Below are 144,179 nucleotides of genomic sequence, written 5' to 3' on the forward strand. Positions count from 1 at the left end.
AACAGGATTTGCACACAGGGTTTATTGAATGCTGTGAGGCACATTCTGGCAATGTACACAGGCATCTAGTCTGAATGCTTTAATGGCACTTAGTAGCTACAAGTGGTATCATTATCTGTCATGTGTTCACATTTTTTTGGCATAGAATGTAATACCCTCAAACATTTTGAAAACTATGTATAGAAGAGTGAGTGTTTGGCACAGCAGCAGACAATAGGTGGTTAAGAGCACAGGGGGTACATTTAAAAATCCTGCGAAGGCTTAAAGGGGTACTCCGCCCCTAGACATCTTATCCCCTAGAGAACTGATTGCGGGGGTACCACCGCTGGGTGCACTTTGGGTGTGGCTTCATTCTAGGAGAAGGGCTAAAACAGATTTTGAAATCTTTATGGCTGGGCTAATCAACCTTTTATTAGGGCCAACCACCAATGTAATTCTCCATGAGAAATAGGTGAAATAAGACATCTGGCCACCAGTAAGACGCAATGTTTCCCCACAGAAAAGATTGCTGTGTGTAGCAGGGGATTGCTGTGTAGTGCAAGGGAATTGGCATGTAGCACAATGAAAAGATAGCAGCAAGCTTGCTAAAGTGATTCTGTAAGCATGTAGGCTTGCTCATATCTCTTCTTGTAAATAGGTCATGTGCTGTTGACAGAAATAGAAGTCAATGGGCACATGAATGATCCAGTAATCATTTTTGCAGCCATTCACCTAACTAATTATAAATGAAGACCCCTTTTATCACATGCCAATCAAGTGCTCATACTCCACTGCATGCGGAAGGCATACCTGTTGAGTTTAAAGGAAATCAGTGTCACCTGCACTAACCTAACGGTAAAGACAGGTAATGCAGGTAAAACTGAAGACAACGATACTTACCTGGCCCCAATCCGTATTGTGGTTCTCCAGTAATCTTCCAATTAGCTGTATCATCTGTATCATCAGTATCATCTGTTCTGCGGCCGATTTGGAGCATAGGCAGAGCTTAATGACAAACAGCAAACAGCAGCGGTCAGGTCACTAAGCTCCGAGTTGCACATATGTGCAGCTTTTGAAGAAAATATGTAACCACAATAGGGATGAACTTCAACTTGCATATACTTTACTGAGGTACTTGCGGTACATCCACTTAACAGCAACAGTCTTATCAATACAGTCTCTATATAGCACGGCAGTGGTTGACAGATGCCGAGGACCATTGACTTATCCAACGGATTATTAGAATTAGGATTGGTGCAGAGATCTGTCCGGATTTAGGGGTCTATTTAGGTCCTGTGATCTTGCGGAGTTAACAGGGATTTAGATAACTCACATTTTGTAAAGATGGCCGTTGCCGCAAGGCTTGGGCCTAGTCACTGCTGATGACAGCTGCGCGGATCCTCCTTCATCAGCAGCCCACGAGGAAAGAGAGAGTGTAATGGCCGCCGCTCCCTTATATGGGCAGGGGCAGGGCCGTTTTGGATTGGTCCATGTCAGCTGTCACTCACCATTACAATGCATGGTGGGCGATCACCTGACTTCCTCCAAAAGGTCCTTGAACCAGAAAACCATAGAGTTTTTAGAATGCATCACGTGACCCGCAGGTCCTGCGACGCCACAACAAGGTAAGTACACTTTATTTTACATATTTACACATTGAATTTGAATAATTTTAACTGTTAAAGGAGTGACAAGGGGCTAACTATTGATGGGGACCCCACCGGTACCTAGGGACTCTGACTTTGGGGACCTCACCACAAGGTAACGGATGCAATCCAGTACCGGGACACCACACCATCATCATCCCGGTATAGACAAGAAAGAGCCAAGCAAATTGATATATGGTTTGCTGTAACTCCTAAGCCTATAATAAGCAAAGATTTAGAAGAATAGCAGACAAGTTAAACTGAATATTTTTTTTTACAATTTGCTCAGCATATCCTGCATTATTATAATGGTGCTGGCAGATCAGACTTAGGCTATGTTCATACTGGACGGCCATCTCCAACTGAATCAGTCAACACTAGGACTGTGCAGAAAATGGCATCCACATAGAGGGCAATGTATTCCATGAGGATTCTGCCAAATCAATGAACAAGATCTTTCTATCAGTGCCAGAATTTTTGCGGCAGAACCTGCACCACTCAAGGTGCATAGTGTGCACTGTGCAGCGAAATCTGTTGACAGCAATTGGATTCTTCTGCACCAGAATTTCCTAGTATAATTATTTCTAAGCAAAATTACACTCAGAAATTCCTCAGTATGAACCGAGCCTTAGTGTTCAACTTGACAGGATCCTTTAAACAAATATCTGATGTTGTTTGATGTCATATCATGTTGCAAAATAAAATAAATAATGTAGGGGAAGGTTACACAGATTACAAAAGCAGGTAATGAGAATAATAGTTTTACCATATACCACCTTACTAGTAGCTGCTTTTATACTGTATTGTGCTTACATTATAGAGAACAAAGGTTGTTGTTTTTTTTGTACAAGCTTAACTTATAGTGAAGACTACTTCTTAAAATAGTGTTTGTATAGTAGTAAGTTTTTAGACCCAAAAATACAATATACTTTTTTTTCATACTTTGACTTTACATTAAGCAATAGTGACCAGGATAATGTAGGAAAACCTAATTGTACCTGATACATTTTTTTTAAAGGTGACTGAATGACTGAAAGTAACACTGGTGCTAGGAATGTATATAACTGTTCTACAGGTTATTTGGGAGCTGCAGTTATTTTTACAAAGTGAAGTTGGCACTGTAATTTTGCAAAACATTTTTATTTTATTTATATATGCATATATACAATATACTTTTGTTACAAAATGTGTATATTTTTAGGTAAATAATGCTCTATATTGCTTACCACTATCCACTTTCCAGAACACTGTCTCATCCGTTCAGCTACTAGCAGATAGTATGAGAAGGACAAGCAGAGATCTGTGCATGCTCCCAGCTTTTTAATCAGCTTGCTATTTGAGCCAGGGTCGGGGCACAGAGCCTGAGTGCGCAGAACAGCCAGTTGTCCGCTCCAAGTAGATAGGGAGGAAATTCCCACATGAGCTCTAAAGGTAAAGGTAAGAGCTTGTTCAAGGGAACACCCCCTCCTCTTCAGTGAACTGCATGCAGTGTAAGGAACATAAATTGGAAACCATAAAGGAATAAAACCAGAATTTATGCACATGGACAGCATCAGTACAAGTTGAAGAGTAAGCCTGTAGCATTTTTTTTTCTTGTGACAGGTAATCTTTAAAAAAAAATGCATGGAGTGTTCCATGTATATAGCCAAACAGGGTGGGCAGAAGAGTGCGGTGTCCCGGTACAGGACCTAGTCCTGTCCCTTTGTCTAAAGTCCCCTCAGCCAGAGCCCCTCCATGGCAATAGGGCTCTCCTTTAGGGCTAACCTAGTCGCCTCATATAAATAGTACTTAATGTATAAATATGTATATTTAATATGTTATATAGGAATACCTCTGTATAGGGCCTTAGAGGTCACATGCCTTTAAATTAATTGTATTATGGTTTAAGGACCTTTGGGTCATGTGATACTCAGAGTTCACTGGGTCAGGACTGACAGGTTATGCTGACCAATGAGTTTTGTCCCACCCCCTTAATATATAAGGGGCTGCTGCCACAAAATTTCTCTCTTACTCTCTTGTTCCTGGCACGTAAAGAAACCACATCTCATTATCTCTTCAGCATCAATTCAAGCTATGCCTGAAGCCTAAAACCTAGCAGCCACAAAACCGTGAAGTTACTCGAAGCTCAAACTACTAAATCCTGTGTGACTACTAGAAACTCAAATCTCCTAAAAATAGTAGCACAGTGGCTGGCAAACAAAGCTCATTGATCCCGGAGTCCCAGCAAACCTGTGAGGAACCTGTCCCACGGTACTCTCTCTCAAAGACTGTTCTGTTACATGCCGTCGCATAAAATATACAGTAAAGTTACTTTAAGTTTACTTCATAAAATCTTCCGTGGACATTCCGTTATTTCCCCCTGACGTTTGTGGGACGGTTGGCAGTAGGACCATTACATTGAGGAAACCGCACCCTGGCGTCATGACAATTAAGGGTTAATACCATCATACCCTACACTATCACCAGCAGCACCACCCCATCACCACAAGAGTGTGCATACAGGGGAGAGTTTTCAGACTCATACTGAGAAAGTGAAAATAGAATTTGACATTATTTAAAAGGGAAGACTGAAATTTGACATGAACATAAGAATATAGACCGTTTGCTATGACACTTGGAATTTAGCAATGGGATCACCTCTCTTGGTCATCTTTAACCTCTTGGGGACACAGGGCATACAGGTATACCACCTCCGCGTGGTGGATGGGGGGACACATTTTGATCAAAAAGTGCGCTGAGAGCCTCCATTTTTTGACCTAGAGTGCTGTTGCAACTTTCTTGTTTGTACATACAGGTATACCCTGAATCCCTGGTCCTTAACCCCTTAAGGACTCAGGGTTTTTCCGTTTTTGCACTTTCGATTTTTCCTCCTTACCTTTTAAAAATCATAACCCTTTCAATTTTCCACCTAAAAATCCATATTATGGCTTATTTTTTGCATCGCCAATTCTACTTTGCAGTGACATTAGTCATTTTACCCAAAAATGCACGGCGAAACGAAAAAAAAATCATTGTGCGAAAAATCGAAAAAAACGCCATTTTGTAACTTTTGGGGGCTTCCGTTTCTACGCAGTGCATATTTTGGTAAAAATTACACCTTATCATTATTCTGTAGGTCCATACAGTTAAAATGATACCCTACTTATATAGGTTTGATTTTGTCGCACTTCTGGAAAAAATCATAACTACATGCAGGAAAATTTATACGTTTAAAAATGTCATCTTCTGACCCCTATAACTTTTTTATTTTTCCACATACAGGGCGGTATGAGGACTCATTTTTTGCGCCGTGATCTGAAGTTTTTATTGGTATGATTTTTGTTTTGATCGGACTTTTTGATCACTTTTTATTCATTTTTTTAATGGTATAAAAAGTGACCAAAATACACTTTTTTGGACTTTGGAATTTTTTTGCGCGTACGCCATTGACCGTGCGGTTTAATTAATGATATGCACGCGGCGATACCACATATGTTTATTTATTTATTTTTTTACACTGTTTTATTTTTTTAATGGGAAAAGGGGGGTGATTCAAACTTTTATTATGGAAGGGGTTAAATGACCTTTATTAACACTTTTTTTTACATTTTTTTTGCAGTGTTATAGGTCCCATAGGGACCTATAACACAGCACAAACTGATCTCCTATGCTGATCACTGGCGTGTATTAACACGCCTGTGATCAGCATTATCGGCGCTTGACTGCTCCTGCCTGGATCTCAGGCACGGAGCAGTCATTCGTCGATCGTATCGCGGGAGCCGGCGCAGGACGTAAATATACGTCCTGCGTCGTTAAAGGGTTAAGGATGCAGGGCGTACCTGTATGCCCGTGGGAATCCCGGTCCCCCCACCACTCAACGGGTGGGGACTGGAGCGGGATGCCTGCTGAAATCATTCAGCAGGCATCTGTGACATCGCAGAGGGGGTCCTGAGAACCCCCATATCGGTGATCGCCGCAAATTAATTGAATTGACCAGCGATTAGCGGCGATTCTGAGTCATACGGGTCTCCAGAGACCCGGAAAATAAGGGTGATCAGGGCTCTGTCAGAAGGAATAGGAGTGAGGTGGCAGGGGTGCCACCCCTCCTATCCCTGCGATTGATCGATCAGAATCGACCGGCCAATCGTAGAAGGGGGGTTAAAGTTCAGATCCCAGGGATGTCCGGGCAGAGCGGGGGAATGGTGGCACTCACCCGATCCAGGCTGCGGCGGCGATCATGACGTGGTGATGGCGAAGTCGGTGCAGAAATTCAGCTGCAGCGATCTGGGTAAGTGGCCTAGGGGACCACAGATTAGAGTCTCTAAGTTGTGGCCCTTCAGATCTTACAAAACTACAACTCCCAGCATGCTCACACAGCCATTTGCTGTCTGGGTATGCTGGGATTTGTAGCTTTGCAACATCTGGAGGGCCACAGTTTGGAGATCACTGTGCAGTGGTCTCTAAACTGTGGCCCTTCAGATCTTGTAAAACTACAACTCCCAGCATGCCCACACAGCCATTTGCTGTCTGAGCATGCTGGGATTGGTAGATTTGCAACATCTGGAGGGCCACAGTTTGGAGATCCCTGTGCAGTGGTTTCTAAACTGTGGCCTTCCAGATGTTGCATAACTACAACTCCCAGCATGCACAGACAGCAAACTGCTGTCTCGGCATGCTGGGAGTTGTAGTTGCGTGCCTCCAGCGGTTGCATAACTACAACTCCCAGCATGCCCTTTGGCTATCAGTGCATGCTGGAAGTTGTAACTTTGCCATGGCTGGAGGAACACTGGTGAGGAAACAAACTTACATAACAGAAATAACTCAGTGTTTTCCCACCAGTGTGCCTCCAGCTGTGGCAAAACTACAACTCGCAGCATGCACGGTCTGTCAGTCCATGCTGAGAGTTGTAGTTTTGCAACAGCTGGAGAGGTTTGTGCACCCACCCCTGCCCCATGTGACTGTACAGGGTACAGTCACATGGACGAGGGTTTACAGTCAGTTTTCCCCTTCAAGTTTGAGCTGCGGCAAATTTTCCACCCTTAAAAATTCAAAATGTCTTGTACGGCAGAATTTCCAAAAAGGAGCCTCCAGCTGTTTCAAAACAACAACTCCCAGCATTGACGGACAGCCATTGACTATCCAGGCATGCTGGGTGTCTTGCAATAGCTGGAGGCACCCTGTTTAGGAAACACTGCTGTAGGGTATTTGTGGCGGTGGAGGCAAGTGTATTGCTTGCATCCAGGTCCGCCCCTATGCAAATCCCTAATTTAGGCATCAAAATGCGCATGATGCTCTCTCACTTTGGAGCCCTGTCTTATTTCAAGGCAACAGTTTAGTGCCACATATGGGGTATTTCCGTACTCGGGAGAAATTGTGTTACAAATTTTGGGGGACTTTTCCTCCTATTACCCCTTGTGAAAATGAAAACTTTGGGGTAATACCAGCATTTTAGTGAAAAAAATTAAAATTTTCATTTTCACGTCGAACTTTAGCAAAAATTTGTCAATCACATATGGGGCGTTAAAGGGGTTATCCACCATAAGGTCATTTTAGTACTTAAAAGGCAGACAGTAATAGACATGCTTAGGAAGGATCTGCGATTGTCTTGGGGCTAAATGTCTATGTTGTGAGATCACCATAACACTGTGGCTAGCTTTTTGTGAACTGGTATTTCCTGTTTTACTTTTCTTTTATTGACTACAAATCCCACAATTCCATTTTCCTCCCTCCTACACATCAGCCACCCCACCCATTGAAACATAAGTGAGCTGCATCCATTCAAAAGACCTGTGGTTTTCAATCAGGGTGCCTACAGCTGTTGCATTAGTAAAATATGTAACATAATTTCTCTCGAGTAAGGAAATACCTCATATGTGAATGTAAAATGCTCTGTGGGTGCACTAGCGGGCTCAGAAGGGAAGGAGCGCCAATAGAATTTTGAAAAATGAGTTATTCTGAAATGGTTTTTGGAGGGAATGTCACATTTAGGAAGCCCCTATGGTGGCAGAATGGCAAAAAACAACAACACATGGCATACTATTTTGGAAACTACACCCCTCAAGGAACATAGCAAGGGGTGCAGTGAGTCTTAACACCCCACATGTGTTTGATGACTTGAAAAAAATGAAAAACAACTTTCACTAAAATGCATTTTCCCCCCTAAATTTACAATTTTTACAAGAGGTAATAGGAGAAAATGCCCCCTCCAAAAAATTTTTTATTTGTATCTCCGTTTCATGGAGTGGAAATATCCCATGTGTGGATGTAAAGTGCTCTGCGGGCGAACTACAGTGCTCAGAAGAGAAGGAGCGCCATTGGGCTTTTGGAGAGAGAATTTGGCTGAAATTCAAGTCGGGGGCCATGTGCATTTACAAAGCCCCCATGGTGCCAGAACAGTGGACCCCCCCCCCCCCCCACATGTGACCCTATTTCGGAAAAATACACCGCTCACAGAATGTAACAATAGGTGCAGTGAGTATTTACACCCCACTGACGTTTGACAGACTTTTGGAACAGTGGGCTGTGCAAATTAAAAATTAAAGGGGTTATCCACCATAAGGTGATTTTAGTCTGTACCTGCCAGACAGTAATGGACATGCTTAGGAAGGATCTGTGCTTGTCTAGGGGCTTAATGTGAGATTACCATAATACTGTGGCTAGCTTTTTATGAACTGGTATTTCCTGTTTTAATTTTTCTTTTTTTGCCTACAAATCCCATAATTCCATCCCTCCCACAAATCAGCCACCCCACCCATTGAAACATAAATGAGCTGCATCCATTCAAAAGACCTGTGGTTTTCAATCTGGGTGCCTACAGCTGTTGCATTAGTTGCAGATTGATCTGCAGAAAACCAACACACAGGTACAGACACTATATTATAAACTGACTTTACAGCCCCCGTTGCGTAGTCAAATAAAAAAATTCCTGAAATACCCCTTTAAATTTTTCATTTTCATGGTCCACTGTTCCAAAAATCTGTCAGACACCAGTGAGACGGCAGAGTCTCCAGCAGCGAACCTCTTGCAAAGAGAACTAAGCAGAGACATCATTACAAGTGCATACACAGTATCTGTTTCTACAAAGGATACTTATTACCATTGTACTATCACCCTTTGGATTACAAATTGCGGTCGTCGCATTCATTTATGACATTTGGCTTGATAACAGACGCGAAGTCACTGATTAAATGCACCTTATTTGAATGCAAAGTATATACCTCTATTATATATTAACTATACTTATTTTATTTATTTTATTTATTTTATTTGATCTTGTCTATAATTTTTTGCCTTCTGCAATATTTATGATATTACCTTGATTTTATTGTATAATTGCTAACTCACAAGGGCCCTGTGAGATTGGCATACACTATATATATTTAATAAATTAATTTATTTTAATCAAATATTCAAGACCCTGAGCCTCAATATCTATTTCCATTAAAAGGGGTGGTGACCAGTGACATAGAGGTGTGGGAGGAGAAGGGCTTATAGGAAGATTGACAGAACAGCCTTGGTCTACAGAAACACAGTCACATTAAATTGAGGAAACTACATTTCTACTGTTTAAACTTGAATGTGTCTATAGGCTTTCATACATAATGTGATATACCTACACATTCTACATTGCAGTAATTTGAAAAACATCAATGTTGAGTGGATAACTTTATAATGATAATTCAGTGTAACACGAAGATGCTGATTGTCTTAAACTTATAAGGTAAAAAAATAAAATAATTCAAGAGCCATGATAGGATATCAGAGAATCCATGGTTGATGCTGAGTTATAAATGTAAGTTTGTTCCAAGTAATATAAAGATGTAATACATAAGACAGGATATATGGTGACCACATGCAGAATGAAGTTCTACTACAATAAACCACTCGATCTGAGCTGGTGGTTCAGAGAAGTAGAGTTGAAGGTATTCACTAAGATATCTGAAGGTATGACACAATGAGTATGGGTACATTTTAATTACCGCCCACAAGTATGGGCCTATTGAAGTAAAAGTGTTCTTGAATCCTTGAGCAAACCAATCTGTAGTTTGTAATTTAAGTGTTCAAAGTCCGAGAGTGGCCAGTGAAAGTGGCCATTGTAAAGATCAAAGCCACATGAAGGAAACAGCCCCAGAAGCCAAGGGGACTAAATGGTGAAGGAGGCTGCCAAGGCTGCAGTCCTGTTCCCCCACAGTTATGGTACAAAGTGTACAGGTGGATGGGCAATGTGGAATTTTATGGTTAGGTCTCTTGCAGGAACCAGCTATGCATGCTGAGAGAGACCAATGGAAGAAGAAAGAGGTGGTACAGGGCAAAGATGGCATCCAGAGAGTTGGTAAGAAAATGTATGTCTTGTACCCCATGGTAACATATATGACCCCATACACTAAGCAAAGGGGAGCTATGTGTGTAGTAATGTCCATACATTGGGTGGCCTAAGGATTCAACAATGCAAAAAGAAGGTTTTTACAGACTTCATTATTTATATCTGTTATGACCTAGATAAAACAATAAAGGTACCTGACCAACACACTCCATAATCATCTTACCTGTTTCAGAGAATATGAGTAGACTTCATCTAACTGTCTGGGGTGGGCCAATATAAGTATCTCCTTGTCTGATTGTACTGATCCCTAATTATAGATACAGTAAAGTTTACAATTAAGAACCTTTTGTAAAATTGTACCTAGTTCAGATTCTGTAATTGTCACCCATTTCTACAAAACCTATGCAGGAAATAAGTGAGGAAAGAGACGATTACATATGATGATCCCGTATAGATTTATCTCTGATAACTGTTAAATCTATGTCTTTGCATAACCATGGTTGTTCCAAAGGGAAAGATAATCACAACGGATTGTTAGTATGTGACGTTGTATGAGGAGAATCAGTAGGTGAACATGTACAAATAGCGGGATGCAACAAGTATTTCAGTGGGTGTTAATGATATAAAGAAAAGGAATACTATAAGATTATAGAAAGGATAGACCTAGCTAGCGGGATGAGTAAATGGTAACTATCGTAAAATACGGGATACTTGGAGATATGAAGCTTAAAATCTGATTAGAAGGGAATTAAACTGGAGATAGAAACATTAGTCAAGACACGTCTACCCAAACACACTTCCATTACCGAACCTACATAGGAACTCAAACCGCACTCTAGAAGTAAATGTGCAGCCCTGCTGGGAGTTTTGTTTCCTTTGTGTATATTGATGTTATAGGAGTCCCAAGGGCGGCCCCAGATGAGTTTAGAGCTATAGGTAAAGTAAAAAGTTGGAGTTGAGTCAATAATATTCCAGATTTCCATGAGTAAAATTAATTATATCTATTATAACCAACAAAGATTAATGCATTTCTTTGTAAATGCTCTTAAAGGTCAGGCTGAACAACTAAGAGCCACATCCGCTATAACATTCCAAAATGGTACGGCATTAGATATTATGTATGGTGTAAGAGGAAAAAGGGGGGTATGTAAAATGTTTGGGGAGACTTGTTACACATATATCTCAGCCAATGCAGGACCGGTAAAATAACCATACTTATAATTCTGATAACCTTGCTTTGTTGTGTTTTGCCTTGCCTAAAGAAAAAGTGTGAGATGACAGTCGAAAATGCCACACCAGCGATGACGAATGTGGACTTTGAGATTACAGATGAAGCCTATACCCCATTACAGAGCTTCAATGCCATCTATAACACCAGTGACCCATAGGGACAGCATCTGTCTCCATATGTGTAAATTCTGAGGCTAAGGGGGTCCATGGACAAGCCATGGGTCGTCTAAAGTACAGTGAAGCGTTCGAGAAAACACATTGGGGCAGATGAGTTAGGATGATGGAAATTAGGGAAAGGGAAAAGAGTCATTTTAGCGGGGATTGTGATAGATGTATATGTGTGTGTGTGTGAATACATATATATATATATATATATATATATATATTATATACTGTATATGTAAAATGCCCATTTAGGATGAAGACTCCATACTTCTGTTACTTGTCCACTCCTCCCCCATCTGCTCTCTCCCATCTCGCCCCCACCATCGTGTACAGGAAGTTGATGGCCATGAGGACAACGCCCATCCCCCATGCTATTTGCTCACTCCCTATATACTAGAACATCCCACTAGTGAGGGTGGTTATATACAGAGGTTATATAATCCAGTGGACAGCCTAATAAAGGACAGAAACATTTGAAACTGACAATGGCTCTGTTTGATTTACTTTGCTATACTTATATATTGTTTCTGTATACGGATTTGGCCGGGAGTAAGATAGCTACAAGAGCACTGATATAATCCATGTCACATTGGCCAGTATTTGACAGTGCATAGCCGCAGCAGCTCACTGTACAATAGCGGGGCCCGAGCTGCAGCTACTGTGACCTCCCCTGATGTTGCGCGGAGTTTCCGCACAGCGCAGGAGGACCTCACACGTCAGTGCGGCCCCGCTGAACGGGACGCGCTGCATCAAGTAGCAGCAAACAGGGTCCCGCCGGAGGCCAGGTAAAAAAAAATAGTTAATAACAACTGTGTGGGCAAGAGGGGGGATGTATTGGACGGAAGGGGGGGTGTATTGGAAGGAGGGGGGGTGTATTGGACGGAGGGGGGATGTATTGGACGGAGGGAGTGTATTGGACATAGGGGGGTGTATTGGACGGAGGGGGGATGTATTGGATGGAGCACAAGGCATTAAGATGGAGGGGGAGAGGGATAATGGCGGGGTAGAGGGATAATGGCGGGGAAATGGGGAGTAATAAAGCAGAAGGCATTAAAATTGAATGCCTTGTGCTTTATTACTTCCTATGACCTGGGTGTCGCCTGCCACAGCAAGCCCATCCTGCCTTGCGGCGGGCTCTGGTGAAGACCAGCGGCACCTTAGACTCTGCTCCCCGATAAGGTCTGAGTCCTCAGCCACACAGGTAGAGGATCCACATCCTGTTCGTGACTGCCTACATCCTGGTACGTGACAAGGGGATTAAGATGGAGGGGGCAATAGTGGCACAAGGGGATTAAGATGGAGGGGGGGGGGAATAGTGGCACAAGGGGATTAAGTTGGAGGGGGGATAATAGCATAAGGGGATTAAAATGAAGGGGGATAATAGCACAAGGGAATTAAGATGGAGGGGGAATGCATTAGTATAAAGATAAGAATAAGCCTTTTGTCCACGGGTACCCTTCGCACGCAAGTTCCGCACGAGGGGGTACCCGCGGACCAGGGGTCAAGTCCTGGAGAAAGAAAAAGTGTGGGAACACTTCCACATAATGGCTAGTCCTGTAGGACTCTTGATAATAGGAACGGTGTTCCTGCTATGGAAAAAGGGCTGGAACTCAGTTACCATGCGTTCCTGCAGGATTTGAGCCCTGCCGCCGACATACTTTCAGGCTTTGGGGGTACAGTCGCCAAAAAGGTTGAGAACCACTGCTCTACTCGGTCTGGATACACCTACGCTCTTACCATGGTAGACCACTACTCCAAGTGGGTAGTGGTAATGCCTGTCAAGGACCTCACGGCGAAGACTGCTGCGCAGATGTTCTATTCCAACTGGGTTCAGACCCTGGGATGCCCGGAGTCGGTACTCACGGACCGGGGAACAGCCTTTGAAGCCCAACTGTTCCAGGAACTGTGCCAGTTTCACGACTGCAAGAAGCTCCGGACTACAGCTTACCACCCCCACAGGGATGGTTTGTGTGAACGCATCAACCAGATCTTCATACACATGCTGCGAGCAGCGTCAGTATCCAAGCACAAAGAGTGGCCCCGGCTATTGCCTGAATTGTTGGAGAGATACAACAACACCATCCACTGCTCCACAGGGTACACTCCCTTCTTAATGATGGGACGGCATGGGCAACTTCCCAAGGATTGAGCATTTGGGTTACAAGCACCCTTCAGCAAATCTCCACAAGTCTCGCAAGACTGGGTCTCTGATCATCAAAGGAGAATTCAGGAAGCTAAGGAGATTGTTGGGAAGAAGATGGGCGTGGCCCAAGAATGTCAGCAGAGAGACTACAACCGCCACGCATCTGCTAAGCCATTACAATTGGGAGACAGGGTTTGGCTAAGGAAGTTCCCCAGAACGCACAAGTTGGATTCCATCTGGGAGACGGAACCTTCTACTATAACTGCCATGCCATACCTGGACTCAGATGTTTACTAGGTCCAGAAGACTGGATTTGAACTGCAGGTGGTTCATTGGAACATAATCAAACGGTGCCTCAGAGAGGACCTACCGGAACCTCCTCCTGCTCCCACAGCTGCTAGATCCGTGAGGGAATAGGTTCCAGGCGAAGGGATCCATCCGTCGATGGACATACCGATGTTCTCATCCAATCAGCCTGCAGTGTTCTGTGCAATGCCCTATCCAGCTCCAGCACAGCCATCTCTGGTTTCCTCACCTGCTGTAAGCCTGTCTCCCGTGGCAACTTCTGTGAGCCAAGAACCGACCTCACCGATCCCCCATGGATCCCCTTAGTCCAGGACCAAGTGCAACTCCTGACTCCAGCCCTCAAGCTGGTCAAATGGGGACTGATCCAGGACCAAGTGCAACTCCTGACTCCAGCCCTCAAGCTGGTCCCACGGGGACTGAAGCAACAAGAGTTCCAGAAGAAGAAGGCACTCCTGAAACCCAAAAGGTGGTGTTGCGTCGGTCTTAAAGGTTGACACAGGGACAGATACCAATCCGATATCAAGACTTCACATACATTCATAAAATCTAGTCTATACATAATTCAGTACATACCAATCCAAATAGTGTACATTCACAAAGCCTAAAATTCCAAATACCTTTCTCACAGAAAAAATAAAATGAGTCTTAGGGACTGTAACCTGTTTATTACCAGTCCATACCACTGTTACGCACAAATGTCATGTACTAATGTGTTCTTTTGTCTTTACGTGTCCAGGGTACTTAAATGGGCAGAAGGTATTCCTGTAGCTAACTAAAAAATACAAGTATACAGAAAGGTAACAGTAAGTGTAATTGTTATCTAGATCCAGAGTTCTAGGGGTAAGTGTGTAGTAGCGATAGACCCTAGTAGCTAAGGCATTGGGCAGAAAGCCTCAGGCAACCCAATTCGCAACCAGTGTAGAACAAGGGAAGAATGTGGTATTATATCAAATATCTGTCAATAAAAAAGGTAACAGTGAGATCAATTTCAGTATGTAGAAGCATTACAGTCATTATACATACTTCATGTCAAGTGTCAGTCAAAAATATTCTAGTCATAGTCAAATATCTACATGTCAGTCAAATGTCAGACATAAATCAAAAGTCATTTGTTGAGAAAGTTTTCAGCTATAGACAGACGTTACAGCTGAGATATAACTAATTATATCTCATGCATAGTCATTAGAGATGCATAATCTAATAAACTAAAGTAGAACGGAGATACTAAAGGTATGAAAATGTAATATAACACGATTGTCATGTTATTGGTGTTATTGCTAGTATTCTTAGTAAGTTCTACAATAAAAAGAAAAAAAAAGAAAAAACATATTTATCCCATCCTGTTCGCAAATAAGTGCTAGCCATCCTGTTCATGAATAAGTTTTAGAGCATGTATGGACATTATTTAAATGCACAGTGACTCTATATATATTTCTTTCATCATTTTGGTTATCATCACCCTGAACTGGGACATTTGGATTAAAGGGGTACTCCGCCCCTAGACATCTTATCCCCTATCCAAAGGATAGGGGATAAGATGTCAGATCGCCACGGTCCCGCTGCGGCACCGAACTATCATTACTGCACAGAGCGAGTTCGCTCTGCACGTAATGACGGACAATACTGGGGCCGGGGCATCGTTACATCATGGCTCCGCCCCTCATGACGTCACTGCCCGTCCCCCTCAATACAAGTCTATGGGAGGGGGTGTGGCGGTCGTCAAGCCCCCTGCCATAGACTTGCATTAAGGGGACGGGCCGTGATGTCACAAGGGGCGGAGCCTTGACATCACGCTGTTCCGTCCCCTGTATCGCCCGTCATTACGCACAGAAAAAACTCGCTCTGTGCAGCAATGATAGCGTGGTGCCGCAGCGAAGATCCCGTGGGTCACCAGCAGCGGGACCACGGCGATCTGACATCTTATCCCCTATCCTTTGGATAGGGGATAAGATGTCTAGGGGCGGAGTACCCCTTTAATGCTTCAGGACTGCATCCGGCCCTATGGCCATTTCGTGCCTCTCCCTAAGGGGACATACGTCGGGGACGACTTTTGTTAAGTAAGGGGGTTTGTGGTGGTCCGGTACAGGACATGGTCCTGTACCCTTCCTAAGTCCATTCAGGAAGAGTCCCTGAAGTCCATAGGGCTCTCCTGCAGGGCTTCCCCCCTTGCTCATCAGTTACTGCTTCACATAAATATGCATATAATATATATGTATATTGTTCAGTATGTATAAACCTTGTACAAATGTATAAAATGTATAGGACTTTCCTGGGTCATGTTATCTACTGTCATGTGATGTACCCAGAGTTCACTGGGTACAGGAACCACAGGCTTTGCAACCAATGGGCTTTAGTCACGCCTCCTTAGTATATAAGGGACTGTAGTCTCTCAGTTAGCTCTCTTTCCTCTTAGTTCCTGGCTACAAAGCAAGCACAATCTCAGCATATACTAAATTCATCTCAGCTAGGCCAAAGCCTAAGGAACCTGTAGCCACCTCAAAACGTAAGTTATCAAGCTCTATCTACAATTCTAGTGACTACTACTCAACTCAAGTATACAATTAGTAGCACAGTGGCCTGCATAAATCTCAATACTACAAGTCCCAGCAAGCCTGTGAGGTATTCTGCATCCCAGTTGCCTCTAGGGATACTGCATAATTGTAAAGACTGTTCCATAAGAAGTTTAAGTAAAAGTTCCAGTTATCTCATAATTCCTACTGTGGACATTCCTTTATTGCCTACCGTTTTTGGGTTGGTTGTCGGGAGGGCCTTATACCGAAAACAACCACATCCTGACGTCACGACAAATCAGGGGTTAATAACACCTTACCCCACAGGGTTAATACCACCAGACCCTGCTACACCGTTGCAACAACCCAGACACCACAGTGCAACATGCTGGGAGTTGTAGTTTTGGGTCAGCTACAGAGCCAAAGACTCTATCAGGACATGCTGGGCGTTGTAGTTAGTAACTGCAACTCCAAACATTCCTTGACACAGCCTATGGCTCTGTAGCTGTCCCAAACCAAAACTTCAACTCCCAACATGTTGCACCATAAGCTAAACTGACTACTATATAGTGAAACATGCAGGGAGTTGGGGCAGCTGCAGAACCATAGGCTGTATCAGGGCATGCTGTGAGTTGTAGTAAATTCCTCCTTTTCACCTTTTATAAATGGAAATAATGTAAACAAAACTAAATATACAGTAAGTGGTATCGCTGCATGTGGAAATGTCTATACTATAAAAATATAATGTCAAATAAACCATACGATGAACGGCGTAAATGTAAAAAATAGGGTAGATCATGGGGCAAAAAATTTGTCTTCATACTGTCCTGTACACGGTAAAATAAGAAAGTTATTGGGGTCAGAATTTATAAGTTTTTTTATACACAAATAATATTTTTTTGGTTATGGTAAAATGAAAGGTGTCATTACAAAGTACAATTAGTCACACAAAAAAACAAGCCCTCACATGGGTCTGTAGCTGGTAAAAAAAAAATGGTATGCCTCTTAGAACGTGAGGAGAAAAAATTAAATTGTATGTGTCCTTCAGGGGTTAAATGTAAGTTCATTTTCCTATATTTTATGTATTGTATGTGGGCAGAGCATCTGTATGGGTGTGGCTTACACATGGGTAGGTGCACGGGGCCCCTGTGATCATCTTTTGCCTGGGGGCCCTATGAGTTGTCAATCCACTCCTCATGGGAGAGTTACAGCAAGGTACATATAGAGGAGTTTACAGCAAGGCACATATAGAGGGGTTTAACCTGTTAAAGACCTATGACGTACGTGTACGTCATGAGTCCGCTCCCGATCTATAATGCAGGGCCGCGGCGTGGCCCCGCGTCATAGCGGGTCGGGCCCAGCCTCTAACAACGGCCGGTACCCGTGGCCAATAGCGCGCGGCATTGATCGCGGTGCCACGCGCTATTAACCCTTTAGACACGGCGTTCAAAGTTGAATGCCGCGTCTAAAGTGAAAGTTAAAGCATGCCAGTTAGCTCAGGGAGCTGTTCGGGATAGCCGCGGCGAAATCGTGGCATCTTGAACAGCTTACAAGACAGCCAGAGGATCCCTACCTGCCTCCTCGCTGTCCGATTGCCGAATGACTGCTCAGTGCCTGAGATCCAGGCATGAGCAGTCAAGCGGCAGAATCATCGATCACTGGTTTCCTATGAGAAACCAGTGATCGATGTAAAAGATCAGTGTGTGCAGTGTTATAGGTCCCTATGGGAGCTATAACTGCAAAAAAAAAAGTGAAAAAAATAATTGAATAAAGCTCATTTAACACCTCCCCTTTTAAAAGTTTAAATCACCCTTCTTTTCCCCTAAAAAAAAACACACAGTGTAAATAAAAATAAAAATAAACATATATGGTATCGCCGCGTGCAGAAATGTCCGAATTATAAAAATATATTGTTAATTAAATTGCACGGTCAATGGCGTACCTGCAAAAAAATTCCAAAGTCCAAAATAGTGCATTTTGGTCACTTTTTATATCATGAAAAAATGAATAAAAAGCGATCAATAAGTCCTATCAATGCAAAAATGATACCCTTAAAAACTTCAGATCACGGCGCAAAAAATGAGCCCTCATACTGCCCCATATGCAGAAAAATAAAAAAGTTATAGGGGTCAGAAGATGACAATTTTAAACATATTAATTTTCCTGCATGTAGTTATGATTTTTTCCAGAAGTGCGACACAATCAAACCTATATAAGTAGGGTATCATTTTAATCGTATGGATCTACAGAATAAAGATAAGGTGTCATTTTTACCAAAAATTTTACTTCGTAGAGACGGAAGCCCCCAAAACTTACAAAACAGCGGGGGGTTTTTAAAATTTTGTCTCACAATGATTTTTTTTCCGTTTTGCCGTAGATTTTTGGGTAAAATGACTGACGTCATTACAAAGTAGAATTGTTGGCACAAAAAGTAAGCCATCATATGGATTTTTAGGTGCAAAATTGAAATTATGATTTTTTTAAAGACAAGGAGGAAAAAACGAAAATGCAAAAACGGAAAAATCCCGGGTCCTTAAGGGGTTAAAGCAAGGTACATATAGAGTGGTTTGCAGCAGGGCACATATGGGAGAGTTACTGCAGGGCACATGTGGGAGAGTTACTGCAGGGCACATATAGAGCTTTACAGCAGGCCAAATATAGTGGGATTATAGCAGGGCACATATAGAGGGGTTTACAGCAGGGCACATATAGAGGGGATTAAAGCAAGGTACATATAGAGTGGTTTACAGCAGGGCACATATAGAGGGGTTTACAGCAGGGCACATATAGAGGGGTTTAAAGCAAGGTACATATAGAGTGGTTTACAGCAAGGTACATATAGAGTGGTTTACAGCAGGGCACATATAGAGGGGTTTACAGCAGGGCACATATAGAGGGGTTTACAGCAGGGCACATATGGAGGGGTTTACAGCAGGGCACATATAGAGGGGTTTACAGCAGGGCACATATGGGAGAGTTACTGCAGGGCACATGTGGGAGAGTTACTGCAGGGCACATATAGAGGGGTTTACAGCAGGGCACCAGAACACAAGACCTCCCTAAGGCTGCATTCACACTGTGGTTGGAGCATACGGCTGCCGGATCCGGCTGGGGGGGAGGGGAAAACCCTGTGCTCCCATACCCCAGCTGGACCAGCACAGAACTCCATTTACTTCCAGAGCTGACCGGAGTCAAACAGTGTCTTCGGTCAGCTCATTTTTGCCCCGTATCCGGTTTTGTGACCGGACCTAAAACCCTAGTTTACTGCCTTCACAAAACCAGCCGGATCTGTGAATGCAGCCTAAATAATTTTTATACACTTACCCACGGGGCGGCTGACCTGCCGCAGTGTGACAGGATTTCCTCATCTGTGCTTCTTGTCACACAGGGCTGAGCAGGCCGGGGAGGAGCTGCTTCTCTCTACACACAGCTCCCTGCGGTCCCGGGCTCAGCTCAGCTATGGCTCTGCTCTGCACCTCAGCCAAAATGCAAATCCATCACAGTCACCCGTAGGAATTCCCTATTGCTCAGCTCTGCTCAGATGACAGTGTCGGCACAGAGCAGCAGCACAATTCTCTGTGAAATTTTTCACCCCCCCCTTCCGCTCTGCGGTGTCAGTGCCCTAAGGCAACCGCTTGGGCTGCTTTATTTTTGTGCTGGGCCTGGAGCAATCGAGCACAGATAACACTGATCAATGCTATGATGTGACATAGCACTGATCAGTGTATGCAATCCAAGGATTGCATGTAATGGTCCCCTATGGGGACTAAAAGTGTAAAAAAACAAAACAAAATAACAAAAGTTTGAATTACCCCCCTTTTCCCAATAAAAAAAACAAACATATGTGGTATCCCCGCGTGCGTTAATGTCCAAACTATTAAAATGTGACGTTACTTTAACCGCACAGTCAATATCGTATGTGTACAAAATTGTGGTTTTTTTGGTCACTTTGTATACCCTCAAAAATCTATAAAAAGCAATCAAAAACTCCAATTTAAAAAAAAATGGTACCAATAAAAACTTCAAATCACAGCCCTGTATACGGAAAAATAAAAAGTTATAGGGGTCAGAAGAGGACAATTTTAAACATTCTAATTTTCGTACAAAAAGTTATCATTTTATAAAACAAGTAAAACAAAAATCTAACTTATATAAGTTGGGTATCATCTTAATCGTATGGACCTACAGAATAAATATAAAGTGTAATTTTTACCAAAAAAGTTCACTGCGTAGAATAGGAAGCCCTAAAAACTTACAAAATGGTGGGTTATTTTTTTTCACTTTTGCCTCCCAAATTTTTTTTTCTGGTTTTGCCATAGATTTTGTGGTGAAATGATTGATGGTATTACAAAGAAAAATTGGTGACGTAAAAAAACAAGCCCTCATATGGGTCTTTAGGTGGAAAATTTAATGCATCATGATTTTTTGAAGGGGAGAAGGAAAAAACGAAAGTGCAAAAATGAAAAATGGCCCAGTCCTCAAGGAGTTAAGCTGTAAGCTTTTTTTCCCCTGAATTGTCCATATGGAGCCTTGTCTGACGGGAAATCTAGACACCATTGAAATCCCATATAATTCGTACCAGCATCCGGAAATCGTTGCCTAATTGAGCTGATGACACGATTTCACTTGACCAGAAATTTGTACATAAATGCAGTGAATGCACAGTATGCCATCCACCTGTAGCTTCTTTAAAAAAAAAAAAAAAAAAAAAGGAATAAAAAATGTATTATCATAATAATAACAAAACCCAAATTGGTATTGATGTTGATTGCTGTGTATAAGTGGTGGAGGTGGATCTCTCTTTCAGAGGTTACAGGAGTCATGAAGTGTCTGGTCAGGTGGTGTCTGTATGCCAAACTCCCCCCCCCCCCCCCCACCCGTATTACCCCATGTGATATCCCAGTACAGGGGACTACCTGTACTACCTTTAGGCCCTGTCAGGTTGAGTCCCTCAGTGACCTGGGGGCTCCCTTGCAGGGATTTCCCCTGTTGGTTTTATAAAGGTGTGTGTGTGTGTGTCACTTTAATGCTTAGACAGGATACCTATGTATAGGTAGTATAGAGGACCTGTGGGAGGTCTCAAGGACCTGTGTGTAAGTCTGTCACATGTTATGTTATTTAGTCGCATCATTTGTTGTCACATGTTCTCCGAGAGAGCACCTCTGGGCTTTAGTCCAGCCACCCCACTATATAAAGGGGCGGCCATTACAATTCACTTTCTTGGTCCTGGCCATCTCTCTGGGAAATCTGGCCTTAGCTGTGAAGATAATTACTCAGTAAAGCCTCCGTTTGACCCTGGTTGTGGACTCTTTATTCACTACTAGCCTGTGAGATAGCGGAGAATCCGTCACGAACACTAGGGGTTAATATCATACAGCTCCCGGGGTTAATACCATCTGATCCAACCAACCTACACCGCCACACCCATGGTCCCACCATTCCCCCGGTGGTTCACCACATATGATTTTGGAGTCACGAAACAGGATACGGGTGTGTGCCTTAATCACTCAGTCACCCAAGTCAGGCCACCCATCTACAGTATGCGGGTGTGTGCCGAAGACAAGTTGCCGCAAGTCCTACCCCCCCAAGTCTGAACTGTGTTGCATTGAAAGTTTCATGTTTTTGCAAAAAAAATGTGCGCCAGCAAAGTGTATGGGACTGTGTCATTGAAATCAGTTTAAGTGCTGGCACTGAAGACATAGCGGGGGAGGTGAAGGTTACAGTATTGTGGGTGGCAAAGAAGTATACAAAAAGTGGATTTACAATTTGCAAAATAAGAACGGAAATGAAGATGCATGCTAAAATGTCTGTTGTACCTGAAAGAGATAAAGATCTGCTGGAAAAGCGCACCAAAGGTTCCTGCCAGAGCCAGCGTCCCGCCCCTGGGTGTGGAAACAATGTTGTGGTGTCCAAATCCAAGTGGAACTTGAAAGGTCCACCCCCTGTTGCCAGGGGGGGATGGATGAAGAGGATGCACCGCTGTGCCACTCCCGGTCCCAGGCCCCGCTGATGACGTCCTTCCGGCTGGCGGTCATCTTGTTGGAGACCAATATAAAAGGCAAGGCGGAGTTTGACCTCTTCAGTCCACAGGAAATACTGGTGAAGAGGAGCAAGATGGCGGAGACCCAGCAATCCATGTGTGCCGGGAGTCCAAAGATCCGGAGCCTGCCCCCAAGGAGACCAAAGCAGAAAGAAGCTGTGCCACGAGCTCCGGTGATGGTGCCTGGCTCCGGAGGTTCCAGTCAAGTACCCGCTGCTGCAAAGACTCTGCCGATGCTTCTATCAAGTAAGTCGCTGGTAGTGGGAGGGGGGCCCTGTGTATACCCAGTAGTGTCCAATGTTGCCTCCAGAGATTTCCAACCTGAAGGGGAGACACTAGCTAAGGGGTCCCACCAGGTACAGCCCAGGCAGCAGCCGCCTCAACGATCCTGGCCGCTGCTTCCTTACGATAGGCCTCTTAAAGGGCCAGTAGGCCACAAGTTATCAAGGGTCCCAGTCATGCGAAGAAAACGGTGGACAAAAATTTTAATGCATGCTGCCATGCCAACGTCGGATGGCTATGTCCTCTGTCTCAGTTGTGTTGCATCATTAAAAATCTGCAACAATCAGGGCAAAAAGATTTCCCCTGCCCTCTATCAACAAGTCCATCAGAATCGCAAAAAGATGATGGAAACTATGACCCGAGAGGTCCAAACGCAGGCCCTTAAAGAACTTGTTAAACTGATTCCAGGCACCATAGGCCAAAACATCAAAAAGGCCTGTCATTTCATTTGCGAACTACAGACTGTTCATTTCAAGAAAATAAGACAAATAACTCAATTGCTTGGGGGCCTGACTCGGTCCACCCTAGCAGCCACAGAGCTGAGGCTGGGTCTACAGGCCTCCACAGGTGTACCTCAGGGGTCCACTGTGGACCCACCCTGCTTGTCCAAGTCAACAGGACCTGTTGGTCTCCTCCCTCCAAGTGTTAAAGGAGCCGTAACCGAGGAGGAGCAACCTGATCCCTTAGCGATGGATCTCCAGTACCAAAGTGATCCCCCAGCGATGGATCTCAAGTACCAAAGTCACTCAAGTCAAGGTTCCAGTACAGATGTGTCCAGGCCTACTCCTATGAGCGAGGAGGTTTGGCCTGATCACCGGGCACCAACTAATGTACCCAGGCCTACTCCAGCTGTCAAGGAGGTTTGGCCTAACCCACGGTACCCATGAAAGTGCCCAGGCCTACTCCTGCAGTGGCGGAGGTTTGGCCTGAAGAGCAGGCACCAATAAGTAATATCTCTGTGGCACAAGCCGCTGCAGTGCGTGCAGGTGGTGGTAACAGTTAATCCCACCATTACCAATTCCAGTCTGTCCCATGTGTCCTGGGACACCCATATTGACCCCATGCAAGGGGCCCAGTCTTGCAACCCTAGGTTCATCTCACAGCCTAGGACCCCACCTGGTAGGACAGACTGGGAAAGAAGATTGCCAGAAAGAAAGGAAGCTGTTTAACTTGTGTACAGTAAAATACCAAACAGTTCAAGATATGTGCCTGAGAAGACTTTGTCAAGAAAAGTTCCTCTAATTGCAACCAATCTCGTAAGTCATGTGCCCGGCTTCGGCCGAGAGACTACTTGGTGTAGGAGATTCTATTAAGTAATGTGCTCGGCATTAGCCGAGAGACTCCTTGTGGTAGGAGATTCTTTTTTTTTAAATCAGATGTTTTTATTAAATTTTAACAGTTTTCCAACACCAAAAATAACAGCTTACATGCAAACAACCCTCCACCCCTCCTCCCACCCCCCAAACAAACAGTCCGCCTCCCCCTCCCACCCAGACAGCATAGACTAATACATAATGGTAGGTCGTGCCAGGCCCCCCCCCAGAGCAGGAATCAAGTAATCAAGCACAAGATAGAATACAAGACAGCACAAAGAACAGCCGCACATCACCATCATGCAATCCATCCTGAACGAGACCAAGACATCAGCCACAAAGGCCCATCCGTTTCACACTCCTACACACCTCCAGAAGGTACCAGAACCGTCTATCAATGCTCATCATCAGGGGGGTTGAAGTGTCTCACCCACGGGCCCCACACTCCATCAAACTTCCTTTCAACTTGCCTTTTTATGTAGATCCCTTTTTCCAAGCGAACAATAGAATGAACTCTAGCTACCAGGTCTGCCACTACAGGAGGAGTTGGTCTAATCCAGAACTGCGCAATAATTTTCCTAGCCTGATATAAGACACGTAATATCCCCGTCTCAATCAGAGATGGTTCCTGGTCGCACCCTATCAGACCCAACACACATACTTTAGGAAGGAAGTCAAGGGTCACACCATACGCCATTCGGATCAGACCGAGAACCTCTCTCCAGTATATTTCCAGCTGAGGACATTCCCAAACCATGTGCAACAAGTTTGCCTCCAGTGCACCACATCGTGGGCACGTAGAGTCAGATCTCACTCTTGTGAAGGAAAACCGGAGTTTTATAAACTCTATGTAAGAGAAAAAGCTGAGAAAGCCTATTAGATTCAGACAAAGATATATAAGGGGTAAGTGCCAGAACAGTAGACCACTCTTCGTCTGTCAACTCACCAAGATCTCTCTCCCACCTACCTCGAACATTCAGGGGAAAGTGTTCAAGATGAAAGCTTAACAATTCACTATACACCCGGGAAATGACCCCAGCTGAATCTCTTTTCAATACAACCGATTCTAAGACATCATTAGAGTGAATCACCATGGATCGGGATCTACCTTGCGTTTCATAAACATGTCGGAGTTGTAGATACCTATAAAATGCAGAGTGCGACAAAGAAAACTCCTCCTGTAGGTCCCCAAAAGACCTAACCCCTCCCTGAGTAACCAAATGGTCCAGACTACACAATCCCTTCCTCTCCCAGATACTGGCGTCAGAAAAGGAGAAAAATACAGGCAAGCCAGGGTTATGCCACAGCGGGGTGAATTTTGTGCATCCAGTAATGCCAAGCAATTTGCGCGTGCAACCCCAAAGCTTGCACAGTAAGACAGTAGTGGGAGAGGAGTCAGGAGGTCTAGTCAGGGCTCCAATCTCCAGCAAATGTACTGGACTCGCCCCCCATGTTTGGCCATAAATAGTCGCCCAGTAGGTCCCAGTGTGTCCAAACCCGCCCATCCCCTAATTTGATGCAATTGAGAAGCTATAAAATACAACCACGGATTAGGCAGAGCCAATCCACCTGAAGTCTTACCTCTCTGTAGTGTCTCCAGCCTAATCCTAGCCGATCCCCCTCCCCACACTAGCCGTCTAAATGGTCTCTGAATACGTATAAAGTATGACATCGGAATCCACACGGGGGAATTTTGCAAAATATAAAGTAACTGCGGCATCAGTATCATCTTAGCCAAATTAGTTCTACCGACCACTGAAATCGGTAGCTTACACCAGACAGTTATCTTCTGAGAGCTCTTGTCCAGAATAAGGATCAGGTTCCTAGGAATATAATCATGCAAAGACGGAGTAATATATATTCCAAGATATTTGAAACTATTTACTACCTGTAACTGAGATATAGAAATCTGCGGGATATCCGGCAAAGGGTCCAAGGGCATCAATACAGATTTATCCCAATTAATCAACAAACCGGAGTGTGAGCCAAATTGAGAAATAATAGACATAACCGGGATCAAAGATGAGGCAGTATCACCCAAAAATAGCAGCATGTCATCTGCATACAAGGCTATCCGCTCCTCTATAGAGCCATACCTAAATCCACTCACATTTGATGCCGTTCGGATGAGACAAGCTAAGGGCTCGATAGCCAATGCAAAGAGCAGTGGCGACAAGGGGCACCCCTGTCGCGTACCCCGCTGCAGTGGAAATGAGTCAGACAAGTGACCATTGACTCTCAATCTAGCAACTGGACACCGATATAACAATTTAACATAAAACAGAAATCTTGGACCAAATCCCATCCTTTCCATAACTGTCCACAAGTAGTCCCATTCTACACTGTCAAACGCTTTGGCAGCGTCCAATGAGACCAATGACCTAGCCCCAGTCCCCTCCTGTGTCATCTGTAGGTTAAGGTAGACCCGTCGTATATTATCCACAGTAGACTTACCCGGCATGAAGCCCGTCTGATCCCCATGAACTAACGATAAAACCACCCCAGCCAATCTGTTAGCAAGCACCCGAGCCAGCAGTTTCACATCAGTACATAAAAGAGATATAGGTCTATAAGACCCGGCATTCAATAGGTCCTTTCCAGGTTTAGGAAGGAGCACAACAATTGCCTCCATCCATGGAGCTGGGCAAAGCACCCTCCTCCACCGCTGACTCGAATACACGCAACAGCTGAGGCAGAAGTACACCCTGGAAACGTTTATATACCTCAGTCGGCAGACCATCAGGGCCCGGGGATTTCTCATTAGCCGCATCTTTCAATGCGAGTTCCAGTTCCTCCATAGAGAGGGGGAATCTAATCCGTCCCTCTGCTCCAGAGAAAGTGAAGGCAATCGTACCTGACTAACATAGTCTTCCAAGGCCATCGCAGAGCAAGTAGTCCTGGACTAATATGCATCTTTATAAAAATCCACCATTACCCGCAATATGTCCCTATCTTCCGTGACCTCCCTCCCCTGACCGTCTCTCAGGCAGCCAATAAATGTAGCACCTTCCTGCGCACGAGCTATAGATGCCAGCAGTTTACCTGTTCCCTCACCACATTCAAAGTACCGCTGTTTTGTAAAGAATCTTTTATGCTCTGCAGCCTCCACTAAATAGTCATTGTAAGGAGTCTGAGCCCGTAGCCAATCCTCCTGCATTTCCAAAGTAGGGGTCATAATATATGCAGCCTCAGCGTTAACAACCGCTGCACACAATTTATTTCCCTTATCTCTAGTAAAGGACTTGTGAGTGCTAATATCCCTGATAAAAAGCCCCCGTAAAAACGCCTTAAGGAAATCCCATACTATGGAGACCGCAGCGGTTCCGGAATTGAGTTCAAGAAGACTCCTTAGTTCTGTACATATAATCTCCTCCGTAGTCAACACTTGTAACCAGAAAGGATTCAGCCTCCACAGTGGGCGCTCACCTCCCAACCCTCCATGCATCAGTAATTTGAATCTAATAGGAGAATGATCCGACAAGCCCCTCGCAAGGTACTCCACCTCACCCACCATACCCACTATGTCCTCACTGCCAATTGCCATATCTATTCGAGAGAGGGTCCCATGGTAGCTGAATAACAGGAGTACTGGTGAACTCTAGGATACCGATGCCTCCACAAGTCTAACAGGGCAACTTCACTTAACATTCTAGCTAAACTAGTAGGCCTAGACTGAGGGGAAGGACTCGTACCCCAAAATATGTCTAAGGAGACATCCAGTACTTGATTAAAATCCCCACACATCAATATAGGGGCCACAGGGAACCCTGACACTATTGATAGAATACGCTGCAACACAGTTCCATTATACGGTGGGGGAACATACACACATACTATAATAAACATGCGATGGGACATCTCACAAACCAGACAGACAAACCGCCCATCCGGATCCACAACTGATGAAACCTCCCAGAAGGGAAGCGATCTGTGAATCAGAACACTGACCCTCCTAGCATGTGAAGAATGTGTAGAGTGCAGAGAGTGACCGACCCACGCTCTATGGAGGACAGCAGTAGATCCCGCAGTCAGATGGGTCTCAGTAAGGCACAATATGGCAGGCTGAAACCGTCTCACCGAATTGAAAACAGCACACCTTTTAGTCACATGACCAAGGCCACGTACGTTCCAACATATAACATTGACCACTGCCATCATATCAGAAACAAATTATCAGAACATAAGAAATCAAAAAGGCCCAGAGGAGGCCATGAGAAGAAGAGACGTACAACACACAAAACAAACACCCAGAACCATACAACAAAACAGCGCAAACACACATATCACCGCGGCATGCGGCTTCAAGGGGCACTAATACGTCCACTCCAGTCGGCAACACACTCCCGACCACACCACAGCAACTCACACCCCATGGTACACTGACAGTATGTATACAAACTAGAGTGAGAACATACAGCAAGAAAGACAACTGCCTGCCAAACATAACCCATTAACAGTGGGAGCAATCCTGCAATAAAACAGTAAAAATGACTATCTCAAGATAATCAACAGGGAGTCTAACCCCCAAGGATAACAGGCAACCCCCCCACCCCCCACCCCTCAATGTGATAGCACCCATAATAGTTAGAACAAGCATCTCTACTCTATATAACCCACAGTTCAGATTACTACCTAAATAGAAAAATTAAGTATCAAATAGGCACATATAACATTGATCAATCAACAGTGAACCAGTTCAGGTAGGAAAGAACAGTTCAGAGGAAGCTAAACAGTTCAATCAGGAGCGGGTCCCGGTGAGCCTCTAAGTGCCCGCTGGCGCAGCTGTGATTCATGGGAGTCGAGCCAGCGAACAGCCATCTCCACACTCTCAAAGAAATGGGTGGTGCCCATAGCCACCACTCGTAGCCTTGCCGGATATAGCATAGAGTATTGTACATCCAACGCACGCAGCCGTTTTTTAACATCTAGAAATGAGGCACGCTTTTTTTGCACCTCCGCTGAGAAGTCAGGAAAAAATGAGATGACACATCCATCCACAGTGATAGGTTGCCTTTCCCTGGCAAGTCTCAAAATAATGTCACGGTCTCTATAATGCAGCAGCTTTACCAGCATAGACCTAGGCGGACCTCCCAGCGGGAAGGGTCTAGTAGGGACTCGGTGGGCACGTTCCACTGCAAATAGCGGGGTCAAACCATCAGCCCCAAAAACTTCCTTTAGCCAAGATTCCACATATTCAGTAGGAGAACGGACCTCACATTTTTCAGGAAGTCCCACAATTCTCACGTTGTTCCTGCGCAGCCTATTCTCCAAATCATCCGCCTTGACTTTTAGAAATGTAATGTCCTGATCATGTCTAGTGGAGTCTCGCACCAAAGGGACCACCGCATCCTCCACATCACTTACACGGCCCTCCACTGCGGAAGTGCGATCCACCACCTTCTGCAAATCATGACGGATAAGTGAAATGTCCGATTGCACCGTTACAACCTGTGTAGTTAACTGGACCAGCGTTAAATTGCACCTTTGAATCTTAGCTAGGACAACAGCCAGAGTAGGTTCAGCAGGAGGAGCAGTCAAGGCGGCAGCCGCCGCAACAGTCAGGGCAGGGGGAGTCTTGGGCAAGGACACCCGCGAGGCCGGCCCAGAGTTATGTAAAAGAGCATCATAGTCCTCCAGGTGATCCGAGGGGGTCCCCATCACTTCCACGGGGAGCGGAGAACCTCTCCGATCAGGAGAATCAGGAGAAGGAGGCTGCAGTGCGAATTTCTCTAATCTAGCCGCTACTTCCTGCTTTAGCGCCAGTTTATTCCTTTGGCCGACTGACACATTGGGTTTCTGCTGAGAAGGGCCAGGCCCATCTTTATATTTACTTTCCCATTTATTAGTAGCCATGAGTTCCAGTAGACAGGGAGCCCAACAGAATATGGTGAATAGAAGAGATTATGCAGCCAGACAGTCCCACAGAATAACTAGCAGGGTACGAATTCAAATATACTCAGTCCATATAGCCAGGTGCGAGGTTAATAGCAGGCACACAGCAGATGTAATAGGATTCACACAGGAGGCCCCTCAGAGGTGATCAGCAGAGGGTTAATGTTCCCCAGCCGCAGTACAGGCAGGACTCCAGCAAGTTAGGGTAGATACAAAGCCAGGGGCCCCAGGAACAGGCAATAATATGACCCCCGTCCAGTCAGAGGACCCTACAGATCTCCCCAGGCACCTCTTATTCCCCGGCAGTCTCTTCAGCAGCTCGGACCACCCACAACCAGGTACTCCACGTGGGGACAGCACAGTACAGTTCTTAGGCAGCCTCCTTCACCCCCCCATCGCAGCTCACCGCCACTCCACGGAAATCCGCCAGCTCCCTCATGCACTGGCGTTCAGACAGGATCGTATTCCAGGCGTCCCGCGCCGCGCTGACTGCTCAGCACCCCACAGAGAGGCGGAACCCAGGCTCCGTGCGCTCAGGATGGCGGGCGCACACTACAGGCCACAGCAGATATGACCTACCGCGTCACACCGCAGCGACACGGGCGGGCGGTGTAATCCTCACCACCAGCGGCCTCCCTCATGCAGGGACCCGGTCCCCCAGCAGCGTCCTCCAGCAGCAGACCTCCGGCAGTGACCACAGATCTCTCCTCCCAATCAGCAGCAGCCAGGTAACACCGCGGCTTTGCGGCCTACTCCCCGTAGGATTCACTGTCCCCTCTAACTGCAGGGAGGGGGGGAAAGAACGCTCCCGTTAGGCGTCCCAGGTGCAGGGGGGTGCAAGAGAGGGTCCAGAGCCCGTAAGTCAGCAGGATGGCAGAGAAATAGAAGGATAATAATCCAGGATGGCAGGAGCTCCCTCAAGGCACGTCCGCTCAGGCAGCCATGCAGACCACGCCCCCCCTGTGGTAGGAGATTCTAATTGATCTGAACGAAACAAATTAACTCCTTGTGTACACAGACTACTGAGCAGTACATGAACTCTTGTATAGGTATCTAAACATACAAACAAAAACATGTATGCAGCACTACCATATGGGGTATAACGAATCAATAGTTACTGATCGTACAAAAATACTGCCCTCTTGATTGGGTATTGATGTGCTAATTAATTCTGTATATACCAACAACCCCTTAACAGGTGTGCAGATACGCCTTATGATAGACTCCAAATAATGATAAACCCAAAAGAAAACGGAGAAGAAAAAGGTCTCATTATGCAACTTTTGGATTTCACACTCACACATATTTTTTTTACTTTTAATGGGTCCCTCTTCCTTCAGCTCCAAGGAACAGCCATGGGGGCGGCCTGTGTGCCCTCCTATGCTAATCTGTTCCTTGGACTTGGGAGAGGGACCTGTTCCTGGCAGATCATGGGGAAGTGTCAATGGATCGCGTCCTATTTTGGGCGCGGTACATTGATGACGTCCTCATGATCTGGCAGGGTAATTCTTTTCAGTTATCCGAATTTATCAATTTTCTGAACAGCAACAATAAATATATCAAAGTCACATTCAACCATGATCCTAATCATGTCCAATTCCTTGATGTATCCATAGAAAGAGACGCCACAGGATACCTCCAGACGAATGTTTTCTGTAAAGAGACATCAGTTAACTCCTACCTTCATGCGACCTCCTCCCATCCACCTCACATGATTGAAGCAGTGCCATATGGTCAGTATCTTCGTGGCAGATGAATTTGCTCATCTGATGCAACTTTTAAGGAACAAGCTGATGACCTGAGACAGCGCTTCAGACATAGGGTATACAGTAACATCAAAAAAGCCTACAACAGAGCCAAGAATCAATCAAGACAACAACTTCTACAAATCAAACGGACACAACCATCAAATGACCAGGTATGCTTTGTCACTCAATACAACTAACAGTGGCATCGTATGTACAAATGTATGGAAAAATTCTTGCGTATTTTGACAGTTGACCCTACCCTTCAACACTATTTAACACCCAAACGGGCCATAACTGCATCAAGAGGGAAAAATTTTAGGGACTTCTTGGTCAAAAGTGAATGCACTCCAACTCCGACCACAAATACTTTTGGTGCCACAGGGCAACGTTCTGGTTGTGAAAACCATGCGGGCATTGGGTAGCCTGACCAAATATTGAATGCACTTCTACCTTTACAGATTCCTCTGGCAAGAAAACATACACCATCAGACGTTACATTTCATGCTCACCGAAAGCAGTTATCTATTATGCAACCGGCTCGTGCCCAAAAATTTATGTTGGACTTACCGCACATGCCTTGAAAATTAGAACAAGAGAACACATTAGAAATATTAGGTTTACCCTCTCTGAGATACTTGAAGATTTGAAGCCCATACCAAGACATTTTAAGCAAAAGCACAACTGTGATTCCTCTCTCCTCGAAATTTGTGGGATCGACTTGATTGATCTAGGTATGCGGGGAGAAATGCCGGGAAACGCTTGGTCCTGTACTACCCTTAGGCCCTGTTAGGTTGAGTCCCTCAGTGACCCCTGCAGGGACTCCCCCTGTTGGTTTTATAAATGTGTGTGTCACTTTAATGCTTAGAAAGGATCCCTATGTATAGGTAGTATAGAGGACCTGTGGGAGGTCTCAAGGACCTGTGTTTAAGTCTGTCACATGTTATGTTATGCAGTCACATGATTTGTTGTCACATGTTCTCCAAGAGAGCACCAGCTTAACCTATGACCCGCAGCTTGACCAATGGGCTTTAGTCCAGCCCCCCACTGGAGGCCATTACGATTCACTCTCTTGTACCATCAGTCTTTGCTGAGCACGATGGGACCTATAACACTGCAAAAAAAATGTACAAAAAAGTGTTAATAAAGGTCATTTAACCCCTTCCCTAATAAAAGTTTGAATCACCCCCCTTTTCCCATAAAAAAAATAAAACAGTGTAAAAAAAAAAAATATGTGGTATCGCCGCTTGCGTAAATGTCCAAACTATAAAAATATATAATTAATTAAGCCGTACGGTCAATGGCATTCGCGGCAAAAAAATTCCAAAGTCCAAAAAAGCGTATTTTGGTCACTTTTTATACCATTAAAAAAATGAATAAAAAGTGATCAAAAAGTCCGATCAAAACAAAAATCCTACCGATAAAAACTTCAGATCACGGCGCAAAAATGTGTCCTCATACCGCCCTGTACGTGCAAAAATAAAAAAGTTATAGGGGTCAGAAGATTACATTTTTAAACGTATAAATTTTCCTGCATGTAGTTATGATTTTTTCCAGAAGTGCGACAAAATCAAACCTATATAAGTAGGGTATCATTTTAACCGTATGGACCTACAGAATAATGATAAGGTGTAATTTTTACCGAAATATGCACTGCGTAGAAACGGAAGCCCCCAAAAGTTACAAAATGGCGTTTTTTTTCTCGATTTTGTCACACAATGATTTTTTTTTCCGTTTCGCCGTGCATTTTTGGGTAAAATGACTAATGTCACTGCAAAGTAGAATTGGCGACGCAAAAAATAAGCCATAATCTGGATTTTTAGGTGGAAAATTGAAAGGGTTATGATTTTTAAAAGGTAAGGAGGAAAAAACGAAAGTGCAAAAACGGAAAAACCCTGAGTCCTTAAGGGGTTAATATAATGGGGTCAATTGGGAGCCGTTATTTTATGGCATGCTCCAGCAAAATTACTGCCGGCAAAGTGCAAAAAAAAAAAAAATATATATATATATATATTATATATATATATAAAGAGGAAACTTCCTCTTTATATATATATATATATATATATATATATATATATATATATATATAAAGAGGAAGTTTGACGGACGAATTTGCTGAAGCATACTGGCAGTGTAAAAGGGGCCTTACATATAAAGTTATCAGAGGAAAAGTTGCTGAGTTGTCCATAGCAACCAATCAGATCCCTTCTTTCATTTTTGAAAAGTCCTCTGAAAAATGAAAGAAGCGATCTGATTGGTTACTATGGGCAACTCAGCAGCTTTTCCTCTGGACAGGTTTTCATAGATCTCCTCCACTGTGTTTTGCACGACTCTCTCCCTCTTCATTTTCTCTTTCTTGTGGAGGCTGAAAACCAACAACAACAAAAAAAAAGTAATAGTTTTATTGTACAGACTTATGTAATGATATACATAAATAGCAAATAGCTGTCAAGACATGCTGTGAGTTGTAGTCTTGGAACTGCTGGGGGGAACACTGCAACTCCCAGCATGCCCAGATAGCAAAATGTGGTCAAGGCATGCTGGGAGTTGTAGTGTTGCAACAGCTGGAGACCACATTGCTTTATAGGGAAGGTTTGTGTTTTACCATTTTCTGATGGTTTTACTTCTTCCGTCATGCTCCAGTGTACTAAAGAAAACTGTTCCCTGAAGAAAAATGGGCGAGATTTATCAAGGGATTTAAAGCAGTTTTTCTGCTTACAAAACTTACACAAAAAGTCGCAATTTTTGTGCGACTTTTGGCTGTAAGCAAAAATGAACAAAAGAGCGTACCAACGCAAATTTCAGTTTTCACGTTGCAGTAGTCAGGGATTTATCAAGTGCAAAAGTCCCACAAAAAGTCGCAACTGCCTCCAAAGCAGCGTAAATGTAAGCAAGTCTGGAGCTTGCTTACAAAACTTGCTTTGGAGAGCGGAACTTCATATTTCCCACTGGGAGCCGAGACCATGGAAATATGAATTCATATCTGTACAAAGAAGCCCGGGCTGACATCACTGCGCAGCCGCCCAGGCTCCGTTTACCCCCTACCTCACGGTAATCTCCCGACAACTACCCCCCCCCATCTCCCCCTGGTCATCTCTCCCCTCACCCCCGCTCATTCATCTCTCCCTTGCCTTGTCATCAACCCCCCCCCCCTTATCTTTCCCCCGCTGCCGGTCCCCCCAGCTCGGAAATCTCCCGCAACCCGTCGCTTAACTTTCTTCCGCCGCTGGTCATCTTCATCTTGCCGCCTGTACATCTCCCACCCACCGCTTCCTGTTACAGGACTGTCACGATCACACCCTATCGGTCCAGCCAAGACATTAGAGAGAGCGTGATGGTGCAAGGGTTAAGGCCACCAGACCTCTGGGTATCCACTACCAGTCCCAGCAAGTCACCAAATTAACCCTTAGATAAATGTGTTTCCACCAGAGCTGCCTTCAGAAAGGTGAGCTCATATATTTAGAGATCAATTGACCAGAGCTGATTAATTAAACATTTAATCTGATAAAAGGTATCACAGTGCTATATATATATATATATATATATATATATATATATATATATATATAAAAATACAGACACAAATGACATACAGGTATAAAAATATATAAAAGAGTTTCGCAAGGCAAGTTCAGAAAACAAAAGATGAAGTTCTTACAGCATGATGATATAGCCGTCCTTGTGAGTAAGAGTCCAGCTCGTCAGCTTTTGGGCACAGCCTTCAACAACAGTTGATTCCAGCATTTTAAATCTTATCTCTGCTTCTTTGGAGGGAAACTCCATCCCCCCCCTCTCCTCTGATCCCACTAGGTGTGGCATCTCTCTTCCTGACCCCTTATCTGTTTGATTATATGATGGGACCAGAGTGCCCTTACATCCTGCTGCTTCAAAGGGCCTCAGATTTCAAAGGAGATACAAACAAACAGCCAGACCACCAATAAAATGCAATACACAAAAAGGATACACCGTCTGAATGACCCCTCACCCATGTCTTGGATAATACATAGATACAATTATAAAACACATGTATGTTTCCATAATCAGGCCTTGGGCCTGACAAGGACTATAACTCCCAGCATGTCCTTTCAGTGAGGACATGCTGGGAGTTATAGTTGCAGCGGGTGAGCGGGCCGGTGGTAGATGCAGGCCCCCCAGATTATGAAACTACAGTGTAATCTCATATTTGCTGGGCTGTGATTGACTGAGCACGACCAGCCAATCACAGCCCAGACTGGCAAATATGAGATTACACTGTAGCTTCATATTCCAGAGAGCCGGCCGGCCTGCATCTACCACCGCTCACCGCTGCAACTACAACTCCCAGCATGTCCTCACTGAAAGGACATGCTTGGAGTTATAGTCCTGTAACAGCAAGCGGCAGGGTGGAAGATGTACAGGCGGCAAGATGAAGCTGACCAGCGGCAGAAGAAAGATAAGCGACAGAGGAAAAGATGAGCAGCAGAGGAAACAAGCGGCGGAGGAAAAGATAAGCGGCAGAGGAAAGATAAGCGGCAGAGGAGAGATAAGCGGCGGAGGAGAGATAAGCGGCGAAGGAGAGATAAGCGGCAGAGGAGAGATAAGAGGCAGAGGAGAGATAAGCGGCAGAGGAGAGATAAGCGGCAGAGGAGAGATAAGCGGCAGAGGAGAGATAAGCGGGAGAGGAAAGATAAGCGGCAGAGGAAAAGATAAACGGCAGAGGAAAAGATAAGTGGCAAAGGGAAGATAAACAATGGAGGAAACATAATTGGCGGAGGAAAAGATAAGCGGCAAAGGAAAGATTAGCGGCAGAGGAAACATAAGGGGCGGAGGAAAAGATAAGCTGCAGAGGAAAGATAAGTGGCAGAGGAGAGATAAGCGGCGGAGGAAAGATAAGCGAGGGGTTTGCGGGAGATTACTGGGCAGGGGGGAGACGAGCTGGAGGGGGGAGACGAGCTAGAGGGGGGGAGATGAGCTGGAGGGGGATATGAGTTTGGGGGTGGGGGGGGGAGGAGATATGAGCTGGGGGGGAATGAACTAGGGGGTGGGCAATAATAAGATAAGCGGCAGAGGAGAGATAAGGTGCCTCCAGCTGTTGCTTAACTACAAGTCCCATCACAGGAGTACTAGTTTAGCTATAGGGCACCTCCAGCTGTTGCTAAACTACAACTCCCATCATGTTGGTAAATTGCTGTTGCTGTTGCTAAATTACAAATCATGGGGGTTGTAATTTAGAAATAGCTAGAGGCCTCTTGTTTGGAAACGCTGGTTTAGGGAGGTTTTACCAAAGGAAGGGGGCCATAAATGTACAAATCAATTTCCGTGTTCTTTTCTTCTCATTTCAGATCCGCGTAGGGACTTCTTCGGATTTGGTGGACTACGTCGATGACCAGTGTTTTTTTTAAACATTAATAAAATGGCTAACGAGGGCTTGTGGGGGAGTGTTTTATGGAATAAAAGTTTTTAAAAAGTGTTTTTTTTATTTGCTTTACAGGCTTAGTAGTGGAAGCTGTCTTATAGATGGAATCCATTACTAAGCCGGGTTTAGCGTTAGCCCTAAAAACAGCTAGCGCTAACCCCCAATTATTACCCTGGTAACAAATGCCACAGGGGTGCCGGGAAGAGTCGGTACCAACAGGCCTGGAGATAAATGGAAAAAAGGAAATACAGGGAACCCTATGCGTTTTCTTCCCCAAAAATAATAGTAAAAAAAGGGTTCCTTGTATATTCAGTATCAGTCAGATACCAACCAAGCAGCTACAGCCTGACGTTACCAGGGTTTTAACCCTTTAGGTGTTTCACAGGAATAGCAGCAAAGTGAAGGAGAAAATTCACAATCTTCATTTTTTACACTCGCATGTTCTTGTAGACCCAATTTTTGAATTTTTGCAAGTGGTAAAAGGAGAAAATTTTTACTTGCTTTTGTAGCCCAATTTCTTTCGAGTAAGGACACACCTCATATGTCTATGTAAAGTGTTCGGCGGGTGCAGTAGAGGGCTCAGAAGGGAAGGAGCGACAAGGGGATTTTGGAGAGAACATTTTTCTGAAATGGTTCTTGGGGGGCATGTCACCTTTAGGAAGCCCCTAGGGTGTCAAAACAGCAAAAAAAAAAAAAAAAAAACACTTGGCATACCATTTTGGAAACTAGACCCCTCGGGGAACGTAACAAGGGATAAAGTGAGCCTTAATACCCCACAGGTGTTTCATGACTTTTACAAATGTAAAAAAAAAATAATAATTTTTACCTAAAATGCTTGTTTTCCCAAAAATTTTACATTTTTAAAAAGGGTAAGCAGAAAATACCCACCAAAATTGGAAGCCCAATTTCTTCCGATTCAGAAAACACCCCATATGGGGGTGAAAAGTGCTCTGCTGGCGCACTACAGGTCTCAGAAGAGGAGTAGTCACATTTGGCTTTTTGGAAGCAAATTTTGCTCTGGGGGCATGCCGCATTTAGAAAGCCCCTATGGTGACAGGACAGCAAAAAAAAAACCCACATGGCATACCATTTTGGAAACTAGACCCCTCGGAGAACGTAACAAGGGGTTAAGTGAACCTTAATACCCCACAGGGGTTTCACGACTTTTGCATATGTAAAAAAAATATATATTTTTTTACCTAAAATGCTTGTTTTCCCAAAAATGTAACATTTTTAAAAAGGGTAAAAGCAGAAAATACCCCCCAAAATTTGTAACACAATTTCTCCCGAGTACGGCGATACCCCATATGTGACCATAAACTGTTGCCTTGAAATACGACAGGGCTCCAAAGTGAGAGCGCCATGCCCATTTGAGGCCTAAATTAGGGACTTGCATAGGGGTGGACATAGGGGTATTCTACGCCAGTGCTTCCCAAACAGGGTGCCTCCAGCTGTTGTAAAACTCCCAGCATGCCTGGACAGTTAGTGGCTGTCTGGTAATACTGGGAGTAGTTGTTTTGCAACAGCTGGAGGCTCCGTTTTGGAAACAGTGGTGTACCAGACGTTTTTCATTTTTATTGGGGAGGGGGGCTGTGTAGGGGTATGTGTATATGTAGTGTTTTTTACTTTTTATTTTATGTTAGTGTAGTGTAGTGTTTTTAGGGTACAGTCGCACGGGCGGCGGTTCACAGTAGTTTCTCGCTGGCAGTTTGAGCTGCGGCAGAAAATTTGCCAAAGCTCAAACTTGCAGCCGGATACTTACTGTAAACCTCCGCCCATGTGAGTGTACCCTGTACGTTCACATTGGCGAGGGGGGGGGGGGGGGGGGAACATCCAGCTGTTGCAAAACTACAAGTCCCAGCATGCGCTGAGCTTGTGACCTAACTGTGTTTCACAACCAGTGTTCTTTCAGCTGTTGCAAAACTACAACTCCCAGCATATACGGTGCATGCTGGGAGTTGTAGTTTGCAACAGCTGGAGGCACACCGGTCGTGAAATAGAGTTAGGTAAAAAAAACTCTGAGTTTCACAACCAGTGTGCCTTCAGCTGTTGCAAAACTACAACTCTCAGCAGTCACCGACAGCCAACGGGAATGCTGGGAGTTGTAGTTATGCAACCAGCAGATGCACCACTACAACTCCCAGCATGCACTTTAGCTGTTTGTGCAAGCTGGGAGTTGTAGTTATACAACAGCTGAAGGTACACTTTTCCATAGAAAAAATGTGCCTCCAGCTGTTGCAAAACTATGTCCAAGCATAACCATAAGGGAATGCTGGGAGTTGTGGTGGTCTGCCTCCTGCTGTTGCATATCTACAGCTCCCAGTCACTCACCTCCTACTGCTGCTCCGGGACACAGATCAGTCCCTCACCGCCGTCGCTCCTGGGGCCCCGATCCCAACAGGGACGCCGGGGATCGGGGTCCCCAGCTGCCAGGGTCCACGTTCCGCACCCGCTCACGTCCTCCGGAAGAGGGGCGGAGCGGGTTGCGGGAGTGACACCAGCAGCAGGTGCCCTGATTGGTCGGCCGGTAAACCGGCCGACGAATCAGGGTGATCGAGAGGTGGCACCAGTGCCACCTGACCCCTGCTGGCTATGGCTGTTCGGGGCCGTCTCGATCAGCCAGTAATTCCGGGTCACCGGAGACCCGATTGACCCGGAATCGCCGCAGATCGCTGGACTGAATTGTCTAGCGATCTGCGGCCATCGCCGACATGGGGGGGGGGGGGGCATAATGACCCCCCTGGCAATATGCCGGGATGCCTGCTGAACGATTTCAGCAGGCATCCGGCTCCGGTCCCCAACTGGCTAGCGGTGGGGACTGGAATGCCCACGGGTGTATAGATACGCCCTGCGTCCTTAAGGACTCGGAATGCAGGGCGTATCCATACGCCCTGCGTCCTGAAGAGGTAAAAAAAAAAAAAAAAACACTAAACATTTAAAAAAACTTTTATTTAAAAAAAAAAAAACACTCCCCCACAAGCCCTCGTTAAACATTTTAATAATATTAAACAAAAAAAAACATGGTTCATCGTAGTCCACCGAATCTGAAGAAGTCCACAGGATCCTTGGATCTGAATTGAGAAAAAAAATGGGTTAGTACATTCAGGGGGAAAAAAGTTGTAAAAAAATGTAATAAACACACACACATTTATTTATATATATATATCATTTTTTTTTTACAGCTGCGACTTGAGGTAGGGTGACAAAGTGCTGTTCTGAAGTCATTTATTGGTTTCTGCTTATGTGTGCTAAAAAAAATGGTATTCAAAAGTGATTTATTGGTTTTTGCTTATGTGAGCAAAATTTATCAACCCCCTGTGATAGTATAATAAATGTGTTACACATAAGCAAAACCAAAAGCAAGAAAAAGATGCCTACAGAACTCTCTTACCAAAGCCACAATGATAAATGTCCCCCAATGTTCCTAAGCAGCTGATGAAGTTTTCTTCAGTGCACTGTAGATTGTAGCTATGTTAGCAGTGTGGTTACATAGCTGCAGCCTGCTCTCCTACATGTGGTGAGGATGGGAGGGGATAACCACAAGGGAGGGAGCTGGGGGCGGTACTTTATTAGAATTTCCTGGGTGAGGAAAGACCACAACCCCCAGAATGCTGTGAGGCTACGGTCGCCGAACTGGGACATAACAGTTGGCCTCCACCTTGTTACTCTTCAAAATACTAGTGTGTCCGGGGACAACAACAAGGAGCAGTCACCTCAGGAGCCGCAACAAACAGCCATGGCCGCCCCGCTCAGAGTGTGCATCGTGGGCTCCGGGAACTGGTGAGTGCGGGGACTGTAATGTGCTTATCTGTCCCTATGGGAGCTGTTCGCACTGCTGCATGTATCTCATACAAGTAGTTATCCGCACTTTACTGCTGCTGCACAGAGACCAGTATAACAGGTGGTGTGTGCACCAACAACGCTAGCAGACCCCATAGAGGAGAGCAGGGACCCTGTCTTATGATCGCCACTGGAATAGGACTACACTGCCTGGTGTATACATGTAGCTGCCACATACGACACAATTCAGCTGTAGGCTACAGGTTGTACTTCATAGCTTTATGTTCAGCCTGATGCCAACCCCTCCCTGCCCCCATGCGGAGTCCATGTGCCTTCCCTTCTCCAGACTGTCACCATGGTGCTCATGGCTGGGGACACACACACACACACACACACACACACACACACACACAGACACAGACACAGACACAGACACAGACACACACACACACACACACACTCTCTCTTATATTCAGCTCTTGGCTGTGTTCACACTGCACTTGTATAGCTTTTAATGTATATCTTTTTATACTCTTGAGGGGGATAAAAAATATATATGGTAAATGGATGCTTAAAATGTATTCTGGTGTATGACATACAATGGAATACCTTTCCCAATATTTTTTTAAATAATATATATATATATATATATATATATATATATATATATATATATATATATATATATATATATATATATATATATATATATATAATGTTTTTATTTGTTGGAAACCATAGTGCAGGCTACAACACTTCTGTAAAAGAAAAAGGGTTTTGGGGGGGAGACAATAAAAAGGAAAACCGTGAAATTAAACACAAAATGCAGTGTGAACCCAGCCTTATCAGTATACAGTGGTCCCTCAAGTTACAATATTAATTGGTTCCAGGACGACCATTGTATGTTGAGACCATAACTCTATGGAAACCTGGTAATTGGTTCTGAAGCCCCGAAATGTCATCCAAAAATAGGAAAAAGTTTCACAACCAGTGTGCCTTCAGCTGTTGCAAAACTACAACTCTCAGCAGTCACCGACAGCCAACGGGAATGCTGGGAGTTGTAGTTATGCAACCAGCAGATGCACCACTACAACTCCCAGCATGCACTTTAGCTGTTTGTGCAAGCTGGGAGTTGTAGTTATACAACAGCTGAAGGTACACTTTTCCATAGAAAAAATGTGCCTCCAGCTGTTGCTAAGCTATAAGTCCCAGCATGCCCATAAGGGAATGCTGGGAGTTGTGGTGGTCTGCCTCCTGCTGTTGCATATCTACAGCTCCCAGTCACTCACCTCCTACTGCTGCTCCGGGACACAGATCAGTCCCTCGCCGCCGTCACTCCTGGGGCCCCGATCCCAACAGGGACGCCGGGGATCGGGTCCCCAGCTGCCGGGGTCCACGTCCCGCACCCGCTCACGTCCTCCGGAAGAGTGGCGGAGCGGGTTATGGGAGTGACACCCGCAGCAGGTGCCCTGATTGGTTTGGGGGGTGGGGGGGGAGACAATAAAAAGGAAAACCGTGAAATTAAACACAAAATGCAGTGTGAACCCAGCCTTATCAGTATACAGTGGTCCCTCAAGTTACAATATTAATTGGTTCCAGGACGACCATTGTATGTTGAGACCATAACTCTATGGAAACCTGGTAGTTGGTTCTGAAGCCCCAAAATGTCATCCAAAAATAGGAAAAAATGAGGATTAAAGAAAAATAAGTAGATAACTAATACAGATAAAGCAGGTCCTTACATATAAAAGTAATAAGGATCTGCTGGGAGCTGTAAATCACTGTCTATTTCAGTGTTTCCCAACCAGGGTGCCTCCAGCTGTTCCAAAACTACAACACCCAGCATGCCCGGACAGCCGAAGGCTGTGCGGCCATGCTGGGAGTTGTAGTTTTGCAACTGCTGGAGGCACCCTCTTTGGGAAACACTGGTCTATGTAGAGGACAGAAGCTTCTTCAGGGTCCTGTACAGAACACGCAATGTCCTTAAAGGAGTAGTCCAGTGGTGAACAACTTATCCCCCATACAGAGAGATCGCAGGGGGCCCCAGCAGTCGGGATAAAAAATGGAGTCGCCCTCACCTGATGTCCAAAGGAGCAGCTAACCCTGATACAGGTAAAGAGTACAGAACATTTAATACCTCCCTGTACTGTAGGAGGTGCTACCAGACATCAGTCAGTGCATACACTTTAGGAATACAGGTGTTTTACCAGTGAATGTCCATTCTGATTAGTCGGTTCTTCCAGCCATTGACACGTTTCACAGATTCCATAGCATTGTATGTTGAGTCTGGTTAAAAGTTACAATGATCCAGAAAAGACCATTGTATGTTGAGGCCATTGTATGTTGAGGGATCACTGTACCTTTAATGCTGGGTTTGCATCAGAGTATAGAGCTTCGTTCTCTGATTACACTACAATGACTGTAAACTTAGACACGCAAACTTAGGACCTATTCCCACTAAGTGTTCTTTTTGCTCTCACTTTTTGAGTTTGAAAAATATTCAGATTTTCAAGCAAAAGAAGGCTTAAACTTTGACTTTTTTTTGTCTTCCTGGCATACTCTAGAAGATATATATATATATATATATATATATATATATATATATATATATATATATATATATATATATATATATATTTTTTTTACTTCCGTTTGGATTCTAAGGCTGTGTTCACACGGCAGAATTTCTGTGCAGAATTCTGTTGGAAATTCTGCCTCTATTTACTGCCTATTGATTTTAATGGGATTCCACAGTCCCATTCAGGCAGCGGAATTTCCATGGCCGACATTCCACCATAAAATTGGGCAAATATATAAGATCAGTCTTATATTTTATGGAATTCAGCAGAATCCCATTGAAGTCAATGGGGCTTGAATTATGTCTGAATTCTGTGTTCTGAGAACACAGAAATGACCGTGGAATTTCGCAATTCAATTCAGCAAGCTTTGCCGTGTGAACATAACCTTAATGGCAGAAAATGATAATGGAAAGACTTAACCTGTTCAGGACACAGGGCATATGGGTACGCCCTTGTACCTGTACACTCTGGTCCCATTACTGGGTTTTAAGTGTGCTAAGGAGCTGAGTATGCTTCAAACCCGGTGAGTCCCGACTGCTATCAGCAGCCAGGACCCAGGGTAAATGCCATTCACCACAGATTGGGCCGTTACACATCATTACACATTTAGACACAGTGATCATGACGGGGACCATCGCAGTAAAATCGCGATGTCCCGATCAGTTGAGAGGACAGGAGGAGGGCCCTTACCAGCCTCCTTGTTGTCCGATTGGTCCTCTGAAGCCCCAGCCAGGCTCTGCAGGCTGGAGCAGCAGAGCACCGATAACACTGATCAATAATGCTTTGCTATGGTGTAGCATTGCTTGTATACCCCCCCCCCCCCAAAAAAAAAACTGAATTAACCCCTTCCTAATAAAAGTTTGAATTCCCCCCCTTCCCAATTTTAAAATGATGTAATAAAAACTGCCGAAGTATTAAAATATAAGGTTAGCTAAACCGCACTGTCGATGGCGTACACGAAAAAAGTACCAAGGTCCAAAATTGTGCAATTTTTGTCACTTCATAAACCATTAAAAAATTTATAAAAAGCGATCAAAAGGTCCCATCAAAACAAGAACGGTACCAATAAAAACTACAGATCTCTTTTCAAAAAATCATACATCCTTATGTGTGGAAAAATGAGTTATAGGGGTCAGAAGATCAATTTTAAACATACTGATTTTGGCGCATGTAGTTATAATTATTTACATTTATAAATATTTTTTTGAATAGTAAAGTAAAACCTGCATAAATTGGGTATCCTTGTAACTGTATAGACCTACAAAATAAAGATCAGGTGTCATTTTTACTGAAAAGTGCACTGCTTAGAAACGGAACAAAATGGCAGGTTTGTTTTTCTTTGTGAATTTCACCCCAAGTTTTTTTTTTTGTTTCGCTGCAGATTATTTAACCCTTTAATGACGCAGGACGTATATTTACGTCCTGCGCCGGCTCCCGCGATATGAAGCGGCTAATACCGCACATCGCCGATCGCGGCGATGTGCGGTATTAACCCTTTAGAAGTGGCGGTCAAAGCTGACCGCCGCTTCTAAAGTGAAAGTGACACGGCTGCTCAGTCGGGCTGTTCGGGACCGCCGCAGTGAAATCACGGCATCCCGAACCGCTTGCAGAACACCGGGAGGGCCCTTACCTGCCTCCTCGGTGTCCGATCGGCGAATGACTGCTCCGTGCCTGAGATCCAAGCAGGAGCAGTCAAACGCCGATAACACTGATCACAGGCGTGTTAATACATGCCTGTGATCAGGATGAGAGATCAGTGTGTGCAGTGTTATAGGTCCCTATGGGACCAATAACACTGCAAAAAAAAGTGTTAATAAAGGTAATTTAACCCCTTCCCTAATAAAAGTTTGAATCACCCCCCTTTTCCCATAAAAAAATAAAACAGTGTAAAAAAAATAAATAAAAATAAACATATGTGGTATCGCCGCATGCGTAAATGTCCGAACTATAAAAATATATCATTAATTAAACCGCACGGTCAATGGCGTACGCGCAAAAAAATTCCAACGTCAAAAAAAGCGCATTTTTGGTCACTTTTTATACCATTAAAAAGTGATCAAAAAGTCCGATCAAAACAAAAATCATCATCATCATCATCAGATCATGGCGCAAAAAATGAGCCCTCATACCGCCCTGTACGTAGAAAAATAAAAAAGTTAGGGGTCAGAAGATGACATTTTTAAAGGTATAAATTTTCCTGCATGTAGTTATGATTTTTTCCAGAAGTCCGACAAAATCAAACCTATATAAGTAGGGTATCATTTTAACCGTATGGACCTACAGAATAATGATAAGGTGTCATTTTTACCGAAATATGCACTGCGTAGAAACGGAAGCCCCCAAAAGTTACAAAATGGCGTTTTTTCTTCGATTTTGTCGCACAATGATTTTTTTTTTCCGTTTCGCCGTGCGTTTTTGGGTAAAATGACTAATGTCACTGCAAAGTAGAATTGGCGACGCAAAAAATAAGCCATAATATGGATTTTTAGGTGGAAAATTGAAAGGGTTATGATGTTTAAAAGGTAAGGAGGAAAAAACGAAAGTGCAAAAACTGAAAAACCCTGAGTCCTTAAGGGGTTAAAGGGGTACTCCGCTGCTCAGCGTTTGGAGCAAACAGTTCCGAACGCTGGAGCCGCCGGCAGGAGCTCGTGACATCCTAGCCCTGCCCCCTCATGAAGTCACGCCCGCCCCCCTCAATGCAAGTCAATGGGAAGGGGCATGACTGTTGTCATGCCCCCTCCCATAGACTTGAATTGAGGGGGTGGGGTGTGACGACATGATGGGGCTGGGCTATGATGTCACAAGCTCCCGCTGCCGGCTCCAGTGTTCGGAACAGTTTGCTCAAAACACTGAGCAGCGGAGTACCCCTTTAACTAACCAACGCTTTAAAGAGGTACTCCGCCCCTAGACATCTTAGCCCCAGTGGGACTCCCGCCATCTCGGCTTCGGCACCCCAGACATCCGGTGCACGGGGCAGACTTTTATCCATGCCGGATGACTGGCGATGCGGAGGCTCGTGACATCACAGCCACGCCTTGCTCGTGATGTCATGGCCATGCCCCCTTAATGCAAAATGCAAGTCTATGGGAGGAGGTATGATGGCTGTCAAGTCACGAGCGGGGCAGGGCGTGACTCTGATGTCACAAGCCTCCGGCGCTGCACCTGACGCTCGAAGCGAATGGCAGCGTCGGGACCCCCACTATCAGACATGTTATCCAATATCCTTTGACAACATACTAGGGGCCCACCTGCAGGTTGGTGTACAATAAATATTCCACTTGGTTCACAGTAGGGCACTGCATCATTTGTGTATCTGTTTGGCAAGCCAGAAATATGCGGGAATACTTCTCTTGTGTTCTAGAATAATGCTGTATCAGCAAAGCCTTCAGGCAACGTTTGCTCCTATTGCTATTACCTCAGTCATGAAGAAAGTGGCTCTTAATCTCTACCTTCTGGAGTACTTGTCAAGCTTTATTAGGCTCTATAACAAGACATGGCTTAAAGTATTAAGCACACACTAGTTATATCTGTTCCACAAACTCTCATTAAATGTCACTCTCGAAGTGTTTGTGTCCCGGGCATGCCAACACTGTACATGGTTTTTAGGGAGTGCCATGTTCAGATTTACATAGAAGCGTTTTAACGCTGTCTCAGGAAGCAGTTGTGTTTCTGTGACAATAGGGAAGATAAAAAAATAAATAAATAAACTGAACAAAAACTTCTAGTTCTTAGACAGTCATAACTTAGATTAGACAGATTTTTAACAGGTTCAGTGGCTGTTTGAAAGTCTGATTCCTTTTTAGGACTGCCTGATTTTGTTTAAGACCATATTTAAATTGGCTTACTCTTAACCCCTTAAGGACCGTTTTTTTTTTCCATTTTTGCATTTTCGTTTTTTGCTCCTTGCCTTTAAAAAATCATAACTCTTTCAATTTTGCACCTAAAAATCCATATGATTGCTTATTTTTTGCGCCACCAATTTTACTTTGCAGTGACATTAGTCATTTTGCCCAAAAATCTAAGGTGAAACGGAAAAAAAAATCATTGTGCGACAAAATTGAAAAAAAAACACACCGTTTTGTAACTTTTGGGGGCTTCCTTTTCTAAGTAGTACATTTTTCGGTAAAAATGACACCTTATCTTTATTCTGTAGGTCCATACGATTAAAATGATACCCTACTTATATAGGTTTGATTTTGTCGTACTTCTGGAAAAAATCATAACTACATGTGGGAAAATTAATACGTTTAAAATTGTCACCTTCTGACCCCTATAACTTTTTTTTATTTTTCTGTGTATGGGGCGGTATGAGGGCTCATTTTTTGCGCCATGATCTGAAGTTTTTAACGGTACCATTTTTGCATTGATAGGACTTATTGATCGCTTTTTATTCATTTTTAAATTATGTAAAAAGTGACCAAAAATGCACTATTTTGGACTTTGGAATTTTTTTGCGCGCACGCCATTGACCGAGCAGTTTAATTAATGATATATTTTTATAATTCGGACATTTCCGCACGCGGTGATACCATATATGTTTGTTTTTATTTACACTGTGGTTTTTTATGGGAAAAGAGGGGTGATTCAAACTTTTAATAAGGGAGGGGTTAAATGATATTCATTCACTTTTTTTTTTTTTTTCACTTTTTTTTTTTTTTGCAGTGTTATAGGTCCCATAGGGACCTATAACACTGCACACACTGATCTTCATCATTGATCACTGGTTTCTCATAGGAAACCAGTGATCGATGATTCTGCCGCATGACTGCTCATGCCTGGATCTCAGGCACTGAGCAGTCATTCGGCGATCGGACAGCGAGGAGGCAGGCCCTCCCGCTGTCCTGTAAGCTGTTCGGGATGCCGCGTTTTCGCCGTGGCTATCCCGAACAGCCCACTGAGTTAACCGGCAGCTTTCACTTTCGCTTTTAGCCGCGCGGCTCAGCTCTGAGCGCGCAGCTAAAGGGTTAATAGCGCGCGGCGCCGCGATCGGCGCTGCGCGCTATTAGCGGTGGGTCCCGGCTTCACTATGATGCCGGGCCCGCCGTGATATGATGCGGGGTTACCGTATAACCCCGCGTTATATTGCGGGAGCAGGACCAAGGACGTACCAGTACGTCCTTGGTCTTTAAGGGGTTAAATGGGAATTCCAGTTTTGAAAAACTTATCCACACCAACTACAGGTTAGGGGGATTCGTGTCTGTTCATAGGGAGTCTGACCACTTGGACCCCTGCAATCTACAGAACTTAGCCTGGCTCTCCCTGCTCCAGTCCCCCACCTCCTGAGGCCAACAGGTCCCGGCAGTGAGGGCCTGCTCAACCAATCGCCAGCTGAGGCGGCACACCACTGCAGCCACTGGTCACTGCAAAGACCAGTTTGTCTTGAGAGGTGGGACCAGAGCACTCAGCAGGGAGAGCTGGCCCATTCTGGAGATCGCAGCAGTCAGACCCACACGATCAGACACTTATCCCCTATGCTGTACATAGGGGGATATGTATTTCATAACTGGAATACCCCTTTTAAGATAAGAATAGCTACATTTTTGGCATGTGTAAACCATGCCACTTTTGCTGAAGCCACCTTTTACTTTTCACTAGAAATCTGTTTGTTTACAGACACCAGATGGACTCTTCAACTGATCTCCCACGCAGATGTGAACCTAGCCTCGTGAGTCCTTCTTCACAAGGACATTTCTTTAAAAAAACAAAAACAACCCTGTTTGGGATTACATTACTTCTTTTGGCTAGAATATAGCGGCTGTATTACCTTTGCAAGTCCTGGCCCGCTCATGGGTCATCAGAATTGCAGTCAGTCTGGGACTTGCAGTGGTAATTCAACAGCTAAATTATGGCTGCAATGGGTAAACGTGAACTTGGCCTTAAAATCTTGCTGTGTGTGTGTGTGTGTGTGTGTGTGTGTGTGTGTGTGTATATATATATATATATATATATATATATATTTGGAGGGCACTGCTTATTTAACTCTTCCCTGTCGTGGTGCTAAGTGACACAAAGTAATAGTATTTCTTATGCAATAACTGAAGAGAATTCACGTGCACTCACCGGTCTAGTGGTAGTCTGTGTTCCGGATTATCCCTATGCTGGGAGACGAATGGATGAGGGTGCTCAGAGCCTCTGGGAACCCTCATCCATTCGTCTCCCAGCATCGGGATTGCATATATATTGCTTTCAAAAGTTGTGACCAAACAGTGTGCCTAAAATTATTACTGGCTCCCCTCTGCTTTATATGGCATGTTCTGTCAAAAATGCTGGACAAAATAGCATAGCATTATGCTCTGTTTTGTCCAGTAGCATGTGTCAGTGGGGTCAGATTCTATTCAAGTGCAGCAAGTCCATTGACTGCAAACAGTAAAAACAACTCTGGTGTGACCCGACCTTTTGTGCTTACAGACAATGGGGGAGATCTATCAAAACCTCTGCAGATGAAAAGTGAACCAGTTGCCCATAGCAACCAATCAGATTGCTTCTATAATTTTTGAATAAGAGGGGGAAAAAACTGGTTGCTATGGGCAACTGTCAGCAGCTTTTTATCTGCACAGGTTTTTCTAAATCTTCCCTAATGTAACTGCAAATGCCTCTCAATCACTGTGATGATGGATTGGAATGATCAAACTGTAGGAATACTCTTAAGTAGTGGAGAGAGAACTTGGAAGTAGTGTCCGGTCAGTCTTGGGTCTTATGGCTTTTGCTAACAAAATTGTAGTGGAAAAGCCTTAGGCGTTTTTTTTAGATCCCCAACAAATGGCAAAAGAAATACCGTATATCAAAAGCCATTTGCTCTCTCTTTTTTTTTTTTATTAATTTATTTTTTTTACTGTAAAACAGCCTAGAACACAGCCCAAACTACTACTAATTTGTGAAAACATTGCCTCAGGCTTTGTTCACACAACATATTCTTCTTTTTGCAAAATACAGAAATGGTGGTGTGTTTTCTAATGTCTTCTTTATGATGACAATACTTTTTTGTTCTGTTTTATTAAGGGGCTCTGCCGTTGCAAAAATTATAGGAAACAATGTGAAAAAAATTGAAAAATTTTCCCCGACAGTCAACATGTGGGTGTTTGAAGAGAATATTAATGGAAGGAAGCTGACTGACATCATCAACACGGATCATGAGAACGTGAAATATCTCCCTGGTCATAAGCTACCGGAGAATGTGGTGAGAACTTACTGTACACAGTTCCTAATTCTGCTTCATCTTCTCAGCTCAATGTGTACTATATATAAATTAAGATCATTTGTTTATGTAGCAGTATTTTAAAGGGGTATTCTGGGCAAAAACACTTTTATCCCCTATCCAAAGGATAGGGGATAAGATGTCTGATCGCGGAGGACCTGCCGCTGGGACCCCCCCCCCCCCCCCGCAATCTCCCTTCAGCACCTGTGGGTTTCCAAAACTAGAGATGCAGCTCCCGCATAGAATGCGGGTGCTGCAGGGAGATTGCGGGGGGGTCCCTGCAGCGGGCCCTCTGCGATCAGACATCTTATCCCCTATCCTTTAAATAGGGGATAAAATGTTTTTGCTCGGAATACCCCTTTGAGTCAAAACAGAGAACGGAAGCTACACAAAGTAGAAAAGAGAGGTTTGTACATCTTTTAAATTTTGGTTTACAAGCAATTTATTAAAATATTGCCGATGGTCTCGTACACAAAATGGAGTCCAGTATGCGGAATACCATGCTGTCTGGTGCTTTATAGAATATCTCTCTACATATGGTATCTGATGGAGCATGCCACAAGTTTTTCTGTCTGACTCTGAAATCTAAGGCCTCTTGCATCTGTCTGGCAGCACTATTTTGGTGCTGTACACAATAGAGCTTTTTTTCCTTTTTTTTTATAACATTGTGTACATGAACATATTTTATTTTTTGGTTCCACACATGAAATTTTTTAAAGTTTTTATGCAATTAAAAAATGCAGCAAAATAGGTAAAAAGAAACAACATAGCTGGTAAAAAGAAACAACATAGCTAGAGCTTGCTGATCATTGAGGGAAAAAAAGCATGAAACTAAGCTGGGGGAAAAAAACAGAAGGATTAAACTGGATGACATCTGCTGCTGATACCTGCCGGTAATAATGGAGATCACTCCAATGTCCATCATTTATCTGTTTTTTTAAAGGCAGCGATCACAGTATTTTAACAGTTATGGCACGCATGCCTGGTGGTCTCATCGGCTCCAGAATGGTTATCAGGCAAGCCCTGAGCCTGTAGTAGGCCTTGTAGGTCAAATTTGCATGGCTGCCGGCTGAGACAGACAGGGTTTAGTGGGCATTATGAGCAGATTAATATCCTCTGTAGAATAAAAATGTTCCTCCAAAGGACAGTGCCCTTTTTAAGGAGATTTTTTTATTTTTTATTTTTTTTACTTGGCGTAATTAATTAATCCTGTGAATAGGTTATACGTTTTTCCTCCTGGGACAGCCATTTTAAAAGTAATTTTAGATCTACAAGCTCTATCACAAATACAGCCCCTTGAAATACAGTCAGTCGTAAATGTTGGCACCCCTACAGTCATAGACGTAAATGTTGACACCCCTGAAATTTTTCAAGAAAATGAAGTATTTCTCACAGAAAAGGATTGCAGTAACACATGTTTTGCTATACACGTTTATTCCCTTTGTGTGTATTGGAACTAAACCAAAAAGGAAGAAAAAAAAGCTTATTGGACATAATGTCACACCAAACTCCAAAAATTGGTCTGGACAAAATTATTGTGAGGAGAACCGAAAAGATAGGACTTGCTTAGCCCTTGGCGCCTATTCCCCAAGTAACGATTCCAGCCGGTAGTAGTCCATAAAACAACTGGCCTTTATTGGTAAAAAAGAAGGGTGCAACACATTGGTTTCGAACCCGGGCTGGGTTCTTCATCAGGCAGTGGTTGTTACAAGAGCACATTCCCGCTCGTTTAAATATACACCTGTGGACCGGCATAGAACTGCTGCCGGGTCATTGCAATTAACACATTTTGCCAAAAAGTTTTTTTTACACATAAGGAAATTAACAAACATGAAACACTTAAAATATGTAAAACAGAATTATAGATATGGTATAACACCTCTATATTGGTTAAATTAGCACTTATACCCTCGCCACTCCTAGGAGGCGCTGAGGTCTCCCTTGGAATGTGCCCACTGCTGTTGGGCTGCGGTCAGGCTGCGAATATTAACAAGATGAGGAACTCTCCGCAGGTTGGTGCGCCAGGTTTGTGATATTCATATTAGGTATTGGAACCTTGTAACTTCTAGGAGGCGCTGTGGTCTCATGTACGAGTGCCCACTGTTGGCAGGCTGCGGACCCATTTGTCGCCGCATGCGCTGTCCCTGCATGTTGAGGGTATTTCTTTGGAGTTACCCCATAGCACAAGCATAAAGTGGAACACGCCGAACCTGGTATGTAGATTAATAGTTCGGTCCAGGCCGCTGGAAACACCATTACAGGAGAACGTAATGGTTTCTTTGTAGGAGCGGTGTGGACTATCTTGATACAGGTAAGCGGATGGTGAGGTATCCTCTGTTTGGGAGCAAGATAATTGTATCTTGGGTATGTTCCTTGGTTATAGGGGATGGGCATACCGGTGTGTATATGGATATAACAATTATTAATTATTAAAAATTATTTAATAATTATAGCGCTCCCAGCGTGTCTAACCGGACCGAAATTGTAGTCGCAGCGGGTATGAAGCATATGACGGGTGGTCTATTTGAAGGTTATTGGCAGTAGACACTTACTATACCCTGGTTGTCTAGCTAGCTTGAGCCATTATATGGACATAAAGGATTATTGGAATTATGATAACGGATTATATAATAGTCTCGACTATTTCATTGAGACCCCTCGGGTTCACTGTGCTCAACTTGAAGATCCAAAAGACCTCTCATTTTTTTTTTAGGAGTTCAAATCGCTTGGAATTGTGATCAGGAATGTGATCAATGGGAGTGATTTTTATGGGATCCGCACTCTCCGGGTGTGCAATTGCACAGTGCCTGGAGACTCCATGGAGAAGAAATTTTTTCTTTATATTTTGTCTGTTTGTTCATCCGACAGTGCAGGGATTGGGTCGTCCTGCCTATATACTGCAGACCGCACATACAGTCCAGTAGGTAGATGACATAATTCGATTGGCATGTCAGTCTGTATTTGAGTTGGAATCTTTCATCTGTTGAATATGACTTAATCTCATTTACATTGTTTTTGATCTCCTTGCAACATTTGCAACGGGTGGACCCACATCTGAAGCTTCCTACAGGTAAGGTCATGGTCCCTTTAGTCTGTTTGTGCTGTCGTATCTGGCTGGGGGCCAGCAGGTTCTTCAGAGTGGGGGCTCTGCGGAACGTGATTTGGGGGTGCTCGGGAATTTTTCCTTTAAGGTATACGTCGCTTTGGAGGATGTGCCAGTGTGTTCTCAATATCTGCTTCATCCGAGTAGCGGCGGTGGAGAATGTGGTTATAAAGTTGGTCTTTTGTTTGTTTAATTGTATCGCAGTGTCAACTTTTTTCTTTTCTTTGTCCGGGACAAGACACTCTTTTTGTGTTCTGTGTTGTACTTTTCTCATTGCTTCCTTTATGATTAGACCAGGGTATCTCTTTTCTTTGAATCTTTTTTCCAGGATTTTCGCCTGTGTTTTAAAGGTTCCATTGTCTGTGCAATTCTTTCTCACCCGTTTGAATTGACTGTAGGGGACATTTTTAAGCCATTGCTTGTGATGCTGTTAACATCAACCGTTTTGAAATAAGTTGATGTGATGAAGTTTTCAAAGGTATGGCTAATACATAGGTCCAGGAAGTGGATTTCTCTATTGCTTGTCTCCATTGTGAACCGGATTCCCCAGTTATTGTTGTTGAGTTCGTCAAGTAGTATGCCGGTGGTTTCTCCTGTCCCATTCCAGATGAAAAACACATCATCTATATACCTGCGATATAGAATGATATGGGATGATAAGGCCGGGTTAGTAGTGATGTATTTTGACTCGAAGGTGCCCATAAACAGGTTTGCATAAGCCGGTGCGACCTTCTAGCCCATCGCGGTCCCTTTGCACTGTTGGTATGTTTTTTTATTGTAGGTAAAGAAATTGTTGGTTAGTATGAATTCCAATCCTTTAATGATGAACTGTTTCTGTGCAAGTGGCAGTGCAATATCATTTTCCAGATAACTGTAGGCGCTTTTCAGTCCTAGATCATGTGTGATATTAGTGTAGAGTGATGTCACATCGCAGGAGATAAGATGATAATCCGGTTTCCATGGTATTTTGATTAGTATTTTGATTAGTGGAGTCACGCAAATAGCTGGGTAGTTGAATGACATACTTCTGTAAGAACAGGTCTATGTAATGCGAGAGATTGCTGTTAAGGGAGTTTGTGTTTGATATGATGGGGCGGCCAGGGGGGTTATTGATTGTTTTATGAATTTTTGGTAAGAAGTAGAAGTATGGTTTATTGGCATTAATGGTTCTCAGATATTTTTCTTCATCCTTATTCAGGATGTTGAGCTGTGCTCCTTCTTTGATGAGTTGGTGCAAATTCCTTTCCACCTGTGGGAAGGGATCTTGTTTTATGGACAGATAGGATCCTATCGGATACAGAATACTATTTGCTTCCTTCTCGTAGTAGTCATAGTCGAGGATGACCAGTCCTCCCCCTTTATCCGCAAGGAACATACCCAAGATACAATTATCTTGCTCCCAAACAGAGGATACCTCACCATCCGCTTACCTGTATCAAGATAGTCCACACCGCTCCTACAAAGAAACCATTACGTTCTCCTGTAAAGGTGTTTCCAGCGGCCTGGACCGAACTATTAATCTACATACCAGGTTCGGCGTGTTCCACTCTATGCTTGTGCTATGGGGTAACTCCAAAGAAATACCCCCAACATGCAGGGACAGCGCATGCGGCGACAAACGGGTCCGCAGCCTGCCAACAGTGGGCACTCGTACATGAGACCACAGCGCCTCCTAGAAGTTACAAGGTTCCAATACCTAATATGAATATCACAAACCTGGCGCACCAACCTGCGGAGAGTTCCTCATCTTGTTAATATTCGCAGCCTGACCGCAGCCCAACAGCAGTGGGCACCTTCCAAGGGAGACCTCAGCGCCTCCTAGGAGTGGCGAGGGTATAAGTGCTAATTTAACCAATATAGAGGTGTTATACCATATCTATAATTCTGTTTTACATATTTTAAGTGTTTCATGTTTGTTAATTTCCTTATGTGTAAAAAAAACTTTTTGGCAAAATGTGTTAATTGCAATGACCCGGTGACCCGGCAGCAGTTCTATGCCGGTCCACAGGTGTATATTTAAACGAGCGGGAATGTGCTCTTGTAACAACCACTGCCTGATGAAGAACCCGGCCCGGGTTCGAAACCAATGTGTTGCACCCTTCTTTTTTACCAATAAAGGCCAGTTGTTTTATGGACTACTACCGGCTGGAATCGTTACTTGGGGGAATAGGCACCAAGGGCTAAGCAAGTCCTATCTTTTCGGTTCTCCTCATACTAAAGCTACACCACGACCTGGAGGTCACGGTGAAGGACGCCCAGGCTGCCGCCCGTATTTTCAACTACAAACCCCAGCTAGTCTACAAGCTCATCAAGGTGTTGTGCCCTCAGCACAACGCTACACGGTAAGGTGCAAAAGACACGCCCACACGTCAACCCACCTTATGATTCTCCACTAGGAGCGCATCTCTTCTTTTTTTTTATATATACCTCCTTTGGACAAAATTATTGGCACCCTTTCAAAAAAATTTTAAAATAAGATTATTTCAAGATTGTGATGCTCCTTTAAACTCACCTGGGGCAAGTAACAGGTGTGGGCAATATAAAAATCACACCTGATAGAAAATAAAAAGGAGAGAAGTTCACTTAGTCTTTGCATTGTGTGTCTGTGTGTGCCACACTAAGCATGGACAACAGAAAAAGAAGAGAACTGTCTGAGGACTTGAGAACAAAAATTGTGGAAAACATATTAACAATCTCAAGGTTACAAGTCCATCTTCAGAGACCTAGATTTGCCTTTGTCCACAGTGCGCAACATTATCAAGAAGTTTGCAACCCATGGCACTGTAGTTAATCTCCCTGGGCGTGGACAGAAGAGAAAAATTGATGAAAGGTGTCAATGCAGGATAGTCCGGATGGTGGATAAGCAGCCCCAAACAAGTTACAAAGATATTCAAGCGGTCCTGCAGGCTCAGGGAGCATCCGTGTCAGCGCAAACTATCAATCTGTCATACTTATTGTAGGCCCAAAAATAAATCACTATGTTTAATAGAATAATAGCGTGAAGTGTCCGCCATGTTGTATAAATTCTCAGAAGGCCCCAAGTACTCCCATTTTATATATATGAAATGCCTATTTGATATCATTTGATGTGGTGATCTGCATTGTTTGTATATTTTTGGCAATTCTTAAGTCATAATAGTTTTGTTAACTCATTTATGAATTATTAATGGTTATTTACCCCTACACATCGACATTTAAATGAATGAAACGCTATGGCAGGAGACCCAGGAGGACCCCACTGCGGACACAGAGACATATAAAAGCAAGATTACATTTTGTCAAAATGAACTTGAGTAAGCCAAAATCCTTCTGGGGAAAAAGTCTTGTGAACAGATGAGACCAAGATCTTTTTGGTAAAGCACATCATTCTACTGTTTACCGAAAATGGAACGAGGCCTACAAAGAAAAGAACACAGTACCTACAGTGAAATATGGTGGAGGTTCAATGATGTTTTGGGGTTGTTTTGCTGCAGCTGGCACTGGGTGCTTTGAATGTGTGCAAGGCATCATGACATCTGAGGATTACCAACAGATTTGGGTCGCATTGTACAGCCCAGTGTCAGAAAGCTGGGTTTGCTTCAGATCTTGGGTCTTCCAGCAGGACTCCAAACATACATCAAAAAGCACCCAGAAATGGATGGCAACAAAGCGCTGGAGAGTTCGGAAGTGGCAGCAATGAGTCCAGATCTAAATCTCATTGAACACTTGTGGAGGGATCTTACAATTGTTGTTGGGAAAAGGCGCCTTCCAATAAGAGAGACCTGGAGCAGTTTGCAAAGGAAGAGTGGTCCAACATTCCGGCTGAGAGGTGTAAGAAGCTAATTGATTATTATAGGAAGCGACTGATCTCAGTTATTTTTCCAAAGGGTGTGCAACCAAATATTAAGTTAAGGGTGCCAATAATTTTGTCCAGCCAATTTGTGGAGTTTGGTGACATTATGTCCAATTTGCATTTTTTTTCCTCCCTTTTTTGGTTTAGTTCCAATACACACAAAGGGAATAAACATGTGTATAGCAAAACATGTGTTACTGCAATCCTTTTCTGTGAGAGATACTTCATTTTCTTGAAAAATTTCAGGGGTGCCGACATTTACAGCCATGATTGTAAGTTATTCCAATATAAAGTGGTCTGCTCTAGAAACTGAATTCCTTGTTAAAGGACTTACTTTTGCTCTCCATCAACCTAAGCTAGAGAATATATTCTACCTCTCTAACTGTTAAAATTATATAATATATACATTTTTTTTGTTTGTTTTTTTTGTTTACGTTGTGTAGGTTGCAGTTCCCAATCTGAGTGATGCAGTGAAAGATGCCGACCTCCTTGTGTTCGTCATTCCTCACCAGTTCATACACAAAATCTGCCAGGAAATCTCAGGGAAAGTTCCTTCCAAAGCTCTTGGGATAACACTTATCAAGGTGACACACTTCAATCTTCTGATCATTTTCAATTACAGGGTTGTAGTCTGAATCAACTCAGTGAATAATTTTTTTTTCATGCCTAAAAATATAGAAAAATGGTGGAGAGGCTCCTATTTACCTGGCAACCCGAGACTCAAGCTGCCCAAACACCAATACCCACGGTGTTAAAGTGTAGTATACATTACAGAAATTGGGGCTCAGTCATGAATATTGGATTAATCTTGATTAGATAAATGTATTTATTATAAAATATTCATAAACTTGTGTTCTGTGGCTCACAGGGCCCTTGTGGATTCACAGGAACACAATTATAACAATTAATAAATGGTTATTATAATAAAATCAATAACAGCAGATATACATATATAATATCTGAATAAAAAATAAGGATAAAAAAATTATCCTTTAAAAAAAAGTGTCCAAATATCAATAAAAGCAGTGAGGTAGTGATTGTAGAATATGGGATAGTCTCTCTCAAGTCACGATATTCACAAATGTTTTACATCCAATTGAATAGAGCGTCCAATGTATTCTCTCACTTGAGAGATATATTAGATACGGCGATTGCGGAATTATGTAACTTTGCAGAGTTAGTTTGTCACAATAGTATCGATTGTCTTTTGAGGTTATACACGATCCTGGCTCTCTATGCAGAGAGCCCGCTGCTAGAGACACAGCCTGTCTCAAAGGTATGCATCGACAATGGTAAACTTTAGTAGTATAGTTTATGTGCAGGTATACAGAGTTGGTACCCTCTGTTAGTTGCGCTCGGTCACACGAGCGAGTCCCGTTTCCTTGGGCAGAGGGAGCGCTGCTGGAGACTCTGCTGTCTCAGGTAAGCAGCGGCAGCAGTGGGCTCAGTCTGTGGGTACTGCAGAGGTTTTCCCGAAGTTGGCAGGAGGAAGGAGGGTTGCACATACTGTCTTGGGTAGATTGACAGACAGCAGTGGATGTTGGGTAACTCTGTATCTGGCAAGAACTTGATATTGTGGCACTTGGATTATAGATGTATGTGGCTGGTATATGACTGGACGTGTTTCAGGTCCCCCTTAGGACCTTTCTTCAGCAGCTAAGCATATTGTTCAGGTGGCTTATAATGGCCGGAGGGGACTCCATTTTGAACAATTATACCAAATTTTAATGTAATCTGTCACCGGAAATTTTTACTTTTTTAAAAGGGGTTATTGAGGATTTAAAAAGTGTATTTCTTCCCAAAGTAGTTTCTTTCATTTTTCAGAAGGTTTTTATTTTTTTTATTTTTATTTTTTAAAGGCCTCATAAAAATGAAAGAAGCGATCTGATTGGTTGCTATGGGCAACTCAGCAACTTTTCCTCTCGACAGCATTTGATAAATCTCCCCCATGGTGTTTAAAGCATTTTATTTTTATATCTTAAGTGTACGTTCACACATACAGGATCCTGCGCAGATTTGATGTGCAGGATCTGTAACTGCAGATTAGAAGCTGTGCTCAGTCATTGAAATCTGCAGCAGGAAATCCTGCGTATCAAATCTGCGTACGTTTGAACGTACCTTAAATGGATATTGATTTTACCATCTTAATCACCAATGGTTAATAAAGGATCCACTTTTCACTATAGTTGATGGTAACAGCTACACGCCCACTTCCTAAACTCTCTCCATAAAAGTCAGTAGGGGAATAAACTAAAACTGCCTGGCTTTGCCCATAGCAACCAATAACCGCTCATTCCAAAATGAACAATTTGTGAACGTGGCCTTTAGGCCTCAAGTCCCCTTGTGAAATATTTACATATTGTCATACTTATTGTAGGCCCAAAAATGAATCACTGTTTAACCCCTTAAGGACCAGGCCCATTTTGGCCTTAAGGACCAGGCAAATTTTATTTTTGCATTTTAGTTTTTTCCTCCCCTCCTTCTAAAAATCATAACTCTTATATTTCCATCCACAGACCCATATGAGGGCTTGTTTTTTGTGTCACCAATTGTACTTTGTAATTTACATCACTTATTTTACCATAAAATGTACGGCGCAACCAAACAAATATTATTATTTATGTGGGAAAATTGAAAAGAAAACCGCAATTTAGCACATTTTGGAAGGTTTTGTTTTCACGCTGAACACTTTCCGGTAAAAATGACATGTTTTCTTTATTCTGTGGTTCATTACGATTAAAATGATACCCATGACTATATTATTTTCTATAATTATACCGCTTAACCTCTTCAGGACCGAGGGCGTATCCAGACGCCCGTGGGAAATCCGGTCCCCACCGCTAGCCGGTTGGGGACCGGAGCCGGATGCCTGCTGAAATCATTCAGCAGGCACCCTGGCACATCGCCCAGGGGGGTCCTGAGACGCCCCCCCCCCCCCCCCCATGTCGGCGATCGGAGAAAATCGCATGTCAATTCAGACATGCGATTTTCTCCAATTCCGGGCTGATCGGGTCATGCTGGGAGTTGTAGTTTTGCAACATCTGGCGGGTCACAGTTTGGAGACCACTGTTACAGTGGTGCCCAAACAGTAGCCCTCCAGATGTTGCCAAACTACAACTCTCAGCATGCCTCGACTGCCCAGGCATGCTGGGAGTTGTAGTTCTGTAACATCTGTCCCTTCAGATTTAGCAATTTTCATGACATTTTTGAAAATTGCTGCTCTACTTTGAAGCCCTCTAATTTTTTTTTCAAAAAGCAAAAGTATATCCATTTTATGATGCCAACATAAAGTGGACATAATGTGTTTGTGAAGAAAAATAAAATTTATTTGGAATATCCATTTTCCTTACAAGTAGAGAGCTTCAAAGTTAGAAAAATGCAAAATTTTCATGAAATTTGGGGATTTTTCACCAAAAAAGGATGCAATTAACGCAGAAAATTTACCACCAAAATAAAGTAGAATATGTCACGAAAAAACAAACTCAGAATCAGAATATTCGGTAAAAGCGTTTTCGCCATATTAATTCGTAAAGTGACGGTGGTCATAATTGCGAAAAAGGGCTCGTTCCTTAAGGTGAAAAAGGGCTGCGTCCTTAAGGGGTTAAAAAAAAAATCTCAAACCATTTAAACAAAATTAGTATGTTTGAAATTGCCCTATTTTGACTACCTATAACTTTCAAATTTTTCCGTTTTTGGTGCGATATGAGGGCTCATTTTCTGCGCCATGATCTGTAGTTTTTATCAGTATCACTTTTGCTTAGGTTTTACTTTTTTATTAATTTTTTTTTATTAATTTTGGAATTTTATATTTTTTTACATTTACGCCGTTCACCGTACGGGATGATTAACGATATATTTTAATAGTTCAGACTTTAACGCACGCGGCGATACCAAATATGTGTTTAATTTTTATTTTTTTTACCCTCTTTTTGGGGGTATAATGGGAAAAACGGACGTTTTACTTTTTTATTGGGGATGGGGATTTTTCACTTTTTTTTTTTAACCTTTTTTTTTTTTTACATTTTTTATGTCCCCATAGGGGACTATTAATTGCAATCAGTTGATTGCTAATACTGTGCTATGTATAGGACACAGCACTGCTCAGTATTATCGGAGGGAGGGAACAGGTTAAAACATGGGTGAAAGGAAACTGAAGGGGAGGACTAGAGGAAGACTGCAGAACACAGAAAGAGGGACCCCATACTCATCACAGAAGTTCCTAAAGGCTACCTGAAGGGGCGGTGCCATGAAGAACCAGGGAGAGAGCTAGGTCCCATAAGCCCATTCTTCCCAATAACCCCAGGCAGCCATCTTTCTATCATCCAGAAGTACTCTCGGTGGTAGGATACACAGGTTTCTTATTTTATTAAGTTAGCTAATTTCTTATGTGGACAGAATTATCTTATGGGGAGGAGCAAACCTGGCTTGTATATAACCTGTATATGAGATAACAGTAGTTTATAAGCCACACCCCTTCTATTGTAGATGAACGGCAGACATCTTATGGGGATCAATGCAATGATCATATTGCATATTGGCATAGTCTAATGGGATTTCCCTCTGCTCCCCCACATGAAATAATAACCATGAGGAAACTTAATCTAAGTCTTCCTAACTAGTAGCATACTATAAATTATAGAGAGAGAGAGAGATATAGAGATATATAGATATAGATATATAGATATATAGTACCGTATGTTGCCAGAGATAGTTGTGGTTAGAACTGGGTGGGGTTTGCTCCCATTTTATACATGTAAAATACCCATTAGCTATCATGTAATGTAATGATCTCTACACAAAGTAATAGATATCTGAACTAACCTACTTCTGTGACTAATCTTAATATTATTGAATAACTAATATATCACTGGTTTATATCTGACATGATGTAATAGATATACTTTATAGAACTTCATTTATCATGGTCTGTTTATTACTCTTTAATTGTTACCGTATATACTCGAGTATAAGCCGAGTTTTTCAGCACGATTTTTCGTGCTGAAAACACCCCCCTCGGCTTATACTCGAGTGAACTCCCCCACCCGCAGTGGTCTTCAACCTGCGGACCTCCAGAGGTTTCAAAACTACAACTCCCAGCAAGCCCGGGCAGCCATCGGCTGTCCGGGCTTGCTGGGAGTTGTAGTTTTGAAACCTCCGGAGGTCCGCAGGTTGAAGACCACTGCGGCCTTCAACATCATCCAGCCCCCTCTCACCCCCTTTAGTTCTGAGTACTCACCTCCGCTCGGCGCTGGTCCAGAGCCGATGGCTGCCCGGGCTTGCTGGGAGTTGTAGTTTTAAAACCTCTGGAGGTCCGCAGGTTGAAGACCACTGAGGGCGAATGATGAGAAGAGGATGATGAAGGGGGGGTGTGGGGATGATGAAGGGGGGTGGGGATGATGAAGGGGGGATGTGTGGGATGATAAGGGGATGATGAAGGGGGGATGTGCGGGATGATAAGGGGATGATGAAGGGGGGGGTGTGGGATGATTACAAGGGGATGATGAAGGGGGGATGTGCGGGATGATAAGGGGATGATGAAGGGGGGATGTGCGGGATGATAAGGGGATGATGAAGGGGGGATGTGCGGGATGATAAGGGGATGATCAAGGGGGAATGTGTGGGATGATAAGGGGATGATGAAGGGGGGATGTGCGGGATGATAAGGGGATGATGAAGGGGGGATGTGTGGGATGATGACAAGGGGATGATGAAGGGGGATGTGTGGGATAAGGGGATGATGAAGGGGGGGATGTGTGGGATGATGACAAGGGGATGATGATGAGGATGTTAATGACGGGTCTGGATGATGACAGGGGGGGATGAGGTATTTCCCACCCTAGGCTTATACTCGAGTCAATAACTTTTCCTGGGATTTTGGGTTGAAATTAGGGGTCTCGGCTTATACTCGAGTATATACGGTAATCAATTGTAATCAATAAATGTAAATATCATTTTTATATTTATTATTATTTTATTTTTCAAAAGTTACTTCTACCACTACTTCAAAGAACTCATATCTGGGAAAATAGTCGGGCCCAGGTATGGTGAATTGCATTGGTTGTATATTTTTGGCAATTCATAACGGTCATAATATTTTTCATATTTTTGTTCATAATTAATATAATAATTCATAAATGAGTTATTAACCCCCGACAATAGATAGATAAGTGATATGTATGACACAATGGTACCTGTGATTATGTAATGTAATAATTGCTCTGCTTGTCTTTAGGGTATAGATGAAGGCCCTGAGGGGCTAAAGTTGATTTCTGACATTATTCGTGAGAAAATGGGCATAGATATCAGTGTGTTGATGGGAGCCAACATTGCCAATGAAGTGGCAGCAGAAAAGTTCTGTGAGACAACAATAGGTAATGAATCTGTTTTATATTATTGAGCTACACAATAAAGAATAATGAAACCAACCACATCATAACAAAAAAAAAGTGTGTGTGTGTGTGTGTATATATATTTTTTTTTTTACATCCCTTCTTATGCTTAAAACATAAAAAAAATTAATATATACTTATTTGGGATCACCACGTCTGTAAGGACCCAAACAATAAAATTATTTTATTTATCCTGCAAGTAGAACACTGTAAAAATATGAATAAGTAAATTTTTTTAAAAATGCCATGATTGAAGTATTTTCTTAAAATGTCTCTCGAAAAACGAGTCTTACTAACCCACAGAGTAGAGCTATAATGTTGTTTTTTACTGTACAGGGAACAGCAAAAAATGACAAAACCTAAATTTTTTTCCGTTTGTCCAGCTATAAGAGTTAAAGGGGTACTGCAGTATAAAAAAACTTATCACCTACACTAACCCGTTGGTTGCCTGGTTTTCATGATATGCTAATTAGCTGGCTAATTTGAGCTTGGAAACACATGGGGTGTTTCCAAGCTCAAAGTGCAAGTTAATGTCACGCCTATTCATCTTATCTTTCCCGCCTTATCATTAGCCATAACCCACCTTTTGCCTTCTTTTTGCTCTCGACTGCTGCGCATGCACCTCTTCTAGGGTGCTCCCGGAATCAGCACTTGTGCAGAAGTCGATGAAAGTACAGTTTTTATCAGTGTCACCAACACTACAAGCCTGTGTCAACAGGTTAGTGCGGGTGATACCGATGACTGTTCCCATTTAACTTAACTTGCAAGTACACTCCAGATACATAGATAAGAGATTTGCATTTCTATAGAATTACCTCAGAGAATATTTAGAATTTTAAAAGACAAGGGGGGAATTTATCATCCTTTTGTATGGGGTGTCTTTCCCATATGCTGACTCGGAGCTACTGTAGATAAAGTGTAGGGCTCAAGGACCTTAATACAGTGCTATGGCAGAGCGGGAGATTGCTGAGATTCCTGTGGTGGCTGACACGCCCCCTTCTGCCAGGCTCCATACAGGAGATCGTGGAGGGTCCCAGTGGTCGGACCCCTCGTGATCTGAATCTTATCCCCTATTCTTAGGATAGGGGATAAATCTTCTTATTTTTTTTTTCCCCTCTCTCCCCAAGACCGGAGATCTCCTTTTAATAAATTTGCCAAATCCAATAGCTGCAGGATTTTTTTTCTAAAATCAGTTAAACTGTTTTTAGTAATCTTCACTTGGCTACATGCAAGCATGTGAGTTCTCTATTCATATGATGCATAAGGACCTTGATCAAAAAAGATTTTGATAAGTATTGACAGCCTTACAACCAGACATGTGCCATGTCTTAATATTTTATTCAGGAACTGTTATTCACAGGTCCATTCTACCCAATTTCTGTAATATCATTATTCTTTTTAATCTTTAATACAAATATCCAAATTATGCAAAGCATTAAACTATATCATCCAGCAGACAGAATAAGAAGCTATTTATATCTAATCAGGAAAATATACTCTACACCATCAGACACAGGCTCTTCTTTTGGACATGCATAATTTCATTATATCTCATCCTAATGTCTCGAAAGGCTACAAATCCGAGACATAATGTTCTAGCTATCCAATTTCATGCTTTGGAGATCAGGTAATAATGTGACACCCATAAAATCTACTTAGGTTTATTAATATGTATATTATATTGGTCATTAAGACCTTTTCTGGGTAGGTGATGTATCTAAAAGCATGGGCTCTTATCTCTGTCTGCTGCATGTTCAGTGAGCATTGTAATTGTGTCCTTCCTCTCTGATATGTGTTGGAAGTGAATGTCCTGTGGATGGAAGGATAAGTATGGCTTATGGGTCAGTGAAAAGTAACCAAAAGAAGCTAATTACCCGTATAAACTATAGTGGGGTTCACATAGGAGATTTATTAAGCCCTGTAGTCGTTTTTTTTTTATTTTTATTTTTTTACTTTGCAGTGGTCATGTATTTATCAATTAATGCTATAGTCTCTATTTATGAAGGAAAAAAGTTGCATCTCCATGTAAAAGTCGCATATGTATTCCAGGTCTAACCTGGCTTATAGAAAGTTCATATGTCTGCAGAAAAGGAAATTCACACCCACTTTAACAACTGTTCTTGTTCTGCATCATGAAACAAAGCTACTACATTAATGTTAATTATAGAAAAAATGTATTATATTACTAACAACTCTAACACTGCACACCTTGTTAATTTTAGGACACGTACATGCTGGCGTACACACTAAATTTTTAAATGAATGTTGTATTAAAATAAGAATAAGGCACAAAATAATTGCGTAAGAATTTTTAGACTGCGTAAATAACCCAGATGTGACACAAAAAAAATGCGACCTTAAAAAGAATATTAATAAAAAGTTCTTAGTAGTGTTACTGCTTCATGCTAATTTTGGGGTGGGTAAGAGTCCTTCTCTTTTTTTATTTTTTTTATTTTTTTGGGGGGGGGCTTCACTATATTGTTTATGTTCCGGTTGGTGCTGCTCTGTCTTCCTTCCTGATGTAAACTCCGGCCTCAGCACAGCGACTCAAGACTCGGCCCGCTAACGTCACAAAATGTGGGCTCAAAATTAAACAAATAAATAAGCCTCCAGAGTACGGATATCCTTGGTGCGGCATAGTATGTTTTTAATATTTTTAATTTCTGAGGAGGGTGGATGGGGTTGTTGCGGGATAGTTGGAGTGCAGATTTCCCAGGTTTTGCTTACGTGCGATTTATTTATCAAGGTCGTGTGACTTTGATAAATGGGTCGGATGTAAGCAAAAGTAATACAAAAAAATAAATAAATAGTCATTTAAAAGCCATACCTTTTTGAAAAGAATGATAAATCTCATTCATAGAGACAAATCATGTGTACATCCAGAAAAGTTGAAGATTTGTATATGGGAAAGGGAATATGCTTTCACTTCAATATTACATTTTGCTGATATATCTAGAAAACTTAACTGGTGAACTAGTGAATAATGGTATGGAGGTCTTCAGAAGGTTGTTGGTTTTCTTTTCCATTGACTAGGCTTGCATTCTTTAATGAGTAACTACTAGTGAATTGTCCAACCGCATAGTATGTGTTGCCTGTTATGAGGGATATTATATAAAATGTTGTAGAGCTGTTTATTCCACGTTTAAATGGTGAGATCCATTTTAACTTTCTTTTCCTTTTTTTTATTAACCAAATAACTGTAGATCTGTAAAGATCACCTCAAAGTTTCCCTGTTCTCTCTCTCTTTTTTTTTTTTTCTTCCCCCCCCCCCTTGTAGCTGAAAAATACTGTTAACATAAACAGCTAGAAATAAGGCTCAATACATAGAAATAGATAAGATGGGATCAGGCCATTTCACTGGTCAGAAATGAGTCATGAATTTTCATGATAATCCTAGGCTTTTTGTTTCTTCACAGTATATCTTGACATAGTTTATTGCTGCAATTGGTTATTATCTGTCATTTGATAATATGTAATTAAAGTATTTTAAACCAGCAAAGAAACCTTTTAAACAGAACTTTTTCTCCTGTACAATAAAAATATTTTAAAAAAACAACGTTTCTGAGGGTGAAATCCAATTACAACATGTAAAAAGCCTAATTGGCTGCATTTGTGGGAGTGGCGTGGGGTATATAAACTCCCCTCTCCCTCAGGTAGGGGCGTATGACTCGTGGGCGGTATTTCTCTTGCAGGATACCGTGTTAGGGCGTACGTCTCGGAGGTGTCAGTTGTTTGCAGTGGGTTGCAGTTATTTCGTGTTTCGTGTTTCAGGTCGGTAAGTATCACTCCTGCCGCAGGCCCCTGACCCGGTTACCCGCCTGCCACCTGCTCGCTGCCGCTCTGGGGGAGCGCTGCTCCTGCGGGTCGCGCGGCCCGTCCTCTCCTGCCGGCTGTCAGCACTCGCTCGGCTGGCCGGGGGGGGGGAACGGGTTGTTGGGCCCTGCACTACGGCGTTTCTCCCCGGTGTTGCGCTTCCGGGTGTGGGTGGGGGACCTCCCTGGTTCAGCCGCGCCACCGCCGCTCGTCGGCCCGGCCGCTCCGTCCGGGCCTGGTGCCCCGCTTCCACGCCATCTCCTGCCTCGTGCGCTGGCTGGGCGTGGCTTCTGGCCCGGGGGGGGGGGGCGGGGTTCTGTGACGGCGTCGCCCGGCACCGCGGCGCTGCCGCTGCTCAGCCGTAGGACGCTGCCGCTGCTCAGCCGTAGGACGCTGCCGCTGACGGCCTCCACACAAACGGCCCCGGCCATAGGGGAGGGGTTTCCCAGGACCCGCAATACAGTCCCGCTCCCCTTCGCCGCTCGGCTGGGGGGGGGGTCGATTCGGTTTCGGTTAGAGCCACGCACGGAGGCCACAGCTTCCCTCCAATGGCACGTAGGCCCTACTAATCACGCCGGATTTCTCCAGGGAGCAGCGACTCTTTCCCACCACTGCTCCAGCCCCCCCCCCCCCCCCCCCCCCGTTTTCACATACAAGGTGGGCACATGGCAGGAGTCGCCAGGCCCAGCAGGTCCTGGTTGCCAGGGGGAGGGGGCGTCAAGGGAGCGGGGTTGGGAGCTGCTTGTCACCACTACGGCACGGAACTTGTTTGTTTGATGTCACTGTATACATATATTTAGCTTGACGGCCGGTGGCTCGTCAACGTTGGCAGTCACGGTCAGTCAGGGTGCTTCCTGCCTCATCTCGTTTTGCTTGCTCCACAGGGTACCAGGTGGTCGGATTGTGTCCGTATTCCCGTATACATCTCATACAGCTTTCAGTTGAGGTACTTACAGAATCAATATTAGAGAGGGGAACCGTATGTTCTCCCCCCGTCTATCACTCCATACTCATCCCGTACATTTACGCAGTCACGAGCACTCCCACCACCGGTTAGGACGCTGCTACTGACACGTCTTCAGAGCCACGTGCGTCACCACACTCGCGTCAATCGGCCCCAGCCTGACTCAATTTCAGTTGGGGCTTGACGACATGGTTATTTCTGACTCTTCTTCAGAACGACTCGACATCACTCATAGGCAGAGGATCACCTGCGGCTGACTCATCTTCAGTGGGGTCCTCTGCGTATGCTGTTCTGACTCTTCTTCAGCGCAACAGCATACATTTAGCCTCAGTTTCAGTATCACACTTTCCTCCATCACGCCTTTTCGGTCGGTCACATTCATGTGTAATTAATCTTTTCCTTTAAAATATCCACAGCCGGAAGCCATTACCGTGCGGTCAGTACTCCCGGTGTTGGAAGCTTTTCAGGAAATTCAGCAGGTCAGTTCCCTCCTGTAGCCAGGAGGACGAAAAAGAAAAAAAAAAAAAAAAACCTGTGTACAGAGAGTATATATACATATATAGGGAGGGTATATATATATATATATATATATATTTTTTTTTTTCTTTTTTCACTAGTCATTTTTTATTGTTCTCTTTTCCTCTTATTCTTGCCGGCACCCTTCTATGGCCCGGACAGGTTGCCAGCAGCATGTCTCAGCCAGCGGATATCGAGGAGGCACTCTCGGTTCCTGAGACTCCTGCCAGGGCCTCGGACCGAGGCAGCTTGCCCTCGTACAGGTCCTGGACCATCCCCAGGCTAATGGAAGAGTTGAGAAGGAGGGGTGTCCCCTTTCCGGCCTCAGCTAGGAAGGGCGAGTTATTCAACTTGCTGAATGCTGACCAAGCCCCCCGGGGTAGCCAGGCTGCGGCCCAGGATCAAGTTTCAAGCGCCTCCTTGTCTCAGCTTCACACGATGATGACTGAGGTGCTTACGACGGTGTCAGGTTTCAAGGCTAGGCTAGACCTAATGGAACGCTCCAGGAGTGACGTAGCAGTCCCGACCGCAGCGTCGCCCACGGCTTCTACCTCTCAGGCCACGCCTTCAGGTATGCCACATCCTCCACCGATCATCACGCCCGCACATTTCATCCCGGCAGCCATAAAAAAGGACATCCTTGAGGGAAAAGAGGTCAACCTCGCCTCTCTGCTAATTGCCACCACGGACGTACATGATACAAAAACCGTTGCCTGCGGGGAGCTGGCGGTCACGTTCAAAAGCAAGGACGCTAGGCTCAGCAGGAAGTTGAGTGTCACTGAGTTTGTGCTGGCATTTGGACTATTCAGGGACGTACTCTGTTCAGTCAGCCCTGGCCGCAGGGAGGAGTTAGACCTGTACTTACACAGGGTTGTGCAGATGGCGTACAAGTACGGGGGTACCACGTTTTAAGAGTACCACAAGTCTTTTTCAGCAAAAGCAGCAGCCGCATACGCGCAGTTCGGCTACGTCACCAACTGGGGGTCCATAGACACGGAGCTATACTGCGAACATTTCGCGGGTCTGAAAGCCCCCTCCTGCACCGCATGCGGGGTGACCACGCATTCCTCCAGCTGGTGCCCGCAGGTCAGCAACCCAGGGGAACCCAGCACCAGTAGGAGCCTGAACGCCTTCACCCCTCCAGCTCCAAGAAACGTGGCCGCCCTAGATAGGCTCGGTAGACCAGTGAGGTACCTGGGCAAGACCCAGATCTGCAATAACTTCAATCTTTCCTCCTGCGTGTACAGCAATTGCAGACTACTACATGTGTGTTTCATTTGTTTCAGGGCTCACCCCAGCTCTATCTGCTCCCAGAAGGGCCCTCAGGCATGACTAGGCGTGGTACAGGTCCAGGTCCTCGCCCAGGTCCTAGCTGGTCATCCTGAGCCCGACTGGGTGAGATGGCTGGTGGCGGGTTTCTGCGATGGGTTCCACACAGGTTTGGTCGCTTTGCCGCAAAGCACGCATGAATGTGGTAACCTGTCGTCAGCCCTTTCTGAGCCAGAGATCGTGTCCGGCCTAATCCAGCAGGAACTGGCAAAAGGTTTCATGATAGGTCCCTTTGATGTGCCCCCTTTTTCATGTTGGAGAGTCAGCCCTCTGGGGCTTGCCACAGGCAAATATTCCAATAAAAGAAGATTAATTTATGACCTCTCGGCGCCTTATTCCTCCATCATTCCCAGCATCAATGCTTTAATCCCCTCCGACGAGTTCTCCATGAAATATGCTACTATTGACCGAGCCATACAGATCATCCTACAGTCAGGGAGAAACACTTGGTTGTCCAAAGCGGACATAACGGACGCTTTCAAACTACTCCCGATCAGACAAGACCTCTGGCAATGGCACGGTGTCAGGTGGCTGGACAAGTATTATTTCGCAGTAAAGCTCACATTCGGGGCAAAGAGCAGCCCCTGGCTCTTTGACCAACTAGCCACAGCACTGCATTGGGCACTCCAGAACGTGGCTGACTGCCAGCACGTCATACATTACCTGGATGACTTCTTACTACTCGAACATCCTAGTCTCGCTCCTCGCAAACTCACTTCACTACTATCTCTGTTCAAGGAAATCGGGGTCCCAGTGGCACCTCACAAGACGGAGGGCCCCGTCAGGCAACTGGTGTTCTTGGGCGTCATCCTAGACACTGTAAACATGCAGGCTAGGCTTCCCCAGGAGAAACTAGTCAGAACCCGGGAGATGATACACAACCTATCCAGGAGTCGCACAGTAACCAGGGTCGAACTCCAGAGCCTCCTGGGCATGATGGCTTTCGCTATGAGGATCATCCCGCAGGGGAGAGCCTTCATATCCAGACTTTTGGACCTTCTCCCTTCAGTATCGGGTCAGAGGCAGGTCATCCACATCAACAATGAGGCGATGGCTGACCTACTCATGTGGGATCACTTCTTGGAGAGCTGGAACGGCGTCTTTCTTCGTTCCCCCTTTATCAGACGGGTCCCCGACTATAGTGTCCGATGCCTCATCGGTTGGCTTCGCAGCCATTTTCGGGAACAAATGTTTAGCCGGCCCCTGGCCAGCTGAGATCCGCAACATTCCTGACTTCACAGTCACGTCAGCCCTGTTTGAAACATTTCCCATCGTAGCCGCCGCTGCTGTCTGGGGAAACTCCTGGGCTAACTCCACAGTTCGATTTCTGTGCGATAATTCCGCTACGGTCGACATTATCAACAGAGGACGCTCTAGGTCCCCCCACATAATGCGCTTTGTCAGGAGGTTCATTCTGTTGTCTCTCCAGCACAATTTCCATTTTTTGATCGAGCACATAGAAGGTAGGAAGAACTTGGCGGCTGATGCACTCTCTCGGGCTAAATTCGGTGTGTTTTTTCAGGTACAACCAGACGCAGACCGGGTCGGAGTCCCGGTGCCTCCGTTCCAACAACTGCTAACGGACTAGCCAGATACGTCTCCATTGCCAACACTCTAATCAAGAAGTCTTTAGCTCCCAGCACGATCCGGGCTTATGATACCGCTTTGGCGGTTTTCTCCTCCTTCATGCAGGGCTTAGGGCTTTCCCCCACAATCACTTTACACTCTGCCCTAGCTTTTGTTGGTTTTTGCCATTCTTCTTTACACTTATCCCAGAACACCATCAAACTTCACTTAACAGGTCTTCAACACCACAGGTCACTCTCGCACCCTCACGCCTCTTCTCTACTCTCTGCTCATCCGATCAAAGCAGCACTCAAGGGCATTTCAGTCTTGTCACACCCCAAATCTCTTTCTCGCGCACCGGTCACGGGGGATCTTTTCCGGACTATGTCTTCCTTACTGGACACGCACCCTTTTGGCTTTCACCTCAGCACGGTCATCAAAGCTGCCATACACCTTGCTTTTTACGGCTTCCTTAGACCGGGGGAGTTCACGCGCACTGGCTGCCGAGCACCCGGGCCGACCCTGAGCCAGCTATCATCCAACAGGCTAGGTTTCATTTTCACCCTTCCGTCCACCAAAACCTGCAGATGGGGAGCATCCATCAGATATTTCCCCACCTCACATCAGTGGTGCCCAGTCTCGTCTCTCACCGACCTCCTCTCAATGCTGTCCGGGCAAGCAGCGGACAGTCCGCTCCTCCCGGTGGCTGGGCATGCTCTGTCTTCCTCCCAGTTTACCAGATACGTCCGCTCCCTAGTCACCATGCTAGGTCATGATCCCGCTGTCATCTCAGGACACTCATTCAGGATCGGAGCGGCCTCCGCAGCCTCCAAACATGATGTCCCAGCTCACATCATTAAGAAGCTAGGCCGCTGGAACTCCAGCTGTTTTGACCGGTACATTCCGGATCCCTCTACCGAAATGGCTAATGTGTTTAAAGTGTTGGCGTTGTGATACAAATAAAATAGAGTTACACCCTACTCTTGACTCTTTGCCCTCTATAGGCGTGCCCTCGGTCGCGGTTATTGGGCACACCTCATCCGCTGTTTGTATTTCTTAAATTCTGTACTAGGTCTACCGGGGTCCAAGGCTCAGGACGGTAAGTACTCTTGTTCACCTTTTTCGTATACTTGCTCGTTCGGCCTTTCGAGCCATGACCACAAGTAAAAAGCCTAATTGGCTGCATTTGTGGGAGTGGCGTGGGGTATATAAACTCCCCTCTCCCTCAGGTAGGGGCGTATGACTCGTGGGCGTCACCCACCCAACCCTCCCTTTTTTCTATCACAATCCATACATAGGGCATGCCCTCTATAGGCGTGCCCTCGGTCGCGGTTATTGGGCACACCTCATCCGCTGTTTGTATTTCTTAAATTCTGTACTAGGTCTACCGGGGTCCAAGGCTCAGGACGGTAAGTACTCTTGTTCACCTTTTTCGTATACTTGCTCGTTCGGCCTTTCGAGCCATGACCACAAATACACCTTGGTGCCATACAACAGAACGTACCTACTTGTGTGTCACTTGACCATATACTAAGGTACTTTTTACGTTAGTACCCTATACCAAAGTCTCTTTATCTGCTCAGAGCAAGATAACCCGTCGGAGACATCTAGCTCTGCAAAAGTGATACTTAGTGTAGGAGGTAGAATAATAAGATAAAATACTTTGTAGAAGCTGTGCAGAAAGTATTCAGCTCTCCTCCTACGTCCCGCTGTGCACGGACTGGTACGGACCGTACCCAAGTAAGTGCAATAGAGAAGAAAAACTGATGTCCAGCGCTGCTCCTGTATAAAAATGGAATTCTTTATTCGAAAATATACACCATGGGTACAGAAGACAAGGTAGTCACAGGTAACGCGTTTCAGCCCACCAGAGCCCTCTGGTGGGCTGAAATGCGTTACCTGTGACTACCTTGTCTTCTGTACCCATGGTGCATATGTTCGAATAAATAATTTCATTTTTATACGGGAGCAGCGCTGGACATCAGTCTTTTTTTTCTTCTCTAAAATACTTTTGTAGGATGGAATCCATGGGTTTGCATGCTAAGAACCTTAACTGTTGCATAGCATTACTTTATCGATGATTAGCAGGCTCTAACAGCAGATAAGTGCTGGGACCCAAACGGAGCAGGTGAAAAGACCTTTGGTTAGTGAGAAAACTGATTGAACTGATGTCCACCATTAACCCCTCAGTTATCTGTATTGATCATGGCATCTTTGACAATGTGTCACTTTAAATGGATGTTTTGATCGCCCCCGGGAATCCAATCATCCAAGATAGCGGATGGTGGTCCCCTCACCTGCCTCCGCCGCTCTCCCGGGGTCTTCTTCTTTGGTCTGACATCGAGCAGACCAGAGAAGATCGCTGGCAATACTGATCAGTGCTATGTTAATATCCTGACTCAGATCAAATGTATAATGCTAGAGAAAAGATTCAGAAGTTCTTATTTTAATAGATTTTCTTCTTCTCTGATGTCCAGGAAGTAAAGTCATTGAACACGGCTTTTTATTCAAAGAACTTTTACAGACTCCAAACTTCCGTATTACTGTAGTGGACGATGCTGATACTGTGGAACTGTGTGGCGCCTTAAAGGTAATGTCTACTGAAACCAATAATTGTGATTTATCATAAGTTTGTAGACTTAAAGAATTATTTGCATAATGTACAGTGCATTCAGAAAGTCTTCAGATCCTTTCACAGTTTTCTCCCATTAATACTTTATAATAAAAATGCAAAAACAGAATTTGTAAAAAATTTTTGCTAAATGTTTTGAGAGGAGTTCTCAGCAACATGCCCAATTAATATGGCACCGTCAGTGCGCACAGTGACAGTTCAGGAGGACGCCACCGGAGCCAGATGTAGAGTGGACCCTGGGAACAGGTAATTATAAAACTGGGGATGGGGGAGGCAATGGGGTCGGGGGGGGGCGGTGGCGGTGATAGGTCTCAGGACCCCCGGACAGGCAGGGGGAGAGAAGCGGGTGGCGGTGGCGGTCTATGGCACCGCAAAAGCCACTGCAGTGCATTGATTTAAAGCGCCCGCTTTAAATCAATGATCTGCAGCGGTGTCGCAGGGGGATAAATAGCCGATAACTTATACCGGAAAATCTGTATGTTATCGGCTATCGGCCCTAACCTCCACCGATTATCGGTATCGGCCCTAAAAAAACGATATCTGTCAATCCCTAATTTTTTGTCTCAGGGAAAATTCAGTCGCACTGTCTTTCTGTCGCACGGTAACTTCTGTTGCAGGGTTTCTTCTAAGCCTAAAAAGTGGCAATACATGGTAGGACTACGCGTTTCCTATGGGCTCCCTCCTTCCTCAGGTTTGATTTAGTGTGTGGCTACAGTACTAATATATACACATATTTCCATGAATACATTAACCCATTAAACATTTGAAGTTTGCTGGGTCTGAATGCCATTGGAGGTGTATGACGTCAGCCTCCAGGGTCTATTGGTGGAGTATAGAAATGAATGGGCTAGATCTATAACATTGTGATTTTTTTTTTTTTTTTATTTATTCCCCCCCCCATTGAAATCAATGGGCCCATAGTGGTCTATGGAGATCTTGCGGCAAATGGGGTAGAAAGGTAAACAGCAGGGGCCTGGTAGTAACATGGATTGGAGACCCTGGTGTAGGTTCAATTCCTGGGTTGATATACAGTGTTGGGATTATACTTAAATTCGGTTTGGCTTGATTTTTTTGAACCGTGGGAACTAGGTCAATTGGATACCACACATTACCTCCTGTTTCAATTAACCCCTTAAGGACGCAGGGTTTTTACGTTTTTGCACTTTTGTTTTTTCCTCCTTACTTGTAAAAATCACAACCCTTTCAATTTTTGCACCTAAAAATCCATTTGATGGCTTATTTTTTTTGCACCACCAATTCTACTTTGTAATGACATCATTTTACCCAAAAATCGACGGCAAAAAAAAAAAAAAAAAAAAAATCATTGTGCGACAAAATGGAAGAAAAAACACCATTTTGTAAAGTTAGGGGGACTTTGGTTTCTACGCAGTGCATTATTCAGTAAAATTGGCACCCTCTCTTTATTCTGTATGTCCATACGATTAAAATGATGCCCTACTTATAGAAGTTTGATTTTGTCTTACTTCTGGAAAAAATCCTAACTACATGCACGAAAATTAATACGTTTAAAATTGTCGTCTTCTGACCCCTATAACCTTTTTTTTATTTTTACGTGTACAGAGCGGTATGAGGGCTCACTTTTTACGCCATGATCTGATGTTTTTAGCGATACCATTTTTTTATTGGTCTGACTTTTTGATCGCTTTGTATACATTTTTTCATGATCTAAAAAGTGACCAAAAATACGCTATTTTGGACTTTGGAATTTTTTTCCGCGTACGCCATTGACCGTGCAGTTTCAGGGATGTGGAAATCCTATCGCCCGACGCCCGGGACAAGTAGTTTTGGGCGCCGGGCAGGTGAATTTTTTTTTTTTTTTTTTTTTTTTTTTTTTTTTTAGAGATTTAGCCCTGTATCGGGCAAGCAGGGACAGACAGACTTCTCCCTTATTTTTCTTTAATGCCGGTGTGAGGTGCAGGAGCTGATGCAAGTCTGCACCTCACACCGGCGCTCAGAGTGTATGGAGGGGGCAGTGGCGGCCCCCAGCTGATTTCAGTAGCCGGGGGCTGCTGCTCAGAGCCCCCCAGCCGGTGTGAGGGGATCTCGGGAGTGAGGGCAGAGCCAGAGATCGCACGTCTGCAGGAAATGATTAAGCCACGCCCCCTCATTTCCCCCCCCCCCTGCCGGAGGATGGATAGCGCAGCTCTGCATAATACAAGACGACAGAGGGAGAATGAGGACGTCCACAGCTCCTCCCTCCCCCACACACAGCCTCTCCCTTCCCCCCTGCTCTGACTACACAGGACCTCATTTATCACGGGGAGGTTTCAAGTATTCACAGGTAAAATACAGAGCGGGGAGAGGACGTGTGTGAGGAGACTGCACGGGCTGGGGATTTCACCTCACACCGGCTCAGGTGGGGAGGCTGAGCATGCAGGCGGCGGGAAGGGTGGTTGTATATGTATGTAATGTATGATTAGGGGGGGTGTATCAGTGGCGGGTGTATGTATGATGTGTGCATATGTATAGTGTATGTGTCGTGTATATATATGATGTGTGTATGGTGTATGTGTGATGTGTGTATGTAATGCATGATATAGGGGGCAGCGGCAGGTGTATGATGTGTGCATATGTATGGTGTATATTTATGGTGTGAGTGTATGTGTATATATGATGTGTGTATGGTATATGTATGATGTGTGTATGTAATGGGGAGAAGCAGCGGCGGGTGTATGTATGATGTGTCTATGTATGATGTATGTATGTAATGTATAATATAGGGGACAGTGACCCGGTGTATGTATATGTGTATGTTTGATATGTGTAAGCATGTATGTTTTGTTCAGGGGCGGACTGACAAGTGCTGCTGCCAGTTGTGCTCATTTATTTATTAATTTTTTTTTTTTTTGTGGTTTCTGGCCACCCGCACTAAATTGCACTCCCAGAATCCCACCCTTCAGACTCACCCGCCGACAAAGAGCCCCACGGATGCACGAAAACATGCCCGAACCAAAACTACAACTTCCAGCATGTTGCACCATAACCTAATCTGTAGAACTATAAAGTGTAACATGCTGGGAGTTGTAGTTTTGGTTCGGGTCAGCTGCAGAGCCATAGGCTGCATCAGGGCATGCTGGGAGTTGTTGTTACTAACTGTAATTCCCAGTATTCCTTGACACAGCCTATGGCTCGGCAGCTGACACGAACCAAAAACTACAACTCCCAGCATATTACACAATAACCTTAACTGTACTACTATACAGTGCAACATGCTGCAACACCCACAGAACCATAGGCTGTATCAGGGCATGCTGGGAGTTGTAGTTATCTAGTAACTAAATGCAACTTCCATCATTTTCTGACATCTAAATTAGAGTAAATAAAATGCACCACATAAACTGGAGAAGCAGAACCCCCCCCCCATATAGAAGTCCCTATCAAGACTGAAAAATAGTGATTAAAATATTTTAAGTGCGTATATATGTGAATAAGCCCCTTTCCTAATAAAAGTTCCGATAATAACAGATCATGTCACACAAGATTACCCTCATCCCTGTATATAGAAAAATTGGCGTTATAGGGATCAGATGGGGGGGGGGGCACAATTTTCTGTGGTTGCCTCCGGTGTAAAAGGAGCTAGCTACAGCTCTCCCGCCGCTAATAGCCTGGCATGCTGCGATCACTGTGGCCACTATTAAACCATTAGATCACCGCTGTCTAACTTGACAGCAATGTCTAAAGGAATCTTATATCCATCCCTGGCGGACTAGTGGGGGGAATAGTACTATTTTGGTTGAAATTATTTTATCTACCAGGACAAGTGGATTTTCTTGAGGGACAAGTAGATTGTGTTCCGCTTTAGTCCCTTGGACAAGTGTTTTTTTTTTTTTTTTTTTTTTTTTTTTTTTATTTCCACACCCCTGAGTTTAATTAATGATATATTGTTATAGTCCGGACATTTACGCACGCGGCTATACCACATGTGTTTATTTTTATTATGGTTACATATTTTTTATATGGAATTTTGGAAAAGGGGGGTGATTTAAACTTTTAATAAGCAAGGTGTGTGTGTGTGTGTGTTTAAACTTTTTTTTATTTTTATTTTTTTTACATTTTTAGTCCCCTTAAGGGACAATGTGGTTTCATACAACCACATTGATCTGTGTGCTCTGCGCTCGACTGATACTCGATCGATCGAAGCTTTATTATTCAGAGCGCAGGAGCCGCCGCAGCAGGAGAGGTAAGCTCTCCGGCTACCTCCAGAAGTGGATCGCACTCAGATTTTTTTCTTTAGGCGCAAGGCCCAACAAAAAAAGTTGGAATACTGTTAGTAAATGAGGGCCATTGAGTTTTATAGATATACTAGCTGAGTACACGGCATTGCCCATTTTTTTCCTACTTAAGCCTTGTGGTGGAGGAAAAGCAACATAGGAGGAAGTACCCATCCTCATAGCCCATCCTCAGGTGGGGCTGAGTTGTAGTGAAGATATTGTAAACTGAAAATAAAAGGGGTGGGGCTTAAAGGGTGGGCGTGTCTTTGCGAGATGGAGCATGGCATGCGGGGAGGGTGTGGCTTGCCAGCTTGACTGACACATTTACCAGGAGAGGAGAACAGAGCTTGTGGAGTAAGGCACTGGAAGTCCTATATATTTGCATGGGACTTGAAACTAAAACCCCATCCTTAGATTAGGGGTTAATTTAACTATATTTGACCTATGAGTAAGTATTATCGCAATATCTCCAGCTGTACGGAAGTTATGCTGGAGCATACATTTCCCATAGAATTGCACAAACAAAACAAAAAAAAACAACCCTCGCAAATGAGGGTAGGTTAGGGTTAAATTAATCCTATATTTTTAGTGGACATATAAGTAACATGTGACCAAGTGTTATAGAAATCTCTCCAGCTGTATGTGACTTAAAGGGGTACTCCGGTGGAAACCTTTTGTTTTTTTGTTTTTTTTCGCTCGCTGCTGATTGTAAAATAAGTGATGTCATTGCAAAATACAATTGGTGACGTAAAAACAAGACTTTATATTCTGTATATCTGTAGGTGCAAAATTGAAAGCGTTATGATTTTTGGAAGAGGAGGAAAAATTTAAATGCAAAAATGAAAATTTGCTGCGTCCTTTAACCCCTTAAGGACCAGGCCATTTTACACCTCAGGACCAGAGCGTTTTTTGCACATCTGACCACTGTCACTTTAAACATTAATAACTCTGGAATGCTTTTAGTTATCATTCTGATTCCGAGATTGTTTTTTCGTGACATATTCTACTTTAACATAGTGGTAAAATTTTATGGTAACTTGCATCCTTTCTTTGTGAAAAATCCCAAAATTTGATGAAAAATTTGAAAAATTTGCATTTTTCTAACTTTGAAGCTCTCTGCTTGAAAGGAAAATGGATATTCCAAATAAAAAAAATTTTGATTTACATATACAATATGTCTACTTTATGTTTGCATCATAAAATTGGCGTGTTTTTACTTTTGGAAGACACCAGAGGGCTTCAAAGTTCAGCAGCAATTTTCCAATTTTTCACAAAATTTTCAAACTCACTATTTTTCAGGGAATTTTCTAACTCCCTATTTTACAGTTCAGGTTTGAAGTGGATTTGAAGGGTCTTCATATTAGAAATACCCCACAAATTACCCCATTATAAAAACTGCACCCCCCAAAGTATTCAAAATGACATTCAGTCAGCGTTTTAACCCTTTAGGTGTTTCACAGGAATAGCAGCAAAGTGAAGGAGAAAATTCACAATCTTCATTTTTTACACTCGCATGTTCTTGTAGACCCAATTTTTTTATTTTTACAAGGGGTAAAGGGAGAAAATTTATACTTATATTTGTAGCCCAATTTCTCTCGAGTGAACACATACCTCATATGTCTATGTAAATTGTTCGGCGGGCGCAGTAGAGGGCTCAGAAGCGAAGGAGCGACAAGGGGATTTTGGAGAGTACGTTTTTCTGAAATGGCTTTTGGGGGGCATGTTGCATTTAGGAAGCCCCTATGGTGCCAGAACAGCAAAAAAAAAAAAACACATGCCATACCATTTTGGAAACTAGACCCCTTGAGGAACGTAACAAAGAATTAAGTGAGCCTTAATACCCCACAGGTGTTTCACGACTTTTGCATATGTAAAAAAAAATTATTTTTTTTTCACTAAAATGTGTTTCCCCCCAAATTTCACATTTTTGCAAGGGTTAATAGCAGAAAAGACCCCCCCCAAAATTTGTAACCCCATCTCTTCTGAATATGGAAATACCCGATGTGTGGACGTCCATACTGCTGGCGCACTACAATGCTCAGAAGAGAAGGAGCGCCATTGAGCTTTTGTGAAAAAAATTGTTCGAAATGGAAGTCAGAGGCCATGTGTGTTTACAAAGCCCCCCGTGGTGCCAGAACAGTGGAACCCCCCACATGTGACCCTATTTTGGAAACTACACCCCTCACTGAATTTAATAAGGGGTGCAGTGAGTATTTACACCCCACTGGCGTTTGACAGATCTTTGGAACAGTGGGCTGTGCAAATGAAAAATAAAATTTTTAATTTTCACGGACCACTGTTCCAAAAATCTGTCAGACACCTGTGGGGCGTAAATGCTCACTGTACCCCTGATTACATTACATGAAGAGTGTAGTTTCCAAAATGGGGTCACATGTGGGTATTTTTTTGGGGGGGGTTTATGTCAGAACCGCTGTAAAATCAGCCACCCATGTGCAAATCACCAATTTAGACCTCAAATGTACATAGTGCGCTCTCACTCCTGAGCCTTGTTGTGCGCCCACAGAGCATTTTACGCCCACATATGGGGTATTTCCGTACTCAGGAGAAATTGCGTTACAAATTTTGGGGGTCTTTTTTTTCCTTTTAACGCTTGTGGAAATAAAAAGTAAAGGGCAACACCGGCATGTTAGTGTAAATTTTTTATTTTTTTACACTAACAAGCTGGTGTAGCCCCAACTTTTCCTTTTCATAAGGGGTAAAAGTTGAAAAAGCCCCCCAAAATTTGTAGTGCAATTTCTCCCGAGTACGGAGATACCCCATATGTGGCCCTAAACTGTTTCCTTGAAATACGACAGGGCTCCGAAGTGAGAGAGCGCCATGCGCATTTGAGGACTAAATTAGGGATTGCACAGGGGGTGGACATAGGGGTATTCTATGCCAGTGATTCCCAAACAGGGTGCCTCCAACTGTTGCTAAATTCCCAGCATGCCTGGACAGTCAGTGGCTGTCCGGAAATGCTGGGAGTTGTTGTTTTGCAACAGCTGGAGGCTCCGTTTTGGAAACACTGCCATACAATACGTTTTTCATTTTTATTGGGGGGACAGTGTAAGGGGGTGTATATGTAGTGTTTTACCCTTTATTATGTGTTAGTGTAGTGTTTTTAGGGTACATTCGCACTGGCGGGTTACGGTGAGTTTCTCGCTAGAAGTTTGAGCTGCGGCGAAAAATTTGCCGCAGCCCAAACTTGAAGCAGGAAACTTACTGTAAGCCTGCCCGTGTGAATGTACCCTGTACGTTCACATGGGGGGGGGCAAACCTCCAGCTGTTTCAAAACTACAACTCCCAGCATGTACTGACAGACCGTGCATGTTGGGAGTTGTACTTTTGCAACAGCTGGAGGCACACTGGTTGGAAAACCTTCAGTTAGGTTCTATTACCTAACTCAGTATTTTCTAACCAGTGTGCCTCCAGCTGTTGCAAAACTATAACTCCCAGCATGTACTGATCGCCGAAGGGGATGCTGGGAGATGTAGTTATGCAATAGCTGGAGGTACGCAACTACAACTCCCAGCATGCCGAGACAGCTGATTGCTGTTTCGACATGCTGGGATTTGAAGTTTTGCAACATCTGGAGGGCTACAGTTTTAGAGAACACTGCAAAGTGATCTTCAAACTGTGGTCCTCCAGCTGTTGCAATACTACAATTCCCAGCATGCCCTGACAGCAAACAGTTGTTTGAGCATGCTAGGAGTTGTAGTTTTGCAAGATCTGGAGGGCTACAGTTTAGGGACCACTATATAGTGGTCTCAAACTGTACCCTCCAGATGTTGCTAGGCAACTCGCCGGCTTCCGTCGGATCCAGCGGCACGTCATCGCCGCCCGCCGATCTCAGTCGCCTGCAGCCTCCGACGTCCGGATCGGTAAGTGGATCTACGGCGCCGGTCCCCATTGTTTCCCCGTCCTGCCCCGCCTATTGTGGGAGGGCAGGACGGGGAAAACGAAAGTAAACCCCCCCCCCCCCCGCCCCCGATCTGCTATTGGTGGTCGCGTCTAGACCACCAATAGCAGGGATAGGAGGGGTGGCACCCGTGCCACCTCACTCCTATCGCTTCAGGGGGATCGTGGGTGTCTTAGACACCCGCGATCCCCCTTACATTCCGGGTCACTATAGACCCGTAATGACCCGGAATCACGCAAATCGCAAGTGTGAATTCACTTGCGATTTGCCGCGATCGCCGACATGGGGGGGGGGGGGGTCTGATGACCCCCCCTGGGCATTTGCACAGGATGCCTGCTGAATGATTTCAGCAGGCATCCTGCTCCGATCCCCGCACGACAGGGACTAAAACTGCCCATGACGTAAATGTACGTCCCTCGTCCTTAAGACCCAGGGTGTCGGGACGTACCGTTACGTCATGGGTCCTGTAGGGGTTAAAGGGGTACTCCGGTGGAAAACTTTTTTTTTTTTTTTTTTATCAACTGGTGCCAGAAAGTTAAACAGATTTGTAAATTACTCCTATTAAAAATATCTTAATCCTTCCAGTAGTTATTAGCTGCTGAATACTACAGAGGAAATTCTTTTCTTTTTGGAACACAGAGCTCTCTGCTGAATCACGAGCACAGTGCTCTTCTGACATCTCTGTCAATTTTAGGAACTGTCCAGAGTAGGAAAAAATCCCCATAGCAAACATATGCTGCTATGGACAGAGATGTCAGCAGCAGAGAACACTGTGATCGTGATGTCAGCAGAGAGCACTGTGTTCCAAAAAGAAAAGAATTTCCTCTGTAGTATTCAGCAGCTAATAAGTACTGGAAGGATTAAGATTTTTTAATAGGAGTAATTTACAAATCTGTTTTACTTTCTGGCACCAGTTGATGAAAAGAAAAAAAAAAGTTTTTGCACTTTCGTTTTTTCCTTCTTACCTTTTAAAAATCATAACCCTCTCAATTTTCCACCTAAAAATCCATATTATGGCTTATTTTTTCCGTCACCAATTCTACTTTTTAATATCAGTCATTTTACCCAAAAATTCACAGCGAACCAGGAAAAAAAAATCATTGTGCGACAAAATCGAAGAAAAAACGCCATTTTGCAACTTTTGGGGGCTTCCGTTTCTACGCAGTGCATATTTCGGAAAAAATGACACCTTATCTTTATGCTGTAGGTCCATACGGTTAAAATGATACCCTACTTATATAGGTTTGATTTTGTCGTACTTCTGGAAAAAATCATAACTACATGCAGGAAAATTTATACGTAAAAAAAAAATCTTCTGACCCCTATAACTTTTTTATTTTTCCACGTACAGGGCGGTCTGAGGGCTCATTTTCGTGATCTGAAGTTTTTAACAGTACAATTTTTGTTTTGATCGGACTTTTTGATCACTTTTTATAAAAATTTTTAATGGTATAAAAAGTGACCAAAATACGCTTTTTTGGAATTTGGTATTTTTTCGCGCGTACGCCATTGTCTGTGCGGTTTAATTAATGATATATTTTTATAGTTCGGACATTTACGCACGCGGCGATACCACATATGTGTGTGTTTTTTTAATTTACACTTATTTTTTTTATGGGAAAAGGGGGTGATTCAAACTTTATTAGGGAAGGGGTTAAATGACCTTTATTAACACTTTTTTTAAACTTTTTTTTTTGCAGTGTAATAGGTCCCATAGGGACCTATAACACTGCACACACTGATCTCCTATGCTGATCACTGGCGTGTATTAACACGCCTGTGATCAGGGTTATCGGCGCTTGACTGCTCCGGCCTTGATCTCAGGCACGGAGCAGTCATTCGTCGATCGGACACCGAGGAGGCAGGTAAGGGCCCTCCCGGTGTCCTGCAAGCTGTTCGGGACACCGCGATTTCACTGCGGCGGTCCCGAACAGCCCGACTGACTAGCCGGGATACTTTCACTTTCGCTTTAGAAGCGGCGGCTTTGACCGCCGCTTCTAAAGGGTTAATACCACACATTGCCGTGAGCGTTGAGGAGCGCCGGGACCGGCGCGATGTGATGCGGGGTCGCAGCGCGACCTCGCTTCATATCGCGGGAGCCGGCGCAGGACAGGGTACATTCACACGGGCGCGTTAACAGTGAGTTTTCTGCTTAAAGTTTGGGCTGCGGCAAATTGTTTGCCGCAGTGCAAACTCCTAGCGGGAAACTCACCGTAACCTGCCAGTGCGAATGTACCCTAAAAGCACTACACCTTACACTGTTCCCCCCCCCCATAAAAATGAAAAACTTATTGTACGGCAGTGTTTCCAAAAAACGGAGCTTCCAGCTGTTGCAAAACAACAACTCCCAGCATTTCCAGACAGCCACTGACTGTCCAGGTATGCTGGGAGTTAAGCAACAGCTAGAGGCACCTTGTTAGGGGCATTCTACGCCAGTGATTCCCAATGTCTACCCCTATGCAATCCCTAATGCAGTCCTCAAATGCGCATGGCGCTCTCTCACTTAGGAGCCCTGTCGTATTTCAAGGAAACAGTTTAGGACCACACATGGGGCATTTCCATACTCTGGCGAAATTGCACTACAAATTTTGAGGGGGCTTTTTCTCCTTTTACCCCTTATGAAAGGGAAAAGTTGGGAGCTACACTAGCCTGTTAGTGTAAAAAAATAAATAAATGTATACACTAACATGCTGGTGTTTCCCCATTCTTTTTATTTTCACAAGAGGTAAAAGGGAAAAAAAAGCCCCCCCCAAAACTTGTAACGCAAAGAGTACAGAAATACCCCATATGTGGGCATAAAATGGTCTGCGGGCGCACAACAAGGCTCAGGAGTGAGAGCGGCCTATGTACATTTGAGGCCTAAATTGGTGATTTGCAGCGGTTCTGACATAAACGCAAAAAAATACATACCCACATGTGACACAATTTTGGAAACTACACCCCTCATGGAACGTAACCAGGTGTATAGTGAGCCTTAACACCCCACAGGTGTTTGAAGAATTTTCATTAAAGTTGGATGGGAAAATTGAAAATTAATAATGTAGGGTACATTTTTTTTTTTTCAAGGGGAAAAAGCCCCCCAAAATTTTTAACCCCATTTCTTCTTAGTATATAAATACCCCATATGTGGATGTAAAGTGCTCTGTGGGTGCAATACAATGCTCAGAAGAGAAGGAGCGCCATTGGGATTTTGAAGATAAATTTTTTCCGGAATTGAAGGCCATGTGTGTTTACAAAGCCCCCATAGTGCCAGAACAATGGATCCCCCCCCCCCACATGTGACCCCATTTTGGAAACTACACCCCTCATGTAATGTAATAAGGGGTGCAGTGAGCACTTAACCCCCCCCCCCCCCCACAGGTGTCTGACAGATTTTTGGCACAGTGGTCCGTAAAAATGAAAAATGTAATTTTTCATTTGCACAGCCCACTGTTCCAAAGATCTGTCAAATGCCAGTGGGGTGTAAATACTCACTGCACCCCTTATTACATTCTGTGAGGCGTGTAGTTTCCAAAATGGGGTCACATGTTGGGGGGTCCACTGTTCTGGCACCACGGGGGGCTTTGTAAAGGCACATGGCCCCTGACTTCCATTCCAAACGAATTTTCTTTCCAAAAGCTCAATGGCGCTCCTTCTCTTCTGAGCATTGTAGTGCGCCAGCAGAGCATTTGACGTCCACACATGGGGTATTTCCATACTCGGGAGAAAATGACCCCCAAAATTTGTAACCCCATTTCTTCTATTACCCCTTGTAAAAATGTAACATTTGGGGAAAAATTTTAGTGAAACTTTTTTTTTTTTTCCATTTACACATCCAACTTTAACAAATGTCTTCAAACACCTGTGGGGTGTTAAGGCTTACTGTACCCCTTGTTACGTTCCTTAAGGGGTGTAGTTTCCAAAATAGTATGCCATGTGTTTTTTTTTTTTTTTTTTTTTTTGCTGTTCTGGCACCACAGGAGGATCCTAAATGCAACATGCCCCCAAAAACCATTTCATCAAAATTTGCTTTCCAAAAGCCAAATGTGACTCCTTCTCTTCTGAGCTTTGTAGTTCGCCCTTGGAGCATTTTACATCCTAAAATGGGGTATTTCCATACTCAGAAGAGATGGGGTTCAAAATTTTGGGGGGGCATTTTCTCCCATTACCCTCTGTAAAAATGGTAAATTTAGGGAAAAAAACTTTAACGAAAAGTTGTCAATGAAAAAAAATTAAGTCGGATGTGTAAAACACCAGTGGGGTGTTAAGGCTCACTGGACCCCCTTGTTACATGCCTTGAGGGGTGTAGTTTCCAACATGGTATGCCATGTGGGGGGTTTATGCTGTTCTGGCACCATAAGGGCTTCCTAAATGCGACATGCCCCCCAAAAACCATTTCAGAAAAATTATCTCCAAAATCCCATTGTTGCTCCTTCCCTTCTGAGCCCACTACTGCGCCCGCCGATCGCTTGACATACACACATGAGGTATTTCCTTACTCGAGAGAAATTGGGTTACAAATTTTGGGGTACTTTTTCTCCTATTACTCCTTAAAAATTCAAAAACTGGGTCTACAAGAACATGAGCGTGTAAAAAATGAAGATTTTGAATTTGCTCCTTCATTTTGCTGCTATTCCTGTGACACACCTAAAGGGTTAACACACTTACTGAATATCATTTTGGATACTTTGAGGGGTGCCGTTTTTATAATGGGGTCATTTGTGGGGTATTTCTAATATGAAGTCAGTTCAGATCCACTTGAACTGATCCCTGAAAATTTTTAAAAAAATTGGAAAATTGCTACTGAACTTTGAAGCCCAATGGTGTCTTCAAAAAGTAAAAACATGTCAACTTTATGATGAAAATATAAAGTAGACATATTGTATTTGTGAATCAATATATAATTTATTTGGAATGTCTATTTTCTTACAAGCTGAGAGCTTCAAAGTTGGGAAATGCTAAATTTTTAAATTTTTTTCATCAAATTTTGGAATTTTTCACCAAGAAATGATGCAAGTATCGACAAAAATATACTACTAACAAGAAATAGAATATGTCACGAAAAAACAATCTCTGAATCAGAATGAAAAGTAAAAGCATCCCAGAGTTATTAATGCTTAAAATGACAGTGGTCAGATGTGCAAAAAATGGCCAGGTCCTTAAGGGGTTAAAATAGAAACCCTGACTCTCGCAAATAGGGGTGGGTAAGGGTTAAATTACCTATCCTATGTTTGGTGACATAAGTAACATGTACAAAGTTTCATGTTAATATCTTCAGCCGTTTGGAAGTGATGCTGGGACATATACATACACACACACAACACACACACACAACACACACGGATGGATAGGATGGGAGGGATAGGTTGGGAGAGGAAAGATAATTGATATGAATAGCTTACCAATGTCTGGCTTTTACTGGTGCAGAGTCCCAGGCTTAAAGGAACCAATCATCAGATTTTACCCTATATAACGCTTGGCAAAGCGTTATATAGGGTAAATACTTAATTTTCACCATTCCCGGGGGATGCTCCTGCCCCCAGGGATGGTGAAGATATGAAGTTATAAACTAGTTCATACATTTACGTCCTGTGTATGACCGCGAGCATCAGATCGGTGCTCGCGTCATACACGGCAGGTTCCGGCTGCTATCAGCAGCCGGGGATCCGCTGGTAATGGCCGACATCCGCGATCGCGCCGATGTCTGCCAATAACCCCTCAGATGCCGTGATCTGTACAGATAAAATAGGTGATCAGATCGCTCGCAGCGCTGCCGCAGAGATCGGATCATCTGTAATGGCGAACAGAGGTCACCTCACCTGCCTCCGGCCGTCTCCCAGCGTCTCCTGGTCTGGTCTCGAGCAGACCAGAGCAGGAGATCACCAATTATACTGATCAGTGCTATGCCCTATGCATAGCACTGAACAGTATTAGCAATCAAATGATTGCTATAGATAGTTCCCTATGGGGACATAAAAAGTGTTTAAAAAAAAAAAAGTTTAAAATCCCCTCCCCTAATAAAAATGTTAATTGTCCGTTTTTCCCATTTTACCCCAAAAAGCGTAAAAAAAACATATTTTTTTTTTTTTTAATAAACATATTTTGTATCGCCGCGTGCGTAAATGTCCGAACTATCAAAATATAATGTTAATTATCCCCTACGGTGAACGGCGTAAACATAAAAAATTTAAAAGTCAGAAAATGCTGCTTTGTCACATTTTATTAAAACAATTAATAAATTATATAAAAGTTTTATATATGTAAATGTGGTATCGATAAAAAGTACAGATGACAGCACAAAAAATGAGCCCCGCCATACCACCCTATATACGGAAAAAGGAAAAAGTTATAGGTGGTCAAAATAGGGCAATTTTAGATTACTGATTTTGTACAAAAAGTTTCATTATTTTTTTTTATTTTTTTTTTTTAAGCTGTACAAAAATATAAAAGTATCCTAGCAATGGGTTTAATTTTAATAGTATTGACCCACAGAAAAAAGAACACATGTCATTTTTACCGTAAATTGTACAGTGTGAAAACTAAACCCTCCAAAAATGTGCAAAATTGTGGTTTTCATTTAAATTTCCTCCCAGAAAAATGGTTTTATGGTTAAAATGAGGTTTCATTACAAAGTACAATTGTTCACGCTAAAAACAACCCCATATCCCCCTGCCTATCCTCTGGTACATACTGCCGCCGCCGCGTTGCCTCCCCATCCTCTAGCCACATGTGGGGATCGGGCAGTGTCGGTGGTTGGACTCAGGACCCCAGGACAGGAAGGGGGTCCTAAAATGCACGAAATATCGGCATAAGTTATCGGCTATCGGCCGGAAAGTTTGCACAATATCAGTATCTGCTGTATAAAAATAAAAAAAAGGTCGATCCCTAGTCCTTAAGGGGTTAATAGCACTGTGAGCAAAATTGTCTGTATTACTTTTGTGTGCAAATGAAGACCTTTTATAGACAGACACATAATGTTCTACCTCTGTGATGTCACTACAATATTCATGTGGATGTGTTATCTGATTGTAGTATTTCACATCCCTTACTCAGCTACTACACAATAAGGCTCTATTATACCAACTATTCTCTCGCCTGCTGTGTTCTGCTTACATCTTTTACGTCTTTAATGTACCTTACATAGCAAACGTACATTTTTATTTTTAAAGCTTGCATTTCCATTTAAATCCTTAAGCATCTACAGCTCGAATTACCTATAAAAATATTAAATTGCCCATTACCTAATGTGCCCTGATGTTCTATTTATCTATTTGTGTTTTTCCATTGCCGTGTCCTTTCTCACTATGGACACTTATTACTTAAAACGGCATTTATATGCTGGCTCGTGGCTCTGCATTGAACACTAGAATTGCTTTTGCTTCATTTAAATGCAGTGTGTCAAGGAGCATGGGGAGCAGGAGGGAGATAAGGACATCCATACTTTGCGTGTGTGTGTGTGTGTGTGTGTGTGTGTGTGTGGGTGGGTGTGCATGTTTTTTTTTATTATTATCATTGCGTAACAGTTTAATATACATATAAATGTTCTTAACCACTTAAGGACCTAGGGCGTATGGATACCCCTTGACGTAGTGGTATTTAAGGACCCAGGGCGTATCCATATGCCCTTGGGAATTTCGGTCGCCGCCGCGAGCTGGGCGGGGACTGGACCGGGATGCCTGCTGATATCGTTCAGCAGGCATCCCGCGCAAATGCCCAGGGGGGTCATCAGACCCCAAACACCCATCCCCCCCCCCCCCCCCATGTCGGCGATCGCAGCAGATCATTGGTGTATTCACACCAACGATCTGCTGCGATACGGGTCCCGCTGACCTGAAGATACAAGGTGATCGGGGGTGTACAATACACCCCCTATCACCGACTGTATCTATGAGGAGGTGAGGAGGAGCACTGCTATTGGATTGGCTGGATGATGGTCCAGCCAATAGCAGCCAGCAGGGGAGGAGTTAACTGCATCTTCTCGCAGCCCTGCCCGTTAGCTGAGTTCAGTCAGCGGGCAGAGCTGCTCGAGGTTGCCAGGGACCCCCCCTGTGAAGATCGGAGCCCCCTCAGGACCGACGATCCCCCCCCCCATAGAGCAGGGACAGAAAACCCCCCAGGGAAAGGTAGGAGAAAATAGTGTAGAAAAGTAAAAAAAAAAAAAAATCGTTTGGGACCTTTATGTACCCATTGCTGGATAAGGGTTACCACGTGTACGTGGACAACTTTTATACCAGCATCCCTCTCTTCGCATCCCTTGCCGACAGATCGACGTCCGCTTGTGGAACCGTGCGGAAGAATCAGAGAGGCCTCCCTCTAAATTTTGTTCAGACCGCTATGCCCAAGGGTGAGTCCCGTGCCCTTACCCATGAAAACCTGTTGCTGGTCAAGTATAAGGATAAGAGGGATGTCCCCTATGTATTCCTGTATGTAATCTCTTATAAGGCCTTCAAACAATTTACCCACAATGCACGTTAAACTTACCGGTCTATAGTTTCCTGGGGAAGACCTAGAGCCCTTTTTGAAGATTGGCACCACATTCGCATTGCGCCAGTCCCTTGGCACAATACCAGACACCAGTGAATCTCTAAATATCATGAACAGGGGTATATGTTCTGGCTCCATAGGCAGAAGCTCAAGGCCCCTGACTGCCCTCCTGTTCTTCCGTGACCAGTGTGCACCTGGAGATCCGTTGTACGCCCAAATATGAGGTATGTCCTTTTTCCAAAGAAATGTATTTAGAAATAAATTTTTTTTGCTTTTCTGGCAGTAAATGCCCCCCATTTCTGCAAAATTTGCAAATGTGACTCCTTCTCTTCTGAGCATTGTAGTTCGCCCACAGAGTACTTGACGTCCACACATGGGGTATTTCCATACTCAGAAGAGATGAGGTTACAAATTTTGGGGGGCATTTTCTCCTATTACCCCTTGTAAAAAAGTAAAATTTGGGGGAAAACCAACATTTTAGTAAAAAAAATAATTCATTTACACATCCAACTTTAACAAAAAGTCGTCAAACACCTGTGGGGTGTTAAGGCTCACTGTACCCCTTGTTACGTTCCTTTTTTTTAATTATTATTTTTTTTTGCTGTCCTGGCACCATAGGGGCTTCCTATATGCAACATGCCCCCGAAAAACCATTTCCGAAAAATTTGCTTTGCAAAATCCAAATATGACTCTTTCTCTTCTGAGCATTGTAGTATGCCAGCAGAGCACTTGACGTCCACACATGGGGGGACATGTATCATTTCCAGTGTATAATAGAAGTTTTTTACCCCCTCTGCCTGTTGTCTAAATTTGGTGCAGCTGCGTTAAATTTATCATTCTTGTGCAGCTACTTTCTTGAATTGCGTTTAAATTTAGAATTCTCCTCAGAGCATAAATTTACACCGCAGCTCTATTTAGTAGGAGCTTTGTCTGCAGTGTATCTGCACCTAAACAGTAAGTGTCCTCGTTATTAGTTTTAGAATTTTTTTTCTTCATTATGTAGAGTTTTAATCTCACAATAATACCACTTTTTGCACCCAATTATAACACATCAATTATACCAATGTCCTTATTCTTCATTTAACATCTGTGACATCCCTGTGCAAATCCCCTCTAATGTACATGGTGCACTCTACCTTATGGGCCTTGTTGTGCGCCCGCAGAGCACTTTGCGCCCACATATGTGGTATCTCCGTACTCTGGCTAAATTGTGTCCCAAAAAATGGGGATCTTTTTTCCCATTTACCTCTTGTGAAAATGTAAAGTATGTGGCAATACCTGCATGTCAGTGTAAATAATTTTATTTTTATACACTAACATACTGGTGTAGACTCCAACTGTTCCTTTTCATAATGGGTAAAAGGAGAAAAAGTCCCCCAAAATCTGTAAGGCAATTTCTCCCGAGTACGGCGATACCCCATATGTGACCCTAAAATGTTGCCTTGAAATACGACAGGGCTCCGAAGTGAGAGAGCGCCATGCGCATTTGAGGCCTAAATTAGGGTTTTGCATAGGGGTGGACATAGGGGTATTCTATGCCAGTGTTTCCCAAACAGGGTGCCTCCAGCTGTGGCAAAACTCCCAACATGCCTGGACAGTCAATGTCTGTCCGGCAATACTGGGAGTTGTTGTTTTGCAACAGCTGGAGGCTCCATTTTGGAAACAGTGCGTTACCAGACGTTGTTCATATTTATTGGGGAGGGGAGGGGGGCTGTGTAGCGGTATGTGTATATATAGTGTTTTTTACTTATTTTATTTAAGTGTAGTGTAGTGTAGTGTTTTTAGGGTACAGTCACACGGGCGGGGGGTTGACAGCGAGTTTGCTGCATCTCAATCTTGCAGCACTCCCTGTAAACCTCTGCCCATGTGAGTGTACCCTGTCCATTCACATTGGGGGGGGGGAAACATCGAGCTGTTGCAAAACTACAACTCCGAGCATGGCCTTTGGCTGTCCGTGCATGCTGTGAGTTGTAGTTTTGCAACAGCTGGAGGCACACTGGTTGCGAAACACGGAAACAGACTCAGTGTTTCGCAACCAGTGTGCCTTCAAATCTCAGCATGCAGTGACAGCAGAAGGACATGCTGGAACATGTAGTTATGCAACAGCTGGAGGCATACTGCTACAACTCCCAGCATGCCCTTTGGCAGTCCGTGCATGCTGAGGGTTGTAGTTATGCAACAGCTGAAGGCACACTGGTTGCAAAACACTGTTTCCCAACTAGTGTGCCTCCAGCTGTTGCAAAACTAATTCCCAGCATGCTTGGGCAGTCTGGGCATGCTGGGAGTTGTAGTTTTGCAACAGCTGGAAGTCCACAGTTTGTAGACCACTGTATAATGGTCTCCAATCTGTGGTCTTCCAGATGTTACAGAACTACAACTCCCAGCATGCCTCGACAGAGTGGGCATGCTGAGATTTGTAATTTTGGAACATCTGGAAGAGCACAGATTGGAGACCATTATACAGTGGTCTCCAAACTGTGGCCCTCCAGATGTTGCAAAACTACAACTCCCAGCATGCCCAGATGGTCAAATGGTAAGATGGCTGGCTATCAGTGATAGCCACCATCTTACCGGGCGCTGGGGAAAAGTATAACGGAAAGCAGTAAATTGTAAAAATAAAAGGAGAATGATCTACAGTGTTAAGTGGATTACAAAGCTATTTTAATGTGACGGAGCTTGTTCAATGATAAGTAAGATATCAAACATTTCCTATGTAAATGTATTAAATTGTTGGATCATAAAATAACAAAACCAATATACAAGTGATCTAATGAATAACAGAACTGTAAACAAATATTCTATATGTTTTAGAATATAAATATTCTATATTCAATATAAAGCAAACCAAATGAGGAATTGATAGGAAAAGGTAAAACATTCTGGTGGTTCCTTAGTAGAACTTTCCTTCAGAAATAGAAAGGATTGCTACGTGCAATTAAAGCTGGCTTATATTTATGGGGGAAAAGACGCACGTGCGTCAAAATTTTTGGTGCAAAGGAAAAGAACGCAGGTAATAAATCCATGTGTACTATAGATGTCACTCCAAGGTACCCTGATTCAGCCACATCTGGAGGACATGCTCTACCAAAACGTGCGCAAAAAAATTTGAAAAAACAAGCGCTTGCGCAAAATTTTGCGCAAAAAAATACACACAAAACAGGGGTAAAATCTTTGATACATGTCCCCCATGGGGTATTTCCATACTCAGAAGAGATAGGGTTACAGATTGTGGGGGGCATTTTCTCCTATTACTCCTTGTAAAAATTAAAAATTTGGGAGAAAACTAGCGTTTTAGTGAAAAAAATAATAATTTACACATTCAACTTTAATGTAAAGTCGGCAAACACCTGTGGGGTGTTAAGGCTCAGCGGACCCCTTGTTACGTTCCTTGAGGGGTGTAGTTTCCAAAATAGTATGCCATGTGTGGGTTTTTTTGCTGTCCTGGCACCATAGGGGATTCCTAAATGTGACATTCCCCCCAAAAACCATTTCAGAAAAACTCACTCTCCAAAATCCCATTGTGACGCCTTCCCTTCTGAGCCCTCTACTGCGCCCGCCGAAAACTTTACATACACATATGAGGTATTTCCTTACTCGAGAGAAACTGGGTTACAAATTTTAAGATAATTTCTCTCTTTTTACCTCTTGTAAAAATGCAAAAACTGGGTTTACAAGAACATGCGAGTGTAAAAAAAAAAAAATGAAGATTTTGAATTTGCTCCTTCAATTTGCTGCTATTCCTGTGAAACACCAAAAGGGTTAACAAACCTTTTGAATGTCATTTTTAATACTTTGAGGGGTGCAGTTTTTATAATGGGGTCATTTATGGGGTATTTTGCTGCTGAACTTGGAAGCCCTCTGATGTCTTCCAAAAGTAAAAACATGTCAACTTTATGATGCAAACATAAAGTAGACATATTGTATATGTGATTCAATATATAATTTATTTGGAATATTCATTTTCCTTATAAGCAGAGAGCTTCAAAGTAAAAAAAAATGCAAAATTTTCAATTTTTTCATCAAATTTTGGAATTTTTCACCAAGAAATGATGCAAGAATTGACAAAATTTTACCGCTAACATAAAGTAGAATATGTCACGAAAAAAAATCTCGGAATCAGAATGAAAGGTAAAAGCATCCCAGAGTTATTAATGCTTGAATTGACAGTGGTCAGATGTTAACAGTGGTCCGGGTCCTTAAGGTATATTTGGGCTGCGTCCTTAAGGGGTTAAAAAGTATATTTACTACAGGTATAATGCACTTAAAGCGGTACTCCGTTGGAAAACTTTATATATTTTTTTTTAAATCAACTGGTGCCAGAAAGTTAGACTTGTAAATTACTTCTATTAAAAAAAATATTAATCCTTCCTGTACTTATTAGCTGCTGAATACTACAGAGGAAATTTTGAAACACAGAGCTCTCTGCTGAATCACGAGCACAGTGCTCTCTGCTGACATCTCTGTTCATTTTAAGAATTGTCCAGAATAGGAGAAAATCCCCATAGCAAACATGCAGCTCTAGACAGTTCCTAAAATGGACTGAGATGTCGGCAGAGAGCACTGTGTTCCAAAAAGAAAAGAATTTCCTCTGTAGTATTCAGCAGCTAATAACTACTGGAAGGATTAAGACTTTTTTTTTTAATGGAAGTCATTTACAAATCTGTTTTAACTTTCTGGCACCAGTTGATTTAAAAAAAGAAATAAAATAATAATTGTTTTCCACCGGAGTATCCCTTTAACTGTTATTCAAAGACACTTTCTGATCTGACATTCAGTGTCTCAAAAAAGCCTCTGAATTTCATTATTTTTTTTTTGTTTCCTCTATATAAAAAAAAAGCTCATATATGCGTGTGAGCTCTGTAAATTACTTTCAGAAACAATTGCCTGTCTTTTTGATATAGGAGAGAATGTGTTTAAAAAAAATACAGTGATCCCTCAACTTAATCGCCTCAATATACAATATTTTCATTCAACTTTGAGAAAAAACAGACTTGTTTCATCCACAACATGCACCTTGGTCTAATGCTTATCAACAACATTTATTAAACTAACAGGTCGTTAGTGTACTTAATGATCAAGAAGTGCAAGCCCGCTAGCGACGTCACGGCCACCTGTAAGTAGTGATTCCTTTGCATAAAATGGCGCAGCACTGAGTAGCGACCAGCGCTGCCCAGACACCAGTGCCCACGGGGGGGGGGGGGGAACAACCAGACTGGCAGAGCAGCACCAATGCCACTCAAACTAGTCCCTGGGCCTAAGAATAGGGCTCTAATGCAGCTTCCTGCCAATTATATAGGCCTGGGCTGAGGGGGAGGGGCAGAGTGCAGACCAAGCAAAAAAAAAAGGGGGATAGAAAACACAATTTGAATTCAACTTGAGAAAAAACAGACATGGTCTCACATCCACAACATGCACCTTGATCTAATGCTTCACAGCAACATATATTAAACCAACAGGCTGTTGGTGTACATTATGATCATAAAATTGACTTTTCTGGACCATTGTAACTTGAAACCTATGCAACATACAATGCTACATACAGTCCAGATCTGCATTTCACTGGTAAAACCCTTGTACTGAAGTGCATGCACTGACTGGCTGTCTGGTAGTGCCTCTCTACAGTATACGAAGGTACTACATGTTCTGTACTACTCTTTACCTGTCCCAGGGTTTAGCTGCTCCTCTTGGACACAAAGTAAGAGCTCCATGTTACTTTTTTAGGACACTGTGGCCCAGATATATCAATGTTTGTAGAGCTTATTTTATCGTATATTTGGTGCAACTGTGGCGCAACTCACTTATTTGCGACTTTAAATCTTGCTCACATAGACATTTTTTTTCACTTTTCACTTTCCAGTGCTCACTGATTTATCAACTGAGACACTCGCAGATCTAGGCGCATCTGATTAAAAAGCTCCAGGAATCTACACCAGCTTGAACCTTGCTTATGTTTCTGCTTTTCTACTACTACCGGATCACGGATCACACTGATTTACATTCCCACCCGGCCGCACCGCACATCTCCCATCTCTCTGCTACCTGTTGCAAGACTACAACTCCCAGCATGCCCTTACAGTGAGGGCATGCTGGGAGTTGTAGTCTTGTAGCAGGCGGCAGATGTATGGCGTGGGCGGGTAGGAGACAAGGGGGGGGGGGATATGTAAATCAGTGCCCCCGTCATTAAGTGAGGGAAGCGGGGATAGCATCAGAGGGCCCCGAGCCCATACCTCAGCAACGTGGAGTTTTTGGAGTCCCTAATGTAATTTCACATTTCCCGCTGGGTCCCGTGATTGACCTGGACCGAGCAGCCAATCACGGGACCCGGCAGGAAATGTGATCTTACAGTAGGGACTAAAACTCTGCGGCTCCATTATTTGTTAAAAGGAGCCCGGTCTGGCATCACTCTGCAGTCCCCCGGAACTCCTGCAGACGGGCTGGGAGATGTGCAGGAGCCGTCCCTGCCATCCCTCAGCACTGCGGTATATGCTGAGGGGATGGCAGGGACGGCTCCTGCACATCTCCTGGCCCCGCTGTAGGAGTCCTGGGCGGCTTCAGTGTTATGTCAGCCCGGAAGTATGTTACGGGATCCGGCTAGGGAGAGGAGCGCATTACCGCCTGCTTCCCTGGCTTGCACGACTACCACTCCCAAGCTGGTCACCTGCCCTCTGCTGCACAACTACAACTCCCAGCATGCCCTTACTGTAAGGGCATGCTGGGAATTGTAGTTGTGGGATGGGTGACAAGCTTGTCACATGCCCCTGCTGCACTATTACAACTCCCAGCATGCCCTTACTGTAAAGGCATGCTGGGAGTTGTAGGTGACAAGCTTGTCACTCGCCCGCACATCTCGCGCACCACATGACTAAAACTCCCAGCTTGTCCTTACTGTAAGAACATGCTGGGAGTTGTGGTTGTGCGGCACGGGAGATGCGTGGGCCGGTGACAATAAATGTATTAACCTATTTATTTTTTTCTCATTTCAGATCCGTGTATCCTGTGGACTACTTCGGATTCGGTGGACTGCGTCGATCAGCGTTTTTTCTTTCTTTCTTTCTTTCTTTCTGTTTAATGTTAATAAAATGATTAACAAGTGCTTGTGGGGGGAGTATTTTATTTTAATTTTTTTTTTTTTTAATTTTTAAAAAAAGTTTTTTTATTTACTTGACAGGCTTAGTAGTGGAAGCGGTCTTATAAGACAGCCCATTACTATGCCAGGGCTTAGCGTTAGCCCCATTACCAGCTAGCGCTAACCCCCAATTATTATCCCGGTACCCACCGCCACAGGTGTGCCAGGAAGAGCTGGTACCAACAGGCCTGGAGTGTCAAAAAATTGCGCTCCTGGGCCTAGACTGTAACAGGCTTGCATTATTTAGGCTGAGGAGGGCCAGTAACAATGGTCCTCGCCCACCCTGGTAATGTCAGGCTGTTACTACTTGGTTGGCATTTGGCTAAAAATAATAGGAGGAAGCCTATGTGTTGGTGTTGGTGTTTGTGTTGGTGAAAAAAAAAGCATAAGGTTCCCCCTATTTTTATCATCAGCCAAATATCAACCAAGCAGCAACAGCCTGACGTCACCAGGGTGGGCGTGGACCATTGTTACTGGTCCTCCCCAGCCTAAATAAAGCCAGCCTGTTACCGCATAGGCCCAGGAGCGCCATTTGGTTCCATCTCTTCCTGACACCCTTGTGGCCGATGAGTACCGGGGTAATAATTGGGGGTTAGCGCTAGCTGTTTTTGTCGCTAACACTAAGCCCGGCTTAGTAATGGACTCCCTCTAGAAGACTGCTTCTACTACTAAGCCTGTAAAGTAAATGTAAAAAACACGTTAAAAAAAAAAAATATTCAAAAAAAAAAAACTCGCCCAAAAGCCCTCGTTAACCATTTTATTAACATTAAACAAAAAAAAAAAAAAAACACTGGTTATCGTAGTCCTCCGAATCAAAAGTAATCCGCAGGATACAGGGATCTGAAATGAGAAGTAAAAAAATCCTTTTTTTTATTTTTTTTTTTTTTTTTAAAGCTACAAATTGGTGTTCTGAAGTCATTTATTGGTTTTAGCTTGTGTGCTAAAAAATGGTATTCAAAAGTGATACATTTGGCTCACATAAGCAAAAACCAATATCAACCCTCTGTGATAGTATGATAAATGTGCCATATTAGCAAAACCAAAGCAAGAAAAAAATGCCTACAGAACTCGCTTACCAAAGCAACGATGATAAATGACCCCCTCTATATACTGTACAGGTCCATGAAGAAGCTCCTTTCCTCTACTTAGTGATTTTTTTCTGCTTCCAGCAGATCTTTCTTACTTTATGTAAGAACTTACTTTATCTGTATTAGTTATCTACTTATTTTTCTTTAATCCTCACTTTTTCCAATTTTTGGATGACATTTTGAGGGCTTCAGAACAAATTACCAGGTTTCCATAGAGTTATGGTCTCAACATACATGGTCGTCCTGGAACCAATTAATATTGTAACTTGAGGGACCATTGTATATTGGGAGAATAGGACTTCACTGAAAAAAACAAGAATTCTCACAACAAGTATGCCAGATGATCACTGGTAACATATGTACAACAAACACCAGCTGACCATACCAGTGTGAGGAGGGTGCCTTAAAATATAACTTTTATTTAATCCTCTAAAAAAACACACACAGAAAAATAATTAAGGTGTTTCACTATTGTGCCGAGAACTATATTATTTAAATCAAACCTAAACATAGACTGCTAAAATGCCACATTTTCTTTCAACCGGGGTGCAATGATAGGATTATGCTAGGCATGCATACCCCAAAAATGTACTCGTCTTCATAGGTCCTCCCAACACCTCTCTATCGCAGGTAACTGCGGCGTAATCAGGGAATGCCCTTAGGTATAGAGCAATTAATGAGAACCTTAGGAGATACTTCTACACTGTAAAGTATGCATGACTAGGAGTCTATGGAAAGGCTTAGCTGCTTTATTTGCCTTATGCTCTAGAATTCATTGAAGTTCTGTATAGGCTTGCTGGATTTCACATTTTTCTAGAATATCTTGTAACTTTTTTTCCCCCTCTTTTCTACTAGCTACTTGGAAAATTTAACAAGCAAGCTAGCAACGATGATGTAATCTGCTATTGCCAAAATTTTTATTCTAGTTCTGGCTTATGTGAATATCTTGGAAGGGTCAGCGCTTAACACATGGACATGCAATAACTTTATTTAGGTTGTTATGACTGATATAGGAATGTATTTTATTTTTTGCATTATCAACGGTCTCTGTGGATTCTGGGTTGTGCATTTTTTTTTTCTTTTTTTTTTCACCTTAGAACAGCTGAGTTTATGCAGTTGGTTAGATTTATTTATTAAATTTTTTTTGACTGTAAATCTTTTTTTTCTCTTTCAGAACATTGTGGCTGTGGGTGCTGGCTTTTGTGATGGTCTCAAGTGTGGTGATAACACGAAAGCTGCTGTTATCCGTCTGGGACTCATGGAAATGATTGCATTTGCCAAGATCTTCTGTAAAGGTCAAGTTTCAACGGCTACATTTTTGGAGAGCTGTGGAGTTGCTGATCTCATTACCACTTGCTATGGAGGGCGTAATAGAAAAGTGGCCGAGGCATTTGTTAACACTGGCAAGGTATTGAATTAATTGTCTTTTGATGTCTTTTTTGCCTTTTAACTTTCTTTTATCCTTTTTGTCTCTTGGCAAACTAAACAAAAAAACAGAACAAAAGTCGTGCAGTTGCTCATAGCAACCAATCAGATTGTTCCTTTTTATTTTTCAGAGGCCTTTTTTCATAAATTTGAAAGGCAATCTGCTTTTGGGCAACTGCATTACTTTTCCTCTGCACATGTTCAGTTAAAGGGGTATTCCAGGAAAAAAACTTTTTTACAAATATATCAACTGGCTTCAGAAAGTTAAACAGATTTGTAAATTATAAAAAGAATTGTGCAGCTCCCAATTTTCCAGCCGAGGTATAGTGATTTACACCTACGCCAGGTGTAGAATTTACAAAAGAAAGGAAATAAACACAATCACCACCTCAAGGCTAGTCTCCAACAGTCTGGTACATGATGAACAAAAGGATAAAATACGTGCTTACATTTTTGATGAAAAATTAACAAAATTTATTAATAATAAAACAGATAAAAATGTCTATAAATGAATTAATAAAATTATGGCATCCACAAAAACATGCAATCAGTAGTATTGTATAAAGGATTGCTGCCAAAACTATTACCACAGGGCCCTTGTGGAAGGTTTAGTGTCCCGCACTGGGTAAAGAATCTCACACTGGGAATAAATTCAATAGTCCGGCATCTGGTGAATCGGAATAATAGGAAAGTCAATATGTAATACACATGGTGTCTCCCAGTCCAGATGGATAAGTATATTTACCAGCTGATGGTGTTACCTGCGGTATGTATTCAGGTCCGCTTGCAAAACGGTGGTATTCAATGTCGGGACGCTGGCATGCGTCCCCGCGGCTGGTCTGCCTGCCACAGACCCGTGGTTTGACGCTGAGATGGTAGTTGCACAGCGACACCTTTCCAATGTTCTGGCGTGAACTTTGTGTCAATCGATGGCGCCTGACGTCAGAGACACGTGGTTGGTGATGGTAGCCAGCTGTCGGGATGAATTGCCGAGCAAGCCAGGAGCAGTGGGCTGTAGACTGGGAGACTGCAGATGTTGCAAGCAATGATGGCTGAATATTCCGTTCGACCCAGGTGGGTAATACAGTGCAGATTGGTACACTATTGGTAGTGCGTTTGTGGATGCGGTATTAGCACTCTAGACGCGTTTCAGGGCTCTTAACCATTCAAAGTGGCCCTTTCTCCAGTAGAAGTGTATTACATCTGGACTTTCCTATTATTCCGATTCACCAGATGCCGGACTATTGAATTACTGGCAATTATTATTTATTCCCAGTGTGAGATACTTTACCCAGTGCGGTCCACTATACCTTCCACAAGGGCCCTGTGGTAATAGGTTTGGCAGCAATCCTTTATACCATCCTACTGATTGCCTGTTTTTGTGGATGCCATCATTTTATTAATTCATTTATTTATAGATATTTTTATCTGTTTTGTTAATAAATTTTGTACATTTTTCATCAAAAATTGAAGCACGTATTTTATCCTTTTGTTCATCATGTACCAGACTGTCTGAGACTAGCCTTGAAGTGGTGAATGTGTTTTTTTCCAGATTTATAAATGACTTCTATTAAAAAATCTTAGTCCTTTCAGTACTTATGAGCTTCTGAAGTTAAGGTTATTCTTTTCTGTCTAAATCCTCTCTGATGACACCTGTCTCTGGGAAACGCCCAGTTTAGAAGAGGTTTGCTATGGGGATTTGCTTCTAAACTGGTCGTTTCCCGAGACAGGTGTCATCAGAGAGGACTTAGACAGAAAAGAACAACCTTAACTTCAGAAGCTCATAAGTACTGAAAGGATTAAGATTTTTTAATAGAAGTAATTTACAAATCTGTTTAAGTTTCTGGAGCCAGTTGATATGTATAAAGTTTTTTTTTTCCTGGAATACCCCTTTACAAGGGTTACTCCGTTGGAACCATCTCATTCCCTATCCAAAGGATAGGGGATAAGATGTTAGATCACGGGGGTCCTGCCGCTGGGGACTCCAGCGATCTCCGGGCTGGCACCCGCATGCACCCACGCATGCATGGAACGAACTCAGATTCCTGCCAGACGACTGGTGATGTACGCTGCCACGCCCCCTCCATTCACTTCTATGGGACGAGGCATGACTGCTACGTACTAGCCGTCACGTTTCCTCCCATAGACATGAATAGAGGGGGCATGACGTCACGAACGCAGAAGCAAGTTTCCGTGTTCCTGACGCTGCCGACCTGGACATCGTGGGGGTCCCTGTGGCGGGACCCCCACGATCTAATATCTTATGATCTATCCTTTGGATAGGGGATAAGAGGTTTCCAACAGAGTACCCCTTTAAAGGGGTACTCCACTGTATAACTTTCTGGCACTAGTTGATTTAAAAGAAAATGTTTAACAGATTTGTAAATTACTTCTATTAACACCTTAACGACGCAGGACGTATATTTACGTCCTGCGCCGGCTCCCGCGATATGCCGAGGGGTCACGCGGTGTCCCCGCGTCATATCTGGTCGGTCCCGGCGGCTATCAACGGCCAGGACCCGCGGCTAATACAGAGAATCACCGATCGCGGTGATGCCCTGTATTAACCCTTCAGACGCGGCGATCAAAGCTGACCGCCGCGTCTGAAGTGAAAGTATCCCGGCTGCTCAGTCGGGCTGTTCGGGACCGCCGCGGTGAAATCGCGGCATTCCGAACAGCTTACAGGACACCGGGAGGGCCCTTACCTGCCTCCTCGGTGTCTGATCGACGAATGACTGCTCCATGCCTGAGATCCAGGCAGGAGCAGTCAAGCGCCGATAACACTGATCACAGGCATGTTAATACACGCCAGTGATCAGCATGAGAGATCAGTGTGTGCAGTGTTATAGGTCCCTATGGGACCTATAACACTGCAAAAAAAAAAGTGTTAATAAAGGTCATTTAACCCCTTCCCTAATAAGTTTGAATCACCCCCCTTTTCCCATAAAAAAAATAAAAATTTAAATAAAAAAATAAAATAAACATGTGGTATCGCCACGTGCGTAAATATCCGAACTATAAAAATATATCATTAATTAAACTGCACGGTCAATGGCGTACGCACAAAAAAAATTCAAAGTCCCTGCCTATTGCCCATCTATCCCTAACTCCCCTCCCTGCCTTTACATTTTTTTTTTTACTATATTAAAAGGTCTTTTTGTCTGCCTGGTAGTGTGCTCACTACCAGGCAGACTTCCCCAGCAGGCACTACGTTACTGATGCCTGCTGGGGCCGACACTTCCGCCCTTAGTTCACTATACAGGGTGCCTCCAGCTGTTTCACCACTACAACTCCCAGCTTGCCCTGACATCTACTGGCTGTCAGGGCATGCTGGGAGTTGTAGTGGTGAAACAGCTGGAGGCACCCTGTGGTGAAAACAATAACTTTGTGCAGAGCAGCAGCAGCGCGGCGCGAGCCCCCCCCCCAATACCTCTAGTGCAGAGCGGCGGCGGGTAGATGCTGGGAGGCGGGGCCGGCATGTCAAGCAGCGGCGGCGTGAGGTGAAACACCTCACAGCGGCGCTCCCCTGAAACCCCCCCCCCCCCCCCAATACCTCTAGTGCAGAGCGGCGGCGTGTAGATGCTGGGAGGCGGGGCCGGCATGTCAAGCCAGGGAGCCAATGTGCTATCAGCGCTCGCTCCCCCCTGTCTGACAGGCAGGGAGCGCAGGCAGAATGAATTAGGACTGATGCCCGGCCAGCATCAGTACAAATTCAGACGTGACGTCACGCCAGCCTGCAGCCAGCCACAAGGAGGGAGACCCCTAGTGGCTGGTTTTCAACAGTAAAATAAACTATTTTTAATGAAAAAAAATGTAATAGGTTTATATTAGAGATATGTTGTAGTACATAAGTACTACAACATATCAAAAAAAGAGTTTGGTGACCGTGCCCATTTAAACGTATAAATTTTCCTGCATGTAGTTATGATTTTTTCCAAAAGTACGACAAAATCAAACCTATATAAGTAGGGTATAATTTTAACCGTATGGACCTACAGAATAATGTGTCATTTTTACCAAAATATGCACTGCGTAGAAACGGAAGCCCCCAAAAGTTACAAAATTGGGGGTTTTTTTTTCTTCGATTTTTGTCGCACAATGATTTTTTTTTTTCCGTTTCGCCGTGAATTTTTGGGTAAAATGACTGTCACTGCAAAGTAGAATTGGTGATGCAAAAAATAAGCCATCATATGGATTTTTAGGTGGAAAATTGAAAGGGTTATGAATTTTAAAAGGTAAAGAGGAAAAACGAAAGTGCAAAAACTGAAAAACCCGGAGTCCTTAAGGGGTTAAAAAAATCTTAATCCTTCCAGTACTTTTTAGATGATGTATACTACAGAGGAAGTTCTTTTCTTTTTGAATTTCCTTTCAATCTGACATGCTCTCTGCTGACACCTCTGTCAGGGTCAGGAACTGTCCAGAGCAAGAGAGGTTTGCTATGGGGATTTGCTCCTACTCTGGACAATTCCTAAAATGGACAGAGGTGTCAGCAAAGAGCATGTTGTAAGTCATAAAGGAAATTAAAAAAGAAAAGAACTTTCTCTGTAGTATATAGCAGCTGATAAGTACTGAAAGGATTGGTATTTTTTAATGGAAGTAATTTACAAATCTGTTTAACTTTCTGGCACAGGGATGTGGAATTCCTATCGCCCGGGGACATGCAGTGTCGGGCAGGAGAATTTTTCCGGCCCATAGCCTGGCTTCGGAAAGCAGGGCCAGACCTGACAAGCGCGGAGGCGATCAGCAGTCTGTATCAATAGAACTCTATTGATCTGTATGAGGAATCTAATGATTCCTCCTAAAAGTCGAATAAATGTATATTTAAAAAAATAATAATTTAAATCTCCCCCTTTTCCTATATAAAAACATGTAAAAATAAACATATTTAGTATCGTTGCATGCGTAATTGTACGAACTATTAAAATATAACATTAGGTATACATATGGTAAATGACCTAAACGTAAAAAAATAAAAAATAAAATAAAAAATACACACAATTGCAATTTTATAATATCCCAGAAAAAAAAGTTAAAGAGATTTTTAAAAAGTCAGATCAATACCAAAATGGTACCTATACAAAAATTTCCAACACGGCAGCTTCTCTTATGAACTTCCATCTTTATTGCAATATAAATAATCCAACACACAGGGCAGGAGAATGGTGACACGTCATGAAGAGAAGCTGCCGTGCTGAAAATTCTTGTTTGCTGGGCAATTCCACACCTTTCCTTGCATTGGCCAGACGTGGAGGTGAGCTGGCTGAGTACAACTGCTGCAAAATAACAGATTATGGTGCAAAAAATTAGCCCTCATACAGCCTGATATGTGAAAAAAAGCTACAGGGGTCAAAAAAAATGGCAATTAAAAAAATGCGAAAAAGTTCTGAATTATTATTTTTTTAATTAGTAAAACATGAGGAAAACTATACAAATCTGGTATTGCTATAATCAGGCCGGCCTAAAGTATCAAAACAACATGTAAGTTTAACCAGAAGGTAAATGGCATAGAAAAGAACCTCCAAATTAGCTAAATTATCTATTTCACACTATATATATATATATATATATATATATATATATATATATATATATATATATATATATATATATATATATATATATATATATATATATATATATATATATATATATATATATATATATATATATATAATATTTATATATATATATATAATATTTATATATATATATATAATATTAATTTAAATAAAATATCGTTTTGTAATCTGTTTATTTATAATTTTTTTGGTTCGGAGAATATTATTGAAAAATTAGGGGTACCCCTTTTAAATGGGCACTGTCACCAACTTTATTTTTTGATATGTTGTAGTACTTATGTACTACAACCCTAGGGGGTAGGAGGAGGGAGACGGAGGGGGGGGGGGGGGCTAGCACCGCATGTAACTAATAGTTTATCTACACAGGGTGCCTCCAGCTGTTTCAATACTACAACTCCCAGCATGCCCTGACAGCTAATAGATGTCAGGGCAAGCTGTGAGTTGTAGTGATGAAACAGCTGGAGGCACCCTGTGTAGATGAACTAAGGGCGGAAGTCCCCCCCCAGCAGGCATCAGTGACGTGGTGCCTGCTGGGGAAGTCTGCCTGGTAGTGAGCACACTGCCAGGCAGGCAAAAAGCATTTTTAATTTAGTGGAAATAAAAATTAACAGCAGGGAGGGTGTTAGGGATAGTTTGGCAATAGGCAGGGACTGAGAAAAAAAAATAGGCTGGTGGGAGCTACCCTTTAAGCCCTCTCAAACCTTTTTTGAAAAACATACCCTTTGTATGCTTTGCCTGTTTCACTAGGGCTGTGGAAATTTGATTTAATTACTTGTCCACAGGACTAAATCAGAGCAAAATCTACTCGTCCCTCATGACGATCCACTTGTCCTTGCCTTATAAAAGCCATAACTACAACAATGATACCTTTTTAATTTTTCCATAACATTTTTAAAAATATTGGTGAAGTGAAATTGAAATAGTAAAAGATAAATTTGCAGATTTGGTGATTTTTCTTTTCTACGCCATTTACCTTGGGGTTGAGCTAACGTGTGATTTTGATATTTTAGACCGGCCGGAATACAGAAATACCAGATTTCTATAGTTTTCGTCATGTTTTACTAATTAAAAAAAAATACCAGGCTGTATGAGGACTCCTGAGGATTTTTTTGCACCATAATCTGTTTTTTGTATCGGTACCATTCTGGTATTGATCTGACTTTTTAATAGTTTTTAACTTTTTTTTTTTCTGGGATATTATAAAAATAGCAATTCTGTGGTTTAGCATTTTTTTTACCTTTTACGTAATTTACTGTACAGGATACATAATGTTATATTTTAATAGTTGGCACAATTACGCACGCAGCGATACTAAATGTTTATTTTTATTATGTATACATGTTTTTATATAAGGGCGGGATTTGAACTTATAATATGGAAGGGGTTTTTAAACTTTTATTACATTTTTTTCACACTTTATTAGTCCCTTAGGGGACTTTTGGGAGGAATCATTAGATTCTTCATACAGATCAATAGAGTTCTATTGAACTCCATTGATGGAGCCTAGTTCAGCCACGGTCACCAGGGAAGCAGAAAGTAAGCCCTCCGGCTACCTCTATAGCGAATCCCCCCGTGATCAAGCTGCGGGTGGTATGAGGGTGGTATGAGGGCCCGACATCCACAGGTGGGGGTTGTGCTTACAGTTCAACACCGTGCAGGACGTTCACCAAGATTGGCAAATTTGCCACTGGCACCCTGTGCTCTTCACAGATGAAAGCAGGTTCACACTTAGCACATGTGACAGTCTGGAGACGCCGTGGATAACATTCTGCTGCCTGCAACATCCTCCAGCATGACCGGTTTGACAGTGGGTCAGTAATGGTGTGGGGTGGCATTTCTTTGGGGGGGGCCGCACAGCACTCAATGTGCTTGCCAGAGGTAGCCTGATTGTCATTAGGTACCGAGATGAGATCCTCAGACCCCTTATGAGACCATATGCTGATGCATTTGGCCCTGGGTTCCTCCTGATGCAAGACAGTGCAAGACCTCATTTGGCTGGAGTGTCAGCAGTTCCTGCAAGAAGAAGGCATTGATGCTATGGACTGACCCGCCCGTTCCCCAGACCTGAATTTGATTGAGCACATCTGGGACATCATGTCTCACTCCATCCACCAATGCCACGTTGCACCACAGACCGTCCAGGAGTTGGCGGATACATTAGTCCAGGTCTGGGAGGACATCCCTCAGGAGACCATCTGCCACCTCATCAGGGGCATGCCCAGGCGTTGTAGGGAGGTCATACGGGCACTTAGAGGCCACACACACACACACACACACTACTGAGCCTCATTTTGAATTCTTTTAAGGACCTTAGATCAAAGTTGGATCAGCCTGTAGTGTGGTTTTCCACTTTGATTTTGAGTGTGACTCCATATCCAGAACTCCATGGGTTGATACATTTGATTTCATACGATTAGTTCATTCATTCAGATCTAGGATGTGTTATCTTAGTGTCCCCTTTTATTTTTTTTGAGCAGTGTAGGATCAGCAGGACAGTTTTAAGTGTGGATGAAAAGACTACAGTTACTATTTTACAGGATATGGCTTATTTCAGGTTAGAGCAATACTTACTGACATGGTTCCCAAATCTATCCATGTACTGCAATTGTTTTGTTTTTTTCAGCAAAGACTTGAGTGTTGCCTCTAAGACCACCTACGCTTCATGTTCTTAAACTCACAGCTTGCCTTGTATAATCAGTTTGCATATCTCTGCATGTGTTACCAGACTTTTAAGAACAGACAATTCATTTTATCCCAATGCTGAAGCTGCATTTTCTCCTTGTGATCATACATTTGTTAGGTTGAGTCTTATCAAAGCTTTCCAGCTGTGAAACTGGTTGGGGGAAAAAAAAAGTAAAGCCTTTGGATATAGCACCACACCTTATGTATCACAAAACAAATATTTCTTCTTCTTTAAAGTGAGGTTCAGTCAGAATGCCAGTCTTTGTATACCTATGTAACCTGCAGCTTTGTTATTCATGACAAGTGTGGGTTTAATGAAGTTGCACTGTGTTCTTTACAGACCTGATTGTAATTGTTTTCTTGCGTTGTAGAGTATAGAAGAACTTGAAAAGGAGATGCTGAACGGACAGAAACTACAAGGACCTCAGACCTCTGCAGAGGTGTATCGTATCCTTCAGCAGAAAAGCATGGTAGACAAGTAAGTAAAAGCTTTGCATTAGTTACCCTACTATGCTATACTGTGGAATGGCAAATGACAACTCCCCATTATATACATACATCTATTTATAAGGAGGCAGTATCGTTTAACATTAGTTATGTGAGAAATTACAATTTTGATAGCGGTTAGCTTGGCATGGCTTGACAGTTCCTGGGTTCAAATTTACCTAGGACTGTACCAGATAATATATATTGAAGTGAATCTGTCAAATGTATATGTAGCTAAGAGCTGCAGACACTGTTAAAAGCATAACTATACAAAAGCAAACTGTAACTTTTTCCTAAAGCTGATGGTGGTTGCCAAACCTATGAAATAGCCTTTTTTATTATTTTTTTTTATTTCTTAGACAAGTGTCAACGAGGTCAGTGTCAAGCTGCTTAAGTGCCACAGCCTGGAATGCCTCCTCACTTACTCTTCCCTCCTCAAATGACATACTGCACTCTTTACATCAGTCAAGTAGCATCTGGGAGATTTTGGTGAGGAGGCTTTCCATGTGGTGGCACTTAAGCAGATTGGCACCGGCCCTTTGACACTTATCTGAGAACTTCTTTGGTCATTGTGTAAGTTTGGGAACAGCCATCAGCTCCAGAAAAGGTAAACTATGCTTTTATACCTGAACATCTATTCAATTTGTCTGCAGCTCCTAGCAGAAAATATAGCTGACAGATTAATGTTAAAGCGCAACTGTCATGGAAATTATACCCACCAGACTAATAACATGATAGTATAGATGATGACACGTGTAATGCAGCTGTACTTTTGGCTGCTGTTTATCACTCTTTGTTAGCAGGAAAATAGTTTTATCGTGTGGTCAGCAACAGACGGATAGGCGTGGCTAGGGATCGTAATGCCCGACCTCCGCCACGCCTATCCCCTGTAAGTGAGCGCCGGACTTTTGTGATTGACACACAGGTCCCCACCCCCGATGCCCACGATGTGCGGGCCGGCGTGACTCCACTGAGCCTATACATATGTGCACCTTTATGTTATATGAAATACAGTGCCCGTACTCCTCTTCTTTCTTCTCCTGGTGCCGGAGACGCACTGCTTCTTCTTTCACTATAGGCAGAGAGCTCGCTCCCTGCCTCTAGCACTGCGCAGGCGCACTGAGCTGGTGTCAGACAACGGGAGCGAACTAACTGCCTGTAGTGAAAGCAGAAGCAGCGCGTCTCTGGCACCATGAGAAGAAAGAAGAGGACGGGCACTGTATTTCATATAACCTAAAGGTGCACATTATATGTATAGGCTCAGTGGAGTCACGCCGGCCCGCACATCATGGACATCGGGGGTGGGGACCTGTGTGTCAATCACACAGTGGTCCAGCGCTCACTTACAGGGGATAGGCGTGGCGGTGGCGGGGCATTACAATCCGCAGCCACGCCTACCCGACTGTTGCTGACCGCACGATAAAACTATTTTCCTGCTGATAAAAAGTGATAAATGGCAGCCAAAAGTACAGCTGCATTACACGCATCATCATCTATACTATCATATTATTAGTCAGGGGGGTAAAATTTCCATGACAGTTGCGCTTTAAGGAAGTAGGCAGGATGAGAGGTCTGTGATAAAGAGTTTAGGGAAAGCTATGAATTTTGGGAATTGTAGTACAGAGAAGCTGCTCAACCAGGAAGTACACGAATTTCTGACAGCTGAAAAGAGGTACAGACCTGCAAAACAAACTCCAAACAATTTTTTTATTTAGTGGTTTTAGAACAAGGGCAGACAGGTAAGCAATGCCACATGTTTCTGTAGTAATTTTATTTTACAGCTACTCTTTGATGTCTATATAAATCTAATAAGTGTTTATGCAAATTTTTTTTTTTTTTGGCACTCTATATTATTCAACTCCGCATACAAATATAACAGTCTCTAAATATAAACCTGTAATCTAACATGCGTTATTTGGTTGCCTCATAGGTTCCCTCTTTTCACTGCTGTGTATAGAATCTGCTATGAAGGTAAACCTGTGGAAGACGTTATTTCCTGCCTGCAGAGCCATCCTGAGCATTTGTAGTGTGTTTTTCTTTTTTTTTTTTTCTTTCTAAAAATGTTTATGCTGCAAAATCCAGGAGCCTAGCCTCCACTAATGCACAAAAGAGAGTGTGTAAAATCTGTCAGTTGTAAAATCAGTGTGACATGTTGGTATTCAAGAAGCATGTTTTGCACAGATCATGAAGAAATTGTCTGTAAAAGTTTGTTCACACTTGCAACTCTGTAACTGATATATATCTATATAACTTTAGCTTGCACATCTCGAACCATAGAAACAACTCCATTTAAGAGAAACTAAAAGCTCCCTATTTCCCTATAAATTTCACCATTTCATCACAGGGGTAGTGAACAGCATTTCCACACTGTCTATTTTTCCTGCAATGCTGCTCTTTTGGTTTAAAAATAAAAAAAAAAAGATAAAATTGAATGTCTGTTCTGGTGTGGTAACTAGTCGGCAGCATGTAGTCATGCATGGCCGCAGCATGTTGTTGTGCAGCCCCCTCCCACTCCAGCTTGATTGACACACTTAATGTAGGAAAAGCCATGCGCATCCTGGCCGACGGGAGACATGAATGAGAGGAAGAAGGGCATGGGCAGCTCCTCCATGACACATGTTGGGACCACTGATCAAAGTTGTTTTTTACAAAAAGTGCAGCGTCACAGGAAACCTATGGACACATTGTTAGAGCACCCTTTTTAATAGAAGTTTGTAGGGCAGTAGGTTGCTGTCAGGTTCCCTTTTAAGATATATGGTATAGGAGATTCCACACACAGTGGTTCTGTTGCAACAAAGGCACAAAGGAAGTCTTTAACTCTAAGAATTTTTGCCACAATTATGCTGGGTTCACATCATTGTCATTTTTCTTGTTCATCGAAGCAGAACAAAAAATTAGGGTGCCAGATCCCCTGCATATCATACATGAAAGTCACCCATTTTGCCAAAAATGGGGTCCTTGTGGTTTCAATTACTGTGTCCAGCATTTACCAGATAAAATAGCAATACATAATGCACTATGTGACAGATTGTTTTAGTAGGATCTGTGATGGAGTGCACTTGTGGAACTTCTGATATGGATGTGAATAAAGTCTAACTTCCTACAACAAGTTCGCCTAAGGGTATGTTCACACTGCGCAATCTCAGCTGCGGACGCCTGAGATTCTGTCAGGCGGCTGCAGCTGAAGCTACTTCGGCGGTAGGACTGTGGGGGCACTGCGCAGTCACAATTGACGGCTATGCAGTACTTGCAGAATTTTGCGCAAAGAATGAACATGTTCTTTGAGTGGAACAATTTAGGCAGCAGAATTGTCCACCGCTGAAATTCCGCAGTGTGAACGGGTTTCGCGTTCACACTGATGGGAATGTTCACACTGCGAAATTCCTGCAGAATTCCGTGCAGTGAACATACCCTTTTAAAGAAATTATTGATGGATCAATGGCAACACCTGAAAACTGAAAGCTAATCACTTTGGACCACGTGTATGATGTATGAACTTGCCATAGCGGTCTACAATATTATATAGTATATCTGCATGCCAACTCTGTAACCGAAACAGTAGTTCTCATATCTTTTATTGTGATGGTGGTTACACTGTATTTAATTGCCCATGAAAAAGTACAATATTAATAGTGACTATTCTGTTGATTTGGTTTTATGCAATATTTTATACCTGTTACGTAACTGTTGTGATCTTTAATTCAGGGGCAAACTATCTAAGGGCTCATATTTTAGGTTTATGCATTATTTTTACATTCTGTATTCTGTATCTAAACTTTTTTTAGTATTGATGCATATTTTATAAGTACATTTGACCTGTTACAGCATTATGACTTTCTGTACTTGCCTGTGGGATAATGTGCCATTCCTAGACATATAATGGAAGATTTAGCAAAACCGGTCTAGAGGAAAAGGTGCTGAGTTGCCCATAGCAACCAGTCAGATCGCTTCTTTCATTTTTGAAAAGGCCTCTGAAAAAATGAAAGAAGCGATCTGATTGGTTGTTAGGGGCAACTCAGCAACTTTTTCTCTGGACAGGTTTTGATATATCTCCCCCATACTGTGCAGCTGTACTGTGCTTTTTCACTACTATTAAATCATATGAAAATAAAATGTGTGTTTTATTTCACCTGCATCATGCCTGTGCTAACTTACCTAATCGATGTTTGCAGAATTTCTTGCTTGGTTCTTTACCTCTAGCTGGATTACTTCCCTTATTAAAATGCTATATATTTCTATATTTTATTCCCACCGCCCTGCGGTTTTCCAGTCCCCGCCACTCGCTGTGCGGGGACCGTACCGGGATGCCGTCTGAAATCATTCAGCAGGCATCCCATGACATCACAAAAGGAGTCCCCCTGGCACTCATACTAGTCAACCCCCCCCCCCCAACCAAGTTAACAGGCGCCCCGTACCAGCGAACTTGTCTGGACTCAGCCAGCAGACTAAGAGCCCGTGATACATGAGTTTGTTGGCGAATCAAGTCTGGAATCAAGATTGACCTTTGTCGGGTTCACTGTGAAAATTTTAAAAATTGGGTAACCTCAGCATTTTAGTATAAAAAATAAAAAAAAAATTCAATTTATGGCCCACTGTTCAAAAAACCTGTGAGGTGTAAGTACTCACTGTACCCCTTGTTACCTTCCTTGAGGGGTGTAGTTTCATAATTGTGGTCACTTGCCAGGGTTTAATTTTTTTTAGATTAGATTTTATGTCAGAACCTCAACCATTGCTGTGCAAATCACCACTTTAGGCTTCAAATCTCATTGGTGCGGTCTCCTAAGCCCTGTTTTGCACCTGCTTAGTACTTTACCCCCATATATGGGGTATTTCCTTATTCTAGAGAAATTGGGCTACACATTTTGTGGAGCTTTTTTTCTCTTACTACTTTTGAAACAAAACAAAAACATTTTGGTTAATACCAGCATTTCAGTGATAAAAATAAAATTTTTCACTTTTACAGCCCACTGTTCAAAAAAATTGAGGTGTAAATACTCACTATAACCCTAGTTGCGTTCCTTGAGTGGTTTAGTTTCCAAAAGGGTGTCACATGTGGGGGGATTTCTGCTGTTCTTGCACAATGGGGGCTTTGTAAACGTACATGGCCCCCAACTTCAATTCCAACAATCTTTTCACTCCAAAAGCCCAATGGCGCTCCTTCTATTCTGAGTAGAGATGAGCGAACTTACAGTAAATTTGATTCGTCATGAACTTCTCTGCTCGGCAGTTCATTACTTATCCTGTGTAAATGAGTTCAGCTTTCAGGTGCTCCCATGGGCTGGAAAAGGTGGATACATTCCTAGGAAAGAGTCTACTAGGACTGAATCCACCTTTTCCAGCCCATCGGAGTACCTGAAAGCTGAACTAATTTATGCAGGAAAAGTCATCAACTGCCAAGCCGAGAAGTTCGTGACTAATTGAATTTACTGTAAGTTCGCTCATCTCTAATTCTGAGCATTGCAGTTCGCCCGCAGAGCACGTAACATCCACATATGGGGTATTTTCTTTTTCAGGTGAAATTGCACTTCAAATTTTGGGGGACTTTTCCCCTATTTCCCCAGGTGAAAATGTAAAATTTGGAGTAACACCATAATTTTAGTGTTTAAAAATCAAATTTTTCATTTTCTCGTTTTTTTTGCTGTTCTGGGACTTGCTAAATGAAACATGCTCTCTAATGTCCTCAAAAAGTAAAAACATGTCAACTTTTATTTATTGCTGCCCATGGCTCTACATGTGATCCGAGCCGCCCCGATATGGGTGAATGATAAGGATTTCAAAATATTGCAAAAAGAAATAAACAAATTGGTATGGGGTCAAAAACCAATTCGTATGAAAACGGAACTACTATGCGCCCCAGTCCAGATGGGGGGTCTGGGACTTCTGGTATTAAAATGGTACTATATAGCGACTCAGATAATTTATGCAGAGGGACTCTTTAAACACTAAATTTTTCTTAGGGAAAAAAGAAATCACGGATATGAGTTTGAGTTAGTTGAGTGGTAGAGTGAAACATTTAGATAAAAATAAAATGCACTTGGTAAGATTACTTAAGACGTGGGAATGGTTGAGGAAAACACTAGGAATTAAAGGTAGCCTAAATTATGCACGGGTATGGGAAAACACAAATTTCCCAAAACTTAATAAAATAAGCGACTATGTAAACTGGGAAAAATACGAGATTATAAGAGTTGCACAATTGATACAGGACGGAACAGTAATTGGGTGGGACATGTTGATAGGAAAATATTCAAAAGAATAACTCTTTTTAATCTTATATGTACAAATAAGGGATGCGTGGGAGAAAGATAGACAAAACTTAAGATGGGCAGTTGAAGAACACCTGATGATGGACACTATATTCAGTTTACAGGATAGTACAAAAACAAATACTGGGTAAAATATACAAGGGGATTGTAGAAGTAGTATCTAGCTATAAAATTTCAAGAAGAAGAGATAAATGGATGGGAGATGTAGGGGGGATATCTGACGAAAAATGGAGAGAAAGTTTTCATAATATTAGTCAAGCATCAATAAACGGAAACCATAAAGTCTCGTTGAGTAAAATGATTCATAGATTACCCTACACTCCGAAATGTTTGCATACTATAGCAAAAAGGGGGAACTTGGACTGCCCCAAATGACAAGCATTAGATGCAGACCTGATACACATGCTCTGGGGTTGTCCGAAAGTATATAAACTATGGGAAGGAACTCTCAACAAAATAAATCAAAATTTTAAGATTCAAATACCCAGGGATATTAGAACAGTAATTCTTGGAATAGGGCTTAGTAAACAAAACAAAAAATCTGATAATTAATAAACTATTAGGTATTACAAAAATTTGTATTTTTAGGAAGTGGTTTGCCCCTGATGTAATGAATATAAAGGAATGGAGCAGTGTAGTGGAAAAAATTAAGATCTATGATACCATATATAATAAAAACAAAAAAGGTAATAAAGTTTGTTTAGAATGGAGTCAATGGAAGGGGTAGGGTAAATGGCTGGTGAGAGGAGGGAGGGGGGGGGGTGTAAGGTGGGGTTTGTATAAGATGTCATTTGTCTTATTTAACTGATCTATCCTTTACTGTACAAGATGAAATTTGAAAATAAAAAATAAAAAACATGTCAACTTTATGATGCCAACATAAAGTAGACATATTGTATATGTAAATCAAGCAGGTAGTTTAAAAGTTAGAAAAATTCAAAATGGTCTTTTTTTTCACCAAGAAAGTATGCAAGTAACAACGAAAATTTACCTCTGTTAAAGTGGAATATGTCAGGTACGCCCTGCATCTCCGGTTCTGAGGGACACGGGGTGTACCTGTGTGCCCTGGTCCCGTTTTTAGCAGGTTTAAACCATTCTCATCGGCAGAGAAGGGGTTAAACCTGGTGGGTCCCGGTGGCTACGGGCAGCCAGGACCCACGGCTAAGGCCGGGCACGGCCGATCGGACGGATGCCTGGCATTAACCCTTTAGTTGCCACAATCAAAGTTGATTGCATCGTCTAAAGTGAAAGAATCCCGGCAGCTCAGCGGAGCTGATTGGGACTATCACGGCGTTCCGATCAGCTTACTGGACGACTGGAGGGTGCTTGCCTGCCTCTCCGTCCTCCGATTGACGATCTACTGCTCCATGCCTGCTCAGCAGAGCGCCGGTAACATTGATCAATGCTGTTCTATGGCCCCCTTAAATCGCCCCCCTTTTCACATAAAAAAAATAATGAAATAAAAATGTGGTATCGCCGCGTGCGTACATGTCCGAACTATTAACCCCTTAAGGACGCAGGGCGTATACATATGCCCCTGTTTCTGAGTCCTTAAGGACTCATGGCATATGAGTACACCCGTGGGAATTTTGGTCCCCACCGGACCGGGATGTCTGCTGAAATCATCCCAGCACATCGCCCAGGGGGGTCCTGAGACCAACACTGGTTGGAAACAGAACCTAACTGAAGGTTTCCCAACCAGTGTGCCATCCCTATTCAACCCCTAATTTAGTCCTCAAATGCGTATGGCTCTCTCTCACTTCGGAGCCCTGTCGTGTTTCAAGGAAACAGTTTAGGGTCGCATATGGGGTATTTCCGTACTTGGGAGAAATTGTGTTACAAATTTTGGTGGGGCTTTTTCTACTTTTACCCCTTATGAAAGTTCGGGTCTACACCAGCCTGTTAGTATATGCTTGATTTTCAGATCAAAAGGGGGGGGGGGGGCCAGAGAGAGCTTATTACATAATACATAAATGAAATATTTAAAATGTTGTAATATCCCCCTATTAATAAAGTGCTTGGGGACCTCCCAAATATTATATGTAAACAGAAAAAACTGGAGTCACTTATAGATCTTTATAAGAAAATATAAACAAATTTTATTAATCACATTACATAAAAGGTAGGAGAATATCCACCCAGGAGGGGACAAAAATAAAACAAAGTAGTTCAAACACATAAAGTTGAGGTATATACTTAGCCATACATGATAGTAAAAAAGGCACAGGACACCAGAGCGACAACACCCCAATGCAACGTTTCGGCAAACCTTTGTCGAGGGGTTTGACAAAGGTTTGCCGAAACGCCGCGTTGGGGTGGTGTCGCTCTGGTGTCGTGTGCCTTTTTTACTATCATGTATGGCTAAGTATATACCTCAACTTTGTGTTTGGACTACTTTGCACCAGAGACCTTGTTTACATGTATTTTCTGTTATGTATATGCTGCTTGCTAGATTTCTAGTACATTATGCACTAGGCACCTTGTAATGGATACCTGAGTGACACCTATGTTTTATTTTTGTCCCCTCCTGGGTGAATATTCTCCTACCTTTTATGTAATGTGATTATTAATAAAATAAAATTGTTTATATTTTCTTATAAAAATCTAGAAGTGACTCCAGTTTTTTCTGTTTACATACCAGCCTATTAGTGTAATTTTTTTTTTTTTTTTTTTTTTTTTTTTTTAAACATTAACATGCTGGTGTTACCCCATACTTTTTATTTTCACAAGAGGTAAATAAAAAAAAAATAAAATAAAAAAAAACACCCAAAATTTGTAACACAATTTCTCCTGAGTACGGAAATACCCCATATGTGGACATAAATTGCTCTGCGGGTGCACAACAGCACTCAGGAGTGAGAGTGCACCTTGTACATTTGAGGCCTAAATTGGTGATTTGCACAGGGGTGGCTGATTTTACAGCGATTCTGACATAAACGCAAAAAAAATACTCACGTGTGACCCCATTTTGGAAACTACACCCCTCACTGAACATAACAAGGGGAATGGGAAAATGAAAAAAAAATTAACTAAAGTGCTGGTGTTACCTTAAATTTTTCATTTTCACAAGGGAAAATAGGGAAAGAAAAAAAAGGCCGCAAAAAATTTGTAACACCATTTGTTCGGAGAAAGAATATACCCCATATGTGGATGTAAAGTGCTCTGCGGGCGAACCACAATGCTCAGAAGAGAAGGAGCGCAATTAGGCTTTTAGAGAAAAAATTTGTCCGGAATTGAAGGCCATATGTGTTTACAAAGCCCCCATGGTGCCAGAACAATGGACCCCCCCTCACATGTCACCCTGTTTTGGAAACTACACCCCTCACAGAATGTAATAAGGGGTGCAGTGAGCATCTATGCCCCACAGGTGTTTGCCAGATCTTTGGAACAGTTGTCGGTGAAAATGAAAAATTCAAAAAATGGCTCTGCAAGAACATGAATTTTGAATTTTCTCCTTCTCTTTGCTGCTATTCCTGTGAAATACCTAAAGGGTTAACAAACATTCTGAATGTCATTTTGAATACTTTTAGGGGTGCAGTTTTTATAAAGGGGTAATTTATGGGGTATTTCTAACATGAAAGCCCCTCAAATCCACTTCAAAACTGGACTGGTCCCTGAAAAATTCTGATTTTGAAATTTTCATGAAAAATTGTAAAATTGTTGCTGAATATTGAAGCCCTCATATGTCTTTCAAAAGTAAAAAATGTCAACTTTATGATGCCAATATAAAGTAGACATATTGTATATGTGAATCAATATATAATTTATTTGGAATATCCATTTTCCTTAAAGCAGAGAGTTTCAAACGTAAAAAAAAATCCTACATTTTCAAATTTTTCATGAAATTTGGGGATTTTTCACTAAGAAAGGATGCAAGTAACGACGAACATTTACCACTATGTTAAAGTAGAGTATGTCATGAAATAACAATCTTGGAATCAGAATAATCGGTAAAAGCATCGCAGAGTTATTAATGCATAAAGTGACAGTGGTCACAATTGCAAAAAAGGGTTAAAATATAAGGTTAGCTAAACCACATGGTCGATGGCATACACGTAAAGAAAATACCAAAGTCCAAAATTGTGCATTTTTGGTCACTTCATATACCATAATAATATTAATAAACTGTGATAAAAAAGTCCCATCAAAACAAAAATGAGCCCTCATACCGCCCCGTACGCAGAAAAATAAAGTTATGGGGGTCAGAAGATGCCAATTTTAAAAATAATAATTTTGGTGCCTGTAGTTTATAATTTTTCACGATTAACCCCTTAAGGACTCAGGGTTTTTCCGTTTTTGCACTTTCGTTTTTTCCTCCTTACCTAAATTTTCCACCTAAAAATCCATATTATGGCTTATTTTTTGCGTCGCCAATTCTACTTTGCAGTGACATTAGTCATTTTACCCAAAAATGCACGGCGAAACGGAAAAAAAAATAATTGTGCGACAAAATCGAAGAAAAAACGCCATTTTGTAAATTTTCGGAGCTTCCGTTTCTACGCAGTGCATATTTCGGTAAAAATTACACCTTATCATTATTCTGTAGGTCCATACGGTTAAAATGATACCCTACTTATATAGGTTTGATTTTGTCGCACTTCTGGAAAAAATCATAACTACATGCAGGAAAATTTATATGTTTAAAAATGTCATCTTCTGACCCCTATAAATTTTTTATTTTTCCACGTACAGGGCGGTATGAGGACTCATTTTTGCACCGTGATCTGAAGTTTTTATCGGTATGATTTTTGTTTTGATCGAACTTTTTGATCACTTTTTATTCATTTTTTAATGGTATAAAAAGTGACCAAAATATGCTTTTTTGGACTTTTGAATTTTTTTTGCGCGTACGCCATTGACCGTGCGGTTTAATTAATGATATATTTTTTATAGTTCGGACATTTACGCACGCGGCGATACCACATATGTTTATTTATTTTTTTTTTTACACTGTTTTAATTTTTTTTATGGGAAAATGGGGGTGTTTCAAACTTTTATTAGGGAAGGGGTTAAATGACCTTTATTAACACTTTTTTTTTACATTTTTTTTGCAGTGTTATAGGTCCCATAGGGACCTATAACACTGCACACACTGATCTTTTACACAGATCACAGGCGTGTATTAACACGCCTGTGATCAGTGTTATCGGCGCTTGACTGCTCCTACCTGGATCTCAGGCACGGAGCAGTCATTCGCCGATTGGACACCGAGGAGGCAGGTAAGGGCCCTACCGGTGTCCGGTCAGCTGTTCGGGACGCTGCGATTTCACCGCGGCGGTCCCGAACAGCCCGACTGAGCAGCCGGGTCACTTTCACTTTAGAAGCGGCGGTCAGCTTTGACCGCCGCTTCTAAAGGGTTAATACTGCACATCGCCGCGATCGGCGATGTGTGGTATTAGCCGCGGGTCCCGTTGATGGGCGCCGGGACTGACGCGATATGATGCAGGATCGCGGCGCAATCCCGCTTCATATCACGGGAGCCGGCGCAGGACGTAAATATACGTCCTGCGTCGTTAAGGGGTTAAAATAAAATAAAACCTACATGAATTGGGTATCCTTGTAACTCTATGGACCTACAGAATAAAGATAAAGTGTCATTTTTACCGAAAAAGGAGCTGCGTAGAAACTGGAGCCCCCAAAGGTTACAAAATGGTGTTTTTTTTCTTTCACATCACAAATAATATATTTTTTAGTTTTGCCTCAGGTTATATTAAAAAATAAGTTATGGTATTACAAAGTACAATTTGTGATGCAAAAAAACAAGCCCTTATATGGGTCTGTAGGTGCAAAATTGAAAGCTTTATTGTTTTTAGAAGGGAAGGAAAAACAAAGTCCTTAAGTTGAAAATGTGCTGAGTCCTTAAAGGGGTAGTCCAGTGGTGAAAAACGTATCCCCTATCCTAAGGATAGGGGATAAGTTTGAGATTGCGGGGGGTCCGACCGCTGGGGCCTTCAGCGATCTCTCTGTATGGGGGCCAGGCTCTGCGGCCAGATAGCGGGTGTTGACCTCCACACGAAGCGGCGGCCGACACACCCCCTCGATACATCTCTATGGCAGAGCCGGAGATTGCCGAAGGCAGTGCTTCGGCTCTGCCATAGAGTTGTATTGAGGAGGCGTGTCGGCCGCCGCTTCGTGCGGAGGTCGACACGCCCCCTTCCCGTGGGCTGTCAGGGCTCCGTACAGGAGATCACGGGGGGCCCCAGCGGTCGGACCCCCCGCGATCTGCAACTTATCCCCTATCACCACTGGGTCACCACTGGACTACTCCTTTAAGGGGTTAAGCGTACTAATTTTGTTAAATAAAGTACTACAATAATTTTAAAAAACTATATAAATTGGGTATGGTTTTAAAGGCAGTGACCTTCAGAATAAAAGAACATGTACAACTGGTCGCGCAAAAAACAAGCCCTCACATTGGTCTGTAGGTTTCAGGGGGAGAGTTATTTTTCTTAAAAGGCAAGGGGTGTGGAAATTAAAAAATAAAATACTTGTCCAAGGGACTAAGGCGGAACACAGTCTACTTGTCCCTCATGACGATCTACTTGTCCTGGTAGATAAAATAAATTCAACCAAAATAGTACGAATATAGGGTCTTTATTAGTTTCTGCACTTTTGTTTTTCCTCCTTGTACTATAATAGCCATAACTCTTATTTTTCAATCTACAGACCCATTTGAGGCTTGTTTTTTTGCGGGGAAGTATACGTTGTAATGACACCTTTAATTTTTCCATAATTTATGCTCTGAAACAAAAATAGAAATTTTTTTTTGCCATTCACCTTGTGGTCAAACTTACATATTATTTTGATACTTTAGGTCGGCCAGATTACACCAATACCAAAATTGTTTAGTTTCCGTCATGTTTTAACCCCTTAAGGGCGCAGGGTTTTTCCGTTTTTGCATTTTCATTTTTTCCTCATCACCTTATAAAAATCATAATGCTTTCAATTTTGCACATAAAATTCCATATGATGGCTTATTTTTTGTGCCACCAATTCTAATTTGCAGTGACATTAGTCATTTTACCCAAAAATCCACGGCGAAACGGAAAAAAAAAATCATTGTGCGACAAAATTGAAGAAAAAATTTCACTTTGTAAATTTTGGGGGCTTCCGTTTCAACGCAGTGCATTTTTCGGAAAAAATAACACCTTATCTTTATTCTGTAGGTCCATGCGGTTAAAATGATACCCTACTTATATAGGTTAGATATTGTCGTACTTCGGAAAAAAATTTATATGTTAAATATTCTCATCTTCTAACCCCAATAAAACTTTTTTATTTTTCCGCGTATGGGCCGGTATGAGGACTAATTTTTGCGCTGTGTTCTGAAGTTTTTATCGGTACCATTTTTGTATTGATCGGACTTTTTGATCGCTTTTTATTCATTTTTTCATTATATAAAAAGTGACCAAAAATACACTATTTTGGACTTTGGAATTTTTTTGCACGTACACGATTGACCGTGTGATTTAATTAACAATATATTTTTATAGTTCGGACATTTCCGCACGCGGCAATACCACATATGTTTATTTTTAATTACACAGTTTTTTTTTATGGGAAAAGGGGGGTGATTCAAACTTTTATTAGGGAAGGGGTTAAATGACCTTTGTTAACTTTTTTTTTCACTTTTTTTTTTTTGCAGTGCAATAGCTCCCATAGGGAGCTATAGCACTGCACACACTGATCTCTTATGCTGATCCCTGCAAAGCCATAGCTTTGCATGGATCAGCGAGATAGGGGCTCGATTGCTCAAGCCTGTAGCTCAGGCTTGGAGCAAACAAAACCCCGATCGGATGCCGCGGAGACAGGTAAGGGGACCTCCGCTCGCGTCCTAGCTGATCGGGACATCGCAATTTTATTGCGATGTCCCGATCAGCCCGACTGAGCTGCCGGGAAGCGTTTACTTTCACTTTCAGATGCGTCGGTCAACTTTGATCGCCGCGTCTGAAGGGTTAATAGTGCGCAGCACAATGATCGGTGCCACGCGCTGTTAGCCCAGGGTCTCGGCTATGAATAGAAGCCAGGACCGACCCGGTGTGATGCGGGGTCACGGTGTGACGCCGTTTTAAACACCAGGACTGGGTACGCCCTACGTCCTCAAGAGGTTAAAATTTTTTTTTTTTTTACTTTTTAATTAAAAAAAAATCCCTGACCCCTATAATATTTGTATTTTTCTGTAAACTGGGCTGTATAAGGGCTCGTTCGTAATATACTGTTTGTATCGGTACCATTTTGGCATTGATCAGACTTTTTGAACACTTTTTTACTTTTTCTGGGATACGATGTTATAAACATAAAAAACGCAATTCTGTGTTGTTTTTTTTTACATTTACGCCATTTACCGTACAGGATATAAAATGTTATTTTTTAATAGTTCAGTCAATTATGCACGCGCCAATACCAAATATGTTTATTTTTATTATGTTTACATATTTTTATATGGAAAAGGGGGTTATATGAACTTTTATGGTACGTTCATACGGGCGGATTTATTTGCAGGTTTCCCACTGCGTATTTGAAAGGGGGTAGGCTCTTCTCGGCTGTCTGCAGCAGAATTTACGCTGCGGAAAATCCGCCGCAAGCCCCATTGAAGTCAGAAGGGTCTGCAATTCCGCTGCGGGAAACCGCTTGATCATTGATTTATGCACTTATGCTGTGAATGTCATATTGTTGTACTGAAATATTTTCAATAAAAATGATTGTCAAACAGACACTGAGAAGTGTTTGCCTCTGAGGCTGTGTTCACATGGCAGAATTTCTGCATGGAAATTTTGAATGAATGTACAGCCAATACACTTCAATGGGATTTCACTGTCCCATTCACACAGCAGAATTTCTGTTTCAGGAACTCCATTGAAGTGAATTGGCAATTCATTTCTGCAGAATTTACTTCAGAATTCCATGCAAAAAGCCTAACAGAAATTGTGAGGCATTGACCTCCTTAGAATACCTTGTGGAGGTTGCCTCAATTTTTTTTCAAACTGAGACTCCCTTACCAATATTCATTGGTAGGGAGGTCTCTTTCACCCAGTATTCTATCTACAATATCTGATATCCCTTCTCAAGTAGCTTGGGACTGTAAAACAGTATAAACCAGTGGTTCTTAACCTTGTTGGAGGTACTGAACCCCACCAGTTTCGTATGCACATTCACCAAACCCCTCTTAATTGGAAAAATAAAATATGATTTTTTCAAATTCAAAACATAGGAGGTATATATTTAAGTATATATTTATACATAGGTGCACAAAATGAACAAAACCATTAGGCGCAGGCAGTGTTCCCCCACACATTAGGCGCAGGCAGTGTTCCCCCACACATTAGGCGCAGGCAGTGTTCCCCCACACATTAGGAGCAGGCAGTGTTTCCCCACACATTAGGCGCAGGCAGTGTTCCCCCACAGACATACAGCCTCCAGCCATATACAGTGTATGGCTGGAGGCTGTATGCCTGTGTATTGCCCACTTCAGTGCTCCGACCACCGCTCCGGCTATAGCAGTAGGTCTCGGAACCGGTGGTCAAAGCACCGAAGATGACGTGCCACTTGTCACTTACGAAGCTGGCCAGCGTGCGTCTTTCTCCTTCTCTATCCTCCAGGCCTTCGTTTTTATGGGCACACCCACGGGACGTCAGTGACATCACGGCGTGTGCTATGTCCCGGTGGTCCCTGCATTTTTAAACTTAGCGTGAGACCGCAGGGAGTTAATAGTGATGGGGGGAATTGCCCCGTTGCTACAGGATGGGCAAACATCGGCTCTGCTCGGGGCCCCAAGCAATTGCTTGGTTCGCCTGTCCTGTTGTGACCTCTCCCGCCGAACCCCCGAAAATGACTCACCGAACCCCTGGGGTTCGATCGAACCCAGGTTAAGAACCACTGGTATAAACTGTTTTCTCAAAGATGGGCTATTTCTGACATTAAGGAGTTTAGCCTTTCGGTCATCTCTCATTCATTAAATGGGAGGATATTGCAATCAGGAATTTCATAGGCATTCCTGACATTCAGGCATTATTTGGCCCAGCCCTTTTGTCTATTACTGGTACTTCTACACAGAAATACAGGATAGGCCAGACTCTTAACCCCTTAAGGACCCAGCGCAGTTTCACCTTAAGGACCTGGGCAATCTGACCACTGTCACTTTAAACATTAGTAACTCTGGGATGCTTTTACTTTTCATTCTGATTCAGAGATTGTTTTTTCATGACATATTCTACTTTATGTTAGTGGTACATTTTCGTCGATACTTGCATCATTTCTTGGTGAAAAAATGTAAAATTTTATGAAAAATTTGAAAATGTAGCATTTTTTTTTTTTTACTTTGAAGCTCTATGCTCATGGACATCCCAAATCATTTATATATTGATTCACATATACAATATGTTTGCATCATAAAGCTGACATGTTTTTACTTTTTGGAAGACATCAGAGGGCTTCAAAGCTCAGCACCAATTTTTCACAAAATTTGAAGAATCAGAATTTTTCAGGGACCAGTTCAGTTTTGAAGTGGATTTGAGGGGTGTCATGATTCGGCTGGCTGGAGGTGGATCCTCTGTGCCAGAGAGGGATTGGCGTGGACCGTGTCGGTGGACCGGTTCTAAGTTGCTACTGGTATTCACCAGAGCCCGCCGCAAAGCGGGATGGTCTTGCAGCAGCGGTAGCAACCAGGTCATATCCACCGGCAACGGCTCAACCTCTCTGACTGCTGAGATAAGCGCGGTACAAGGGAGTAGACAAGAGCAAAGTCGGACGTAGCAGAAGGTCGGGGCAGGCGGCAAGGTTCGTAGTCTATAGAATTAGCAGGAGGTCAGGAACACAGTATGGGTAAACACAGTAGAAGCTTTCTCAAAGCACTAAGGCAACAAGATCCGGCAAGGAAGTGCAGGGGAAGTGAGGTAATATAGCCAGGGAGCAGGTGGAAGCTAATTAGGCTGATTGGGCCAGGCACCAATCATTGGTGCACTGGCCCTTTAAATCTCAGAGAGCTGGCGCTCACGCGCCCTAGAGAGCGGAGCCGCGCGCGCCAGAACATGACAGCCGGGGACCGGGACAGGTGAGTGACTTGGGATGCGAATCGCATCCCCGCCGGCAATGTCAGTGCAGCGCTCCCGGTCAGCGGGTCTGACCGGGGCGCTGCAGGGAGAGAAACGCCGCGAGCGCTTCGGGGAGGAGCAGGGACCCGGAGCGCTCGGCGTAACAGTACCCCCCCCCCCCCCTTAGGTCTCCCTCTCTTTTTGTCGGGATATCGCTCCACATGGGACGAGGACATTGGGAGCGATTGTAGAGTCTCCTTCTGGGGGACAGTAAAGTCCTGGGTATGCCCTAGAACGGCAGACAGTTCAGAAGGAGTGGGAATGGGGAGGGGGGGCAGAGGGTGAGGTTTGACACGGGGCAGAGTGTTACCAGGACGGGGGCTATGAGGAGGCACGGCACAGTCCTGATAAGCCTTGGGGAGACCAGGCACAGGAGGAGACACTGAGGCCCGACAGATGGGGCTGGGAGCAGACGTGAGGCATTTTCTTGTGGCAAGCAGGACCCCAATTCTTGATCTCCCCGGTGGTCCAGTCCAAGGTAGGAGAATGAAGCTGGAGCCATGGCAGACCGAGGAGGACTTCAGAGGTGCAGTTGGGCAGGACCAAAAATTCAATTTTCTCGTGATGCGGTCCAATGTTCATAAGCAGGGGCTCTGTGCGGTAACGCACAGTGCAGTGCAACTTCACTCCGTTGACCGAGGAAATGTAAAGCGGCTTGACGAGACGGGTCACCGGGATGCAGTACCTATCAAGCAAAGAGGCCAGAATAAAATTTCCAGAAGAACCAGAGTCCACGACGGCCACGGCTGAGAAGGAGGAGTTGGCAGACGGAGAAATCCGTACGGGCACAGTGAGACATGGAGAAGCAGAGTTCGTATCAAGAGACGCCAGACCCACGTGAGCAGGGTGCGAGCGTCCGTTTTCCAGACGTGGAGGACGGATAGGGCAATCCACCAAGAAATGTTCGGTACTAGCGCAGTACAGACATAGATTTTTATCCCTACGGCGAGACCTCTCTTCAAGGGTCAGGCGAGACCGATCCACTTGCATAGCCTCCTCAGCGGGAGGCACAGGGGTAGATTGCAAAGGATACCGTGAGAGAGGTGCCCAGGGATTAAGGTCTTTTTCCTGGCGGAGTTCCTGGTGTCTTTCAGAAAAACGCATGTCAATGCGGGTGGCCAAATGGATAAGTTCATGCAGGTTGGCAGGAATTTCTCGTGCGGCCAGCACATCTTTGATGTTACTGGATAGGCCTTTTTTAAAAGTCGCGCAGAGAGCCTCGTTGTTCCAACGAGGGTACGAAATTGGATGGCGTATTCGCCTACAGAAGAACTACCCTGGACCAGGTTTAACAAGGCAGTTTCGGCAGAAGAAGCTCGGGCTGGTTCCTCGAAGACACTGCGAACCTCAGAGAAGAAGGACTGTACAGTGGCGGTGACAGGATCATCGCAGTCCCAGAGCGGTGTGGCCCAAGACAAAGCCTTCCCAGACAGGAGACTAACCACGAAAGCCACCTTCAACCGTTCTTTAGGAAATTGGTCCGACAACATCTCCAAATGTAGGGAACATTGTGACAGGAAACCACGGCAGAGTCTAGAGTCCCCATCAAATTTGTCCGGCAGGGACAAGCGGAGGTTAGGAGCGGCCACTCGCTGCGGAGGAGGTGCTGGAGATGGTGGCTGCTGTTACAGCTGCTGTAGCTGCGACTGAAGTTGCTGTAACATGGTGGACACTTGCGACAGCTGGTGACCTAGATGGGCGATCTGTCGGGATTGCTGGGCGACCACCGTGGTGAGGTCAGCGACAACTGGCAGGGGGACCTCAGCGGGATCCATGGCCGGATATACTGTCACGATTCGGCTGGATGGAGGTGGATCCTCTGTGCCAGAGAGGGATTGGCGTGGACCGTGTCGGTGGACCGGTTCTAAGTTGCTACTGGTATTCACCAGAGCCTGCCGCAAAGCGGGATGGTCTTGCAGCGGCGGTAGCAACCAGGTCGTATCCACCGGCAACGGCTCAACCTCTCTGACTGCTGAGATAAGCGCGGTACAAGGGAGTAGACAAGAGCAAGGTCGGACGTAGCAGAAGGTCGGGGCAGGCGGCAAGGTTCGTAGTCTATAGAATTAGCAGGAGGTCAGGAACACAGTATGGGTAAACACAGTAGAAGCTTTCTCAAGGCACTAAGGCAACAAGATCCGTCGAGGAAGTGCAGGGGAAGTGAGGTAATATAGCCAGGGAGCAGGTGGAAGCTAATTAGGCTGATTGGGCCAGGCACCAATCATTGGTGCACTGGCCCTTTAAATCTCAGAGAGCTGGCGCGCGCCAGAACATGACAGCCGGGGACCGGGACAGGTGAGTGACTTGGGATGCGAATCGCGAGCGGGCGCGTCCCGCTATGCGAATCGCATCCCCGCCGGCAATGTCAGTGCAGCGCTCCCGGTCAGCGGGTCTGACCGGGGCGCTGCAGGGAGAGAAACGCCGCGAGCGCTTCAGGGAGGAGCAGGGACCCGGAGCGCTCAGCGTAACAAGGGGCCTTCATATTAGAAATACCCAATAAATGACCCCATTATAAAAACTGCACCCTTCAAAGTATTCAAAATGACATTCAGAAAGTGTGTTAACCCTTTAAGTGTTTCACAGGAATAGCAGCAAAATCTTAATTTGTTCTTGTAGACCCAGTTTTTGAATTTTTACAAATTGTAACCCAATTTTTCTCGAGTAAGGAAATATCTTATATGTGTACGTTAAGTGCTCTGTGGTTGCGCTAGAGGACTCAGAAGGGAAGGAGCGACAATGGGATTTTGGAGAGTGAGTTTTTCTGAAATGGTTTTTGGAGGGTATGTCACATTAGGAAGCCCTTATGGTGCCAGAACAGCAAAAAAACAAACAAAAAAAACCCACATGGCATACTATTTTGGAAACAACACCCCTCAAGGAACATAACAAGCCCTAACACCCCACAGATGTTTGACGACTTTTGGTTAAATTCGGATGTGTACATTAATTTATTTTTTTCACTAAAATGCAGTTTTCCCCCAAATTTTACATTTTTACAAGGGGTAATAGGAGAAAATGCCCCCCAAAATGTGTAACCCCATCTCTTCTGAGTATGGAAATATCCCCTGTGTGGACGTCAAGTGCACTGGGGGCGCACTATAATGCTCAGAAGAGAAGGAGTCACATTTGACTTTTGTAAAGCAAATTTAGTTGAAATGGTGGGGGGGGGGGGGCATGTCGCATTTAGGAAGCCACTATGGTGCTAGAACTGCAAAAAAAAAAAAAAAAAAAAAACATGTGGCATAACAAAGGGTATAGTGATCATTAACACCCCACAGGTGTTTGGCAACTTTTCATTAAAGTTGGATGTGTAAATTTTTATTTTATTTTTTTTCACTAAAATGCAGTTTTATTTCCCAAATTTACCAAGAGGTAATAGGAGAAAATGCCCCCCAAAATTTGTAGCCCCATTTCTTCGGAGTATGGAAATATCCCATGTGTGGATGAAAAGTGCTCTGCAGGTGAACTTCAATGCTCAGAAGAGAAGGAGTGCCATTGGGTTTTGGGAGAGAGAGTTTGGCTGGAATTCAAGTCGGGACTATGTGCATTTACAAAGCCCCCATGGTGCCAGAACATGGTGCCCCCCCCCCCCCCCACACACACACACATGTGACCCTATTTCGGAAACTACACCCCTCACGGAATGTAAAAAGGGGTGCAGTGAGCATTTACACCCCACTGGTGTCTGACAGACTTTTGGAACAGTGGGCTGTACAAATGAAAAATTACATTTTTCATTTTCATGGACCACTGTTCCAAAAATCTGTCAGACACCAGTGGGGCGTAAATGCTCACTGCACCCCTTATTACATTCTGTGAGGGGTGTAGTTTCCAAAACGGGGTCACATGTGGGGGGTTCCGATGTTCTGGCACAATGGGGCTTTGTAAATGCACATGGCCTTCAATTCCTTCCAAATTCTCTCTCCAAAAGCCCTGTAGTGCGCCAGCAGAGCACTTTACGTCCACACATGGGGTATTTATATACTCAGAAGAAATGGGGTTACAAATTTTGGGGGACTTCTTTTCCCATTTCCCCCTTGTGAAAATGAAAAATTTTTGATAATACCAGCATTTTAGTAAAAAAAATAAATTTTTTTAAGTTTTTGCGTCCAACTTTAAAGAAAATTCTTCAAACACCTGTGGAGTGTTAAAGCTCACTATACCCCTTGTTATGGGGTGAAGGGTGTAGTTTCCAAATGTGGTCACATGTGGGTGTTTTTTTTTGTGCGTTTATGACAGAACCGCTGTAACGATCAGCCACCCCTGTGCAAATCACCTCAAATGTACATGGTGCTCTCACTCCTGAGCTTTGTTGTGCGCCCGCAGAGCATTTTACGTCCATGTATGGGGTGTTTCCGTACTCAGGAGAAGTTGCGTTACAAATTTTGGGGGTCTTTTTTTCTTTTTACCTCTTGTGAAAATAAAAAGTATGGGGAAACTCCATCATGTTAGTGTAAAAAATAAAATTTTATTACAATAACATGCTGGAGTAGAACCCAACTTTACCTTTTCAAAAGGGGTGAAAGGAGAAAAAAACATCCAAAATTTGTTAAGCATTTTCTAAATACCACATAGGTGGCCCTAAACTGTTGCCTTGAAATACGACAGGGCTCTGAAGGGAGAGAGCGCCATGGGCATTTGAGGCCTTTATTAGGGATTTGCATAGGGGTGGACATAGGAGTATTCTGTGCCAGTGATTCCCAAACAGGGTGCCTCCAGCTGTTGCAATACTCCCAGCATGCCTGGACAGTCAATGGCTGCCCTGCAATACTGAGTTGAAGGCTCCGTTTTGGAAACACTGTCGTACCATACTTTTTCATTTGAATTGGGGGGAGGGGGACTGTGTAGGGGTATGTGTATTTGTAGTGTTTTTTACTTAATATGTGGTAGTGTAGTGTTTTTAGGGTACATTCACACAGGCGGGGGTTCACAGCGAGTTTTCCACTGGGAGTTTGAGCTGCAGTGGAAAATTTGCTGCATCTCAAACTTGCAGCAGAAAACTCGCTGTCCGTGCATGCTGGGGATTGTAGTTATGCAACATCTGGAAACACACTGGTTGCAAAACACTGAGAGTTTGTTACTTAACTCAGTGTTTTGCAACCAGTGTGCCTCCAGCTGTTGCAAAACTACAACTCCCAGCATGTACGGTCTGTAAATGCACGCTGGGAGTTATAGTTTTGCAGCTGGAGGCCTACGGGTTGCGAAACACTGAGTTAGGTAATAAACTCTGTGTTTCTCAACCAGTGTGCCTTCAGCTGTTGCAAAACTACAACTCTCAGCATGCACTGACATCTGAAGGGCATGCTGAGCATTGTAGTTTTTGCAACAGCTGGAGGCACACTACTACTGCTCCCAGCATGCCTTTGGCTGTCCATGCATGGTAAGAGTTGTAGTTATGCAACAGCTGGAGGCACAATTTTTCATAACTACAACTCCCACCATGCCCACACAGCCAAAGGGCATGCTGGGAGCTGCAGTTGTGCCTCCAGCTGTTGCAAAACTACAACTCCCAGCATGCCCTTTGGCTGTGCATGCTGGGAGTTGTTCCTAGGCAACACCAGGAGACAAACAGCACTTACCTCCTGCTGTTAGATGCCTCCGCCAAAGACCGTCGGGACCGCCGCCGCTCCGGACCACCACCACACCGGACCCCGGGTAAGCCTCCCCACAACCCCCCACCGCAGATCACTCCCTCCCGATGCCGCCCAGCAGGACGGGTGATTGGTCGGTCGGTCCAGCCAACTAATCACGGCAATTGTGAGGTGGCACAGATGCCACCTCACTCCTGCTGGTAAAGAGTGATAGGTGGTGTCTCGAACGCCAGGGGTTTGCACGGGGTGCCTGCTGAATGATTTCAGCAGGCATCCTGAACTGGTCCCTGCCCAGTGCTCCGCGGGGACCTGAATTCCCACCAGCGTACAGGTACCAGGGAGCCAGGGCATACCCGTATGCCCTAGGTCCTTAAGGGGTTAAACATCCAGTTCAAGATTGCTGATGTGGTCCATCCTTTATTCCTTACTCCACTAAAGCATAGAAAGAAGGTAACTTCTTAGGTAACTGCCCATCCATCCAGAGAAGAAACACAAAAAACAAATATAGGAGAGCGGACAGGATCGATATTCATATGCAGCCACTTTACAACTTTCCAAGTGCAATTTTACTTACTTCGGCGAGAGGGTTTTTTTCGTCCTTAAACCCTCCTCAATCCGGCTAGCCATCGAACAAGTTTGTTTCCACCACGCTGTCCAGGTATATGACACACCGTCAATCGATCATTTCTTTTTCGGATCCGTCCGAAATTTTTCTTTAAAATCACTGCAATGCACTTAACTTCATTCAAAATAATTTCTTTCATAATCCATACAATTCGACGCGTTGCGGGGAGAAAATTCCCCTTCCTCAGGGATACCTATTCCTAACACAAATACTACTTTTATATGGATCTATGACCCCATGTTCACCCGGAAACAATTGTCCATTGGACGAAACATTAAAATACCAAAAATTTCTATTTTCTTTATACTCGCTCAATACATTCATTAAAACCATTCGGAATCAATGTATTTAGTTTAAAAATATAAAAACTTTCTCTCCTACATAAAGTGGAGAGTCTACGTAAACTTTCCGCTATCTGCTCCACGGGAATCACCCGTAGCAACCCTGGGTCTGCATTATGATGTGTTAAAAAATGACGGGAAACACTATGCTTTAAATATTTATGCTTGATATTAAATCTATGCAAATTTATTCTTTTTCGAAGTGTTTGAGATGTGCGGCCCACATATTGGGTCCCACACGGACATTCGAGCACATGAATGACAAAATTGCTAGCACAATTTAATCTGGATTTTATAGGAATTTCCTCACCAGTGGACGCACTTTTTATTTTCTGTTTCCCGTTTTCTATATGTGAACAGGTACCACATCTCTTTTCGTTACATCTAAACGATCCTTTCAGTGTTTCTTGTTCTTTTTTTGTTTTTTTATTCATTATATTTGTATTTAATCTAGGGTATGAAGGTGCAATTTCTTGTGCAACTGTTTTTGCTCGCCTATAAATGAACTTTGGCCTGAATTCATTAATTCCTAGAGCTTCTTTTAAAAAAGGGTCTTGTTGTAATATATCCCAATTTTTTTTTTAAATAATTTCAATTTTTTTGGCATCTCTAGAATAACGAGATACAAATGCTGTACAATAATAAAATTTTTTCTCCTTTTTATCTTTTTTCTTATAGTTTAGACTTAGTTTTTTTTTTGATCTGTTCTTACGATAAGATCTGCTTTTTTTCTAGCGCCTTCAACAATTGATACGGGATAACCCTTATCTAGAAATCTATTCTCTATTCATTTAGCTTGATTTTCATAACTTTTATTTTCAGAACAGTTTCTTTTTATTCTGTTTAATTGTCCGAACAGAATATTCACCTTCCAATTTTTTTGATGACAGCTTTTAAAATGCAGATAGCCATTCGAGTCAATAGATTTAAAGTGCGTGCGAGTATTAATTTTATTTTCTTTTATATATATTTCTAAATCCAAAAAAGTAATATTTTCTTTATCTATATGTTCAGTAAATTTAAGGCCCCATTGATTATTATTTAATTCATTAAAAAACTCATAAAAACTATTTTTACTCCCTTCCCAAATTAAAATCAAATCGTCTATATATCTTTTGTAAAATTTTATATGTTTATTGTAAGGACTGTTCTCTATGCACATTTCTTCTACTTTTCCCATATAAAGATTTGCGAAAACTGGTGCGCATTTCGCGCCCATCGCAGTTCCGTGATGTTGAATAAAAAACTGATCCTCAAATGTAAAATAGTTATGACTTAAAATAAAACTCAAACTTTTTACTATAAAATCCTTCTGACCATCCGGCATTAAAATGTCCATATCCAACATTTCTTTGATGACTCTCACTCCTAGTCCCTGTGGGATATTCGAATAGAGACATACTACATCCATTGTAATTAACCACAAATTTTCGCTCCAATCATATTCCTGTAAATATCCCAATAATTGTCCTGAATCTCTCAGGTACGATGGGAGAGATGTGACATAATTTTGTAAGATGCGATCCACATATTCTCCCAACCTACTTGTGAGGGAATTTACTCCCGCAATTATAGGTCTTCCAGGGGGACAAAGGGGATTTTTTTGCAATTTTGGGAGAAAGTAAAAATAAGGGGTAGCTGGATTTTGAATCATTATATAATCTTTTTCGTTTTTATTCAGTACTCCCTTCTCTGTACCTTCCTGTATTAATATTTCTAATTCTTTTCTAAAATTTGGTAACGGATCTGAGGGTAATTTTTTATAATACATTTCATCTTCAATAATTCTTAGAGATTCATCGCAATAGTAATTTTTATTCATTATAACAATTCCCCCCCCTTATCCGCTTTTTTTATTACTATTTCTCGATTTTCTTTGAGCGATTGTTACGCCTAGCGCTCCGGGTCCCCGCTCCTCCCCGGAGCGCTCACGGCGTCTTTCTCCCTGCAGCGCCCCGGTCAGTCCCGCTGACCGGGAGCGCTGCACTGTTTTGGCCGTTGGGGATGCGATTCGCACAGCGGGACGCGCCCGCTCGCGAGTCGCATCCCAGGTCACTTACCCGTCCCGGTCCCCTGCTGTCATGTGCTGGCGCGCGCGGCTCCGCTCTCTAGGGCGCGCGCGCGCCAGCTCTCTGAGACTTAAAGGGCCAGTGCACCAATGATTGGTGCCTGGCCCAATTAGCTTAATTGGCTCCCACCTGCTCCCTGCCTTTATCTAGTCTCCTTCCTTGCACTCCCTGGCCGGATCTTGTTGCCTTGTGCCAGTGAAAGCGTTTAGTGTGTCCAAAGCCTGTGTACCTGAACTTCTGCTACCCATCCTGACTACGAACCTTGCCGCCTGCCCCCGACCTTCTGCTACGTCTGACCTTGCCTCTGCCTAGTCCTTCTGTCCCACGCCTTCTCAGCAGTCAGCGAGGTAGAGCCGTTGCTAGTGGATACGACCTGGTTGCTACTGCCGCAGCAAGACCATCCCGCTTTGCGGCGGGCTCTGGTGAATACCAGTAGCCTCTTAGAACCGGTCCACTAGCACGGTCCACGCCAATCCCTCGCTGACACAGAGGATCCACTACCTGGAAGCCGAATCGTGACAGTAGATCCGGCCATGGATCCCGCTGAGGTGCCGCTGCCAAGTCTCGCTGATCTTCCCACGGTGGTCGCTCAGCAATCGCAGCAGATTGCCCAACAAGGACAGCAGCTGTCGCAGTTGACCGCCATGTTACAGCAAATTCTGCCTCTGCTACAGCAGCAACCATCTCCTCCGCCAGCTCCTGCACCTCCTCCGCAGCGAGTGGCCGCTCCTAACCTCCGCTTGTCCCTGCCGGACAAATTTGATGGGGACTCCAGACTCTGCCGTGGATTTTTGTCTCAGTGTTCCCTGCATATGGAGATGTTGTCAGACTTGTTTCCTACAGAACGGTCTAAGGTGGCGTTCGTAGTAAGCCTTCTTTCAGGAAAGGCCTTGTCTTGGGCCACACCGCTCTGGGACCGCAATGATCCTGCCACAGCCACAGTCCAGTCCTTCTTTGCTGAAGTCCGAAGTGTCTTTGAGGAACCTGCCCGAGCCTCTTCTGCTGAGACTGCCTTGCTGAACCTGGTCCAGGGTAATTCTTCCGTTGGCGAGTACGCCATACAATTCTGTACTTTTGCTTCTGAACTATCCTGGAATAATGAGGCTCTCTGCGCGACCTTTAAAAAAGGCCTATCCAGTCGCATCAAGGATGTGCTGGCCGCACGAGAGATTCCTGCCAACCTCCAAGAACTCATCCATTTGGCTACCCGCATTGACATGCGTTTTTCTGAACGACACCAAGAGCTCCGCCAGGAAAAAGACTTAGATCTCTGGGCACCTCTCCCACAGCATCCTTTGCAGTCTTCGCCTGGGCCTCCCGCCGAGGAGGCCATGCAAGTGGATCGGTCTCGCCTGACCCAGGAAGAGAGGAATCGCCGTAGAGAAGAAAATCTCTGTCTGTACTGTGCCAGTACTGAACATTTCTTGGTGGATTGCCCTATCCGTCCTCCACGCCTGGGAAACGCACGCACGCACCCAGCTCACGTGGGTGTTGCATCTTTTGGTTCTAAGTCTTCTTCTCCACGTCTCACGGTGCCCGTGCGGATTTCTCCTACAACCAACTCCTCCCTCTCAGCCGTGGCCTGCTTGGACTCTGGTGCCTCCGGGAATTTTATGTTGGAGTCCTTTGTTAATAAATTCAGCATCCCGGTGACCCGTCTCGTCAAACCGCTCTACATTTCCGCGGTCAACGGAGCCAGATTGGACTGCACCGTGCGTTACCGCACAGAACCCCTCCTGATGTCTATCGGACCCCACCACGAAAGGATTGAGTTCTTCATTCTCCCCAACTGTACCTCTGAGGTCCTCCTCGGTCTGCCTTGGCTCCGGCTTCATTCCCCCACCATTGATTGGACCACCGGGGAGATCAGGAACTGGGACTCTGCCTGCCACAGGAAGTGCCTCTCCCCCCCTCCCAGTCCCATCAGGCAAGCCTCTGTGCCTCCCCATGGCCCCCGTCCTGGTGTCACACTGCCCCGTGCCAGGCCTCGCCCTCTGCCCTCCCTCCCCATCCCCACTCCTGCTGTACTGCCTGCCGTTGAGGAAACCCTCCATTCTTTCCCGGTGTCCTCATCCCAGGGGAGGCAGTTACCGGACAAAGAGAAGGGGAGACCTAAGGGGGGGGGTACTGTTACGCCTAGCGCTCCGGGTCCCCGCTCCTCCCCGGAGCGCTCACGGCGTCTTTCTCCCTGCAGCGCCCCGGTCAGTCCCGCTGACCGGGAGCGCTGCACTGTTTTGGCCATTGGGGATGCGATTCGCACAGCGGGACGCGCCCGCTCGCGAGTCGCATCCCAGGTCACTTACCCGTCCCAATCCCCTGCTGTCATGTGCTGGCGCGCGCGGCTCCGCTCTCTAGGGCGCGCGCGCGCCAGCTCTCTGAGACTTAAAGGGCCAGTGCACCAATGATTGGTGCCTGGCCCAATTAGCTTAATTGGCTCCCACCTGCTCCCTGCCTTTATCTAGTCTCCTTCCTTGCACTCCCTGGCCGGATCTTGTTGCCTTGTGCCAGTGAAAGCGTTTAGTGTGTCCAAAGCCTGTGTACCTGAACTTCTGCTACCCATCCTGACTACGAACCTTGCCGCCTGCCCCCGACCTTCTGCTACGTCTGACCTTGCCTCTGCCTAGTCCTTCTGTCCCACGCCTTCTCAGCAGTCAGCGAGGTAGAGCCGTTGCTAGTGGATACGACCTGGTTGCTACTGCCGCAGCAAGACCATCCCGCTTTGCGGCGGGCTCTGGTGAATACCAGTAGCCTCTTAGAACCGGTCCACTAGCACGGTCCACGCCAATCCCTCGCTGACACAGAGGATCCACTACCTGGAAGCCGAATCGTGACAGCGATCTTATTATTTTCCTCTCTTTTTCTAACATTTTATGTTCTTTCTCCCATCTGATCGTTGCACGAGAACCCTCATTTTCTACCTCCAATTTTCGTAAATCATTGAGCACCATCTCATAAAAAGTTTCAATAAAATTCCCTCTACTCTGTGTGGGAAAAAAATTTGATCTGTTTTTTAATCCAGACTCTAACGGCTTACTGAACATATAGATAAAGAAAATATTACTTTTTTGGATTTAGAAATATATATAAAAGAAAATAAAATTAATACTCGCACGCACTTTAAATCTATTGACTCGAATGGCTATCTGCATTTTAAAAGCTGTCATCAAAAAAATTGGAAGGTGAATATTCCGTTCGGACAATTAAACAGAATAAAAAGAAACTGTTCTGAAAATAAAAGTTATGAAAATCAAGCTAAATGAATAGAGAATAGATTTCTAGATAAGGGTTATCCCGTATCAATTGTTGAAGGCGCTAGAAAAAAAGCAGATCTTATCGTAAGAACAGATCAAATAAAAAAACAAAGTCTAAACTATAAGAAAAAAGATAAAAAGGAGAAAAAAATAAATTATTGTACAGCATTTGTATCTCGTTATTCTAGAGATGCCAAAAAAATTGAAATTATTTAAAAAAAAATTTGGGATATATTACAACAAGACCCTTTTTTAAAAGAAGCTCTAGGAATTAATGAATTCAGGCCAAAGTTCATTTATAGGCGAGCAAAAACAGTTGCACAAGAAATTGCACCTTCATACCCTAGATTAAATACAAATATAATGAATAAAAAAACAAAAAAAGAACAAGAAACACTGAAAGGATCGTTTAGATGTAACGAAAAGAGATGTGGTACCTGTTCACATATAGAAAATGGGAAACAGAAAATAAAAAGTGCGTCCACTGGTGAGGAAATTCCTATAAAATACAAAATATAAATTGTGCTAGCAATTTTGTCATTTATGTGCTCGAATGTCCATGTGGGACCCAATATGTGGGCCGCACATCTCAAACACTTTGAAAAAGAATAAATTTGCATAGATTTAATATCAAGCATAAATATTTAAAGCATAGTGTTTCCCGTCATTTTTTAACACATCATAATACAGACCCAGGGTTGCTACGGGTGATTCGCGTGGAGCAGATAGCGGAAAGTTTACGTAGACTCTCCACTTTTAATAGGAGAGAAAGTTTTTATATTTTTAAACTAAATAAATTGATTCCGAATGGTTTTAATGAATGTATTGAGCGAGTATAAAGAAAATAGAAATTTTTGGTATTTTAATGTTTCGTCCAATGGACAATTGTTTCCGGGTGAACATGGGGTCATAGATCCATATAAAAGTAGTATTTGTGTTAGGAATAGGTATCCCTGAGGAAGGGGAATTTTCTCCCCGCAACGCGTCGGATTGTATGGATTATGAAAGAAATTATTTTGAATGAAGTTAAGTGCATTGCAGTGATTTTAAAGAAAAATTTCGGACGGATCCGAAAAAGAAGTGATTGATTGACGGTGTGTCATATACCTGGACGGCGTGGTGGAAACAAACTTGTTCGAAGGCTAGCCGGATTGAGAGGGGTTTTAGGACGAAAAAAACCCTCTCGCCGAAGTAAGTAAAATTGCACTTGGAAAGTTGTAAAGTAAAGTTGTAAAGAGATCACTGGTTGTATCTACGGGCTTTTGAAAGTGTGTGAGTGGTTCTAGTAACCACTCACCAAGTGTAAGTGTGAATTTTATTCATTCAAAAGTGTTACCAACGGAAGGATTAGTACACCGCTCCCAAAAAAAGTTTTTCTCTTGTACTACTTTCTGCATCCATCCAGAGGAGCCTCTACCTTCAAACAAGGTTTCCGAAAGCAACCTTCAGGTAAGCATTTATCTTCAAATACCTTTCAAATGTTAGAGTATTTGTATGGACAAATGGGTTTAAAATATATATATATATATGTCAGAGGCAAGAATGGTGTATGCCTTCTCCACCGGAAATACCCTACGGCATTGTTTTCCAAACAGTAACATAGTTCATAAGGTTAAAAAAATACCAGAGTCCATCAAGTTCAACCTATACCCTAATGAGTCCCTATTGAGTTGAGTTGATCCAGAGGAAGGCAAAAAAACCCTCATACTAGAGGTAAAAAAAATTCCTTCCTGTCTCCAAATATAGCAGTCAGAATAAATCCCTGGATCAAAATTCTGTCCCTATAAATCATAACCATCAATGTTATCATTCTCCATAAATCCATCCAGCCCCTTTTTGAACTCTTATACAGAGTTCACCATGACCACCTCCTCAGGCAGAGAATTCCACAGTCTCACTGCTCTTACAGTAAAGAACCTCCGTCTGTGCTGGTGTAGAAACCTTCTTTCCTCAAGACGTAGAGGATGCCTCCTTGTTATAGATACGGTCCTGGGTATAAATAGATCATGGGAAAGATCTCTGTACTGTCCCCTGATATATTTATACATAGTTATTAGGTCTCCCCTAAGCCTTTTTTCTAAACTAATTAACTCCAATTCTGATAATCTTTCTGGGTACTGTAGTCCTCCCATTCCCCGTATTACTCTGGTTGCCTGTCTTTTAACCCTCTCCAGCTCCACTATATATTTCTTGTACACTGGTGCCCAGTACTGTATATAGTATTCTATGTGTGGTCTGACTAGTGATTTGTACAGTGGTAGAATTATTTCCTTGTCGTGGGCATCTATGCCCCTATTGATGCACCCCATGATTTTATTTGCCTTGGCAGCAGATGCCTGACACTGGTCACTACAGCTAAATTTACTGTTAAGTAAGACTCCCAAGTCCTTTTTCTTGTTAGTTGTCCCAAGTGTTCTCCCATTTAATACATAATCACAGCCCGGATTTTTCCTCCCCATGTGCATCACCTTACATTTATCAGTTCTGAACCTCATGTGCCACTTCCCAACCAAAACCTCCAACCTATCCAGATCCATTTGTAACAGTGCACTGTCCTCTATAGTGTTTACCGCTTTACAGAGTTTAGTATCATCTGCAAAGATTGCTACTATACTATTTAACCCCTCTACAAGGTCATTAATGAATATACTAACCCCTTAAGGACCCGGGGTTTTTCCGTTTTTGCATTTTCGTTTTTTCCTCCTTACCTCCTTAATTTTGCACCTAAAAATCCATATGATGACTTATTTTTTTTGCGCCACCAATTCTACTTTGTAATGACGTCAGTCATTTTACCCAAAAATCTAATCTGTGAGACAAAATTTAAAATAAAACGCCATTTTGTAACTTTTGGGGGCTTCCGTTTCTACACAGTACATTTTTCGGTAAAAATGACACCTTCTCTTTATTCTGTAGGTCCATATGATTAAAATGATAACCTACTTATGTAGGTTTGATTTTGTCGTACTTCTTGAAAAAATCTTTACTACATGCAGGAAAATGTATACGTTTAAAATTGTCATTTTCTGACCCCTATAACTTTTTTATTTTTCTGCGTATGGGGCGGTATGAGGGCTCATTTTTTGCGCCGTGGGCTGAAGTTTTTTGCATTGATAGATCTTATTGATCGCTTTTTATTCATTTTTTCATGATATAAAAAGTGACCAAAAATGCACTATTTTTGACTTTGGATTTTTTTTTGCACGTTCGCCATTGACCGTGCGGTTTAATTAATGATACATTTTTATAATTTGGACATTTACGCACGCGGCGATACCACATATGTTTATTTTTATTTACACAGTTTTTTTTTTGTTATGGGAAAAGGGGGTGATTCAAACTTTTATTAGGGGAGGGGTTAAATGATCTTTATTCACTTTTTTTCCCTTTTTTTTGCAATGTTATAGCTCCCATAGGGGACTATAACACTGCACACACTGATCTTTTACATTAATCAGTGGTTTCTCATAAGAAACAGTGAGCAGTCATTCGGCAATCGGACAGCATGGAGGCAGGTAGGGATCCTCCGGCTGTCTTCTAAGTTGTTCGGGATGCCGCTGCGATCCCGAACAGCTCCCTGAGCTAACCGGCATGGTTTTACTTTCACTTTAGACGTAGCGTTCAATTTTGAACACCACATCTAAAGGGTTAATAGCGCGCGGCACCGCGATCAGTGCTGCACACTATTAGCCACGGGTCCTGGCTGTTGTTAGAGGCCGGGCCCAACCCGCTATGACGTGGGACCACACTGTGGTCCTGCATTTTAGAACGGAAGCAGACTCATGACATACCGGTACGTCATGGGTCCTTAACTCCTTGGGGACGAAGGGTGTATGCATACGCCCTCGCGTCCCGTCACTTAAGGACGGAGGGCATATCCATACGCCCTCCGCATTTCCGATCACCGCCGCTCGCCGGGCGGTGATCAGACCGGGATGATTGCTGATATCTATCAGCAGGCATCCCGTGGCAATACCTGGGGGGGTCCTGAGACCCCCCCATGTCAGCGATCGCGGCAAATCGTTGGTCAATTCAGACCAGCGATTTGCTCGCGATCCGGGCTAATCGCGTCACTGGTGACCCAATCTCCCGGAAAATAAGCATGATCGGAGCTGTCAGAGACAGCTCTGACCATCCTAAAGGATATCCTATCCCCTGCCATTGGTCGGTCTTGCTGACCACCAATGGCAGGAGGGGGGCGGGGGGGGGGTTCATTTCCCCCCACTCTTCCCACCGATCGCAGTCGAGGCAGAGCAGGGGGGGAACACGTGCGGCGAGCGGGGACCATGGCCCGGCTTACCCGGACCGGTGGAGGCATCCTGGACCAGCGGCGGCGACGGCATCGACAGCAGTTGGAGCGGCCGGAAAGTGCGGCGTGCAGAAGGCTGCAGTGAAGATCGAGGTAAGTGACCTTCTCTGTGGCCTTCTAAAAGCTGCAAAACTACAACTCCCAGCATGCCCACACAGCCAAAGGCTGTAGTTTTGCAACTTCTGGAGGGTCACAGTTTGGAGACTACTGTATAGTGGTCTCTAAACTGTGGTCCTCCAGATGTTGCAAAACTACAACTTTCAGCATGCACTGACTGTCTGGGCATGCTGGGAGTTGTAGTTTTGCAACATCTGAAGTGGCACAGTTTGGAGACCACTATACGGTGGTCTCCAAACTGTAGCCCTCCAGATGTTGCAAAAGTACAATTCCCAGCATGCCCAGACAGCCAGGGATGCTGGGCATGTAGTTCTGCAATATCTGGCCCTTCAGATGTTGCACAACTACAACTCCTAGCATGTCCAGACTGTCCAGGCATGCTGGGAGTTGTAGTTCTGCAACATCCGAAGGGCCAGATATTGCAGAACTACACGCCCAGCATCCCTGACTATCTGGCCATGCTGGGAATTATAGTTTTGCAACAGCTGTAGGCACACTGGTTGGAATCATAGTTACATAGTTACATAGTTACATAGTTACATAGTTAGTACGGTCGAAAAAAGACATATGTCCATCAAGTTCAACCAGGGAATTAAGGGGTAGGGGTGTGGCGCGATATTGGGGAAGGGATGAGATTTTATATTTCTTCATAAGCATTAATCTTATTTTGTTCCAGGAATGTATCTAATCCTGTTTTAAAGCTGTTAATTGTTCCTGCTGTGACCAGTTCCTGAGGTAGACCGTTCCATAAATTCACAGTCCTCACGGTAAAGAAGGCGTGTCGCCCCTTGAGACTAAACTTTTTTTTCTCCAGACGGAGGGAGTGCCCCCTCGTCCTTTGGGGGGGTTTAACCTGGAACAGATTTTCTCCATA

The 144,179-nt window shown here is 43.5% G+C and overlaps 1 protein-coding gene across 2 annotated transcripts; it reads left to right on the forward strand.

Annotated features, from left to right (window-relative positions):
* The first annotated feature begins 40,464 nt into the window (after positions 1 to 40,464).
* On the forward strand, positions 40,465 to 113,773 carry GPD1L (glycerol-3-phosphate dehydrogenase 1 like). 2 transcript variants are annotated; one of them, XM_056520091.1, is made up of 8 exons: positions 40,465 to 40,731; positions 50,310 to 50,487; positions 57,884 to 58,024; positions 63,673 to 63,811; positions 74,495 to 74,607; positions 100,652 to 100,885; positions 109,535 to 109,641; positions 111,580 to 113,773. In XM_056520091.1, exons 1-8 carry the CDS (start codon positions 40,475 to 40,477, stop codon positions 111,674 to 111,676), a joined length of 1,266 nt encoding a protein of 421 aa, XP_056376066.1. In that variant the 5' UTR covers positions 40,465 to 40,474; the 3' UTR covers positions 111,677 to 113,773. The 2 variants fall into 2 exon arrangements, with proteins under 2 accessions (XP_056376066.1, XP_056376067.1); XM_056520092.1 differs by lacking the exon at positions 40,465 to 40,731 and adding an exon at positions 40,879 to 40,994 and having other exon boundaries at positions 111,580 to 113,772.
* The last annotated feature ends 30,406 nt before the right edge of the window (positions 113,774 to 144,179 follow it).

Source organism: Hyla sarda, chromosome 5 (genome assembly GCF_029499605.1).
Source record: "Hyla sarda isolate aHylSar1 chromosome 5, aHylSar1.hap1, whole genome shotgun sequence".
NCBI lineage: Eukaryota > Metazoa > Chordata > Amphibia > Anura > Hylidae > Hyla > Hyla sarda.

What these genes read in the sequence shown, in the direction of transcription:
- GPD1L (XM_056520091.1), top strand. Translation starts at nt 40,475, where the DNA reads ATGGGAGGGGATAACCACAAGGGAGGGAGCTGGGGGCGGTACTTTATT. An exon ending in GTTCTGTGAGACAACAATAG is followed by an intron (nt 63,812 to 74,494) that starts GTAATGAATCTG and finishes TCTGATGTCCAG; the next exon opens with GAAGTAAAGTCATTGAACAC. An exon ending in AACTGTGTGGCGCCTTAAAG is followed by an intron (nt 74,608 to 100,651) that starts GTAATGTCTACT and finishes TTTCTCTTTCAG; the next exon opens with AACATTGTGGCTGTGGGTGC.